The 133,558-nt window shown below is 32.4% G+C and overlaps 8 protein-coding genes across 19 annotated transcripts in view; 4 read left to right on the top strand and 4 right to left on the bottom strand.

The window, feature by feature from the left end:
- The first annotated feature begins 14,265 nt into the window (after positions 1-14,265).
- Positions 14,266-21,383, top strand: LOC125068826 (ecdysteroid-regulated 16 kDa protein-like). The gene is made up of 4 exons (XM_047678146.1): positions 14,266-14,423; positions 20,147-20,260; positions 20,460-20,578; positions 21,049-21,383. The coding sequence occupies exons 1-4, from the start codon at positions 14,357-14,359 to the stop codon at positions 21,187-21,189; spliced, it is 441 nt and encodes a 146-aa protein (XP_047534102.1). The 5' UTR covers positions 14,266-14,356; the 3' UTR covers positions 21,190-21,383.
- A 1,795-nt stretch (positions 21,384-23,178) lies between these two features.
- LOC125068900 lies at positions 23,179-26,741 on the bottom strand. 2 transcript variants are annotated; one of them, XM_047678271.1, is made up of 3 exons: positions 26,615-26,741; positions 25,903-26,384; positions 23,179-25,683 (listed from the first exon to the last, which is right to left on the bottom strand). In XM_047678271.1, the coding sequence occupies exons 2-3, from the start codon at positions 26,373-26,375 to the stop codon at positions 24,849-24,851; spliced, it is 1,308 nt and encodes a 435-aa protein (XP_047534227.1). In that variant the 5' UTR covers positions 26,376-26,384; positions 26,615-26,741; the 3' UTR covers positions 23,179-24,848. The 2 variants fall into 2 exon arrangements, with proteins under 2 accessions (XP_047534227.1, XP_047534226.1); XM_047678270.1 differs by lacking the exon at positions 26,615-26,741 and having other exon boundaries at positions 25,903-26,484.
- A 382-nt stretch (positions 26,742-27,123) lies between these two features.
- LOC125068814 (mitochondrial 2-oxodicarboxylate carrier) lies at positions 27,124-35,306 on the bottom strand. Its single transcript, XM_047678134.1, has 4 exons — positions 34,809-35,306; positions 33,917-34,189; positions 32,465-32,646; positions 27,124-27,748 (listed from the first exon to the last, which is right to left on the bottom strand). The coding sequence occupies exons 1-4, from the start codon at positions 35,148-35,150 to the stop codon at positions 27,613-27,615; spliced, it is 933 nt and encodes a 310-aa protein (XP_047534090.1). The 5' UTR covers positions 35,151-35,306; the 3' UTR covers positions 27,124-27,612.
- Positions 35,307-35,456: 150 nt separating this feature from the next.
- LOC125068579 (pecanex-like protein 1) lies at positions 35,457-54,753 on the top strand. Its single transcript, XM_047677759.1, has 25 exons — positions 35,457-35,935; positions 37,607-37,773; positions 37,936-38,063; positions 38,150-42,648; positions 43,089-43,253; positions 43,406-43,550; positions 43,993-44,159; positions 44,462-44,618; positions 44,759-44,884; positions 45,543-45,659; positions 45,818-45,970; positions 46,770-46,966; positions 47,393-47,562; positions 47,846-48,019; positions 48,123-48,270; positions 48,718-49,053; positions 49,221-49,390; positions 49,743-49,879; positions 50,561-50,671; positions 51,127-51,206; positions 51,491-51,613; positions 52,247-52,309; positions 52,603-52,724; positions 53,403-53,826; positions 53,996-54,753. Exons 1-25 carry the CDS (start codon positions 35,783-35,785, stop codon positions 54,134-54,136), a joined length of 8,373 nt encoding a protein of 2,790 aa, XP_047533715.1. The 5' UTR covers positions 35,457-35,782; the 3' UTR covers positions 54,137-54,753.
- An 8,207-nt stretch (positions 54,754-62,960) lies between these two features.
- Positions 62,961-66,744, bottom strand: LOC125068716 (thioredoxin, mitochondrial). 3 transcript variants are annotated; one of them, XM_047678008.1, is made up of 4 exons: positions 66,642-66,744; positions 65,057-65,199; positions 64,343-64,507; positions 62,961-64,079 (listed from the first exon to the last, which is right to left on the bottom strand). In XM_047678008.1, exons 2-4 carry the CDS (start codon positions 65,192-65,194, stop codon positions 63,951-63,953), a joined length of 432 nt encoding a protein of 143 aa, XP_047533964.1. In that variant the 5' UTR covers positions 65,195-65,199; positions 66,642-66,744; the 3' UTR covers positions 62,961-63,950. The 3 variants fall into 3 exon arrangements, with proteins under 3 accessions (XP_047533964.1, XP_047533963.1, XP_047533962.1); XM_047678007.1 differs by having other exon boundaries at positions 65,967-66,729; XM_047678006.1 differs by having other exon boundaries at positions 66,572-66,729.
- A 1,717-nt stretch (positions 66,745-68,461) lies between these two features.
- On the top strand, positions 68,462-118,028 carry LOC125069020 (kinesin light chain). 7 transcript variants are annotated; one of them, XM_047678428.1, is made up of 14 exons: positions 78,991-79,182; positions 82,824-82,975; positions 95,205-95,418; positions 104,848-105,050; positions 105,587-105,714; positions 105,906-106,134; positions 106,623-106,756; positions 107,057-107,181; positions 107,265-107,390; positions 107,829-107,907; positions 111,985-112,094; positions 112,555-112,671; positions 114,146-114,220; positions 117,733-118,028. In XM_047678428.1, the coding sequence occupies exons 2-14, from the start codon at positions 82,947-82,949 to the stop codon at positions 117,766-117,768; spliced, it is 1,605 nt and encodes a 534-aa protein (XP_047534384.1). In that variant the 5' UTR covers positions 78,991-79,182; positions 82,824-82,946; the 3' UTR covers positions 117,769-118,028. The 7 variants fall into 7 exon arrangements, with proteins under 7 accessions (XP_047534382.1, XP_047534384.1, XP_047534381.1 ...); XM_047678425.1 differs by lacking the exon at positions 117,733-118,028 and adding an exon at positions 115,211-116,675 and having other exon boundaries at positions 78,991-79,125; XM_047678423.1 differs by lacking the exon at positions 117,733-118,028 and adding an exon at positions 115,211-116,675.
- Positions 118,029-127,547: 9,519 nt separating this feature from the next.
- On the top strand, positions 127,548-130,042 carry LOC125068822 (homeobox protein Hox-C3a-like). The gene is made up of 3 exons (XM_047678143.1): positions 127,548-127,919; positions 129,231-129,382; positions 129,929-130,042. The coding sequence occupies exons 1-3, from the start codon at positions 127,658-127,660 to the stop codon at positions 130,007-130,009; spliced, it is 495 nt and encodes a 164-aa protein (XP_047534099.1). The 5' UTR covers positions 127,548-127,657; the 3' UTR covers positions 130,010-130,042.
- A 1,644-nt stretch (positions 130,043-131,686) lies between these two features.
- LOC125068925 overlaps positions 131,687-133,558 on the bottom strand; it is a 13,112-nt gene continuing 11,240 nt past the window's right edge. For all 3 annotated transcript variants that reach the window (XM_047678305.1, XM_047678307.1, XM_047678306.1), the window contains exon 10: positions 131,687-133,558. This exon is cut by the window's right edge and continues 711 nt beyond it. The gene's annotated coding sequence lies outside the window, so the exon portion shown is untranslated.

Genomic DNA, 133,558 nt, shown 5'->3' with positions numbered 1-133,558 from the left:
TTATTATTGTTTTTTATATAAAAATAAAAATTGCTAGCAACCAAATACGGCGCCATCAAATGATAGATTTGAATTGTAATAATTCTATTGAAATGAACTATATTTTTATGTAATCGTGGATTGTATTACTTTAATTTATATACGAATCGTATGATATATTTAATATTTTGATCTCAATTTCTAGTCAATTTAGATATGTAAGTGATTTTTTCTGTAATAAATGTAATTGTTATGTACCTATGTTTCAAATATAAATATACCAAAAACCATATTTTTTATTGCTTTAAATAATATTTACCAACGAATAGTATTACATTTAACTCTGGGGAAATTAGACACCACGGGTGTTTCGGGCTTAAGTAAATGAAATATGCATTAATAAAGGATTGAATAATTTAAAATACGAAAGCAGCTTACCTTTTAATTGCTATAAACCGTTGCTCTAACTTCACCTACGTAAATTAAAACCTCTCAAAATGACTATGAAAATTGAAGTAAATTTAAAACAATCGAAATTATTAAAATTATTTTATCGTTAATATTATACATAATAATACTTATATAGGTACAATCAAATAGGTATACCAAACTATACTGGATCATTATTATACAAAATTAGAACAGTCATAATAAAATAACTCTTTTTATACAGATATAATATAATGATCAGTTAAATTATTGAAATTCCTTTTTTAAAAATATTTATTTTCCTTTTAATTGTAATTTTAATATATTAAAAACTACTTTTCTTAAATCTCTTTGTTTTAAAACAAAACATGAATAAAACCTTTTGTATCATTTTTTTTTAAATGATATGGACTACACAAATTTATTATTCATTCTATTTAAGATGTGTATAATTGAGTTTCTTTTAAATGTGTATATTTCAAATGATGTCATCTTTACGTGTTGTTAACATAATATTAATTATGTCACGTATTTAAATATGAGTAATTATAAAAATACAATTACAAAGTGGCTGATGACTTTTATTTAAACTAAGTATTTATGATTTTTTTATTGTTATTTAACTCAACCTCATACGGGTAAAATTCATACAATCCTTTTCAACTTTCAACAAAGGGGGAAGTCCCCATTGGAAGTTGGAATTTCCAAAAATCCTTAGTAAGCGTCTTCGTCGAGAAAGAAGTAATTAGGCAAAATTTGGGTCTAATCGGACTATCGTATCGGAGATTTCGTGATGAGTAGTATTGAGTAGTATTTTGCATTTAGCTTTGTTATATAGATTATTTACGTAATATTATATTTATACTAAATGAAATATAAAGAAAACTAAACAATCGCGGTTTATCATTTATTAATAATTTATTGTGTATGAGTTCCCATTGATTTTACCGTACCCCTGCGTGAAATGACCATTTCGAACACACTGAACGCACCTGTAAACGTCAATCTTGCCCGTCCGATGAACTTCATGTCATTGAATTTTATGGATTTAATATCTATACAGCCGTTGGTCCTGTAGCCAGAATCTTGTGGATTTCCATCCGATCGAATTATGAGCGTGCACCAGTTGAGCACCCACTTGATCCCTATTATATTCTGCGTAGTCGTCGGCCCATATTTTTACTTATAACCTGTATATTTAAAATCAGAATATAAAATCGGAACTTATTTTAGTATTATGACGACTTCAATTTATCGTTAAAATATATATTTTAAATGATTCAGATTGTTTGAATTACTCTGAACTTGGTTTCAATGGCCTAAGAAAACTAAACCAGTTTCGTAAAATATTTTTTAATTAATGCAAATATTTTATATTTATTTAAATATTTTTTGTGTTATATATAGGGGGCAAACGAGCAGTAGGCTCACATTTTGGAAAGTTTTAGATTACCACCACCCATGGACATCTGCAACACTGGTGCGTTGCCGACCTTTAAGGAGTGAGTACGTTCTTTTCTTGAAGGTTCCCAAATCATATCGGTTCGGAAAAACCGCCGGCGAAAGCTGGTTCCACTGAGCGGTTGTGCGAGGCTGTGTTTATATTGTTACAAATTTTAATTCATATTTGTATATAGTTAAGGCCTAATATGGTAAGTAGAAAAAAAAATAAAATAAAAGAAAAACGCAACTACAGAATAAAACTAACGTTTCGATAAGTTATGTAAAGCTTTGAATCCAAACACTCATGTTTTATCAAACATCAGTCGTGATATGTTGTTGGACTAGTTGGGAACCACATTGGTGACGTAACAGTATTTTCTCTTATATTTACAGTATTTTTATTCAATATTTGGATTCGATCTGAATTATTTCTTTTCATTTGAAAATGTGAAATTATTGACAGATATTTGGATTACAGGGTTTTAAGTTATAATCAATACATTTTTCTCAAGGAGTTCTTTTTATGTCAAAATAACCGTTTTATGGAGTGGGGAGTAATGTAATAAACAAATTATCTTACTTTCAATTTGTTTGAAATCATTTAAAACATGTTACACTTAGTTAATAACCTTTATACATTTTATTTGGGTACTCAATGTTAATATGTTTTATGTAAATATATTATGGATGGTAATTAAGGGTTAGTTTTTTTTTATTCAGGCCTTAAAATAACATAATCGTTTCTAGACATGGTAGTCTAAATTTCCTGTTAAATGTAAAGCTTGGGTTAGGAAGGTCAATAGTGCGAGCGTGGGATCCGTAAATTTCACGTCGCTAGACGGCCTTATATCTTTGTGCTTATGCTGGGATAATGGGAAATTATGTCCCCGAATTCAGAATACATTATCCATATCATTTACCTACAATTTACACTGATTTAGGAAATATATCAAAATAGCATCCTCAAAAATATACTATATCAACGATAAACAGACTTTATTATTTTAAAGTCATATGGGTGATTATGGTGATGTTTGTATGAGTGTGTGCGTGTGCATCCCTCCTCTGTCCATGTATAACGTCAAAATATTCGAAAATTGTTGTCCTGTTTTATCATTTATTTCTGGGAACTTAAAAACACCATAACTGATTAAATTCGTCGAAAATGACAGCAACCCCGATATTATTAGTGGTAATCCAATAAAGCGGTCCATCGGAACATATCCAAGGAAAGTACACAAGCGTATCTTTGGTATAGCTTTGAATAAATGTAAATGAAATAGTATATGCTTGGAGTAAGATAAATATTTATAGCTTAGGCGACTTATTATATCGTCTTTCTATTTAACCTTTGTTATGCAAATGACTTTTCTTGATTATGGAAACTCATTAGTTTCATATCATATCAGCACAACTAATATTCTATACGCAAATCAGGAATTTAAACCACAGTGCTATCGTAGGTGAGATTTAATAAATAAATAAAATAAAAAAGCCTGTGTTTCTCACAGAACATTCGTGCATTAGTTGTTAGTAGTTTGACAGCTAGTAGTTATTATTTAAAGAACTTAACTCTATATAGTGTTAGTATTTTTTATTCGTTTTTTTCTAATAGAATTAGTCTGTAAGAAACTTTCTCGACTTTGCAGTTTGCTTCCATCTTTTCTCTCATATTTTACGAGGTATCCCTTTTTTTCTTTTGCCTGCCGGTCCTCTCTACGCTTTAACTCTTATAGTTCATCCCTGGTCAAGGTGCGCCACGTGTCCCGCCAGTTACATTTCAGAAGTAGTAGACAGACCATCTCTTGCTTTGGTAGGTGAGACATGACATATTGACATGACATATTCTATCACCAAACAGCGATACTGTTTGTGTATTCCGACACAAGGGATGTAATATTGTAGTTCCCAAGGTGAGTAGCGGATTGGCGATGGAAATAATGTTTGATATTTCTTAAAGCGTCAACGTATATGGGCAGTTGTGAGTTCTGACCACTTGCTATCAGGTGTCCCATTTAGTAATCCATTTAGCGAAGCAAACTAGAAAATAATATAAAAATAACATTGATTACAAAACGAACTCACGACGACGATTGAGTATTTACCAAATAAAGTGAGATTAAGTAAACTATATTTTTTTTATATTAAATCTCTTCTTGATTCTACAAACTATGTTCTGCAGGTCTATTACGCTTAGAGCATTGTAACTGCTGCTATCAATATTTGTTGCGGATTGATAATTGTTGCAGTCGATAAGAATACTGATTTATATTTTTTTGATGTGATTCGATATCAATCTGCAACAAATATTTGCCAGCAACAGTTGCTATGCTCAAACCTTATTGGAACACTTATTACTTAAACCGTAAACCCTAATTGAACACTTATAAATTTTACACAACTCGTGTGTTACAAAAACTGATGTGATAAATATATCTGTTATTATTTAACTTAGTTTATCTACTTTGTAACGAAATAATTGTAGAATTCGCATAATGGAAAAAGTTTAAAATAATGTTTCGAACAAAGTTTGATTGAATAGCACGCGTGCGTCCATTTTCAATTTTTAAAATATACTAAACAAGTCTCGACGTGAACGTCATTATGCATTGTAAAAAAGTTATTACATTGTATTTTTAAATATATAATAAATAATTCTGAAATTGATATTCATTAAATTTTATTTAATTATTGTCCGACTACATTTTTGACATTACTGTACTTGTACGTGTACAAAGTAGATGAAGAAATAAAATTAATAAAAACATAAACTATCACAATTTTTTTTTTGTATCACAATTAAAATAGTTATCATATCGGACCAAAATATAGTACTTTAAAATAACCTCTTGCGAGCACTGTTGAATCGTCATTTTATTATGATACAAGAAACTCAGGAGTTACTCTTTTCCGACAATCATTTTCGTAGATAATTAAATATTAAATATAATAATTTAATTATTACCAATCTCTCATCAAAATCGACGAATACTATCTCCACAATTGTATCATAAGCGATATCTCTTGTATCGGTTTAATTTATAAAAAGGTTAATATTATAATTAAACAATAGAACTCTTAGAAATTTGTATTACGGTTTTCTTGGCAGTTACGCCTTCGACTTTTCACAATCGATACTACTGTTGACACTGTTAATAAGCTCCACCACACATGAGAATATGCATCTACAAATGCAAATACATCAAAAGTCAGCACAAATGTATGTGCAAGAATGTAGTAGCGAGAAAACTTACTACAACATGTAGTAAGTTTGCTGTGCGTGTGTGTGTGTTCAATCGTAATTGTATTGATTGTAACTTATTTAAGAGGACTGAATAGACAAGGGTAATTTAAACGGTTATTTTATTGTTTATTATAATAAAATAATTGATTTGTCTTTAAACAGCAAGTTACCACGAAACTTTAGTATTAAATATTGCTAAGTACATGACAATTTTTTTCAATTCTTTATTCAACTAGACTCAAGGCGTCACGGTAGCATGCGAAAGCGGTCCTGTGGCGGGGACTGCTAATACGGAGTGGGTACCACATAACCTACACTTCACGTGGGGGAAAACGCGTATCGCGTTTTTCAAGCGAGAAAAAGAGGGCAATATTACATAAAAAAAAAAAAAAAAGATTATATTTTTAAATAAATAAATATTTTAGAAAGTTAAAAAAGATATTGATAAATTAAAATAAACTGTTGTATTTGTACATATATTTTCTGAAAAAATAACGTTTTAAATATCGGCGAAGTCATCGGAAGTGGTTTATTAGAATATTATTGTACTATTAATAATGATATATTAATCAAGAACTGTGTGTAGAGTTAAATATAGCAGAGCTAAAATGCTATGCAAATGCATATCGCATCGGATATGTAAATCTAAGATTTGTTTATCCTTACTCCTCCTTCCAGTGGAACATAGTATAAACGTAATATACATACTTATACATATTATTAGAGTTAGTTTTTTACACATTGTATAACTATAATATATTAGAATAATTTGTCTATTGACTATTTTTTGGATATGTTGTAATGTAATATTTTAATTTTTCACGATTAATACTGTCCGAATGTCTGATACTGGCCGCTAAGAAAAAGAATGTCAAGAAATCGAACGCGGCGGCAGTGTTTTGTTATAATGCTACTAATTTTTAAATAATTAGAATTATAGGCGAGATTTAGATAATACGGGATGTATTGAGAAACACGGATTAGTGGGTAAAATAAATGTGAAAATAGTTTGAATAAATGAATCTGGAAGGATATCGTTGTTTAAACTTGCGACCATCCTAAGAATATGGTATAGACGCTTTTCATTTTCCGTTGATATTAAGATCATACCGTTAACGTCGTCAGCGGCCAATTCTACTAATTTTTAACGGTTGTCATACGTTATAGATTCTATATCGATTCAACTTCGACCGAACACAGCGGGATCGTTGTAGTAGAATAATATTTAAAACGGCTAAACGACAACATTCACAATACACTGACAATTTGGTAATTAGAATTGTACATCGTGTGATTGCTGTAACGAACGTCGCGCGGTAAAGTTGAGCGTGTATAATACGCGATCCAGGATACGCCCGCGTGATTAGTCTCTAATTATTTATATATTTTTGTAACTGGAATCGGAAAAGCTTAGGACAATTGGGCCAACTACCCCGAGGCCTCCACAGGGCCTAACTAATATTATATATACCAAAAGGGGTTAATTGTTACGCCAGGGCCTTCAGACCTCTCTACCCAGTTTATACGTATTGTATTATAATAAAATACGTGCCGCTTTTTGTTTTAACACCCACTAAGACAAAAATCTTAAGTATAATAAGTATACACAGATACCGTCATTGCGTTACACATATTTTATACTTTATCAGCAAAATTACTATCAACGATAAGCAAATTATATAACCAATCCACATCCCGCTGTATTGTAGACGTCCTCCGTACCGTGACTGTGGTAAATTATAAAGGCGCCCAATAATATTAAATGAAAAATATCGCATGATATGAATTATAATAAAATCTATTGTAAAGAGAGTGTCGAATATATATATATATATATATATAGTTAAATATTTATGCGTGGGAAAGCTATATCAGGGGCTCCAATACTAAAGGGATTAACCAGCTACCAAATACTCTAATTATAATTGGTATAATCATGGAAAAAAATGTAATAAAAGCATACAATACAAAAATTAAAACGTATATTTATATTTATTAAAAACTTAATAATTAGTTTTGTTTGAACGTGCTTCCGTAAAACCTTTTTCATTACATAAATCATTTATAAAGATTGACCCACGTGAGCGGAAAAGTACCACAATTTCGTTGTGCTATCATTCACTATCCCATATTTAGGAGCAAGGTGTCCGTTCTATAATAAAATGCCGCAGATGTTTTTAATTTTGCCGAAAAAATATATTAGTAAAGAAGGCATATTATTCAATATCATAGATGATAAAAAAGTGTGGAGCTAATACTTGTTGACTTCCAGGCAGGATATATTTATATACATATATAATTCCATTTAAGTAACATAACTTTGTATTATAATGTTGACTACTGAGTTTTTTGGTAAAATCTACATTCCGAACCGGTGGTAGCTTCACTTAATATAGTTTGTTAAATGACGATTAAAAGGTGCTTGTAAAATCCTACTTGAATAAAGTATATTTTGACTTTGATTTAGACTTAGATCTCGACCCATGCCACTTGGTAAGTTTAGAATGAGGAAAAGTGACACGGCAAATTGTGAAGTATGTGATTTATTAGAAGATGTTTCAAACTTGTTATCGAAATTTGTTCATAACCACAGTTTGTGCGATACACTAAAATACGAATTAAATTAAAATAATTATAAATATTATTGCCTTTAATTCTGTTCTTAGTAAACCTTCGAGTATTTTTGGAGCGCTTTGTTATGGTCCAAGACTTGAACATCGTCAACAAGGCGCCCAAACGCGTGGCGGTGTTTTGCACCCTGTATTAAGACGGTTCTGTTAAAAATAAAATAAGTACGGAAACCTTAAAAAAACGTCTATTCTTAAAACAAATAATGATGTAATCAAGCGTCATTTCCATTTAACTAGACCATAGGATGCACAAATTGGTTCCCAAAATAGTCCTATAAAAGCGATTGGTTTAAAAGGAATGTAATGAGGATGTGACAACGCCATGGTTATTGGGAGTAAATTGACGCAATTGCTCGTCGAAGACATGACGCCTACTTGCTAAGACTTATCCAATAAAAGTCTTTGGTGTCCAATACAAACATCCCAAATTTGAAAATTAAATAATATAACACCAACACATAATGTCGATATGAGGCGTTGTTGCTAAAAAACACTGAAAATAAGTTTTAATTTAAATAAGCATCAATGGAACAAAATGCGTGCATTTTTATATATTTAAACGAATTTTATACTGATTCACTTGCATGGAATCTCAAAACTAAACTTATTTTAAAATACATTTTTTTTAACCCTATACACGAATAAAATGGTGAAATATAATGAAAATATTTTAGGAAAACTAGGAAGGGTCGATGTTACGATATAAACTAACCCTGTTTATTAGTATACTGACCATTAAACGCATTAATAATATGAGAATATCTCAAGACTAAACCTAAGACAACAATCCCCGTTTACAGCTGAGTAGACAGTACGTTCGCTTAAGAAATACGGTGACAATAGTTTATTGGTAAAAGGAATACAAAAGATATATTGATCAATTGATCAATTGTTTATTAACAAAAATATCGCCTCCGTCATTTTAACTATAACTAAGCTAACTAACTACATCACCAAATCACAAATTAATTATAAAATCACTTAAAAACAGGACGTAATGTACATTTCAAAGTCACAGGAGTTTGTAGACTGTAAAAAAACTTACTCCGTTAAAAGAAATATATTTTTTTCAAATTATTTTGAAAATTCTAATAATAGAACAACGTGCACAATTAATTGTTTTTTGGGGTTCGTATACTATGCACTAGAATATTGAATCGATCTCAGATTATTAAACAAAAGGCAGATGGAGCGCGTGTAGTGAAGCAACAAAAGCGAATATAAAATCAAAAGCAAGTGCAAATTCCCGGTAGTGCTTTTAGTAGGTATTATCGACATGTATAAAGTATAGAAGAATAAGAAGAATAAGTGCTCGTGTCTATTATATGTCTTTGTTTGAGTGAGACGACTAAGCGTAAAGACAACAAAAATATACAAATTAAATAATACTTTCTAAGATTATTTATTTAAAAATTAAATCATTTAATATGACGGGATCTGTTGCTTTATATCTTATTTTTTATTCATTTTGTTTTAGAATCTATTACCTAGTAAAATTAAAATGGTGCCTTGTTTGTTGTCACTCTACTGCTAAATTCACTGCATGTTTTTATACACAGCGTATTTATTACGAGCATAAAGTTTATTATGTAGTCTTAGTCTGTATAGTTAATAAAAGATTATGAGAGAATTGTCTCGTTGGGCTAGTCGCAAATTATAAAGCAATAGATCCTGAAGTCCTGAGTTTAAATCCCAGATCAGGTCGATAGAATAAATATTATTTTCTACTAACAGCTCTGAGCTTAGAAGTTGGCAGATTACACTCTCGTAGAAGTACGTAAAGCCGTTGGCTGGTTGGTCTTATATATGTATACATAAGACTATATCGGTGTATTCGCACTCAGTTGTTGTCTATACTATCTCATGTGCAGGTGGCTTGTCTTTTAAATTAGTCAAATTTGGTCAAGACTCTGGAAGAGAAAACTTGACAAAGCGACACCGCTAGTTAGACACGCTTTTGAACTAAAATACGAATTCTTTATTAAAGTGAAGTGATTACAAACGTTTTATTGCCAAGATGAAAATATAGATAATATAATTTAGTATAAATGTTACATTTTGTTATAAAGGCGTATATAAGGTCCGGCGTGTCAATTCGTCAACACCTCTACAATTGCCGGACGACAGTTAAATGATACCTTCCTACGTCCTTGTGTGGTACAATTCAAGAGAGTTTAAATACGAAACATCTTGAGACGGAATAAAAAACGGTTCATTAACCATACCCCATGCTTATCTTGCAGAGTAAAGGGTTTATTTTATTTTCTATTATTATTTAATTACTAAAATTTAATTTTGCACCTGTGTACAAACACATACACACACATGTGGACCTAAATACCTCCTTTGTAGATTCGCTGTACTTTAAAAATGGCCTCTTGGGCGAAATTAGCTCTACACACATTTGTTTATTTATTTATTTATTGAAAATTTACACCATCGACTTATCACTAAGCACTTAAAATTTATAACTGATGTGGGTAGCATTCAAAGTGATGATACGTCTTTAAAGGTGTAAACAACATTTACCTTCAAAAATATTTTTGATATATTTTATATAAACCAAACTAACCTATATAAAATGTAAAATCAAATTTAAGTAACTAAATAATAATTGAAATTAAGAAAACAAAGATAAAATACTATATTGAGGAATATAAAACCTAATTATTTTAGAGCAAATTAGAAAATTTTTGACATTATTATGTACCTAGTACTTGTGCTTCAATTATGACAAAATTTTTAGTACTTGTGCTTTAATTTTCGACTAGCATAAATTGAATTATTAGTATTGTTCATTTTATAAATACGTAGCTAACATAACCTCAACATCCTCTACGTCGCCTTGCAAACAACAAAATGCCGTTACTGTTCATGTATTATTTCTATTACACTCTTGTTACTTGTGACACGCGGTCAAATGACATCTCGAGGCAACCCACGTTATTTCATTCTACGAAATACTGGCGCGATTTTTATCTCAATCTTTCTCGCTTGCGTTAAATTCGGTAAAAAGGTATCATTGTCTTGGTTGACATTGTCCCGTTAAACAAGTTAACTCTAATTTCAATTATACAATTCTAAATGGACTAACATTATTTAATTGAAATTATTAAACTGTCATTGCAAGAGTATCCTGAGAAATTGTTTTAGCTTTTTTTTTTTGAATACGTTGGTACGTATTTAAAAAATAAGTTCATCGATCAAAAGACTTTTTTTGCTTCGTCACTAAGTGGAGAAATTATATTCGTCTATCATTATAAATAATACAGTGTTTTCCGCGGGTTAATTTTTTTTTATACTTATTGACGAAACATTTCTTGATTTCAATGATCCAAACAGTTTCCAGTTCATACTTGTAAAATACACAATTGTTTTTCTAAATTTATTTAATTATTCTTAGAAACGTATACAGAAATTACTATATAAATAATATACATAATAATTAGCATATGATAATAAAACCTAAACCTGCGACAACTAGGCCAGGGCTATATTGTAGAGAAGGTAGGTGATATCACTTCACATTGTTAATGAGTTAATCGATGGCATGAGTGACGACATGAGAAAACCCTGTCGCAACAAGAAGAATAGAAAAAGATAGACAGAAGAATTGTATTTCTTCTTACAGGTAAATCAGAACATTAATAAAATATTCCTTAAAACTAAATATAAAATTGCAAAATAAAGTTTTAATTAAAATTGCACTGTCCGTACAAAAAAATACCTGAGTATTTATGATAATGAATCTCCAAAGATTCAAATTCCATCATTAAAGGTTTAGTATATTTACACAACATTTAAATCACGATGCGAAAACTAGATCGTAAAAGTAATAGAGAAGAATATACATAAAAACCTTTCGATGGTATGGAGGAAACTTTGTAAACGTGTATGATGATGGGTTTTTATCCCTTATCTAACCTTTGGGCTGTTTCAGTCCCGAAAAATTGAGCTTGAGTAACAATTAACTACAAATTACTTACATTCCAGATATCCATTCCATTGTTTATATGCCAGAAAAGTTTTGAGATTTAAATTTTGTTTTAATGATTAATATGTCTAAGGATACTATACGTAGGAAGAGTAAGTTAACTAGAATAATAACGGCGGTGTAAGGGATGTATCAGGTGTGACCCCACTGACAATGAATATACTAAATATCTATTAAAATGTTAATGACCATCGACAAAGAAAAAAAAAGTGATACGATCGTTGCCAATCTTATTTTTCAAATTGTACTTCAAACTTAATACTTTTATTTCTGCTTACTTACATAAGATGCTCTTTAAAATTACCTATGTATAATTTATTAAACTGATAAAAATTAACTTAATGGTCAAATAAATACATTACTTTGGATTATTTAACCTATAAACTAAAGAATAATTGAAGTATAAATTTAAAGAAATCAAGATATTAACTGTTGCTTCTCAATATATATTCTGTAATGTTATGTATGTACGGAAAAATATTAATGATTTTATGAGAAAATGTAATACTCATAACATTGGTACAAGGAACAAACGCAAACTTGTTACTCCTGTAACTCCTGCTGTTAAGTAACTCTTTTGTGGAGCAATGTGTACGGTTGTACAAAAGAATACCAAGCGCGCAAAATGTCTCTGTAGCCAAATAACGCTTGTGTGTGAAGGGTTATTATACAATTAGTGAGTTCATGATAGATAACATACCTTGGGAATGAAACGATCGCTCCTGGCTATTTCTTTTGATATTGAATTTTTATAAATAATATAACTCAGAAAAAAGACCCGCTGAGTTTCTTTCGCCGGTTCTTCTCATGTCAGGGTATTTTCTTTTTCGAACCGGTGGAAGTGTTTAATTTGACAAAAGACTACTTTTTTTAATAAAGGAATTTTATTTGATGGGCAGATTATTTAGCTCTCAACTAGAAACCATGAATAAAAAATTATTTTCATAGATGTTATCATTACAATATATTACAATAACTTTTTACAAACTAAATGACCTGTTTGTAAGTAGAATGTGAGTTGTTGTCTATGACACGCTTTGATCAGGCACCATCAAAGGTAACACAGATTCATATGCACACATAATTAACCATCGTTCGCGTTATTATTTTAATAGCTAATGAAAATCGCAAGAAAATTTCATACAAATTTTTTCATACTCTTTACCATAATCTTGTCTAATGGACAAATTATTAGCAAATTTCAAATCAAAGTAAGTCTTTTTTTTTAAAGCGTAGTTTCAAAACATATTATACCTATTAGAATTTATTGTTTCAATAGCTTAGAAGAAATTCATAACGTTATCTCTGGATTAATTTTTGAAATAGCTAAACCGGTCACAGCCTTTTTTTATAACATACATATCGCTTACAACCAATTTTTAGGTCGCCTTGACTTAGGAAATGTTCGACATTGCAGCGTCTATTTTTGATGTGTCTAGACGATTTAAGCAGGAAGTTAATATAATTAAATATATATGAAATTTTTCGTAAATTGAATACGTTTAGAAGGTTAGGCGACTTTGACGCGCACGATTTTGGAGGGATCGTGACCGCTAGGATCATCCAACTCGGAGCTCGCCTTCGTATTTAAATTTACTACTTTTATTTAGAATAGACTACTTGGTGGTAGGGCTTTGTGCAAGCCCACCTGGGTAGGTACCACCCACTCATCAGATAAGTAAACTGTATTGTTGTGTTCCGGTTAGAAGGGTGAGTGAGCCAGTGTAATCACAGGCACAAGGGACATAACATCTTAGTTCTCAAGGTTGGTGGCGCATAGGTGATGTGAGGAATGGTTAATATTTCTTACAGCGCCTTTGCCTGTGGGCGGTGGTGACCACTTACCATCAGGTGGCCCATATGCTCGTCCGCCAACCAATGCCATAAAAAAAAAGAATATCGTTGTATTCTGATTCGATTTGGCTCATTTCAAATGACATTATATAAAAGGAATTATAAAAACATTATCGCACAATTTAAAAATAAAAAATAACGACATGGATTTTTTTAACATTACTAACAAGACTTATATCTAGGAAAAAAATCAAAATCACGTACATATATCACAATGAATCATTATTTTATCATTAGTAACCAAAATATTTGTTTACAAATCGTCCATCGGTAATAGTTATTCGCATCGTGTCATTGCGATTTTCCTGAAACGTTGGCGTGGTTACAATATACTTCCGGTGGCGTCAAAGAGGATATGAAGTAACAGAAACGACTTCGACGTAGGTGCTGCCTTATGCAATAGACATTTTATTTTTTTAATCATGAATTAATATATTAAACATTACATTTTTGACAAACTCTTTGGAAAAAATTGTAGAATGAAGATGTTAAAAACATGTTAACTATACAATATAATTCCATTTTTAGTTAATTAACCCTTTCTTACCCCTGTATATCACATGTGATTTATTATTTTTAACTATTGTGTCTGCTGTTTAGACAAAATGAGAATGAAAAATTATTGTGATTGTTACAAATATTATCTATTCTTTGAACTGCGCGGGCGCGTTATAAAGAACCATATTATAAGGACGCAACACACAGTCCATCCGCTAGGTCAGTCTGCCGCCAACGCGCGAGTCGAACTTACGTTAGCGCGCGAATTTACTCACGTCAAACAAAATGTTGTTTTTAATTACTGTTGCTGTGATACTGGCCAGTGCGCAAGCTAAATTTTATACGGACTGTGGTATGGGTTTGATTTTTTATTTAAAAACATTGATTATTTATAACAGCAGCGATAATTTATAATTTGTTTACAATTGAAGTAAAATAAAATAAACATTCAATATACTTATTTGATAATTAATCGGCTGTATACGTTACGATATATGTATTTGTTTGCCTCGCTAAAATTAAATAAAAGAAAACAAGCAAACGATTCATTCAATTAAACACGTAAAAGACGCCTTCTTCTCGACATGCTTAATAATCAAATTAATTAAAAAAAAGAATAATGTTTATGATTAATTAACCAAGGCATTGTCATATTGAAATCAAATGAAATAAAAGAATATATTATTTCTGACGCGGTGCCATTGATAAAAAAGACAAAGGATTTCTCTTGTAACTTTTTTTCGCTCTCAATCTCCGGCTGTTTGTTTGTACTTCGTATTTTTTTAGGATTTATATATACATACTCTATCGAAAATAATTAATAGTGTTATTTTTCAATATATGAAATATATGAGGCTACTCAACGCACACTGTGGCATAAAATTGTTTTTTTTTTATAAAGGTGTTGCGCAGATACATGTATGCATATACAGGAATAAATTTGTAGCTTAGTCTAGAAATACGAATATTCATATTGTGCGGATACGATTGTTTACCTAAATAAATCCAATCCGGATCGCCCAACTACAGAGTTACATACCCCCGACTTAGATTAGGTACGCCCATTAAAATATAATTCAATGCTGTGATAAGAACATTATATTAAAATAAAAGTACAGCTCGTATTTGTTTTAGTCGTGGACTTTAATTAAATAGGTCTATATTCCTTTAATTATTTGCTCTCTAATTTATTTATATTTTAGGTTATAAATTGTAAACCCGGTTTCGGATGCAAATATTATAGAAAATTATACCAATGATATAAGCATAATTTATAATCTATTGATGAAAAAACAGCACTATCGAATTTCTTGATATTTCTTCTCCGCCCGGAGGTAGCTTTAAATTAAACTTAACCTTGTAATTTCTTATTTTAGTTTGCTCTTAAAATCGTATGAAATTTTAAAAGTTCAATCCTTTTAAAGGCATTAGTATTGTATTAATCATCTGCTTTAATTAATAATTGCATATTACAATACTAATACAATACGTGATATAAATAGTATCTTTAAGAATATAAACAAATAATATGTAGGTATATATTACAAAAAAGGGTCATGTCTGTAAGATATCGTACTTATTCCGATAACGATAAATATTTAAAAACAATAATTATCTTAACCTAAAACTATATTATAAAGCTAACTGGTTCATATAGATTAGGATATATTGTTATCCTCGATGAACTGCATTTAAACCATAACTAACGTTATTATGATAACATTAAGCTAATCTCCGATTATTATTGTTATTCGTGCGTAGCCGTAGAATATTATAATCACTTGACATTTAGAAGCAATATTCAATTTACAAAAAACGATATAAATATAATTAGAGTAGTTTTTTAAATAATTGCGTGAAAAAGGAATTATTATACAGCCTCTTATAAATTTAACAATGAAACCTATTTTGTTTATAAAATGTATTGCTATATTTTTTAAGCCTATGCCATTATTAAGGAATTCCGTATCCCATATAATTAAATAATATTTTAGTGAAGATATCTTGGGAGAAGAAAAAAACGGTATTAGTTTTTATTAAAATTGTATAGATATAGTAAATTCATAATTGGTTGGAAAAGAAAACCCTTGAACACAATGTTTGATTATTATTAGCTATATAAGTCACGTGTCACAAATATAATTAGTTATAATATCTGTAATTGCCTTATTATATACTATTATGCATCTCAACTGTGACGCATAATACTAAAAATACCCTATTAGGAATATGCGTAAGTAGTTAAAAAGTATTAACTGTCTATGAGATCATCTTATTGTCTTTGATAAGATTTATTGTCACTATAGCTATGTATACGTAAGATATATGTTAAAATAAGACTATTAACTGCGTATGGATTATTATACACATCCTTCTATTAATAATAATAATAAAAAAATGTTAATATCATATTTAATGCAACTTTTAAATGTCCTAATGCAAATGCATTTTCTTCTCTTGAAAAGAAAACAGACCATAGATTTTACGTATTTCATGGGATTTTTTGATAACTCAGATATATAAATATGAGTTTATACTTAATATATTTTTCAATACATTTTTAAATACGATACTATTACACTAAACTACTTATATCCACTTTAATTTTACTTCCAAATTTCCGATAAAATATTCGTCGACGTTCAAAACGCATTAATTACGAATACAAAAAATTTCAAAACTGACATAACAAGCCAATAAAAACGAAGTCGACAATTAAAATTTAAGCTTAACAGCTGAAAAAAATCGGATCCTTATTCCTTAAAAAATAAGTTAAGATATAATAGAATATATAAGAAGATATAAGATGATAGAAGATGGAGCAGTAAGATATATCATCCATTCCAAGAGCAACGGAAATTATCATAGATCGAGGAGCCTGGTCGAGACGAAGAGTTCACATAGCTATCAAAGTTCATTAATGCTCAATTTAAGAAAAACGATTTTTAAGATATATACATTATTTTCCCAAACCGAAAACCGAAATTCTAACCTGAAATACCAATTTAAGGGTTAAAGGTCACTAAGCATATTAAATGGTAATTATTTAATTCTGACCCAAAAGAATATTTCCGGGGTTGCGCAATAAGGATTTGCTGTTGACACTTTATTTGAAAAGGATTGTAATTTTTTTTTTGTTTACAAAGAAAAAAGTAATTACCATTTGCATTTTGTACCAAAATAAATAATCTATGGTTCATAGATTAATTTGTATACTTTTTTATTCATGTTATTTGACTTGAAATAAATATTAAACGACTGTAAAAAATAGATAAAAAAAATATTATTTATTGTTGTGTTCCGGTTTTAAGGGTGAGTGAGCGAGTGTCATTACAGGCTCAAGGAACATATTATCATAGTTCCTAAGACAGTTGGCGCATTGATGGTATATGGGATTTTTAATATTTCTTTCAGTGCCAAATTGTAAACAGAAATTGGTTTAAAAAATATATAAGGTTAAATAATTTATCGAAAACAATATTTTTTTATATTTTATTTTTATAATTAACTAAAGAGTTGAGATAACGAAGTACGTAAACATGTAAACAGAAGTTATTATTATCATTTACAACATTGTTTTTGTACCTATACAAACAATATTTACGTGTGATAATAAAATTATATCGACAAATAATGGAGAATATAAATATCATCAGAACTGCTAAAATTAAAAAGAAAACGAATTAAACGGTCTAAAATATTGTAGCATAGATACATAAATAATAATAAAAAAACAAGAAAGTTGAAATACAGGCTTAGTAATTTACATCTGTTAGAAATACTTATTTATGTAGTTACATTTATATTATAATTATATATTTAATGAACTCATATTTTCTTATTGTATCCGATTTCATAAAAGTGTAATCGATTTCGGAACGTCATTCGTATGGCTTTAAAATATAATACAAGTTGTTTTCCCGCGCAAAAGGATTATTAAAAAAATAACAGAGAGTCGCGCATGGAATGAAAATAGTAGTTTTTTGTGAATTGGATATTTAACTTCAGAACTATAATATTTATAAAATAAAACAAATAATAAATAAATATTCTGTGTACTGGTGTATTTATTACATCATCGCAAATATGTAAAAAATAAACTATTTGTCAACATATATAATCTGTTCCCTGGTGCTAAACAGGTCAACTTACATATTTGAGTTTTATGTAAATAAAATTTTAACAATTGCCCAAATCATTAAAAAACATATTAATACCAGAGATATTACACACAAAGCCATTATTTCATATAAAAACATATGTTCATAATTTCGACTTGAATTACCAAAAATAAGGATTATTGACATTGTCCCTTTTAGCACCAAGCCACTTCAGTTTGTTTAATTCGTTGTTTAAGCACTCTAAAATTTATCATTCATTGTCATTAGAATATTTAACTTATTAATTAATGGCACAGATTAACTCCAGCCATTATAATGAACCCTTCATATACTTTTCATAAATAAACTTTGTTCATAAAACTTTAAATACTTTTATATATGATGGGTACGAAAACTTAATGAAATTGGAAACAATTAAAAAAAAGCTTATAACTGAATTGTACGCAATTCTTATACTTTACGTGCATACAATATACATTATACTTACTTTACCGCTAAGTTAAAGTAAACAATATTTAAATAAAGGACTTGATATATATTATTACTTGGTGGTAGGGCTTTGTGCAAGCCCGTCTGGGTAGGTACCACCCACTCATCAGACATTCTACTGCCAAATAACAGTACACTGTATTGTTGTGTTCCGGATAGAAGGGTGAGTGAGCCAGTGTAATCACAGGCACAAGGGACATAACATCTTAGTTCCCACGGTTAGTGGCGCATAGGTGGTGTAAGGAATGGTTAATATTTCTTACAGCGCCTTTGTCTATGGGCGGTGGTGACCACTTACCATCAGGTGGCCCATATGCTCGTCCGCCAACCAATACCATAAAAAAAAGAGATTATAATTCAAATTTTAATTTATATTAGTGTTTATTTGCATGTGTACTGTTACCGTAGTTAAAATAGTCCTCTCCGAGGCATGCAACGTAACGCTGCTAATGCTTCAGTTAACAAATAGTCTTTACCAATATTATAAATGCGAAAATAAGTCTATCTTTCTGTCTGTTGCTCCTTCAAAGCCAAACTTCTAAACCGAATTTGACCTAACTACCAAACCCTAAAACGCGTATTTATAAAAACTCAGTCCCTATTCATGTTAGTTTTAGGCCGTGCACGTATACATATTAAATGTACTTTGAACATCTTAACACTTTCTATCCCTGAAAGTATTAAACTAAAGGTATAAAGACGGTATTAAATCTATATTATTACTCACGAATATTTTAAATCAAATCAATTATTACGTTACAAGTTTTTTTTTTAAAGAAATCTTACAATGCCCCAAATTAATAAGGGAATTACTAATATACCTATTTACCCCTCTTTTTAAGCTTATCGCTCGAGTTAGGAGTGGGGACGACATTAGCCCAAGGGGTCAGGATCGATCCTGCGACTTTTTACATCGCTAGGCGGCCCGTAAACTATTGCGCTATTGACGCTACTTAGTTATAACTAAGTTATAGTATAAGTTATAGTATACTATATTCTAATTATTATTATTAATGCAGTTTTACTATTCCGGGCTTATTCTTCGTACAATTACTTAGAACATATATATGTACTTATATTATATACACGTGCGACGTTCTGCGAAAACAAGCTACAAATTAAATGACCCTTGAATATTATTATATAAAAATAAACTTTATCGTCTACAACATAAAATTGAAATTAGTCTGCTAGCCGTAACAATGACTAATAGTAATTTCATTGTGTAATACTGTATGTCTACAAAGACCGCGTTAATCGCGTAATCTTTTTAGATTTGTGACGGAACAAACAATTTTATACATGCATTGTATGGGGGAATAAGTAATTGTACTTAATTAAAACTACAATGTAATTTTTACCGAACCCTAAATACGACCTCTAGGGACGTGCAGCCTTATCATCTAGCCATTAGATCAACGAGCTAACGAAATGTAATCTTAAGTGCAAATCATCTTAATTTCAGGTTCAAAATTAGCGACGATTCAAAAAGTGGAGATCAGTGGATGCGCTGAAGAAGCTAAGGAGTGCATTCTGAGGAGGAACACCAATGTATCTATTGCCATCGATTTCACGCCCAGTAAGTATTTATTCTTAATACATGTAATATTCTAATCACAGAACTTTAACGTCGACTGAAACCAGAAAATGAATTCTAAATAAGACATGTTTTTGTGTTTTCTATTTCTGAATTGATCAGTAAAAAAAAAGAACCTTCATATTTCATTAAATTAATATTATATAAACGTATAATCATTTATTTTTATTTACCTTTAAAGCTGTGGACGCGAAGAATCTGGAGACTGTAGTCCACGGTATAATAATGAACCTGCCTGTTCCCTTTCCACTCCCACAACCAGACGCTTGCAAGGATAGCGGACTAGTTTGTCCAATCAAGGTAATTTAATCTATGCAAATATCTCAATATTATTTTTCATTAATCTTAAAACGAATTGTTCCTTTTGTATAAACTAAAAATTATAGATTTTTTTAAGAACCGATATGGCTTAGTATTCCCTGACCATTACAACTGAGTTTTCATGTACTTAACATGTGTTTATAATAACGTGGGCAAACTTGCGTGTCCGATGTAATTCAAATTTGTTTCATGTGAATCTAGCAAACATTGAAGCAGCGTAGTGTATTGAGCTCCAAATGTTCTCGTTAAGAGATGTTCTCTATGTCCGGTCGTGGATTTACAACCTGTCGCTCACCTATCAACGTTTTTAAGTACTCGTCCATTTAAGTGTACCATAAAGAAAATGTTGTTACCTTTACAATTCTATTATACTTTTTGGGATCAAAGTAAAATCGACACTAAAACTTGTGTATCTAGCCGATATGTTTCAATAAACAAATATTTTACAGTCTGGCGAGAAAGTATCCTACAGATCATCGATGCCCATACTCAAATCTTACCCCAAAGTGAAGGTGGGTGTCAAGTGGGAAATGAAGAATGATGATGAAGAAGACTTGATCTGCGTAATCATTGAGGCCAAAATTAACTAAATAATAAGTCTTAGCTAGTATTTACTCTATTATAACACTGTTTAGTAGCAAAAATAAAATAAATACAGCTAATATTTTTACAATATCCTTATTGAGATTACAATTTAAAAAAAAACAACCTCCAAAAACTTTTTCTTTTATCTTCTATATGAACAAAAAAAAATGAATTATTGGCCGACTGTGATGATACTTTGGTAAATCGTTAAGCGTAAAGCAGAGACGGAATATCCTAAAAAAAGTATTTATCCGCGCGAACCTGAAAATTATTGCTTGTATTCCTATAAAAACACTTAGGTATTGGAATTAATTCTGATAAAGCACTAAATGCTGAAAAATAATAGTACTTAGTCTTTTAGTAGGACAAAATATCAACAAGACAATAAGTCTAAACAATTGTTTAAATATCCGGAAAATATGATAAAATGTCAGATGTCAACCTACCTATATTTTAGAATACCTGTGCCGTTTTAGTTTACTTAGGTTAAGTAAGTATTACTATTAAATACCTGATAAACTGTTTAGCTTGAAAATGTAATTGTTTATTATTATCTCGACCCAACTAAGCACTCTTGTCTTCTCCGTCCTATGTAATGTTATGTCGTTTAAATTAAGTCATTTGCGCTCTCTTGGCATAAATAAAAACTATTTTAATGTCTACCTTCACATACCTAATGATTCGAAATCATTTTTAATTTATTGGAGAATAACATTAGAATTATATTAAATAAATATCTATAAATGAATTTAACCTAAAAATAATTAATAATCTAAATGAAATGTCGCCTTTGCATATGTTTAGTTTAAACAGTTTGTTATTGTAATAATAAGATAAATGAATGAAAATAAAACTTTAACTGAGAAAAACCAGTGTACTTATTATTATTTTTCCAATCAGTTAATAATTATTATTGTTGTGTTCCGATTTAAATGTTGAGCAATTCATTGTAACTACAGGGACAAGGAACGTGACATCTTAGTACGTAAGTGACTCATGGCAATGTAAGGAATCGTTCTTGCAAGTTGCATTACCAACCTCTTTGCACGATGCTGCTGCCTACTTTTTTTTTTAAATAAAAAAATATTACTACAACTATTTGAAAAGGGATATTTACCATGTTTTTTTTTATTTTTATTTACGTAGATGATGTCGAAATATCGAGCTCCACCAAATAATAATAAAAAACATGGCAAAAATACCGTTTTAACTACTTAAAAATAACCATGTTAATTTAAAATCTTATAAAAAATATTATTTAAAAATTTATCACTTGCAATTGTTAGCATAATAAAATTAATTCAAATGCAATGGGATGTTATTAATTGATGAAGTAGCGCTTAACGTAACGTAACGTTAAATTGATTAATATATTTTAATAAATTAAATTTAAGAAATATCGAATTTGAATTTTTGCTGTCTTAGTTGTCTCGTGCACACTAAGACATCTTGTAAGCATGAGCGGCACTTACTCATACTAAAGTACGATGATAATAATTTAACGATTAGCCTATTCCAATGGAAGTAGGAAAAGAGATAAACAAACCTTATATTTACGTATTTAATTTCTATGCTAATAACTCAGCTATATTGTGAACTACTAATAGTTAATGATAAACATATCTTTATTTATAATACAACACTATTACATTTAATTACTTATTACCATTTAAACTTTACGTTCAAAGTTCATAAGGTCGACGTTGAAAACGCCATATTTTCGCAAATCCATAGTGAATATCTAGATTAATCAAGCTCTCGACCAATGATATCGCGTTAATTTGCTGTTAAATGTTGTTTATTTGGCTTTTCTCCTCTTATAGTTGGAATAGAGTTCAGAATGGTACGCTTTCGTGAGTGAGTACATCGATACTATATTAGTTTAAAGTTCTTGAACACAGAATCTTAAAAACTTAATTTTACGTATATTTTGATGTTATTGAATGAAACAAAGGTAATAGTTTATAAAATTTATTTCTCACTTATTTCAAATTTATAAAAATAAACTTTAGTGTCAGCCTTATGCTATTTACTGCTATTTGAAATGCCAACGGTTATGTTGAGTCATAAATATATTTTGACTAGTGTTCTTTTAATCCATATATAAAATAATTTTTCAAACAAAAAGGTTTCACAAACATTAAATGTTAGTTATAGTTAATATTGCCAGATACAAAAACATATCAAATAGTATAATTAAAATATGTATAAAATGTTGCCATTTAATTTTTTATCAAATCTGTATATTAATGCATATATGAAATTTGTTTTTATTAAGTTCTTATGTTTATATCCGCAAACCAGCATTGATAGAAATTTAATGTTGGTAAACATGTACAAATTAATTAAAGTACAAAACAACAATATTGGAATGGCATTAATTCGTAAATTAATACTTGTTTTAATATTAATAACATTGTTTTAAGTATTCAATATAATACAGATGAACGTGCATTATATTAAAATAATAATTAAAAGTGTAAACTGAATACTTCATCTATCATCTTATGGTAAACTAGTTGTCACCCGCGGCTTCGCTCGCGTTTTAGGGGTTAGTTGTCATGTGTTAGGCGAAAAGAGTAACCTATGTCCTTCCTTAGAGTTCAAATTTGCTTCATACAAAATTTCATCAAATTCGATTCATTGGTCTGGTAGTAAAAACGACAGACAGATAGACAGGCAGAATTACTTTCACATTTGTAATATTAGCACAGATTTCCTCTGAAATAGCAGACAATTTCTGCATCTTCGTAATACAAACATAATTGATATGAGTTTCACTTCATACAAGGCTTGTCACAAAATCATATTCATAACACAGCTGTCAATTTTTCGATATGAGGACGCAGCAGTGATTATTTCCCCCTGATCGATTTCCCCCACGGCGGATATTCTCAAGGGAGATTAGCCGGTTGGCCGCTCAGTTGATCAATGTATCAGCTAACAAAAGTACAATCTATATTCCCTACTCATAATCAATGAGTCGACAAACGCTACACGAACGGAAAAAGTTCAGACGCAGAATTGACGAGCTCAACTTCTTTCAGAGACATTTTAATGTCCAGACTTCGGGTTGCTATTCAGAATTTCTCGAACCAAGAATCGCAACGAGCATCTCATCTGTAGCCTTATGCGCTAGTACTTTATACATAAATATACAATGGGATTGTCAAACAGCTTTAAAAGCCATTTATGTAAGCATATATGTATATATGTTACAACGAAGCTGCATCTTCATGTATGTATATGATCTTCATGTATTATATTATGCCAGGTATGGATGTAGATTCAGATCTACACGTATGGTCTATATTTCTCTTGAATTAAATTTAAAGATGTAAATTTTTATAGAAAAAATAACTATTAAAGGCATTAAGTACGTAAATGCTAAACCATGCAAAAAATTAGAGAAAAATTATTGAAATATGTCTACTGAGGCTCTACTTAACTTCAATACTATAGCTTTAAAGCAATTTGCAAATATCAAGCAGGTAGATAAGATTATGAAACATAATATTTCTAGATTGACAAAACTAAGATGTCATATAATTATGATAGCCAATGATAATTACATCACTGCTAAAATAAGTTGTGCTTCAGGATGGCTAGTACCTTAGAAATCTTTTGATAAATTGTGCGCTTTCAATTTAGGCCACAAAATATATCATTTTTTCTTTATAGATCCTTTGCATCTACAACAAAGCTGCTGGCCAGTCTTATCTTTCTTAAAGTGTATATTAAATTCTTGTTTAAATATCTTTCTATACATGGACTCTTTGACAGGAACTATACTTTCTTTATCACATTCCGTGGCATACATATTATACATTTGTTTTATACTTAAGTTACATTCTAAATATTGCTTCTTTCTAGAAAACTGTTTAATTGGTTTCGAGTCAACTGTACTAAATGACGTAATGTGTTTCCTGACTCTGTCCTTTATTTCTGAGGGCAGCGAATGTGTGCTCGCTTCAGACAAACCTCTACCATCAGGTTTTGGTAGATTCATATCGGATTTACTTAAATGTACATTGTAAACTGGTTTCTGAGATATTGCTAAAGTACCCAAGTAGAAATTTTTACAAACAGTATACCTAACGGCTCTGACTAAGAAGAAGTATTTGAAAGAATATTTTCGTTTGTGATCACTATCTAAAATTTTATTATGTTTTACATAATTTCTTTCCGTTGTATTAAGCAGAAAATGTTTTTTCTCATTTGCATTTAAAGAATAGAATGCGTTAAATATGTGTTGCCGATCAATGTCGTTAATTCTTTCATTACATTTATATCTACATGACTTTAAGCAGTCTTTAGTATTGCGTACTTGTCTCTCGGGTACATATTTTCCTCTTCTACTTATGTAAGCTTCACCCCGTTGATGCTTCAGTTTACGTACATTGCAAGCCCATTTGCTAGGATTAGGAATTTGACTGCGAGCACGCTTTTTCATAGACACTATCTCCACTTCTATCTGGTTGCTATTTTCATTCTTACAACTGTAATTTAAAAAACATCAATACATAAGTAGTACAAAAAATAAGTAGAAGAGTATTCATGCACATTTATTCTGCAAATTCAAAATTTACTAATTTTAAAAATATATTTTTTACATATTTCAAGTCAAATGAACATCTAAAGTTGATATGACAAAATAGAATTGTTTAACACTTTATTCAATAGTGTGGGCTTATTTTAAGTTAACAATTTCAACTTACTCAATTTGCTTCTCATTTACAACTTGAACCTCGGGCTCAACTTTAGCAATTACACATTGCGCATCCTTCAAAAACGTTTCATACTGGCTGTAGTATTGTTGCTGTAGATTATTTGTGATTATATGTTGCTTAAACATTGGCACTTGCGGCAAAATCACATGAGAAGTTATTTGCAGCTGCTGTGACATATCAGCTCCTTGTAAAACCTGCGATTGCATTTGATTTTGCAAAGGTTGTACATTCTGCAAATGTATCTGCTGACACGACATCACAGTTTGGTTTTGTGATATGAGATGTTGATTGTGTATATCATGAATGTGTGAAGACACTGGTATATGTAAAGATTCTGAAGTAATTGTTTGTTGGTAAGAAAGTTTTCCTTGTGAATGTAGCGAAGGGTGAATAGATACTGACGGTGGGTACACTTGTACAATGTGAGGCAAGCTCGCCGGTATTGTTTGAATTTGGTCCATTGTTGATATCTGAAAATTTTAGATATCACAGCAATTGATTAACTTGTATTTATTACAGGTGCGAATATTTGCTTTAAAACATTTGGGCTAAGAATATAATATAGAGTTGAAAATTATAATAAAATGATATCATAACGAATGTATAAATGATATGTGATTAAATAACTATATTTTAATAGTCATTAATAAAACATGATTCAAAGTTGACGAACTTTATGAGAAATATACTTTTGAAGTACCTTTTAATGCTTTTAAAGTATCAGTAAAAACACAGTAAATATACTTATCGTGTAAAAAACACTTATTGTTTTATTTACAAAACATATCTCTACTTTGCTAAAGTTCCATCTCAAAGCAAAACAAAACAATATGGCGGATACTTATGTAAAACCGTAAATGTCATTTAATAAAACAAATGTTGCCATGAGAATTTCATTTAAAAAACCGATAAAACTATTCACGTAAGCTAAATTAATTGCAAACAAATATAAATTTAAATATACAACGATCGAAATACGTACAGATTAGTATATTTTTTATAAAAAGAGGAACTTACTCATTATTCCATTTAAAAAAATACCTGGACCTCTCAATGTAATAACTTCAATTTAAAAATACCTGCCCATTGAGTAAAAAACACTCATCAATAAAAATCATATTAAAATAATATATTTATTTATAAAATTATACAAGTATCATCTGCTTATTACATTTTGATTATAATCGAAAAAAAAATAGCTTAAATAAATAATTGTGATTTAAAATAGTAAAAACCATTATAAATGCTACCTTAGGCATTTTACCGCCACTCATTGGAACATTGTTAATTGAAAAAAACTTAAAGTACTAAGTGATACATACAATTAAATGATTTTTTTTTCTTGGTTATGATTAAAAGTATATATATATTTTGTCGTAATTTTCATAAACAATCATTTTTTTATTTTTGTTACATTTTTTGTTTTCGTTGTCTATTATAGAGACGCTTTGTACGGCAGTATCACTTACAAAATATAATTGAAATGCTGAAAAAAGATAAAAATAACACATTTTTATGAAGGATATTTTTCTTCATATAAAGTATATTATGGTATATTGTACTATGTTTCTATAACTACTACTTCTAAATTATAAAAATATATACATTCATAATTAATGGGCTATTTAAGTCTAATTTAACTACATACATCTGAATGTAATTTTAATGCACTATTATATGAATTTGAGTTATTGTAGGTTATAAGTTACGGTGCTTGTTTTGAAATTTATCTTCCAAAAAGTGATACACGTAATCATACACAACAAGCATAATAGCCCCTCCTGGACCTAATCGAAGAACCTTTGGCAGTAATCCTTTGTATAGAGCACGGAACCTAAAAAAAAAAACAAAACATTTCACTGATTTACAATTGATTTTTCCTCACATAAAATATAAATAGCTCGTTTACAATTCTACTAATTAGCTAGTCAACAACAAAAATAGAAGTAAAGATCATTGACTCATAATGTCACCATAATAAATTCTCCGCGTAATTACATTACACAAGAAAAACATTCAATTGGAACGCATTCAAATAGCTAAAAACATATTTATCAGAGCGATTAGCAATCATTGTTATTGAATATTTGGTTTAATAATAACGACGTGGAAGTCTGAACAATGCATCTCAATTCGAAAATAAAATGTACCTAAAATCTTTGTTTTGGATGAAATGAGCCGTATGACGTAGCTTTGGACATATTCCAACAGTGTTTGTAATGCTTTTGAGAAAATGAAACGTAATGACCTGATCTATGTACATATTTTCTTCTTAAAATAAATAATACTAATACTTAATCGTTATTTTAAATGAAATGCCCGATACCACTTTTTTTAATTGATAAATATATTTTTTAAACTCAACGTAATTGTAACAATCGTATCAAAGTGTTAATAATTTTTATTTGCCTCTAAATCTAAATAGAAATATGAAGCTTATCTTTGAGTCTACTCTAGAGTATACAAAACCATCAGAAAATCACTGTCAAATCTTAATAAAAGATCAAGTAGATTCATAAAAATCACAAGTACTTTTATGAGTCTACTTGATCTTTTAGAAGATATATACTATAACCGGTTTGGATTCTACCGAGAAGAACCGACAAGAAACTTTTTATTTTCATCAATTACAGATAACAATTATTCAATCAATGTTACACCATCTTATAATTCTATATTCAACTTATAAATATCCGATTTTCATAATATAATGTTGTTGAGAATGATAACCCATATATTTTTTAACAAGAGCTTCAAATTTTTTAATTAGTAGAACTGAAATTATCTGCTGTTCTTTAGTGGCAATGTTTTGACTTGGTGTTATAAGTTTATAACTTCTCATGTACTTAATATCATTTTTTTCTCGCTTATACTAAGTTATGAGATCAAAGGCTTTCCACATTAATACTGTAATTTTAAGCTTATATAAAAATGTGTGACGCTATCGAATGCGTTAGATATCGTATTTATTTTTTTGTACCCAAGGGTTCATCATGCTGGGCCCGTCGAGGAGCGACACTTAGTGAAAGCTGGGCTAGAAGTTGAATTTAATTTTATTTCTAGACTGCGCTAAATCGCTCCCGTTTACGGCTTTTAAATAAAAAGTAAGTCTTAACTACATTTCAAACTAGACTAATTATTTACGTTTAGTTTCTACACGCAAAATGTACCAACAATTTCTAAGTATGTAATTGGCACATGGCCACGCTAAAAGTGATAGTTTTCCATAATATATATATCTAGTAAGATGTGTATATATATTCATCTTACTATTGCTACAGTGTTTACATATCGAAAATCAAAGCGACGACCAACAGTCAGAGTCAAGAGATCGATTTATTAACCGACTTAAAAATGAAGGCTTATCTGATTCTTCTGTATGTTTGTATATGCGCAATTTCCAAAAGGTAAGGTAAGGCAGGTTAAACAGTTTGGAATTTTATGCAATTGTTAATAGCAAAGCAAACAATACTCTGATATTTATTCCTGTTCCCGTTACGGTTAAGAGGGGAAGTGAGCCAGTGTAATTGCAGGCACAAGGGATATAACATTTTAGTGTAAGGAATGGTTTATACTTCATCTAGTAAAAGTTTTATGTAATCTTGATAGGATGACGTGACACGACCGGAGATAATTCAGGCTCAGGGTTAAAGGCTTTGCGTGCTTTTCAAGGTGCAATTTTTTTTAACATCGCCAAGTTCCAAAATTCAGACAACCTCTGACAATTTCTTAACAGAATAATCCAATATTTATTTATTAGACCAACTCGGAGCTTGAATCACACCTGATCGGCAGTGGAAAGTTCAACCAGTCAGTCAATTAAATTTTCATGCATACAGAATTAAAGGTACTCTATTTACAAAACGAATAAATTGATACAATAGCGTTTTCTGTGTTTTTTGCACAAGTTCAGCTTGAAGGTTGTGATAAATATAAAATATGATCAATTTACTAATAAAAAGAATTTGACATCAATTTGAACATTGACCTTGTAATAGATATTTAATAGCACTATATTATATCAACAAAGTGAAAAACTATATATGAACTATTTTAATACATTAAATAAGTAAGAGTAAGAGTGGGAGTGTAGTTGAAATTCTACTAACTTGTAAAGCTATATTCCGATCCAAGTTCGAGTATATTTCACAAAGATCATCTGTGCTTAATCTTAATTTTTATTATGTATAGGTAGGCGGTCGAGCAAATGGGCTTCTTTATCGTAAGTTATCCACTATCCATTGACAATGGCGCTTTTAGAAATATTAACCATTCCTTACATTACTCATGCGCCACCAACCTTGGGAAATAAGGTGTTATGTCCCTTGTGCCCGTAGTTACACTGGCTCACTCACCCTTCAAACCGGAACACAACAGTACTGAGCTACCTACCCAGACGGACTTGCACAGAGCCCTACCACCAAGCAAAATAATATTGAATACTAGTTCTACTTATTTATGTTACGATATGATCCCGATTACATTTTAATGAAACTTTAACCTGCTGAACAGCAACAATTATGTTTCGATTTGATTACAGAGTCACTTTGTTAGTAAATTTGGAGTCCAATGTTTATCCTAAAACAGAACGACTTTTGGCGGATCAACCAGCCAACCGATCGTCCGATCGTAAAATTTTGGATATGGCGTGCACAGAACCATAAAAATTCCGACAGAGATGACTAAAAAACTGTATACCAGACACGATCTTGGAAGTCGAGACTCCGTTCGGTATGGTTTTATCAAAGTAGGAATCTTAAATACAGTTGTGTAACAATATGTCAACAATAGTATTATGTAAATTTACAATAATATAGATATAAAAATTACGTTCGGTAAACTGAGCAGCAACTGTATAAACAAGAAGTAAACGCAAGCTAACACCAAATTAACGACTCCACAAAATCAATACATCCTTTTGGTTGTTCTCATAAGATTTCTTAGATATGTTTTTACATTACCTAAATGATGGAGAATAAATAATAGCTTAGTGTCTTGAATAAACACACCTATTATATGTAATTCAATTGATTGAAAATAAACTAATGAGTTATTTGTCTGTTTTTATAAGAAAAAACAACACCCTAAACCGTTGGTGCCGTTAATATTCACATACGACATGACGATGCCAAAGTGGTTATAAGACTTCAATCAGTCGTCAATATCGTAAGGTAAAACGTTTCTGATACACAAATCTATGTCATGACCGACAGTTTCAAACTAGTTTGATATTATTTAGATCCCTTTGACTCTATAAATAAGGCTCTAAATAGAGATGTATCAAAGATAATCCTTAATTTCAAGACAGTGTTATATTTTTAGTCTGAATTTTAAATTGAAATAAAACTAGTTTTTAACGGATTTAATCGCGTATATTAATTATTTTAACATCCCAAAAATGTGGAACGCTTCACGATTTTGCGTGTCATCACGGGCATGCTAAATGCATGGCCCCTGCGCATGGATACGCGATTAAATCCGTTAAAAACTAGTTTTATTTCAATGTGTAATAATCGCGAAAATCTAAGACAACATTATCAGAATTTTAAACTTTTTGATATCATGGAACTAGTTCTGTAATGCGTATTATAATTCTTATATAATGCGTCAATGTAAGTTTCAACATACGTATGTTATTTTATACTGTGCGGTTTTTACATTCGTTTGTTTGACTCTAGTGACTTTATTGTAAGAATATGTTACCTATTCTGTAGCATATATAGTAGAAGAAACTACTAGAAGCTTTATACAAACTAATTGATCAAATTTGTACTTTATATTGTACCTACACATAAATGGTTTCATGTACGTACCATTGATATGTATTATGTATAATATAAAAGATATACGATATATATGTACGCCGGTTTTATCGATGACGTTGTTCATATAAACATATACGTAGATTTTAAACTTTGGAAACTCGAATGTATAATTTACTATGTTGCTATTATATGTTTTATTGAAGTGAAAAGATTGTATTAAAAGTGCATAATATAATAGAATTGATCTGAATGTAATCGTTGACCTTCAGTTAGTCTTTGAGCTATTGTTAGATTAAATACACACACATATATAGGTTTTAGTACTATATGTAACAGTTACAACAATTTTCCAGCCAAATTTAATTTTAACCGGTACCACGGTTGAAGAAAGAAAGAATGTTGATTTAAAATACTTTTCAGACAAAACATACAGACAATTTACACAAATTACTTCTAATGTAAATAAAAACATATATTTTCAGTTAGTAAGTTATAAGTTGGGTATTTTAAAAAACGTGAAATTTGAAAGAATAGAGCAATAGGATGCTAGCAGAAATAAACGTAGCATGACAAAATCACTTAACTATAATTTTAAACTAAAGTAGTTGCGGGGAAATAGTACTGACTGTAACATGTACAGGTAATATGGACGTAATCTTCCAATAATATGATAATTGAACATTAACTTCAACGATTTATACTAAGAGGAAAATGATTCTAAGTATATACTAGCTAGCATATTTTTAATGCGTATATTCTATCACACGTTAGGAACATCTACTTACCCTTCTTCCTTATACACCAACATAATAGCCCCAGTCGTTGAGCGATATTTAATTACACCTGGTATTGGCTGCGGACCCTGGATACGACTCTTTGCGACATCGAATGGAATATTTACGCAAGAACCGAGAACACCTGACGTAAATCCGATGGCAACTTTTCGACCAAATTCTAAAAGAGGATCCTGCAAATGAATATATTTAGTTACGAGTAGTTTACTTGGGGACGTTCCAATACAAATTGTAAGCATGATCAATCGGTTTCACTATAGTCTATATGTATACCAAAAGTAACAAAGCTATTAATATAATTTCTTATAATTATATTTATTTAGTGAATTAATTAATAAGGGATATTAATATCACAATATTCTCCAATAATTATCCCTTATTTGAATTGTTCACAAATTTTGGACACATCCCAATAATAACAAATAATATTATTTCCGTAATTAACTTACGATACTACAAAGAACAAGGAAAAAATGTGAAAATTAATTATATCTAGAATTAATACAAATGCCATTAACTGTATTTAAACGATATTATGTAATAATTTAAATGCCTATAGTCAAGAGGCTATCAACTAAGATCAAGATGTCAGTAGTAAAGTCGAAACGTTTATGCCGTTTTAGAAATAACAATGAGCAAATAGTGTCTGTGTTCAGAGATACATGATAAAAATTTAGACAAAATATGAGATAAACATGCGAGTTTACATTGACAGGAAATATTAATGTTCAGAGACTAATTCTGTGATGTCCCTCTTCGTCCGTATAGTGAAACAAAGTAGGTCAAGCTCAGTTCGACGATCCTCGTTTTGTAACGAAGTCTTTATAGAGATAGAATAAACAAAGGTTGAGTACGCTTCATTACACAAATCAACTCTTCATTATAATTTTAACGTGTAACAATACATAAAAAAAATCATAACTCTTAAAATACTTGATTGAAATGTCGTCGTAAATATAATTGTAATTAAGGCCTCAAATGTTACGAATGAAAAATAGGTAGCTAAAAAAATATTCTTGCTGATAAATGAGAACAAAACTTATCTATCTTGCAACTGATAATACTTATCAATAATAAACAAGTAAACATCGTCTTCCTCTCGAGTTTAACGCTGACACCTTACCACTCAAGTAGGTCTAGATCGTAATCGTGACTTGCCTGACGACACGAACCATTTTATTTTATTATTGACTTTTAATTTTGCACAAAGCAAATACGCTATTCATTCACACAGTTTGAACTACAAAGAATCACATGATATGAATTATGAAGTAATCAAAGGAGTAAACAAAATATTTCAATGTAAACTCGCAAAGATCTTCACAAAAGATTTTATAACGAGAATTGTTTGAAATTTTCGTGACAACGATTTTAATTATGATATAATGTATATACTTATTTATTGATAGTGTTTTTAGAATCAGTTAATTGTTGTTCACTCACCTCATATTCTGGTAAATATCCTTTGACACTGTGATAGAATCCGAAATAGACCATATTAAAAATTCCATTTCTCGCTATAGTTGCTGTTAGACCTTTATTAAGGCCTCTGAATCCAAGTCCATTTTCTCTTACAATCTGCCTCGTCACCGTCCATGTACTCGGAACTTCGGTTGCTAAAGCTCTATTCGACTGAAGAGTCACTTTGACAACCTCGAATGGATTTACCAGAATTGCTTCTGTTATTCCAGATCCAAGACCAGCTAAAGCGAAAGTCTATAACGATAAAAAAATAACATACCATTAGTATTTTACAACGTCGTGGAATTTGGAAAGTAACTATTTATTAGTTATTCTACAGCGAGTGTTTTTTTTCGTTTTGAATGATGAGTGAGCCAGTGTAATTACAGGAACAACACATTCATTCCCATCATTTGTGGCGCATAGACTGCTTAAGGATTGGTTAATTTTTTGCCGTGGTATTGGTTATTTTAAATGTCAGTCGCGTACTATTTACGCGACTTTGTATTTTAAATATAAACAAATGTAGTTTGTAGCATTCCTTGTTATTATACACTAAATAGCCATCAAAGATTCATTAGTGCAAATATCTATGTCGTGTTAATTTTCCTAATGATTGAAATAAATTTCCGTGACCTTGTCTAAATAAACTCTTATCAGCTGTATATTTACTTATTATAAATTTGAATTTATATAAACAAATTATTTTTTTATCTAAGTAGTGTAATGTTTATTAAAGTTAAGTTTTTACTGCTATTCTAAAAATATTATTATTATTGGTGAATTTACCTTCATTAAAATAAAAACACGGAAAATATGTTAGAATATAGTACATAAACTAAATAATGTAATAAATAATAAAAGTATTGCTCACTAAAGGAGTGGGTGAACTGGAACCGAATAAAAATAATTTCTTATATTGTTCAAAAGTTACGAATTTCACAGCTCGTTTCGGAGTTTCAGCTAAAATCGGTGGCAAAATTCCTTTCCAAAATGATGTTAAACCTTCATTTCTATACATTTTCTTCATACAATCGATTATTCCATTATAATAATGAGGATCCGAACTTTTTAAAGAAGTTTTATTAGCTTGTAATTGTAATCTTGTTTTTATAAGATCAAGAGGATGCATGATGCAAACTTCTATAAATCCTGCGCTTCCGCCAGCTCCGACTTGCATTGCTGCTTGTTTTAAAAGTTTTTCTATATCAGCCATTTTTATTTATTTTACTTTAAAAACAAATCACTAATAACACAATAATACTGTTACGGTAACCATTCCGCAATAAGCGTTCGCAATACACTACTCGCGTGCGAGGTTTATTTTAAAAATACCAAAAATTGCGCCTTCGGCCTCTGTCACATTCCAGCGTAAATAGTGATTCTGTATATGACACTATTAAGTATTAACCAATGTAGTAAAACAATTGACATTACCGGTTAATTATTAAACACTAGATTTTGACAGAGCAATAGCAAGTGGCAACTCTGACAAGTGTCAACGCTGTGGTCAAAATTTAAGTGTCAAGAATCGAAAGTTGTTTCAACAATTCCAATGTTATTAATATTTCTTATAAATTTCACTATTAATCTTAGCTATGTTCTACCTTACTCAGAAATTGATGTACTTATAAAAATCTAAATGTCGTTATATTAAGTGTGTATGTGTAAAACAATACATGTCTATAAAGTCTGTTTTCGTGTATACACTGTCATCCAAAATGGCAGGGAAGACGAAAAACTTGCAATTGGACATTAGCTGATGTGAAATGTGAATTTATAACAACTATTGACAGTGTAGTGTAGGTGGAGTGTAAGTTAGACCGAAATGTGGACATAGCGTGTAAAATGGGTTCGCAGATATTGGAAATCCTACGCCAGGGTATATGGGCATCACTGACTGGAGGATGGTTTTATGATCCCCATCAGAATTTGTTTTGCAACACGGTACATCTGTATATATGGCTGTTTCTCTTGTGTCTGCCGTTTTCTGTGTACTTGGTAAGATTTGTTTATTAGTTAATGATAGTTTATAGGTTAAGGTTTGTACTGTCAATGCAAATCAGGTCACAATGCTATTAAACTTTGTTATTGTCACTAAGTAAATAATGAATGAGCAATAACTGAGTCAATGTCCTGTTAGAACATGAGTTTTTTTTTAACATGTTTACCTTATTTACTTAAGAATACAATGTGGGTACAAAGTCTATATAACAATTAAAAAAAAAAACCACTTCATTTTGTTGCTATTACCACAGCTAACAAAATTTATTGTTATTTCCTTTCAATTAGTTCTTTCAGATAAAACCAATTATTAGTCATAGTGTTTTGTTGGAAAGGAATATTTTAGAGTTGAATATAACACATTTAATAATATTCAAAGTTGATTGTAAAATTAATGCTATATCATATGCTATGAAATAATTGTTTTTTACACCATAGTTATACATGCATACATAAACAACTTTGTTAAAAATTATTTTGTGAATATATAAATATTTATATGTGTATATATTTATTTATAAATATGTCACTTTGATATGTGATAAAAACCAAAATGAACAGATGATATATTTTTTCATTATATTCATATTTATTATAAGATAATCTTGAAAAAAGTGAAATCTAATATTTATAAAATATATATATTTATAAATTAGGAACTGTACAATTCAATTTCCGATATCCATGTGTGATATATTTTTATTTTAAGGATTCAACAGGTGGTCTTTGCTATATACAATTAATAAAAAAAAATTGGTTTAAATTTTATAGTAGTGTTTACAGTAAAAAAACTTAGTATATTAAACTTATAAATATACTAAAAAAAAATTTAATAATGAACCTTGTAAGTAATTAAATAATGATTAGTAATAAAAAAAGAGAAATACTGGAGTATTCAAGTATAAAAAAAATAGTAAAAAATAAGAGGTAAAACACATACAGCCATAAATACAATATTAATAATGTGGAACATGGCTATACATAATCTGTGCCAACAAGTATCAATAAGAAATAATAATAAAAATATATTTATATTGATTGTTATTGTTCAATATATATTTGATGTTTGATGACATATTTACAAGGGATTAGTACCAAAATCCCTATATATGTTATGTATATGTAACATGTGTATCAAGTATAAACTAGATACACATGTTACCTGACTATATAGGGTTATATGTTCTATTGTGGGACAATATAATAATATACACTTTTACATATTTTTATATATTGTGTTTATATGCTTAGATATTATAAAACAAATGATTTAGATAATAACACACCTCGAGAATTAATTAATAACCCCCTGGTCATTACGAATATAAATATGACTAACTGCTCTGTAAAGAATAAATATAGAAAGAAAAATGTCCCACTGAATTGCTTTCGCCTTGTCTTCTGAGGTGTTTCTCTGAACCAGTAGTAATATTTTTGACAATCATTAAGTAACTGTAATGCTTAATATTAATATAGATTTTATATGAGCTCTGAGATTTTAGTGTATAGAACATGTTGGTATTGAATATAAATTTAAAATTGGTGATTAACCGTTAAATGTACTTATTTTGTTTATATCATCTTGTGATCAGCTCACCAGATGTAATTGTCACATTACTGGCATTTACTGAATTGTTATGAATTTTAATAATATTTGCTTTGTTACAGTATTTTCCACCAGCAAGTCTCGGATGGTTAGTGTATTGTGCTCTAGTGGCCCTTCTATTCACTGCCCTTAAGTTGATCAATCACGGTCTACACCACATGTATGATACTAATGAACTCATTGTGGTACAGTCTACAGATGAAGCAGGAAATTCTAATGAAAATACTGCGTAAGTTTCCATAACTTTTTTTTAGTTCAATTGCTTCTTTTATAAAAATCTGATTCTTCTTTCTATTTTTCCTTCATATAGTAGAAACATTATTGTTTTATTTTTATTTTGCATTATTAATTTATTTATGTTTTGTAGACACTCTTATTTAAAATTGTTTAGTTTGTTGTCATCTCTCAGGCCAGAGGAAGGTATAGAAATGCAGAACCTGGGAGGTACAGCAGCTCCACAGAGTGATAATGACTCGGTGACCTCACTTGAGTATCACAAGCCAAACAACAGTACTATAGGTAAACAGATTATATTATACTATTTGAAACTAGGAAGCTTAAACATGAACAAGCTTAGTTAATTAATAAATTTTCTTCTTTTTTAGATTTGAAAGCTGATGTTCATCGAAAAAACAGTTCCGAATCGAGTATGGAAGATAGTGCTTTGTCTGCTAAGCAGACTGAACCTGTTGCCACGACAAAATCTGATCTTTGTGTAGCACAAAATGTAGAGGCTCCAGGGCCTCCAAAAACCCGTCCAACGAGAAGCCGGTCTAAATCCGGTCACAGAAGGGAACATAGGACAAAAACTAGACGAGGACATGGTCGAATCGACGAACTTATTGTCGAGGAGTCTAGGAATCCTAGGATAGATAGTAACATACCAGTTCATATGTTAACAGATGAGGGTCCATTCGCTAAAGTGAGTAGGAGGTATCATGAGTGTCCACACCGTCGTGGATCAAGTAATAGAGACTTCTTTAAGGAATGGCTTTATTTAGATGGTAGTGAGGCGACTGGGGAACCTTATCAATCAAAGTTTGCACGTCAACTTAGTTCCGATTCCAGAGATAATTCTGAACCTAGTGTAGGGCCACCATCCCCGAAGAAGAGAACAGCACAACGGCGAAGGTATACCAATTATCATGATGAAAGTTGTACAAAATCAGCAATGGCTCTTGCTACGCAGTCATCAAACATGAGAAGAAATTCTAACTCAACTATGTCTACCATACAATTGCCTTTATTAAATTCAACTGCTCAGCTTGTTTCTCATATGAGGAGGCACTCTAATAATGCTGATCATGGGTTCTTTGCAAGTGTCGAGTTAGGAGAATACATGATGGTTAAAGCCGAAGCTCCAGTAAATGATACAGATAAAAATAAAGGTAAAAGTCCCGGCGTTCGGCGAATTAAAAGTGCAGCATTGGAAATTGGATGTCCGCCTCCAAGTGTATCAAATCTATCACCCCATCCAAACAGTGCGGAGACAATCGGCGGGCAGGTGTTGAAAAATCCTAAAAGTGCAGTAATACCACCACCAAGTAAATGCTTGACTCGTGGTCCCCATTTCAATCTTTATCCTAAAAATGAATCTGGAGAAGGTTGTAGTCACCCCTATCTTACATATGGTTCAGAAATAGTTTACCCGATTGCTGAAATTTCTGACGAAATGCAAACATCTCAAAAGGAAACAGATTTGGATTCTAGTGGTGAAAGTTACAGTGAATATGAAGATGAAAAACAGTTTCGTGGATTCGATTGGGAAGCGGAACAATCGCCAGCTATACGTTCCAGTGATTCCGATTATGAAAATAATGGTTCCAGATCACCATTACTTGATAAAATTAATGATGTTAGAATAATTCGTTCAAAAAACCAAATAGATTGTAAAAAACACTGCTGTCAAAGACATCAAAAACATCTACCTGAATGTCCAAATAATAAATCAAAACATGTTAGGCTAAAAAAAATTAGTAAATCTGATATTAGAACTGATAAACTATCAGATTACTGTAATGATTGTAGATTTCATCTTCGCCACGATTACTTCGATAAAGCTAGTGCAAGTTCAAAAGATTTGCTAATAGAAAAATCAAGCTTAGAATCCAATGAAAACGTAGATCCATCAGATAAAACAGCACAAGACAAAAACCCCATTGAAAAAAAACTTTGGGACCATGATATATCCAATACTAGTAGCAGTAGCAGTGAGATTGAGAGGCCAGAAGACGAGGTAAAAGATGAAAAAAATAATGCCCCAGAGACTGAAGAATCACAATTAACTTGTGATAGTAAAAGCGCTGATGAAAAAAGCGTTTACAGTTTAGATTGGTTATTTGAAGAGACTTCCGAAGCAAAAGCGTGCTGTGTTGAAGATTTGGGTCCAGAAGAGGTTTTATGTAAAAAGTTAGCTAATGCTTTAGGTGAATCATCTTCTAATGTACCAAAAAACTTAGGAGCTATACCAAAACAAATAAAAAACTTAGCGCGTTCACGAACTTCCTCACAGAAAGAGAACAAAATGAGAGATTCTAAAAAAGAAAAAGATGAAAATCAATCTGAAGAGAGAATACTGATGGATGCTGTAGAAGCTCAAGCTGCCTTGGTACAGGGATTAGAATGTCTTTTTGCAGCTACCAATGCTAATACTGTAGTAATGCCGCCTCCTAATAGAGATGAAAGATCACGGAGTCACAGACAAAGCATACGAGGAGAAAGAGACAGTTTACACAAAACTAGAAAACGATCTATAGAGGAAGTTGCACAAACATCAACTAATACTTTACTCCCAACATCAATGCCTCTACTCGCCGCCTTTCTTAATTCGAGAGTAGACTTTATACCTTGCTGCGTAAATGACAATCCACCCGAAGGGCAAGGCCCGGAGGAAGGTCAGAGATTAAGGCCCCTTATGGATAGAAACCACCGAAACAGAGTCAGAAAAATAAAGCGATCAACTCGCCAGCGGAATAATCCTTCTATGCAAAATACTTCTACGGATAAAAAAGACAAGCCATCGAGTTCGGAAAATCCCAACTCTAATAGTGTGCACTTTGCTACATCGTTTGATGATACCACTGATGGCGCTATACATTGTTTCATGGACGAATATGGCAATTGGATGTCTTACACCTTTGACAAAAATAGTTCGGGAAGAGCTCAGGCACAACCAATTCCTTTACCCGATAAAGATGAAGGAGTGCGATGCAATCATCCTAAATCTGTAGAAAATCACGATAATTCACAAGAAACTGCAGGCGAAGGCAGTTGTGGTTCGTTGGAATCAGAAGCTGCAAATAGTGAAAGTATACCAAAGCCTAAAAGAGGTGATAGTATAGATCAAAGTTCTTCTAATCAAGGCAGTAATAATCCTTTATTATCCAGCAACAATAATGTATCAACCATTGTACCAATAAACACTAACAGCTCGAATAAACGTTTTTACGTGTTCGATGGAGGGACTGGCTCACACACCGACCAGCCAAGGTCGCCTGTTGCATATGTCACTGACAGCTTATTAGAACAAATAGAAGCAGAAAGACAATCCCGTATGGGCCTTCCAAGTATGCATATCAATTTCTTAATGAGTCAACAAAGAGCACAGCAACAAGCACAACAACAGGCAGAGAATACTTCAACTCATATACCGAGCTTGATGCCTTCCATAGGAGAAGAAAGCTTAGACATTAATATTAGAAGTAAATATCCCAAATTATCTGACGATTTGGAGAAATCAAACAAGCCTAAATCGAAAAGTTACTACAAGTTTAAACTTTCGAAATGTTTGGAAGTCAAAGTTACAATGGATAGGTTAAAACTGATGGCGCTTTTCGACAGAAACCTAACGTTCAGAGAAACTTTTATATCGATAATGTTGGCTGTAGCGGTTGCTGCATTAGGGTCCATGGTGCTAAATCTCGGCTTTTACAGGGACATTTATGCGTTTTGGTTCTGTTTTATTATGGCTGGTAGTCAATATTCCCTTCTCAAAAGTGTTCAACCGGATTCAGCATCACCGGTACATGGATTTAATAAAATGGTCGTTTTTTCACGTCCTGTATATTTTTGCCTTTGCACGGCCATTTTATGTGCGGTTAATAGTCAACTGCAGCAGATCTCGCCACCTGAAGAAACTCATTTACGCACTAGACGAAATGCTCACGACACAAAACCCTTAACTATATATGGATTTGAACTGAGCGAACGTGATTGTTTATATTTGATACAAGAAATTATTTCTAAGTTCCTCTTATTTTTTCCTTTAGCGTTTAGTTTGGGATTATTTCCCCAAGTCAATACGTTCCTTATGTACTTACTAGAACAGATAGATATGCATGTATTCGGTGGAAATGCAACGAGCAGTTTGAGCGCAGCCGTGTACTGTGTGGTTCGATCTATAGCAGCCATTGGAGTTTTATATGGCTTTGCATATAGTGGTCTTGTTGAAGGAAAGAAAACACAACATCAAAAACATAATATACTATTTTCAATATTCTGCGGTCTCTTGGTACCAATAGCGTATCATTTAAGCCGAAGTGCGAGTGATTATACCCTTATTTGGAACTTAATAAAGAAGCATCTGCTGCCACCCGAGCTATATATCGTCCATAGTCCTGAATTTTCCCCGGGTATGGAAAAAACCGATCCTAGTACATTAACCGAAGAGAAGAAAATTGATTCTGAGAGTAACATATCTAAGCAAAACTCTATAGGGAGTTCAGCTTCCAAAATCAACTTTAGCTCTGAAACTAATATTGCACGACAACAGAAAAGGTCACAGACGTCAAGCGTTAGTTCATTAAAAGTGGATCCGAGGGGTGACACAATGAAATCGACGACTTCCTTAAAAGCTGACCGCTCTGAAGCCCCTACTGAGACGGAAGAGAAAAGTAAAGACTCAAATACACTGAATTCAAATGCTAATAAACAGGACAATGACAAACCAGACGAAGACATGGAAGATCCGTTACCGAAAAAGTTACAAGCTACTATTAACGCAAGATTAAAAAACGATGTCATAGTTTGCACATTTCTCGGACTTTTTGTATTTGGACTACATTGTACAACAGTCTTTACAACGCTGAGACCACAGCTTAATACGGTAATATATTCTGAATCATTACTTTGATATTGTTAATTAAGTTTTTGTACAATTGCGAAAATAACAAAACCTCCTATAAACCCTCTCCTGTCAGTCTGTCCGAGGAGAAACCAGCTTATTCCACAAAGCTGTTCCAATGTGAGATACCCATATAGTAGATTTTCATTCAATACTTGCAGGTTTTCTCATCCGAAATAACATCTTATCCCAAATAAAAGGGACATCTTAGTTCCCAAGTTTGGTGGCGCATTTGTTTGAGGAACGGGTAATATTTATTACAGCGCGAACTTCTATGGGCGGTGGGTCCCACATATCATGATGGACCACTTGCTATTAGGCTCGTTCGCCTACCTACCTATATAAAAATGAGAAACCTTTTTGCCGAATTATGATATTGATTAAAAGACATTAAGAAATAATTAAATAATATTTTATAATAGGTTCTCTGGATAATAGCGGGTATCCTGGGCTGGTTTTTGCACTACGTCACGCCACAGCTGCGCAAGCAACAGCCCTGGCTCTGCCTGGCGGGGCCCGTGCTCAAGCAACACGAACACGCACAGTTCGAGGTCACGGAACCTGCTAGACTTATGTATTTTGAAAAGGTGACTATTCAATAGTTGTTTGTAACTAGGACACGTTCAAAGTAAATCGTTTATTCATTAAATATATTGTATGAAATTAAGAAATGCTTCTGAGATCTTCGATATATTAATGTTTAAATTGTAGTCTACTATTAATGATTGTTCTTTTTTAGATATTCGTTTATCTCTGCTTCCTGGAACGTAATGTACTGTACCCGGCAGTAGTAGTAGCGGCTACGACACAAGACGCGCCCGCAATAGCGGAGAAGTACGGCGACGCTATTGGCGCTCTTATCATATGCGTGTGCGCATTGAAATGTGAGTTTAAAGAATTTATCGATGTATTATATAAAGATGATATAAAACTACTTCGGGTTTTGTTTGTATGATGTAAAGGGTTAATTACATTTGTAGATTTATTGTGTTTTATCTTAATATTATAATTATTAAACATGTTGATATAATTATATACAGTTCAGCTCATCATTGGAATGGATTATCAAAATTAGACTTCAAATAGCCTTAAATCGTTTTTTTTGCAAAATTTTCATTCCGAAAATTACATGCAGAATATTCATTCCGAAAGTTACCACAACTTTACATTTAATTTAACTTTGTAATTCAAAATTTCGTCTTCTCTAAACTAATTTGACTGAACCCAATATCGTTATAGTTTTTGGGTAGGGTAAAAAATATATCGAGTCATGAAATCTTGTAAAATTGGATAACTTTATTTAAAATTATTTAATTTTATACGCAGGTCTCAGAAACGCATACTCAGAACCCGATAGCCAGTATCTTATACTAGTTTTCGCGGTTCTTTTGTTCCAACGTGACCTCAGCAGTCAGAAAGTGTCCGAGACGTTTCTAGTCGACTATTTCATAACTGCTATTATCTTTAGCAAAGTCTACGAATTTCTTTTGAAGGTAAGTGACTGTTCCGTACGTAAATAGAGCTACTTTGGTTGCGATAAGGGTAAAATTTCAAGGTCGAATTTGTGTCCAACGTTTCTATCTATACCAATATTATAAATTAGAAAGTAACTGTCTGTTAGCTCTTCACGCTGAAACCGCTGAACCAATTTTGATGAAATTTGGTATGGAGAAAGTTTGAGTCACCGGGTAGGAAATAGGCTCCTTAATTCACCCCTCGAGAGGGTAAAATGGAAGGAAGGTGACGGTTTGTGTAAAACGTTTCTGAGCTGCCAGTGTTGTGTTGCCGGCTGCAGATCCAGTTCGTGGTGACGTACATCGCGCCGTGGCAGATCACGTGGGGCAGCGCGTTCCACGCGTTCGCGCAGCCCTTCTCCGTGCCGCACTCCGCCATGCTGTTCCTGCAGGCCGCGCTGTCCGCCGCGCTGTCCTCGCCGCTCACGCCGGCGCTCGGTGAGCCCCTCGACCATCTCGAACTTTTCATATTACGCACCAGTGCTTGTCATTCGAAATAATTGTATTTAAATACCTCAAATTTATTAAAGGGATCATCCACAATGACTCATAATTTATTCAAAACTTTTTCGTTTCAGGTAGTGCCATATTTATGACGTCATACGTCCGCCCTGTAAAATTTTGGGAACGCGATTACAATACGAAGAGAGTTGATCAGAGTAATACAAGACTCTCGTCTCAGTTGGAGCGAAATTTAGGAGCAGGTAAGCTTTTTGATTATCTCGTTCATTCCCATTTACGCACGCACACTTGAACGCCTGCACAGTGCACACACTATACTACAAAATTGTATTTTGAGTTACCATATTCCGGTATTATGAATAAGTGGTGTAAGCATTATTATATTAAAATGCTTAGCAGATTGGATATCAAAATTATAATTTTATTTCATAAAATTATTAATATCACAACTACATACACACTACTACTTTTTGTTATTATTAAAAAAAAATTCAGCTGCTCCAATTGTGAATATTTAAGAATAATTATTTACTTTAAAGGTTATTACAACACTAATGACTTAAGTTGACTGCACACCTTGGGAATGAAATAATCGCCTCCAGGCTGTTTCAAATAACTAAAATATAATTATTATTATACATGCAAAATGGAAAAAAAAAAACAAAAAAAAATATCCCGCTGAGTTTCTTTCGCCGGTCTTCTCAGGTCCGAGGTGTTTAATTCCGAACCGGTGGTAGATTTTTGACACTCAATAAACAAGTGTAAACACTTCTATATTGAATAAACATTTTTGACATTTTTTGTTTTTTAATTAAAAAATATACTAAAAAAATCATCAAAAATTTCTTCTTCTCTAATTCTTTTCAAGTATAAAGGTTTTTAAAAAACTGATATTTCCAGATGACAACAATCTTAACTCCATATTCTACGAGCATCTAACTCGTTCGTTACAACATTACTTGTGTGGAGATCTGATGCTTGGGAGGTGGGGTCAAGTGCAGCAAGGGGATTGTTTTGGTAAGTTTGGTCAGAAAAATATTTCGTAGGGAAAAAGCCAAAAGCATCCGTTTGCTTGACATTATTTACCAATAAAAAAAACTATTAATTGGATTTCATTGAAATAAGCAGTAAAATAAAATGCGATCTAAAAGGGAACCAAAATATATCTTCCGCAGTGCTAGCGTCAGATTACTTAAACTGCCTGGTCCACATCGTGGAGATGGGAAATGGTCTGGTGTCGTTCCAACTGCGGGGTCTCGAGTTCAGAGGGACTTATTGTCAGCAGAGAGAAGTGGAGGCTATATCAGAGGGACCTGAAGAACTTAGCGGTAAGTGAGGATTATTATTAGGACTATGAAATGACTTCTGTTAAGAGCGCTGATCTGTATTAACTATTTTTACTAGAGAAGGGATTGTGAGCCAAATTTATCAGTTGCTTAAACAAAAAATACTATACAAAAAGATCATTTTAATAGAATCTATTTAAAAATTCATGAATAAACATTATTGATTTTTGATAAATTATTCGTTGAATGCCTGTTTTCAAATGTTTCTATATTTAAGTGTAAATTAAACGCTGTTTCACCCATAAAATTAGTTTTAAGTTATTTCTGTAAACACTTCATAAACGAGTAGATTGCTTTCTGATAAAAAATGTATTACTGTATAATTTTTGAGAAAAAAAGGAATTAAAACCAGGCTAAAACACAATATATGAAGCTTCAAACTTCATGTTATTTCTATCAAACTACATCGTTAACCGAATAAATAAAATGCAACGCGCAAATTGGCATACCGCGCCGAGCGCTCACAAAGGGAGGATTTATCGCTCGTCATAACATGCTACACTCGCACATACACGTAGCTATTTTGCCTCTCGCTACAGGTATAGTGCGTAGACGTTTTGATCTAAATTATTTATTTTAACATATATTAAAATTTTTCACATATAAAACATTATATTTTTGTGATGTAAATACATTTTAACCGACTTCAAAAAAGGGCGCGTAGTACACAATCGGTATCGCGTAGAGGGCGCGTAGTACACAATCGGTATCGCGTAGAGGGCGCGTAGTACACAATCGGTATTGTGTAGAGGGCGCGTAGTACAGTATCGGTATCGCGTAGAGGGCGCGTGCGGCGCGCGCTGGCTGTGCGGCGGGCGCGTGCTGTCGCCGGGCGCGTGCTGGGCGCTGCGCTGGCTGGCGTGGCAGCTGGCGGCCGCGCGCTACGTGCTGGAGGGATACTCCGTCACCGACAACAGCGCCGTCTCCATGCTGCAGGTCTTCGACTTTCGCAAAGTGCTGCTCACCTACTATGTCAAGGTACTGCCCTTCCACCCTTACTGACCATTCCATATCAAAACATAACAACATAACTTTTAAAGTTTGTTCACTAGCTTTATGGTATACATTTCTTGGGATTTTTATTATTATCTTATAGACACACAGATTTCTAATTAAATATACATTAATATGATAACATAATTAGTAACGAGCCACTCAAGCACGTGACAGTTTTTAAATAATGTGTCTCATTATTTAAAAACTGTCACATGGTGAACTGCAATTTTTTCTAGCAAAACCAGAACGGTTATCTAATTATATTATAAAAATTAATACTTTATTTTCTTCGTATTGGACGGAGGCTAGAGACTAATCATTTTTACATATCCGTTGATTCTTCTCCTTGTTTTATTTAATGCCCAGTGAACAGTGACTTGATAACCATGTTATTATTTTTAATTTAAGAGCATCATATACTACACGATACAATCGACTAAGTTGGAGGAGTGGTTGGCGTCAGCTGAACTCAGTGAGGCTCTGAAGCCGATGGGAGAACGATCGTTCGTGGATTTGGATCCAATCTTCAACGTCAACCTCGATGAAGACTACGACTTCAGAGCTTCCGGGATAACCAGGTAATGAACATTTTTAATTTTGACTTAATAAATGTGAGTATTTAGATATTCGAAGGTTACTCGAAAGGTTCACACTTGTCAATGAATTCGGATATACACCGCAGACTTTTTTGTGTTTATAATAAATCTCATGCTCGGTTACGAACGAAAACTGCGTCTGCAAAACGTATCCCATGCACGCACTCACAACTCACTCGCCTAAAGACGAGCGGACCCTATCAGTTAGAAGCAGACGCTACGATCGGTTCGTACGAGAGTGTCGATGTAAGGAGTGCGCTCGCAGGGGCCGCTTCTGCGCCGTGTACCAGGAGTGGGCCGTGCACTGCAGCGCGCGGCGCGGGCCGGGCTGGCGCCGCCGCGCCGCGGCGCGCGACTCGCCGCTCGTCACGCTGTGCTTCGCGCTCAGCCTGCTGGGCCGGCGCGCGCTGGCCGCCGCGCAGCACCTGTCCGCCTCCAGGTACGCCGCCGCGACTGTGACTTACACTATGCGTCTAATTCATACACATAGAAGTCGATTACCAAGACAATCTACAACGAATGCGTAACAATACCACCCCCAGCGTGGAGTTCTTCCTGTACGGGCTGCACGCGCTGTTCAAGGGCGACTTCCGCATCACGTGCGCGCGCGACGAGTGGGTGTTCTCGGACGTGGCGCTGCTGCACTCCGTGCTGGCGCCCGCCGTGCGGATGGCGCTCAAGCTTCACCAGGTAGCCTTTCCGCTTCTCGTTAATGCAGTAAACGCAGAGTGTAGTCCGATTGAACAGTCGTTCGACAGAAACTGACTAGGAGCCTACGGTCCTATATGTTTTCTGCGACACAATCGGGCTGCCGCTGAGAATATAGCGATAGAAAAAACCCTGTAACTAATAAAAGGAGCCGACCCAATATCTCAAACCTCGGGCTCAATCCTTTTTTTATAAAATAGACGAGCGGGCGAATAGGACAACTAATGGTTTCTGTCACCGTCGCCCATAGACATTGGCGCCGTCAGAAATTTTAGTCATTCCCTACATCTCCAATGCACTACCAACCTCGGGAACCAACTTATTATGTCCCGTGTGTTTTCGAAACTGCTATCGCACAAGCTGGCCAACCCAAAATAATTTAAAAAAATACAGTGAACAAGAACCCACTGACGGCGTCCGTCTCCCCAGGACCACTTCATGTTCCCCGAGGAGTACTGCAGCAGCGCGGCGCTGTACGCGGCCATCTCGTCGCACGCGCAGCGCCTCGTCATCTGCCACGAGGCGGCGCCGGCGTGGCGCTACAACGTGCTGCGCGGGGCGCCGCACCTGCTGGCGCTCCGCCACGTCATGGACGAGGGCAACGACGACTACAAGATTATCATGCTGAACAAGCGTCATCTCGGCTTCCGCGTGATCAAGCTGAACCGGGAGTGCGTGCGCGGCCTTTGGGCGGGGCAGCAGCAGGAGCTCGTGTACTTGAGGAACAGGAATCCGGAGAGGGGCTCGATACAGAACGCCAAGCAGGTACGGGTGATCGATCGAGGTCGATCTTTTTCTAGACGAAATATTTACAACTAACGTACTGATCTCATCGCAGAAGGTTTTGTGTACGTGCGTAAGACGGAGAAGAAAAAGAAGTACTGGAATAGACTTAACTAATTAATAAAACTATACAACGATTTATTGCTTAGGCTCTCCGCAACATAATCAACTCGTCGTGCGACCAGCCCATCGGCTACCCGATATACGTGTCGCCGCTCACAACCTCCTATGCCGACACGTCGCCGCAGCTGTGCGCGCTCACCGGCGGACCGCTCACCGTCACCGCCATCCGCGACCACCTGGCGGCGCTCTGGAGGCGGTGAGTGCGGCGATGCCGTGCAGCGGCACGAAGTCCGTTTAGATCAAAAAGCAGACGAGAAGATCGATCACCTTTGCTCATAGCACAAGTAGCACTCGAGTTTTACCCCTGTTGATAATATTTACATCATCCTTCGAGTCGGAACTGTAGTGTAATATGTAAATACTGACCATTTTCTAAAATAGATAGTTTACCACCGCCCATAGACATCAACGCCGGAAGACATATTAACAAGTTATGACATCACCAATGCGCCACCAACTTGGCAACTTGGCAACTTGGCAAACGATACCAAGTATTGGTGTCGGCCAACTCTCCGACGAGTGAGTGAGCGTGTGCGTGTGTGTTGCAGCGTGCGGCGGCGCTGCGGCGAGGGCTGCTCCAGCGGCGCGTGCGAGGCGAGCGCGGCGGAGGCGGGGCGCGCGCCCGCCCGCACGCCGCCCGCGCGCGCCGCCCGCGCCGCCACCGCCGCGCCCGCCGCGCCGCACGGTACGCGCGCCCGCCCCCCACTCCGCTCCCTGCGTTACATCTACGAGGGGGAGCGCATCTTAACCGATGGTTGTGTTCGGCGGTGAAGGAAAACGTCGCGAGGAAACCTGGATGTGTCTGATTTTGTAGTAGAAATTCTACTACTACAGCTTGGCCAAGCAGTGGGAAATTTACAGAATGTTACTTTTTTTATTTTCATTACTGTCTACTGCCTATTTAGTCTAGTGGCATAATAAAATGATTATCTCGAAGTTCTGGGTTCAAATCCCAGGTCGGGCCGATAAAAGGCCTCTCATCAACATCCCGGAGTCAAATAATTGACGGTGTATTCACTTTGTATGTGCTCCCGTGCCTTGGAGAGAACGTAAAGCCGTTGGTCTTGCGTCTAAATTTTTCCGATCGTGGATATGCCATCCCATCGGATGATAAGAATGTCGGAATAGAGTGCTGCAGCTGAAATACTTGAGCATTATAATATGTTCTGCGTAGTTAGTTAGTCTCCTATGAGATAAACTGCCGAGACTAAAATACTTATGGTAAAAAGTTACCTATGAGTAGTACCGTTGAGTATAAAAAATAAATAATGATTTATTTAATGATATGATATGTAGAACAATTTTTGACGAATTATAACATAGACATTAGAAATATTATGTTGACGTATTACCTCCGTAATTGCAGGGGGTACCCGCGGCAGCCTGTCCAGCGCAGGCAAGCCGACGTCTTCAACCCTGGCGTCGCTGGCGGGACTCCTACGGGAACATTCGCACGAGCGAGCGCCGGAGGAGCCGGGTAAACATTCAAGTCTGTTACAAACTAAAGATTTTCATACATAAACGAAGAGTTGGTTAGTGAAATTGTAAACATTATAATATTTAGACGCTGTAGAACTGGTGATTAATTAACTAAAGCCTATTTCAATAAAAGCAGAAAAAAAGATAAACAAACCCAACAAAGATTAACGTATTTCATGCGATTCGCTAGTAACTCAGCTTTATTGTGCACTACTTTAGGATCAATATATCTTTATTCGTACCACAAAACTATTACGCTTAACTACTCATTACCACTTTAATTTTACTTTACCAAAATATATAACAGTTTCGTCGACGTGAGTGAGTATCGTAGATTACTCACGCTCTCGACCGATGGTATCGCGCACGCTGTCAAATGTTGTTTGTTTGGCTTCTCTCCTCCTTTTAAATAAACTTTTACGATCACAACGAGTAAGGGCGTCGGTTCCGCAGGGGGCGCGGCGCTGGCGGCGGAGGCGCGGCGCGACGAGCGCGGCGCGCGGCGCGAGCGCGGCCTGCGCGCGCGCACGCAGGTGCTACACGACTCCACCCGCGCATTGAGCGCTCTCCCCTCGCCGGAAGCCTTACTTGAGATACAATTCTATAGATTGGCGATTCAAAAGTCCTTTTAAAAGTCTACTCGAATGAAGTATTCGTTGATTTTTATTCACATTTAACGGGAGTAAATTAACTATAAAGCTCCCATCGGCTCGATAAGTTATACCGATAATATCAGTAGATTTTTGACTCTGTTTCTTAAATAAAATTTTAAGTGTAATAAAAGTACATTTTTAATTGAAACCATTGAACATTACAGCCGGGTAATCGAAGCCGCGTCCGTCGCGATATAGCTCTGCCGGCTTCGTTCCGGCTGCTCGCCGCGTCCGACAACCTGAGACCTCTCGACCAAACTGACCCACGTCTGGGAGAAGATGGACAGGTAACGTTCTAAAATTAATCTTTGAGAAACTATGAACCAACCACTTAATTCTTTCCGCCTCAATATAATATATCATATAAAAATAATTTTGTACCTCGTTTTTCGTTTGTGAGAAAAAGTTAAAAGAAAAATGAACTAATATTCCATTTTTCACTAGAAATATAGTACTAGTGTAGATGGAAATTTTTTTCTCAAGGCCACGCTCTGTTTAACAAATTTGAATAACACGTCCAATACAAAGATCTTTCACGTTTTTATTGTATTTACAGTTCTAAGGCACCCAGTTAAAATACTCTAATAAAAAATCGATTATTTGGTGAATTTTTTCGACGACACTTGTTTATTTGATTTTCGTATTGGAAAAAAATCTACATAATTTATTATTTAATAGAATAGAAATTCAAAATCCTTACACAAATACCTTATATATAATATAAATTTATAACTTTCCCAATAAATAGTCATTATTAAATAAGAACTAATAATAAAACTTACTTAAACAATATCCAAATCAGCAGTATGGAAACTTGTTATCTATCTGCATTGGAGTAAAATAGAGCATAATATTACGAGGAGTGCTTATAAATAAAGGGTAATATACTGAAATACGTTTTTTCTTACTGAATCGTTCAGAGTTCAACCGGTGGCTGGGAGTTCGGCTGGCGAGAGCAACCGCGTCGCGCTGCCAGCGCCAAGGTACCCAATAATTATAACGCTCTATATAATGCTAGTTAAACAACTTATCAATGTTAAATGACCTAATTTTTAAAATAATCTGAATTTTGATTGGTCGTTAGCAGCCGATGCTGCGACAAGTGACCAACGAGCGTACAGTATAAAGCGAGATTAGACTGGAGACCATTTATTTCTCCATTTATTCAGTATAAGTTGTATTAAGAGTCGGTGCGTCCGATCGATCGACCAGTTCGATCTTGACCAAGAGGTTAAAATCGAACTGAGGACTCACCGTCCTGCGTGCGCTGGCGCAGGTGTCGGGCTCGCGCGGCTCGGGCTCGGGCTCGTCGCTGGAGGAGGCCAGCGGGCTGGACGTGTCGCTGCCCGACTGCAAGATCATCGCCAACAGGAACGCCAGGCAAGCCAGCTTCCACAGGTACTTACGCTCGCACCGCTCACCGACACCACACACAGGGACGCGATAGGGATGGGAAGATGACAAACGGCTTCCATGAACTGGGAAATTAAGTTACCCAAACATTTAACCGCATCGTATTCTGCCATACCCCAGTATATGTCCCATTAAACGTTACGGCACACATACATAAGCCGTTTTGTACGCACACAGTAACGTCACTACATACTATTATCAAAAATGTAGTAACATTCAATTCGATAGTAATTATTTATGTGTAACATTTTTCATTTCACTTCCCTGTAATATGTGTGAGTGTGTCAGAGGAAGCCACGGAAACTCGCACTTTTTGATTTGACCAATCAACTCGCGCGGTGATAGAGTTGGTTGACCAATACCAACACATTTTCCCAAAGGATATAATTTTAATTATGCTTATTATTATAGTGAAATGACAAATGGTACACGTCATATGCTAATGATAGGCTCGTTTTTATTTATTTATTTTTCAGTTATTATACATGCAAGCTATTTTTGTTGTATGATAAGTTATGATTGTTTTAATTGAATAAAATAATTTATATCTACCAAGCTTATCTTCTCATAGTCATTATTTTCATAACATTTATTTTCATTTATTCATAATATGTCAAATGTAATTCCATCATCAATAACCTTTTTTGCTATTATCAATTACAGGTATTTCATTAATGAGGGTACGTCCAAAGATCTTTCTAAATTGAGCAAAGACATCCGTCACGAGAGGGAAAGCTATCGTGAACTGACCGGACGTTACATAGAAAAACCCGAAGCTATACCGCTGAAGGAGACCCATTACTCGGACATATCCAATAAAGAATCGATATTGAAAAAGGAAGCTAAAAAAGACCCAAAGCCTAAAGAAATAAAGACTAAAATCAAACGTTCAGACTCTGGTAGGAGTGAACTGAAAGCGAATATAAGTGTAGGAAGTAAGGTACTAATAGTTGAACCGCTGGGCGTCTACGATTGCATTAATCTGGGGCGCAGGATCGACGTGCTCTGGCCTTCCGAGTACCAGCGCGAGAGGGGGGGCAGGAACTACTGGGGCAGCTGGGTGCCGATGGCTGGGATGGATGGATTGGTTAGTAATTGATTAAGAACAATTATTAGTAAATAAAGCAAATCACCATTTATCTCTACATAGTATAAAACAAATTCGCTTCCCGCCGTCTGTGCGCTTAGATCTATTTTGTTTTGATTCCAATACATCCTCAAGTGACAGCTCTGATAGAACCAATTTATGTCCCCAGGTGGTGCACAAGTGGAGCCCCAACCATCGCGACCCGAAGTTGCGCTCACACGTAGACAAAAGCATCCTGCTGCTGCAGCTCGACGACCGCTTCGTACCCATCGCAGAGACCTGCGTGCAGGACCTCGGTGATGAAGTCTAGTCTAACGACATCACGGAACTTTTACCTTCTTACGGGATGTGACTGAAGTCCTTGGGAATCTAAACCTTATTCCCGTGCTTTAGAGACAATTATGCTACTACCCGCTACGGTCAAAGATTACAATCTTCGTCCGTACCGGGAAACATATGCTTAAATTGATACACTTAAATTATTTGCAAACATCAAGGTTACTAAAGGTACGTCCTACTGTACCTACTACTACGGACAACGTACTTTGAACTTTATATCGTTGTAATAAAACTGAAAGTGATTAAAACTGAATAATATTTTACAGAAAGATAACTAAAGTTGAGAAATATATTCTTATATTGTAGGTGGAAATGCTTGTAACTTATACTTCAGAAAAACTGCCTCGATCAATTTTAACTAATATAATATACAAAACACAAGAATAATGTTCACCTTAAACAATTTATTTATTCTTGATACAACAAGCCGAAGTAAACTGTATCTCGTTAAAATAGAGTTGAAAATGGCAATGTGTTTACTAACAAATATGTTATTTATTCGACGTTATTAAAATTAAAACGAATTAAAATGCACGTTCGCTGATTAGGGGTCATTCGTTTATTACCTAAGACTATTTTCGCTAGTTTTTATCCCCCCCCCATTTATAAGAAAAAAAAAGAGAAGGCTGACCCCCTTCCCCCTGCTATGTTTAATTTTTATTACGTAAGAAAAAATGAATAGGTACATGTTTGGTTTATTTTCGTTATAAATGTTTATTCGTAATTTCAATGGTACTAATAATCTTTATTTTTGGTTTCATAAGCTTTGGTTTTAATCATTCATTTAGGTAGGTAACTACATCAGATTTTCAGTCTAGGGGTTTAAAACCCACTCGGAAATTAGATCTGCCACTGGAACATCTCTAGTAATAGGTGTCGCTTCTAGTTGGTTATTCAGGATAGTGACATCGTCAACGTCCACCTATTCCATATCAGCCCCGATGCAGCACCAAACTTCTCTGCATCGCCTTGAATATACGGCCCTAGCTTTTTTTTTCAATATTTGAAATACGGCCAAGAAGTTTTTTGTGAAGTTTCGCTGCCTTTTTCGAGGCAAAGTATTTAGAGCATACTAAACAAATTCTGTTTATGAGCGCATCAGTCTTGGTCAGCTCGTCAGAAATGGAGCCTCAACTTCCATGTTTAATGATTGTCGCACAAACATCCGATCACTTGCTTGAACTCAAACGATGCCTTAACATCTTCTGGGGAGGGAAATATAAGCGAAGGTTCATTTCTTAAGTGACATGGTGGAGGAAAAACCCCTTGCGGAAGGATTGTGCGAATATCACTCCTTAAATCACCACAGCATTCCTTATTAGTGCATTTTACTATTTGTAAAAAGTATTTGGACTCCTGCAGATGTATTTTATGACAATGTTGATCATTTAATACATCTGTCATTTCTCCAACATCTTCAGTGTCTGGAGGCAAATATTCTGCTACTACTGGTTCAATATCTATAATAATTAAACTCGAAATCTTTGACAAAATTTTACCTGTCTGAGCAGTTTTTCAACTCCATATCAGAATTGGTAGTTTTTCCGTTTGCATCGAGATGGTTGCCGAAGGTATCCTGCGGTAGCACCAGACCAGACAATGGAAGACTCATCGGTGCCATACGTCGTTCAACCCTGTTGCCCTGAATGCACTTCTACCAGGTGCATTTGTTGCTACAAAAACGGCGTCTAAGTCCAGCTCCTTAAGTTTTCTAACTTTTTGTTACCTGGGTCTCCATTGACTGAAAATATAACCACTGGTTTTGAGGAAAAATCTGCGAACTCTGGGAGTTGTAGAATGCGACTGAAGTCAGAAGAGTGGGTTTTTGCAGTAGACGATGAGTGTTTTCCAAATGTGATTGCAATATATGTACGGCCACTGTAAGTGACAGCATCAGGTCTACCCCTTTTTTATCCGCATTGCGCCAAAAGCAGACGGTATTAATTTATGTCGCTCTGCGATTACCCAATCATGACCTAGAAGACGGATACACAAGCGGGGAGAGGTTCAGTGTGGGTGGCGCGGGTTCATAGCCATGGAAATGGAAATATCGTTTAGTACCTATACGCATCCGAGCGGTCCTCGGCAATCGCGCGGTTTCCCGCGCTTTTTCAAATAATTTTAACTTTGCGCATTTTTTTGGTCTTACGTAAGAACTATCGAGACTCCTACCCTTGTAAGAAAACATAAGACATGGTCGACCCTCCCCTCCTAAAACGTCTTACGTAATAAATGAATGGCCCCTTATTTTTTGTGTAATTATGTTTTTGTTAAGTAAACAAAAAAAGGTACGCGTAGGCTGTCAGTTGCTGCGTACGTAAATAACATTCGAAAACAAGACTTATATATCTGTTTATCTTATTAATCGAATAATTTTAAATCACTATTTTTTTTATTCGTAATATGAATTAATCGTAAATTTTCTCAAGGCCTTCGTTGGAAATTTATCGAAGTATCGAGATAATCATTCGATTAATATCGATTGCTATATTCGTCTTACGTTAATAATAGGAAAGATTGTATAAAAAGTACTGAATATCATTGTAGATAATCATTGACTGGACTTTACTTATGTATTCACTGTATGAAATCATTTCATGTATATTCTAAATGTAAATCAATCTGTGGCTTGAAATCGATTTCGATTGAGTTTTAATTATTTCCAAACTCGATAAATCTAATATAATTTATTTAGATGCCAATGTCAGTCTTGTAAATTATAAACTTGTATTGATTTCGCATATAATTCCAATTTGTATATAAACAAACGCTTCGTTGTGTGTCTGTAGCATTTGTAAATAAATTGTAAATAATGTAAAAATGTATGTACCTCCTACTCTATTAGTGTATGAAAGGTTTTAAGTGAATTCTATTTTCTTTTTTATTTTTGTTACTTTTTCACGAAATTTATTATTAAGAATATATACTGTCCCAAAAACGTCTTAGTCCCTATAAGATTTAAAAGCTTTTGTATCAACGTTTTAATTATTATCGGTTCGAAATTTAAAAATAATAATGCGTACTAAATACAAATTAAAATTTTAAAATTTAAAAAGTTACCAATATAAATTAAAAAAAAATATATTGTTCTTTTTAACTAAAAATATTTAAAGGCATCATTTAAATGTCGTGAAGTGTTGGTTTATATGAAAAAAATGTCTATACGATACCTTGAACTATCGCTGTTTTGTATTGTTTCTTTTTTGGCATATAATATATTAAATAATTATATATACTAATTGGTATGAACAAATTGTGAATCCAAACGCGGTAGCACGTTGAGTTTAATTGGATTATAAAAAAGTTAATCGTTTAAATTATATTCAAATTAAAATTCTAAAATTAATAAAGAAAAAATTAATTACATTTTTATTAAATATATATACGAAAAGGAACATAAGTAATGATTACACTTTTTTGAAGTACAGATTCCAATTCGAAACCTATTTATTTATTTCAATATACATCTTGAATTTTTGCGATATGAACTTGCCATCGATTAAGTCACGTTTCCTAATTAATAAAATTAAAAATCCTTTTAAATATTTAATTTTTCAGTGTTTGATTAACAGAGACTGTTATATATTTTTCTATTATCTATTTTAAAATAAAATGGCTATGAACAGTGATTAGGAAACGTGTGATGTATATGCATCTCGCTCTAACGTCAGCTGTCTGTTCACGTTCAAGGTAATTTTACTATTATATCATCTATAATATACAAACATTTTTGTTATTTCTTAATACAATATTATAATCTGTGACCTTTTCCCGCCATTTCAAATGAACGTGCAGACTCGACCTGTAGACCATATTTGTTCGCAAGTTGCCTTATTAATATATTTTAGACTGATTTTTTATAATCGTGAGAGTGTATAGCCGATATGATAATATTATTTAGACTACTGTTAATATAGTTGTGCTCTTGAAATGTTAAATGTTAAGCGTTCGGTGTACTTATGAACCGCGAGTTTTCACTTACCACGAACTTTAATTTATTTTTTGTACATATTTCAAGTTACGGATGCGTCTAAAGAAATGGTATATAAATTGTGAAAAAAATAATAATAATTTTATCATTTAAAAATCACAATAACTTTCTAAATTTCCTATTGATTTTTTTTATATCCTCAACTATATGAAGTATAGAAAAAACACGAGTATTGTTTAATCAGATTCCTAGTGTTTTCGAAATATTAAATAAGTTGGAAGGCTGTACATAGGAAAGCACAATCCGTCCACAAAGATGTGTTTTCAGAACGCACTTGGACCGGCGTCGCTTGCGTTATAAACTTGTATATTGGTTTTTAAAATGATTGTCATTCTTATGTCGATGTATTAAAGTTAAAATTGCACAATAAAACTGTTATGTGTTCTTCATTAAGTATCGAAAGCGGTATTCCTTAATAAATAAAAATGTACAGATTTTTTAATGTTTTTTCTTAATTGTAAACCGCTTACGTACTTTAAAAACTTTTGCAGAATTACAATTCCTTAGATGTCGAGTGAAAACCGCTGGTAGACGTTGAATTATGTTATATTATGAATATCAAAGTATCCTGAAATAAAGTGGTACGTGGATTTTATGTTTTTTTTTCTTACAAACCTTTTAAATAATATATGGAGATTCAGAAAGAAGCCTTCAACGGTTGTCATTGTTATTTTTTTACACACCCGATCTATATAATATTACTATTCATTGTACGCTTGCTTATATTCACAAGTCTGATAAAATAATAATTAAATATTGAAACTAAAATCGATGTAATAAAGTGAACAGCCTATGCATGTCCCCCTGCTGAGATAATCCTTTGGAGAGAAGGTTTGGAGGTTATTCACATTTATACACACCTCGCCGTTGCGAGGCGACTATGTGGATACAAATGTGGCAGAATTACATTGTAAATAGACACAAGCATTAACCGCCGAGCACGAGATGAATTATAAACACAAATTAAGCACATGAAAATTTAGTGGTGCTTGCCTAGGTTTTAAGCCGGAATCGTCGGTTAAGATGTACTTTTTATAACCATTCAAACTCAAACTCAAACTCAAATTCCTTTATTCAATATAGAAGTATTACACTTTCTTATTGATTGTCAAGTTAAACACTACTACCGGTTCGGAAAAAGAAAACACCCTGACCTGAGAAGAACCGGCGAAAGAAACTCAGCGGGACATTTTTTTTTTTTTACGTCAAAAAATAATTATATACATAATTGTATATGAGTAGAAACAGCCAGGAGTCGATCGTTTCATTCCCAAGGTGTGCTATCAAACATAAACTCACTAATTGTATAGTAACCTTTCGCACACAAGCGTTCCTTAACAATTTTTTTAAATTTCGCAACAGAAGCATTTTGAACGCTTTCTGGGATCCTGTTGTAGAAGCGTATACATTGCCCCATAAAAGAGTTACTGACTCTATGCAGTCGAGTAACAGGAGTAACAAGATTGTGTTTGTTCCTTGTACCAACGTTATGAGAATCACATTTTCTCATAAAAACTGTATATTTTTCCGTACATACAAAACATTACAGAATATATATTGAGAAGCAACAGTCAATATCTTAATTTCTTTTAATTTATACCTCAAAGATTCCTTGGCTCCCAGGTTATAGATTGCGCGAATAGCCCTCTTCTGCAGCACAAATATAGTATGGATAGCGGCTGCGTTACCCCAAAGCATAATACCGTAGGACATTATACTGTGAAAGTAACTGAAATAAACTAGGCGAGCCGTATCAACATCAGTAAATAATCTAATTTTTTTGACCGCAAATGCCGCAGAACTCAGTCTACCCGCCAATCCGTTTATATGGGGGAGCCACTGTAATTTGGCATCAAGTGTAAGGCCAAGAAATTCAGTTGTTTCAACTGGATCCATCGATTCCCCATTGATAAGTACATCGGGTTTTACATTTTGCACGTTTGGTGTGCTAAATTTTACAATTTTAGTTTTTTTATTATTCAGCCTAAGATTATTTACGCTAAACCAGTGTACTATATCAGACATAGCATTGTTTACATCGTCATACTGTATAATCATCTCGGTTCGATCGGCTCAAAAATCAATTTTTAGTTTAATTAATATTCGAAGCCCTCCTTATGTTTGTTATATAATATACGAGTCCGTCCCGTCACCGTCAATCATCAATCACCATCAATCATCATGAAATGATTGACATGCGTCCATCAATCTGTAGCAGTACGTCGTTATGTCGTTAGCCACTTATTAGCCACTCCGTAACCACTCCAAGCGCATACCGCATCTATACGTCATTGTTTGAAACAACGAATAGTTCTAACAAAGAAATGTTAACTTAAAACATGATGATAGGCTCTGAAAGGAGTTGTTTGTTTTCGTCGAAGAAACTTTGTATATATACTCGTAACTTTTTTCTATTAAACATTCCACGATCCTACTCTACACAGCAGAACTGCAGAAGTTTTATTATACTGTAAGGCTCCTCTAAACATCCTTTGTAACAGTTTCTGATATTGTTTCTCTAAAATTGCAGTAGTGATAACTCGATATTTTCATCATTATAATAACAATTAAATTACATTAAGAGCCCCCGCAGACCACCGACTTCTTATCGGTCGATAGTTTGGTCAGGTGCTTAATCAGTACGCAGATGTAAGCAAGTGCGCACACTACGACGATTTGGTATCGGCCGATAAACAAGTTCGATGGGCTTTCCGATTCAATTCAAACTAAACTATCGGGAAACTATCGGCCGACTGTATAATCAGTATTGGCTCCTTACCACACGCGTACACACGACGATTTTTCAGTCGGCCGACTAAGCCGATAGTTCACTTCGCTCCGAGCTTTGACTACTTAAGCTTGTTGTGCTCATTCGATAAAAGGCGAAAAAATTTTTTCGGGTAATCGAGTAATTTGGAATGCATAGTGTAAAACTATCACTAAAGATAGGATGCACCCAATACTCTCGGGCTCTCTTTTTAATTTTCCTCCTCCGGTGTATGAGAGCAATTCTATGCAATATTTTATTAATTTTCATTGTGCGGTGCGATGCGACCACTCTTTTCAACAGTTGGTTAGAAACTAGCAAATAGTTAAAGAATAGTCGGCCGACTGTGGGATAGTTTGCGGACTCATCACCGATTGTACTGTTTAGTTGGCTCGGTGTGTGTACTAGCAGGCTAACCCGATCAAAGTACCGGCCAATATAAAGTCGCCGGTCCGCGGGGGCTCTATAAGTCTTCCTGAAATTATAACTGATTTTATAGTTGAATATTTAGCAACTTATCAAAAATATTTGTTTTTGGTTTTGAAATTATTTTAATGAAAAAACAGATTACATTTTTTATTATTTTTATTTAAGGAATAAAGATCTAACATTTTTATATGATTATATGTATGTTTAATTCTACATAAACATTGACTGTAAATATATCTAATACATAAATAGACATTTATATAATGATAAATAATCTGACAAAAGTATATAGAATCCTTTCTATTTATAAATATATATTTAGTTGTATAGAAATATGTGTCTATGTATAATAAATATTATAATATATGTGAAATATTTATAGATATAATATAGTACGACTCGTTACTTTAAAACATTCTCATTTGTTATACAAAGATGAATACTGTAAGATAAATAGATATACCATACATACATATACCATAGATTCTGTAAATATAGAAATCCTTACAAGTTACTCTATCAAAGGACCTTTGATATTACGGCCGGATATAAGACTCTGGGACAAAGAAGTAGGGTCCTCGAACAATTTTTTATTTAGAAAAAATGTAACAATGTTTGGAAAATAATTAGAGGTCCCTACTCCTTGGATCAGGGTTTGTAAATCTCTCGATCCGGCCCTGGCTAGATCTAAGCTGGAACCCATTTCCACGTGTCGGGTTCGAGCCCAATAAAATGTCGAGTGCCCTAGTGTTTGATCGCCTTGTAGGCATTGATCAGACCCACGAATTGCTAATACCGGCCGCTCGATGAAATATCGTAACGGCTAGCGCTCATGTATGAACTTGAATGGCGATATTCATACTCGTCGAGTGTCATCAGACCTTTCAGACATCCGATTAGAATACAGGCCCGACCCTTGACAAACTACGGATCGTAAGAGTTCCACATCCCAACAAACACGATAAGTGATAACATACAATTAGCTTTAATCTTAAAATACAATATTCGAAATATGTACTTATATTTAGTAAACTACTACAATAGAATCAAAACTACTAGAATGAAATACACATCAAGTCGGAAGGAATAATAAGCACCTATCTACTATAGCCTATCGCAAAGATTAATTTTCTAATTTGCAAAATAACAATATACGATTTTTGTTAAATATATCTATTCACGTAAAATAATACTTGTACATAATACATTTAGATACTATTAATAAAATTTTCAAAAAGGGGGTCCACTGTGGTTTTAGGCGCGGGTTCATCACAAGCATGGTTTCTTATAGGGATCTAATTTTATCTAATATCTAAATTCTAAAGTATATTTAACTACAAGCTCTACATTCATGTAACATGAATTAATATAAGTAATAGTAATATTAATAATACTTATATGAAATGTATAATTATTAAAGGGAGTGTTCAAGGTTTGCAGTAAAAAAAATATGCTTGTTTATAATTAGTTAGTATTTAAATTAAAAAAAAAAAATTAAGCTAGGGTCGAGGTTTACTCTGACATGAGCTTGAACACTCCCAAATACATATCAATAAAAGTCACAATACGAAGGTAATACTAAGATACAATAAATAAAAGGAAAAAAAAGAAAAATTAAAAAAAAATCTTTATTAATGATATAACAATAAAATAACTTGGACATAAATCTTTAACTCTTAAATTAATAAGCGCTAAAATTCAAGATATAAACCTGTTTAGTACATTACTTACATAATAATTCGAAGGAACAATAATATATAAAAAGAGAATACTTTGCTAAGCTCAGATCTATCTTTGGTAAAAGATTTATCTAAAGCCGTGAAATGTTCATAATTTGAATTCTGATTCGTAACTTAAATAAAAAAATAATCTAGTCATAAAACATATATCTTTTGTATTTTAATCTAAATTATAACTAATAGACGAAAATACAAAAAATAATAATGACATAAAATATGTTTTCTTAATACATATATGAGGGATTTTATAATTGTTAATTATCCCTACATTATGGGATAACAAATTAAGTAAAACAATATTTAGTTAATACATAATTATATAGATTTAATCATTGTCAGAATAAAATATGTAGACAAAAAAAAGCTATAATTTTTTAATTGGTAACACTTGTACCATTTCTGTTATTTAACAAATAAAATTAAAACAGTTGTTTTTTTTAATTACAGTCCTTGGCATTAGTTAGAATTTCAAGTGCCAAGTCGTAATTATGTCACGTTTTTATTTCATAGTAATTTAAATTATTTGGCCAAACAATGGACCGTGTTTTTATAAATTAAAGTGATACCCCTTTTTCCGTATATTCTAAATAAGCTTCCCTTATATTGTCACGCCGTTTTTTACATCCATTGTACCCTTCATTACGTATTTTATAATAAATTCAATATTACAAATAAAATTTTTTTAAAATCAATATACATAATAATTCATATACTTTTCAATTAATTCTAACAATGCTTTCATTTTGAGTCTTCAGTTAAATAAAAACAAATTAAATAAGTCTAAGAATAACTATGGTCAATTAAAACAATCGTCAGAGGCAAGATATAAACAAACTAACAGAACATTTTAATTTTTCATTTAAGTTGCCTTCTTTTTACCGCTCATCCGGTCTATTAGGTTGTTTATCATATCAGTATCAACCAAGCCAATGAACTTATCGACTATGAGGCCGTTTTTAATCGCGATGACAGCTGGCACCGCCTTTACCTGTGAAGAGAAATAAATCATTTAAATACCTTCAAAGACTCTTCATGTTTTTCTTTATTTTCCTCAATGGAAAAGTATCACCTTATGATCAGTTCCAAAAAAAATTAAGTAGAGATATCTTTGAGCCCAGTTTAATATACAGAACTTATTACAGTACAGAAGTGTATGCAATGTTATATAATCAAGGTGGAAATCAGGTGCTACCTACACCTAAGCACCCATTGACCTCTCAGCATAAAAACTACTTAACAAAAAAGTCTTACTTCAAATGCATGAACTAGTTCAGCATTATCTTCTACATCTACGACAGCCAGATCTAAATTGGTGAGGGGCTCGATGAGTTCCTTCAGTTTCGGTGTGAGTATTTTACAAGGCTCACACCATTCTGCATGGAAATTCACTATAACCGGCTTCTCATTATTCATTACCTGACAAATATATACAGAGTTATGATAATTTTATTACTAACATATATATGTATATACATTTATGTTTCTAAGCTCCAATTAAACACCTCATAATAATATAAATATTTAACAACTAATGTAATAAAAATTCATTCACTTTCAAAACCATATATTGTGATATAATTCATAAAATGATTTCAAGGTTAAGTGAAACAGCATAATTACAGGCACAAGGGACATTCACATATCATCTAAGGTCTCATGATTGATGATGCTTCTATGATGGTCAAGGTATATAGTCATAGTCCTACACGACAATTAGTGTAATAAAAATTGTAGCACCAGGTCAGATTGGACTTTAGACTTAATATATTTTAAATTGTGTAAGAAAAATCGCAGAGATTTGCTTCATACTAAGCAAGGTCCAATTGTAAATCTGCCACTGTAACATGTGTAAAACTTTTGACTAATCATAACTAAACATGACATTATGTAGTGAAGATGTATAATAATGCTTGATATAAATAATATCTTCTATAAATTGATTGGAATGTTTAAATCAAAACTAACCTTATTAACAAACTCATCATTATTCTTGACTAGTATGGTTTCATTGTGTACTATTGAGGTTGATATGGCTTTTGTTTTACTCAATACTGCTAACCTTCGCACAGGAGAGCGAAGGCCCTGACATATAACATTACTCATTGTTTCTGCAAGTAAATAAAAATTTCTATAATTTTTGACAAGACAAAATCAAATTAAAAAAAAAACAATTAAAAAACTATAAAAAGGATTTAATCACAACATTGTCAAATTAAATTGATAAATGCATTATGTCAAATACTTACATGAAAATAATTATAAGACAAGAGCCTATGATTATGACCTTATCAAAATCAACTGATAAAGTAATCTCTTAAACATCTTCTAACTAACACACATTGTTAAGCAGGTGATGAGTTAAATGCTGATGTCTCTTTTTGTCATCATTGATTTGGTATTTGAAAGAAGAGATACAAGAATGTTTAACTAATTACCCCCTTAACAATATTTATAGACAGTTCCTGTTTAAAATCTTATTAAAGAGTACTTACATAAGCGAAACTTATATAAATCACTTAAGAAAAAAAGTAACCAACAAATATATAGTTTTTATATTAAAATAAAAGAAAAAACATGCAATGTTTTTTTTGCCGTTACATGCTCTTATTGTCTTAAGTTACAATAGCTTCAGGTGACCTTTTATAAGTTAAATAAAAAAAAAAAATCCACAGACTCCAAAAATTACACACCAAATAAAAAAAGAAACATTCACATTATGATAGTTTATGTTTCAGGACAGACATAAGCTGTGATATTAAAACATTCATTAAATACATGTAGTGTTACTGATAGAACTAAACCAAGTTAACAACCATTAAATACACAACAAACTAAAACAGACAATAAGCGAACACAACTCATTTTATATACTCACCGATGCTTAGTTAGTTTTGTTACAAGTACTTTGCATTTGTTGCATTCCGATCGGAAATAAAAGAAAACGAAAAACAAAATGGAAACTCATCAAAGGTTTAATTAAAGGGAATGATAGAATTAAAAAGATCGGAAAAAGAAGGAAGGGTTAAGTCCAGTTTAAGTATGGTTAAATATATCAATAATATAGTTACTACGATAAATCCAAGAGAAAGAAATATGTTTTCCAGTTTGCTATTCGAGGGTATGGTCGGGTCGTTTTTTAATTTAGATATTAAAAAACCAGATGTTAGAATGATTATAGCGAAAAGAAAATTCTGATCAGTTTCCAAGCACGAAGTACAAAGTATATTATATATGTAGTTGCTGTTCAGAAAGGGTATCAATATAAATGTTGCGATGATTGCTCCGAAAAGAAAAATGTTTTCCGGATGCCAATACGAAAACGATTCCCAGGATTCACGGACGTAATTAGAAAAAAAATACCATACCCGGGCTGCAGAGTTAGACATTGTTTTGCATATCACACCCCTTGGTTATTAGACAAAAACTAGTACCGATTCACACTATATAGGATATAACATGCAGGAAATCTGAATTATTTACAGCTTATCTGATTAAATTTCACATAGATGCACTATATTGTCTTGCACGATTTAGAAAAAGCGGTTACTACCAGATTTTACACATTATCTAAATCCTGCCAAAAGATGAACCACAAGAGTACGACTTAGTCTACCGAAATATCGTAATGGTGAATATTGAATATCGATCGGTGGTATAATGTTGCCAATAGTGAAACTAGCTCTCCATAAGATTCCAGTTTAAATTTCTAAAACCACGAAAAAACGACATCTCACAATTGCTAAACATAAAACAAGATAAAAGTTTAATAAGTAATTAGTTTTCTTTTTTATCACGTAATAAAATATTAACATCAGAAACATTTATTTTAAACAGCAATTGGTATTCTGAATTGATTCATCTTCTTCGAATGAATAATTTTTGTCAACAGCAACATCGTCGGTTTTGTATCGATTCGATTCTTTGATACAGATTTTTTTATAATTTTTGTTGAAATTTGTTGCAGCATTTTCCTTTCAACTTTAATCCACAGCGTATTTTTAATAAACATATGTAGCAGTTAATATACTTGGCGTTGATGTTTTGAACCTCGTTCAGATTTGCGGTCAATTCTAAGTTAAGGCGAAATCGGTATAAAAAAAGCTTGGTGTGCTCAACAACTCAGCAAGGCATGACGGAACCTCACGTCGGGCCATAGCCTAAAACTGTACAAGGCGCAAATTCGGTCATTCATATAACATAGTGCTCTCACCTTTGATCAGGTGTTCCCCAGTACCAGCTTCTTCCAATTTTTTTTCTTTTTTTCATGGCTTTGGTTGGCGGACGAGCATATAGGCCACCTGATGGCAAGTGGTCACCACCGTCCATAGACAAAGGCGTTGTAAGAAATATTAACCATTCCTTACATCACCTATGCGCCACCAACCTTGGGAACTAAGATGTTATGTCCTTATGATTGCACTGGCTCACTCACCCTTCTAGCCGGAACACAACAATATAGAGTACTGTTATTAGAATATGTGATGATTTGGTTGTACCTACCCAGACGGATTTGCACAAAGCCTTACCACCATTTAACCGTATTCAATGCAGAGCGGCTCGAATAGGCTGTTTGACTGGTTTTTAAAATGCATTTTATACTATTTAGTAGAGGTTAACCCAGTAAAAGTTGATTTTTTTAATTCTAGTACATATTTGCTGAAAAATATCAAAATAAAAATTCCATATTTAAATAGCGCACAAAAACGCTACTTTGACAATATGGCGATGCAATTGGGTCGGTGACGTCACTTGCCTGTATTATAATCTGTGGCACATATAATCCACATACAGTAGGCAAACGAGGTAAATAAGCAAGTGACGTCAAAATAAGCCCAACCAATCGGGAGCGTTTTGCGTCACGCGACAAACGTTCAAAAAAAAGGCATTTTTATTTATGGATTTTTGAATAAATTATTTATTGTTTTCAACTTTCGTTGATAAATAACCATTTTTAAGCTCATAATTTATACTGATTACAAAAATTGACACTTTATTTTTCGCATTGTCAAATAGCCTTGTTGAATAGAGTTGTTGGATTACTGTGCCATAGTCTACCGCAATTTCAATTATTATTACAATTATAATTACAATTATTTTCAATTAGATGTCCAACATCAAGTGAGCCTCTTGCTCGTTTGCCCCCTATATCATAAAAAAAGATTAACTTTACTTTATATCTCTACAAATTTTTTACGACATATATACTGCTAAATAATCCCTCAACATCGTCATGTACAGTATTATTTGACTTATTGCGAAAGATAATAATTTCCTAAATATGGAATTTTTATCAAAGGAATTACAAACTTTTAAATTCAATATTCATACTTCATTTCAAACCTTTTGTATATTTTTATTATCTGTATCTGTATTTGAAATAACATTTTTCCTTTTAAAGGGTAACATTCAAAGTAACAGTGAATTTCTAGTGCTGTGAGTTGCTGTCAGTTTAATAGAAAGGTAAGTATTTTTTTTAGTTTTTTATTGTATTAAATGGTTTATTTAACTAGATACGTATTCTAAGATTCAAGTTTATTAATATTTCAAACATTCCACGTCGCCATATGCCGCCACAACATGGTTAAAATCGTAAAAATCTTAACGCCATTTTCTACTTTGTGCTGATCGTTTGAAACACTAAATGTATAATAATTCACTTACAAATTAATATTTAGTCTCATTATAATAAATAATTTAAAGAATAATTCGAGTTATAATTACAGTACTGCTAATCAAAAGTTGAAATGTCACATTTTACGTTAAAGTTCCGCCGATTTGTTTTTGATGACTAATCGGGTAACAAGGTCTAATAATTCCGATTCAAATGGAAGGGCAAAACATTAAGTCACTGACCTCTATTTCTTTATATGTTGACTACCCTTATTTTCTTCAATATAACTCGACTTATTATTCCACACTATAGATATTTTTTTTTTTTGTTGTGACAATTGGTAGCTAATGACGGCTTTTGAGATTACTCATGATTTGTGATGCCTTAAGATAATAAATATACTGAGTTGTCTTACCAAAACTATTTCATAAATGTCTGAAAACAAGCCATGTGATTGCTTCAGAAATTAAACTAAGTGTGTTATTTTTAGTGTTCAAAATTATCATTTAGAGGTCCAATAATTTTGTGATTGTTTAAAAAACAGAAAAAATTTAATAAGTATAAATTCCAGATTTAAAACTAGTCTTTTAATATTGAATTCTAAGTAGTTGAAATATTAAAAACTTATTACAATTTATTAATATTTTTAAGTTCAAATTTACTGTAACCTATTAAGAGATCTGATTAAAAGGCTATTATTATTATTATATAATTTATATATCATCCTCCTGCCCTTATCCCAATTTTACTTGGGGTCGGCGCAGCATGTCTTCCTCATACTTCTCTGACAGACGTCATCTCATAAGTAACATTTTTTCTAACCATAGTTTCTTACAAACACTCCATCTATTGTTTCTTCATCCATCCTCAAATCCACATCCATGCTCAAGATCTTATTATAATTGTAATTTATTAAATACCTGATCGAATGTGTAAGAGAAAAAAAAATTCAATTAAATATTACATATATCCTTTTTCAAAAATTCATAGCAAATGTGATAAGACTATTCAAGATCTCAACCAATGACATTGCATTCATTCAATGTTGATGTTGTTTAATAATTTTTTTAATCCTTTTGTGGCTGGAATATGCTATAGATACAACTTATAAAAAAATTACAGTATTATATAATATATATAATAAATAATGGATAATTTATTTAATTCAATATTTAATGCAATTATGAAAAATGTAAAATAAATAAACATAATTAATATATACAAATATGAACAGTATAATTTTATACCAGTAGCCTTAGAAAATAGCTGACACATTTTTAAATCATCAACCATTATAATCTTCATTACATATATGATGTCATTCGAAGCGGATGCTTTATATCATCATAAATGTAGTATAAAATCTAATTTGTTAGTATTATGATTTGTATTTTGAAACATAAATAAATAAAAAAGATTTGATATCAATTTGTGACAACCAATACTACTGATCAAATAAATTAAATAATAATATAAATATGAAAGTGAGTTTGTTACGATTTCACATCCAATCATTATGATGTTTTGCTTTGCAACACCTGCCTATTCCTGACAGGTGGCAAAGCTATTCTGTATTTTGTATCATATAATTTTGCTAAATAGATATATACATTTACATTATACTATATTATGATACAATTTGTTCATAAATTTTATTTATAAATCCTATGTTTGTACATGTATTGCTCCTATGGTACAAAGATTGGTGAGTCTTTATAGTCTTCTATTGTTATACTTTACTAGCCAGTGCCATCAGTTAGTAGTGCCATTATGTAGTTCATCTGGTATTTCACCTATTTCAATGAATACCTGTGGTATCACAGGTTAAAATACTTACAACAAGTACCGCCAATAAATAATCAACAAATTTCAAGTAGTATTGACTTGATGTAGAACTATTTTGCTTCATTTACTATCTTCCAAATACAGAAGGATTGTGATCTTCTCGATTCTTCTCCTACTTATTGCTATTTTTACTTTTTGGTAGTGCTTTGTGCAGGTTATATCTGGGTATGTACACAAATCTTTGTGGGCCATCAGATTACATCTTGGTATGTACACAAGTCATATATTATACTGCCAAACAGTAATATTAAGTATTGTTGTGTTCCTGTCTGAAGGGTGAGTAACCCAGCGTAACTACAGGCACAAGGAACTAAATATCTTAGTTCCCATGATTGCAGGTGCGTCGGTTAAATGAGAAATTATTTATAGATCACTTACCATTAGGTGACTTTTGCGAGTCTGCCTATCAGAAGAACAAATATAAAAATATATGCCTTATGTTGCAATAAAGGTCTTGAGTTCTACTGAAATATATATATGCTAGGATTTCTGTTTTACTTTAGTCTCTATTCATTATTTTAAGGTGTATGTTACCGAGAAGGTAATAGTTTATTTGATACGCCTTCTATCATTGCTGTAATGCGTCCGATTTTTTAATTTTCTGTTGTAGCACGTACCTTAAAAGGAAAGATAGAATTAACATACCTATGACCTTGAAAAGTATGCAAGGAAATGTAGAGAAAGTTCCAGCCAAAAATATATTTATGTAAGGCGTCAAGGCTGCGAGGAAGGCACAATTCTCATCCGGCCGTTTGGATATTGGCCAATGTTTTTGTATTGTGGTAAAGTGTCAGCTGTAACTACCTGTGAATCATTCCTGTCTTTTTGTTGTGGCTTACAAATAATCACACTTTTTAAATAGTTTCTCATTTACGTAACATCCTTGTTACGGTACTTTTGACATGTGCCAAATGACAGAACGGATCTAGCATTTTAAATAGATTTTCGAAATGACTTTTTTTTGGACTTTCATAACTGTGGGTTATTTATGTAAATCATAACATTAGCCTTTGAATAGATTAGTCTTTAGTCGTCTTTAAAATATATATTTAAAGTTACATACATTTTCAGAATATGAAAATTTTTGAATATATTAATTGTTTCGGAAATCATTTTCATAATTATATAAATTTATATTATATAATTATTTAAATGTTATCACACTAAACTTTGTGCCATGATTAAACATTATTTTAAATTGGAAAAGAAAATATTTTTCAGAATAAACAGATATTTCATAAACAAGTGCAACGGCTCAGTTACGTTCAATCGCTAGTAGTTTGTATTTGCGTCTATTAATAATTCCGAGCATTATCATTCAACGTATAATTTTACGAGATCTTAATGGCTCTTGTCTTTAAATAATTAAATCCTGTGAACTATGTGAACGAGATACCAAAATATACCTGAAACAATGAAACTGAGAACATTTGTAATAAGATTTTTTTATAGCGTAAGCAAATAGTAGAAGTGCATATAAACTACATCATTAGTATTACACACCCGAGGCATGCATAATATTTCAAAGCAGCTTCATATTCGGACAGCACCTTTTAGTTTCGAAAACGTGCGTTAAAAATGCAAAATTCCAAAAGGTACTAAACGAGATAAAAAAAGGAAATTATTCTTAAAATAACTCATTGACAGGTGCATGCTGTCCGTAGTTATTTAAATAAATTATTATCAACAACGTTCAGGGTTCCGTTGACGCGCCATGAATCATGACATTGAGTTGCAATGTCAATGGCGACAAAAAATCTTTTACTTCTTTTAACCTTTTTAACTTTCGGTAACTAGTTTCTTGATATCAAAATACTTTATTACGTTTTTGTGTCGTCTTAACTCAATTGCAGTAAAAATGAACTGGAATTATTAGTTATCGTTATCATTTTGTTTATTATTATTTCGTTTTGTTCCACTTTTGGGCAAGTGAAGATCCTGTAAAAAACGATTCGTAATACGCTAAACTAATTTGCCGTCTTTTGACCCAAACATTAAAGATGTCTTATTATTTCCTCTGAAACATATATGACCTTACCTATTAATCTCTGACTTAATTGACATAACCTTTTATTTAAATGTATGCGTATACTGAAACCAAACTACATTCCTCTCAACATAGCGTATGAACAGAGTACCAATAAGTTATGCAAATTGATCGACCGATCTTGCAAGTTGTACTTAACAAGAGCAGCAAGAGTAACAGCAAACTGGTTGCGTTCCCGCCTCCGCTAAGGTCACGGTCGAGCGCGTGCAACGTCCAATGATTCAATGATACACTCGCACTGCAATTTACACTTATCCGTATCATGGGGCTGTAATGGTCTTGACAATCTTCTCGAATATGCGGATGTCTGAAATAAGCAACGGTCACGAATTGTGTTGGATCTATTTTCATCGATCATTTGTTATTTTTAGTAAATTAAAATTAAAAAACTAAATAAATATATTTTTACGTTTATATTAATATAGGATTATTCACCTGTTATTCTAAAATGGCTTAAGTTAATTTATAACATCCATTAAACCTATCGGAACTAGGCGAGACAAAGTGACAGTCTATAAATATGGTATGTACAGATAAATTACGTTGGTATGCGACCAGACAGCATCCTGGGCTATTTAAGCCCCAATACGCTTTTTACTCTTTGTCATGTGGCTTCGTTGGTCCATGTTGTTTTTTGTTAACTTGTCTCCGGTCTAGTGATCTTAAGCCTACTTAAACGAAATGTGGTTTGGAATTTTACAGTACTTTATTTTTGACTAAATGCGTAACGAAGGAAGAATAGATTCTTAAAATATATTCTGAAATATTTCATCACTATGTTAAAATATTTGCGGCTTATATAATACTATTTTCGTGTAGATTATTCTTTTTTTTTTATAGATATTCTTATAATTTGAAATAAATACAATATGGACAGCTTCGTTTCATGACTGTTGACCATTTATTCTTGCAGCATTCCAGTGCGTCTAGGCTCGGTTTTTGTCGCATGCGACAATCGGCATTATTATCGACGTCCCACCTTTTGGAATTCCAAGAGTTTGTCTCTTTTTCGAATAATTACCCTTGACACCATTTATCTCATTTCGTCTATTTATATACGTTACATTTATATTAGGCTTGGAATTAGTTCTTGTATTAAACCTATTAGGTTTAATTGAACATGGATTGTATTGGTATTCAATTATTAAGCTCAAAGAACATATAAAGGTACGCTTATAACGAAATGAAATGAATTAGTCATATAGCTCTAAACATTGACGTAAGTTGCTATTAAAATTCAAAGTAACATCGAAATAGAAAGGTACTGAAAGCAGCCCCAGTTTCGCCACAGCGTCTAATTTAATTATGTTTTTTTATCAACGGCTCAAATATGACTATGCACTAGTTTGTATGGATTACGAAATATTTGGCAAAAGTAAAACAATTGGAATTGAATTATCGGTACTAATGCAATTGTATCCAAGTAATTTATATTACTTCAATAATATGCCACTTAAAACTTTTTTTTTTTTCCTCTTGTTGAGCATCAAATTGGTACTATATATCTATACTGATTGTGTTGAAGTATCTAGTTCTAACTCCATGAAATAATACATAAATGTCAATTTTCATGTTACAAAGTGTCCAAATCTTATCTAACATGTATAACAAAGTCCATCTTAATAAATGATTATTAAGAGGCACCATAAGCCATGACGCTTATAAAAGTGGAGCAATAGTGAAACATCTAAAATGCAATATTAATTAGAGGAAAGTAATATGACCGGAAAAAATGGAAAGGCCACTTCAAGTCCCTCCTGTTCCTACTAAATCATTCTATAATCTTAAGCCACGACTTTCTATTCGATAGATTACCATTGTAGTAAAGCATTATCTATCGTGATTAATATAACTGTATAATGAATTAATTTTGGTAAGTTTTCCATTTTAATCAACATTCGCTGTCTCCTTTTTTGTTTTATATGGAAGCGAAAATATGATTTGATATTAATTACTAGATACGTAATCGATTTGCTAAAAAAAAAAACATCAATATTTTAATTTACGAATTATTTAATTAATAGCATATTCGAGCTTTCCGTTCAATGAGTGTTTTTTATCAATTTAAATGTCAAAAACGAAAGTTTTATAAGTGTGGGTAATTATTGCATTATCTTAGTATACATAATAATTAAAATTAGTTTTCTTTGTCTCCGCTCGCCTTTTAGAGGATTGGTCGTCAAGTTTTAGGCATAAAAAAGTAGTGTGTCCTTTTAATAAGTAAGTTTCTTCTTTCCCTTCTGCAACAGACAGACAGACCGACAAACAGTTACTCTCGCATTTATAACATTACATTTGATATCCAATTTATTAAATGAAAATAGCATGATTATATGATGAAAACTGAAGTAGCAGTCTGAGAATGTCAGCCTTACCCACAAACGTTTAAGATTCGTGGGTTCACTTGCCAATCTCGGTTTTTATCATATTAAGTACTAATCACATAAATATTTGTGTTACTTTGTTACATAATCATATCGTAGAAATGGCTCCAAAAATATTTGAACTAGTTTTATTCTTAAATACTCTAAACTTATCGTCTTAAAATCTTCCAGTAGACGTGAAAGGGCTGTCATTATAAATCTAACTAGAACATTTCGTTTCGTGTACTTTAACCCGATACGAACGTTAGTAACACCGCAATTTCTGTCGTAATACCACAGTTTAACCACAGACGGTAATGCATTTGAAAGCAGTTTATTTTCTCCAAGTAAATTACACCTTGTCTCTTCTGTTATTGATCTGGCAGACATAAATGGATATGTTCTGATGGTAGATATTGAAGAGCGGTACAAGACAAGTGGACAAGTGAAATTACTAATACATGCGCTTTCAAAACAGACAAGCAGTTTATCAGATTCCCTGCTCGCGTATATTTTCTTATATATAAATCTTTTTCGTATGGTACTCGTTCGTCACAATGCACGTGTTTCCAAAATTATAGGGATGTCTTCGTTTAGGTTTGTATTTTCGTTGATAAAATTCTCAGTGTCAATTAATTGGGTTAGATTTATTTCAGATTACTTAAACATATAATAACTTTTACTTTTCTAATAATTAATCTTTACTTTTAAAATGATTTTATCTTAAACATGACATAGATTACTTATCGATACAATCTCTCATTAAATTCGTCGTTCATTGCCTTTCTCTGGTTTGAAGATTCGTCATTTCTAGACGGAATTAATAACAAATCCGTTGATTAAAATTACGCAATTTTCTAATTGCGTGCATTCAGCTCAGCACGAGGTCTTTGTGTTCGAAATCTTTTACCGGAGAAAGCTGCAGCTCGAAGAAAGAATTAGTCCATTATTTTAGTTATCTCAACTAAACAGGTTTTTGCACTTAATATTAGGCCCCTAATGCTTCCTTATTCTAAATCTTTGGTGTTATATTATTTACAGCGTCATTGTTTCTTTACATATTTCATGTTATGGTATATGCAGTATCTTGATAAATAATTTTGTTATCACATTACGAACTCACTCCGTACTTTACTTGTGTAATTTTGAATCCGTTACGTTAAATTAATAGATTAATTAGAGCCGATGTCGCACATCACTTTTTTATTCATTTTACAATCGTTTTCTGCTGTAAATTTTGAGTTGGTTCTTATAGAATAGCTCTAAAGAATTTCGTGTATCTAATACCGTAAACGTTCTGATATTAAAGATATGGCGTTTTACGTTTCATGTAGATTGTGATAAATATAATTAGATTTATATTTAATCGATTTCTGTTTCGTTCATAGCATCGCGAAATATATTAAAGATGGGTAGCTTTTTAAATTAATTTTGTGCTTTTATTTGCCATTTTGCCATCCATGTTTAATATTGCAAAAAAAAATTAATATGATTAAAATTGAATTACTCTATGTAACTTTTAGTATCAGTTATTACAATCGGTAATTAAATATTTTCAATTATATTTGGATCAGATGTTATGAAAGGAATACTGGACTAAAAATTATTGTCAGGTCATAGTACAATTTCGTTGATATATGTCTAAGATCGATACAAATTTTGATACTAGAAATATTATTGATTAAATGGACAAAAACCTTCCTTAGAGTTTATTAAGCTTGCGCTGTCTAATTAGATAATGTCACATGTAATTTATTTATAAAGCAATTGTTTCCCTCACAGAGTTCTAAAGAAAAGCCGGCAACACTGGCGGAAGGATTAAAGGGATAAACAAATCGTTACACGCTAAAAAGCGATACAAGAAGTTCTTAACAATAATCAACTTGAGTACTTATGTTGACATTAATTTTACTTCTAGTCTCCACAAAAATTGCCAACAATTAAAACGCGATTTTTCACGAATCATGTATTTTAGATTTCAACTAATAAATGCCATGTCAATCAGGTGTATTGCCCTATGTCCTCCTGCCATTGTAATAGACTATGCTTAGTGTTACTCGCGCGAAACACGGAGCGAGTCGCTAGTCAAGAATAAACTCGTTTTTTATTTATAAATTGATCTAAAACTCTATAGTTAGGTTTATCTAGCATTAACATCTTATACATCATATAGACGTTTATTGTATTTATAATAACTTATCGATTGTTTGTAATCAATTGTGAAAGTGCTCAGTGTTTGTGTTGTGGGTAATTGAGCGTACCTAAGAAATAGTTCGCATTTCACTTTGATTGTGTTATTTGTTACCATAATCTGATGTTGTTTTAAATGGATAACTTGCCTTAAGATCGGTGTCACGTTTATCTGAATGCTCTACCAATATCTTAATTGCAAGACTGCGCCGTTGGTCAAGTTTCATGTACAGGGTACTAGCTCCAGGGGGGGCTAATACAATGTATAGTTTGAGTGTCGAGACGTCTGGGATCTGGAAATTGGCTGTTCAAACTTAATGCCCCGGCAGCACGTAAAGCCGTTAAGCCTAAGCATAAACTCTTTACGGTTGTGTCAGATATGCTGGATTAAGAGAGCAAGGAATGAAGTGAGTGCACTTCCCTTTGTACGCACACCTGGGCACTGTAAATGTCATGACAATGACATCCTTCACAGTTGGCTAGTATATCTTAAGAATGTCCGTAGTGAACGAAATCAGTCGGAAAGACAAAACTATAATTATATTGCAATTTACTGAAGCAAGTAAACAAGATTTTTAGCTTTGAATCCATCATAATTTCTTTCATAATTTAAAACTTCAATTTGAGTGTGATAAAGATTTACGGTAAGGTTACGCATCTAGACTCGTCGGCGGCTCTCGTATTGATTCTTCTGACCTTGCAGCATTTATATAACTTTATTTGAGCTTTCTTTCTCATCTTCTAATTCTCGAATCGCGAACTTCTCACAATTTACGAATTAAATTTGTCTGATGGAAATTACCAGACCCGTATATGGAAATATTTGTTAAATATTAATTCAAGTATTTGATTGAGTATAATATAATTAATAGATAAAATTATATTAATATAAACTCATTTCAAAAACCTCCTTTTGTGATCCTATCCATTTATTCCATTAGGATGTGTATTCTCTAGTTTGTAATGCGGATATCGTTCGTTATTAAATTACTAGAGGAAATACACTTATCTTGCAGTTAATAGGATTTTAGTAATATTATTTTGATAATATTGGTAAGTATAACGAGTTTTTGTTACTATCTGTTTTGCGTTGATATAACAATGTATTAATATAAATAGTATTTTTAGTTCAGATTATAATAATATTGATGTTATTATGTTGCGGATGAAATTGCGACGTCTAAAATTTGCGGCGCATATTTCATCTGGTTTGCGCTAAATTGGAATTAATGACATCTTTCGTTTGTAATATAATTACCATATATAAAAATTCCATGTATTATACACAAGTACACATTTTACATCGAAACGGTTAACAACACTCGCTTGTTAACTTATTTCATATCTAGTAATCTGTCGTATAAAACTTAATAGCTGGTCGGTTTTTGTTTGCTCTTCCAATTCACCCATCATGATACACCAACCCCTTTTCTGTGTGCGTACGTTGCACAACGCGCATGTAGTTCGGGGCGTGGAAAATGCAGGGGTGGCAACCCCATCGTCAATCTAGGGCAGTGCAATGAGTCACGCGATAGTATGTTGCGCTGTTTTTTTTATATGTTACGCTTCTTAAACCGATTTTAAGTAGTTTTCGGAATAGTTCATAGTCAATGTGTCTTGAAAAAATGTATAGTCTTACTCGACTGTTTTTTTTTAACTTTTATAACGTAAATGCGGGAATTATTAATTGTGCTGTGTTCATTATTTTATTAGATTTTATTACACTTTAAAGTGTTCTTCTTAGTATTATATTTTTATCTTTAGCTATCGACTCGATATCTCTGGCGCCACTGCGTGCGCCACACTAGCTCGAGGAGTCGATTCACTGTAGTACGCACTCGGTAATGTTCGGGAGTGGACGTGTTGAAATCGCTTCCCCGAACCGGCATTAAAATAGCGTTTATGAAATAAATTACGCGTCCATTTTACCGTCCTTAAGTTTTCTACCATTGGAATATATAGTTGAAGTGTTTAAAAGGTTGATACCGTTGATAAATTGTGTACAAGCTGCTCCACTTTACACCGGGATTTTAACGTATTGACCACTTCAATATTTAGTATTAGACGTAATTATAAAATTCAATATAGTATTCGTGGTACGCTTATCGGTCACTTGTTTTAAAATACAATTAAGCTCGACTGCCATTTCTCATTTAATTTTATATCGTGTTATCATAAACGTGTACTGTTATTGATTACAATTACCCGGTATTGTTATTATTCGCTTCTTTGTGTATGAAGGTCTAAACATTTATCGTTTGCGTGTTTTTGTTTAGTTCGCCTTTATATCCTTTGTGAAATCGTCTTTTTTTATTATTAAATAGACTTACTGAATAGTTTTATCGATCTGTGATAGTGTTAGTGAGTCAACACATTCTTGTTGCTAGTCGTCTTCAATTTAATTACTATGTCAATTAGCATTCTTATTAACGCTCTGATTGTCTTCAAATAAATGCCTTTTTACTACAGATACAAAAAGTGTACAGTCCGACGTTGCACAATTAATATAATATACTTTATTAATTTTCGATTTTATATATTTTACATATAAAACTAAACAGAGTTCGTAGCAGTTTCAGCTATGTAAATATATTTTACATTAAAGTTTTGCCGTTTTCAATTCCGTTATTAAAATTCTATACACGCTGCTCGCTAGACTGGTCAAGGTATATCGATATTTTATCATGTAAAAGACAATTTGAACCTAACGCGGTTAAGCTATTAATAGATAGGTCCTTTTTATCCGCCATAAATATTAAATCGACTGAAAAGTATTTAGTTATAAACGCTTGAACGAGAAATCAAAGAAAATTTTAAATATGAGTCAGCACTTTTTAACACCTACTATACTGCGTATTTATTCAAGATAAAATTTTGACTAAAATGAAATATTTGCAATGATTGTGCTTAAAAAAGTATTGCATCTACTTCACACTAAACTTTTTCTGTATCGAAATAATGCACAGCAGTTACGATCGTATATCACGATATCCTCAGAATGCAATAATGGCTAATAAATTACTGGGGTGTAAATGTGTATTCCCATTTATTATTTTTCAGATTTCTTCTCGGTCTATGTGGCGAAAATCGATCTAATGGAGCGAGACATTTTAGATCGGGATGGCAATCATCTCGTCCTATTTCATTGGTCGTTTTAAAATTGCTTTCTTATTATATTTTTTCACTTAAAATTAGAACTATTATATGATGAATCTTTAATATATTTTTCGTCGGGTAAGAGTAAACTAACCTCACTGATAGAACCTGTACTACCTACTATGAAAAAGTGTCTCATAGAATTTACAATTTGAACAAAAATTAGGTTATCGCTGCTAAAAGTAATACCGATTATGATAGAATTAAAGAGCGGAACGATTGTGCAGTTACATCATATTTGTAATCACTATCAACTCTGATAACATTTCCTTCGGTACTTCAGCTTTTTGCTGAAGTAAATAAGACGTAAACACCATATGAATCTTATAATAAATCGGATTTTCTGTAAATATCCAACATCAGACCCGTTTTCTTCAGTAGAATACTTAAAATAAATTGTAATAGCAATGATTGCGCCGTTTGAAGCTGTACTTAATGCTCTACTAATTTCTGTTTACAGTTCTTAATGTCAGATAATGGACTACATAATAAGACATCGATGCTGAAATAAATTTTTGTTACTTATAAGCCTGAAATATTCTAACAACTCAATTCACGTTCAAGTATTTATTTAAAAAGAAATGTATCGAAATTGAAGTGTATTTTTATTCACGCAGTGAATGTTTGTCAAGATCCTCTGAAGTTTTTTCTATATTCTTGAGATTTCCCAAAAGATCCGTTTGAAATTGCGTCGATATTTCTTTTCTATTTTATCGCAATGACGATTTCATTTCAGTACTTTTACTATTTGTAGTGTTTTATAATATTTTAAATGAAATTATTCGAAGGCCATATTTGGTCATGACTTCTTACATTTCAAATTAAATTAAATGAAGTCACACTCATTAAAGAAATAACAAAGGGTTACAAACTTTGTAACGTTTATTTTGACTGATCTTGAACGTAACATTTAAATGTTGCGTGTTAAAGGCCTATTCGTGCCTTTATAGTAGCAGATATGGCAATGTTTATTACTTATTCACTAACAAAATAGAATTAATGGTCATGCTAGCTTGGAATTAAAATTAAATTTGACTCTAGTTATAAGTGTTCTCATAATTCTGTTGTGCTCCGATTTTTTAAATAAAGAATATAAATAACGCGACAGGCTGAATATTGATTGCCCATTTAGTTTAAAAATAGGATCCTCATTCGGTGCACGACACACTGAATCAGAAGCATTAAATTAAAGCTTTTCTGTGCTCGCATAAATTATGTGTTACCCGGTTATTGAAATGAGCAAAAAGTAGAAGTAATTTTTTAAATGTTTTTTTTTTATACACTAGATCTCTTAAGCCTTAAAATTCGTAACGTAAACCTTGAATGGTTATTAAGAAAAGTACTTCCATCTTAGACGTACGTAACTCAATTAGTTCAATCTGGAGTACTGTTGAAACCTTTTTATATGAGTCTGTAAATATAAATACATTTTGCACGTGCTGACCATATGTATGTTCACAGACTCAGCATATTTCATATGTTATTTTATTTTTATTATTAATATGTTTTTTTCTGAAGTATAAATGCTTGCGTGAATTTTAAATTTATATTTGAGATTTTGAATTGTTTATTTTAAAATTTGGCTTGTAAGTTAAATTAAGACAGGCATACTAATTTTTTTTTTAATAAAAGTAATTTGAAGATAATAAAAACTAATTATAAAGGCAAAGTATTGAAGACAATTATAATTGTTATTGTTTATAAAGTAACTCTTGCTACAGTTATTATTGAAAGTGTAAAACAAAAACAAACAAATGGTATCATAACATCAGACAATGATCTAAAGGGATCAACGACACACCAACCGCTGAGTTGCGTAGGAGTGGGTCTATTTTAATTTCGATTATACTTCTGTCCCATTCACGCTCCAGGAATATCCATCGTTTCATCTCTGTCTAGGTGAAATTGTGCAATAATTGGCAAGAAATCTATTTTCTCTCGACAGTGTGCCAAAAAATACACGTGCATGAACTGTAGATTGAAATATCTGGCTTTAGGGCATGATGTTTTTAATTTATTTTGTATAAGAAATCGTAATTTTACGGTAGTTTGGTTCCAAAATGTAAGCCAAACAAATTGTAAATACTAATTATACAGAAAGGAGCCTAGCTTTTATATTTTAAATTTTAGGCTTACGTTTAATTAAATGCGAAATGCATTAGCGTCTGATGGTTTTAATATCTTTATTAATCCAATTATCGTAGTATAAAACCTAATGGCAGTAATTAAAGCCGATGCGTTAAGTACTAAAATCGAATCATAAACTGCTTTAACAAATACTTAAATGTAATAATGTTACCAATGAGATATAATTGATAGGAGGGGGTGCCGATTCATAAATAATTCAGGATTAAAAAAATTAACACAAAACGTGAAAATAAATAAGAAATATCTAACTCTTGAGGGGAATTAACGGCTTAATGACATATCTTTTGAGTAAAATAATTAGATCAAACTAATTAATTATTAAATCGGTTTAGTTGCTCGTAGAGTCAGTTGATTCTTATTCCAGTTTTGCAGGTGCAGTGTTTTAATTAGGAACTATTTCTATGTAATTTTTTACTTGAAGTGATACAGTGTACTATAGTGCAAACCGTGTTAGTGTTGTGATGGAAAATAATTGTTAGCTCAACATCACGTATAATGTCGAAAACTCTAAACGCCTACAGAATGTAAGTATGAAATTGATTTGAACGCATTTATCTTGTAAACAAAAGCTTAGTTTATTAAACGTATCGAACATTGTTTATACTGAACAAACTTCAGAGTGGATCTGTATATCCTTATAGGATACAAAATTCCTTTGTCCTCGTTCCGTCCTTGAACTTTAAGCCTTGGGAGGTTGTCTGAGCATTGCCTTTGTCCTTTGAAGGAACAACCTTGATTTCAAGGACACTGTAGACGAGATTTGAGTATTTAATTCTATCAAAATATTAATTATTAAAATCGACTCCTCTGAGCACTTGATTGTCATATAAAAATAATTGAATATAAAGCGAGTGAGGAATGTAGATTCCACTGTCCTGAAACCCTCAAATGAAATATCAACATGGTCAACTAACTTTTATAAAACTTAGCCACATAAAACTAATTAAACCCACTACGCAAACATTAACTCGTCTTTTAATGTAAGTGCTTTCTACAAAAGGGAAGTATTTTTTTTGTTCCAACGTTTTAAATCTGTTTGCTAATATATCCGGGCCTCTCGTTAGTGCGCTTTTTGATAAAACGTTGAATGGAAATTATGGGATGGACAGTCTAGACTTAAAAATAACAGATAAAGCGGCCTTTTAATGGAACGACTTTTTCTATTTAAACTAAGTAAATATTTAAGTTAATATTAAAATAGCACAGATAAAATAAAAAAAAGTAAATGTCTTTTAAATTAATTCATCCATAAATAATAATAATATATATAAAATGCAAAATTTCAGTGTTTCGAAATTTGTCTTCCTGTTTGAGAAATATAACAAAGGGTTTCTACGTCATAAATATTTAAACTTTGTCTGGGATCCCTAAAATAACAACGGCAACCTAAAAATGGATGACAACTCTGTAGATTAACCATTCAGTTGCATTGCACCCCCAGTTATGTCTAGACGCATCGATTACCCAAGCTTTGTCCAGTATAGAGTAACGTTATTTTAATTGGATTAGTATTTGCTCTTGTTTCGTATTCATTGTGCATTTTTTGTTTCATGTTAATGGATTTTCCAATCAAACTATTTCTGATTTTACTCTATTGAATTTTGTATTAATTGGATACATACAAGATACTTGAACCTCTTTTGCTCTTTTCTGCTATACCTACTACTGGCTGTATATATTGATGTTTTTCTTTTTATATATCATATTTTATTATTATGTATCTAGTCATAGCGGGCTGGTTGCCAGCTGCTTCGACGTTCAGATGATATTATCGAAATCGTGTCCTTTGTGTTTCGTTCCGTTTCGATAAGACACAAAATTTATTACGTCTGCAACACTGTTATTACACTTTTCGAGTACATTTTTGATTTATTGTTTCACGAATATTAAAATTTGCAATACTCCTAAAAGTTTATATTATTGTAGATTATTCGAATTCAGTTTTATGATGGCCGTTGAAATTTGTAGGTCGTGAATACGATCGATGCTTATCATTAAACAATACAAATTATCATCGGTAAGAGGAGAAATAATTGGTAGTTCTCTTTATTTTATTCCGATATATTCAACATAAAATTATCCCTGCTTAACTACCTACCTATTTAAAAATTATTATAAAATTGTTTTTTTTTTTTCGAGACCTACTTCTATCTTTTAACTTAATGGTTTTTGATCTAATATTCAACGATTAAACATCTCAGATCAGTCTTGTAATATTAATTACAAAAAATCAGAGGAATTTCTGTAATTATCATTTTTAATAACAATTTATTCTCGAAATTCCGTCCGTTTTTACTTTTTGTAATACATTCACCTGAAACTTGCTTAGTGGTTGTGAGGAGGGTTGTCGCCCTTGGTTGCCATGGAGACGGGATATTTTATGCGCCTCGCGTCGCCCATTACCTACTCTTTGGGGGTGGGGGCTTTAGGCAAGATTATAGCCCGTTTGCGTCTGAGAAACAAAGAAATACCTTAGATTAAATACTGTGCGTTTCATTGTGATTATTTTTTTTTTACGTTAGGGTATTTTTCGTCCTATTAATTTTTATATCGTGTTTCCCGTTTATATATTTATTATCCCACCTGAAATATATTAATTAAATATTATCCATAAGACTTTAATAACATGAGCTGATTACATTGAACTTAGGTACATTAGTAATCTATATATAGTTATAAGTAGTCAGAAGTAAAGGAAAATATTGAGTCATACGGGGATTTCCCTGCTGTATGTCTAAAATATGTTTATTGGCTTTTTAAAAAAAACATTGGCCCAGGTGACGTTCTTCTAAATATATATAGGTATTTATTGAATGGCCTGTTACTGGCGGGAACCCTTTAAAGACCAAATTAGTTTCGATCCATTGAATCGGAATTTGCATGATGCTACTTTATATTATGCTGAGATATATTTACAGGTATTTTTGATTAGCCTTCCTATACTGTCTCTTGATTAAGGAATGTTTATTTTTCTTTATTGTATTAATTTATTTTCAGGCATCAAGACCGTATAGGCCGATGTATACATAATAGACTAACATAATGTATGTTAGGTTATTATGTAGCTACATAACAACATATAATAAAAATAAAAATATTGATGACTTATGACAAAAAAAATCATTAATTTTGTAATTTCGATCAAACCGAACTAATCTTCTTCGCGTGGTTTCCATCCCACGGGATATTGGCGAAATAATCAGCGACCTGTCGCCAAACTAAAAGTCAATAAGAAAATAATTGAATTACAAATTGAATCAACAATATTGACAAACTTAATACAACGATCGTGATATTTGAACAATCAAAAAGATTACCGTCAAAGGTATAATGTAACGTAACCCAACTGTTCATATTCTATTATTCGTATTATATTTGGAAACGAAGTATTTTCAAGGTTGTCGATTTTGTCGTCTTCAGCAATTCGCATTTGTGGTGTAGGTATGTGCTAGTACAAACGACGGCAGCAGATGTTTTTGCCTTATTCAGTAACATGTTTACGATAAAAATGTTTTCTTAAATAATTTACGATAGGTAGTTGATACGTATGTGATAATTGCTAAACGAAGGACATTTGAATGAATCGTGTGGAGAACGAAAGTAATATTCGGACATAGTATTTGATGTACATTTATATCGTAAGGTGTAATTGGGTCGAGTCAAACATGTAATGCTTTGAATGAAATTCCATTGTGCGACCTTATGATCAAGGTGAATATATTGTATACTTTTTATCGGAAAATTGGGAGAGGTTTGGTGTTTTGATTAGAACTTCTCATTGCGAATGACCTACCGATGGTAGACTGTTCACGCAAAATGAAGGTAAAAAGGTGAATTAATTCCATTTTGAAGTCGTCTTAAATGCAACTCACTTTAAATGCAGTCACTTGGGTAACTTTAATTTACGATCCTTGGTTTTCTTCCACCATTGCTGTACTGAAACTAGAAAAAAATCCTTTAGATTTGGAATATGTAGAACATTTTTTTTAATGAGCCTTAGTGATTGTCAGCTTCATACGTTTATCCTACGAGCGGTAGCAAGCTACTGGTAGCTTCTGAATTAGGCTATGTAGATATTTTACTATCCGCAACCAAAACGAATCGTTTTTTTAATATAGTAACCGTGTAATTCCTCTCGTCGTACTAATTGACAGTACATCGCATAGTTTGTATTTTAATATTGAATTTTCTGGCATAGCTAAATTGAGAGATGTATTTAAGCCTTAGGTATTATCCTTATCTAAATTAAATTTATTTATATGTATATTCAGATTCTTTATTGTAAAAGTATTTTACAGACTTTTTTTTTTAAATAACTGAATCAAATTACGATATAGCAGCTAATTTTTCACAAGTGTTATCACTACTACTAATCTATTGCGTGAAATATTTTTTTTCACGCATTATACCGACATATTCTTAACTGCTTATTGTTTCTGAACATTATCTCGTAACTATTTATGTAACGTTATTCATATATTCAACGATTTTTATCATATTTTTGTGGTAACGGAACGATTACGTTTTATTTAGTTTGGAAATATGTGTTCAGTATGTGAAGTCGTTGGTCTGCGTCTGATCTCTTCAGCCGTGTCGGATTGCTGTTCTATCGGACTTTGATTACGAGGAAATTGATTGTATCTCTGTTTGCGTACATACTTCTGCGCAGTATTATATACATATATAAGTATTTAACTAACATTACTTTGTATTTTTAAATGTTGAAAAGGAGTAACTACTGAGTTTCTTGCCGGTTCTTCTCGGTAGAATCTGCATTCCGGACTGGTGGTAGCTTCACTTATACTCATATAATTTGTTAAATGACGAGTCAAAAGTGCTTGTAAAATCCTACTTGAATAAAGTATATTTTGATTTTAATTTTTGATTTTGTTGGCTTGAGATTGGTTGCCGAGTCTGAAACTTTTAGGAAGACGTTATTGTTATGATTGTTGTATTTATATTAACGGATGTCAAACAAAGTTACCCCACAAATTTCCAAAATACTAAAAATCCTATCTAAGGTACATTAAAAACTTGTTCCATATTTCGGCTCCCTAGACTTAGTAGTTTTCACTGTGAACATTTTTTTCTTATAAGTATAAGTAGCAGAAACGTTCCAAATTTGAAATTCAATCTTATTCCAATACTCGCATTACTTAGAGTTGGAAAAATGTTACAGCATTTCTCGTGTGGTGCAATGCGAAAGTAATAAAGTATCCGAAACACCCTCGGGGATTTCAAACGCTTTACGCCGTAGTCCTTTCTGGAATATTCGGAAAATTTTCCATTTCAAATTATTGTTACCGTCTTTATAAGTATTTCAACGATGCTCGTGCTATTCTGTAAATGGCCTGTAATTGTCTTATTCACATATTATATCACCGTAAACAATTATCCGTATCCAATTTTTCTTATTTTAACTTTGATTTATAAATGCTTATTTTATCCGACCAAGTATTACCACATATCATTACAACAGTATTAACTGATCTTGAATGTACTGGTGTTATTTATTACTTTAAAAAAAATCTTTAATCATCTGGTTCTTTTTAACGAGATTTGTAAATGCACCTACTGTAAACAAAACTTTCATACGGAGACTGTAACATTTGTTCAAACCATAAAGTTGAAACCCCACGTAGCAGGACTTGGTTTTATTATCCAACAGAGCAAGCTGCGAGAAATTTCAAGTCCTCTACACTGTAGAGCACTTTAAACGCCAGATGATTTATATAAGGTTTCCTTGGCAAAGATTACGTTAAATATAATATGTACATATATCTTAATATACTTAAAATTTCGCATTAAGTGCATATACAATTGAGCGTTACATAATTTAGCTGATGTTCTTGTCAAAACATGCCATTGGACAGGAAGTAAGAGGTGAAACTCTGTACTAGAAATTTTCTGTAAGAACATGTCATAAACAGCAGGAATCAAAAGTTAAATATCTGAAAGTAATATAGTAATTACTAGCTGTGCCCGCGACTTCGGTCGCGTTTGATTTTGACAAAAAAGTTATTGTTGTAACCTAAGTTATTTCTTATTACATCAGCTATCTGCCAGTGAAAGTTTCGTCAAAATCGGTTCAGTCGTTCCAGAGATTAGCCGAAACAAACAGACAGATAGACAGACAGACAAAATTAAAAAAAAATATGTTATTTTGATGTATGTACCGTGTATTTTAATATTTTATTTAGCGGTTATTTTAATATTACAAACAGACATTCCAATTTTATTATATATATATATATATATATAACTAGTTCTTCATCCCGACTTCGTACGGATAAATTATTTATTATTCCTAGTGTTCGTCAACGTCGCAAAAGGGAATCCGTGGTGTTTCGCTTATATATTTATAAATGATCTCGTATCAAAATATCGTATCACCGTAACTCGATTTTCAATAACACACGAGTGATAAACAAAATGAGTTCTTGCAGAATTGCAATGTCGTTCGATAAAATTAATGTATCGTATAACAACATAATTGAAACACTTACATAAGCGTTAGTAGGCATCTCTCATACTTAATTAATTCACTGTCACCTACCCGTTATTCTCGTCAGCGGAAATTACACAAGTGTACTTTCGCAACTCTCGTCTTTTCAATGGTATACTTGTTGAAGAAACAACAAGAAATGTCAACATTTGTAAAACTTCCACTGAATTCGTTAACGAGCAGATCTTTGAACATATGTGACAAGATTCGACCTCAGCGTGTCTGAAGGTCAGAGGCAACTGTCTGTAAAATCGCATAATCACATAAGCCGTTTGAATCGGAACCTATCATTTATATCGTATTAGTAGATGAAGAGTTTAGGCCGGGGGTATATTTTTAGTAATGTTTAATGCATAGAGGATTGTAATATTTGGTATAGTTAAACCTTTTTTCTCAAATATGTTTTGTGTTAAATAAATCGAAATATTGTATTGACTTTCTTGCGTATTTTTCAAATATATCTAATACATGACATAAATAAAAAAATTATAGTGATATTAACTGAAATTTCTATGTAAAAATGGAACCTGGAAATTCTTCATTTTTATTAATAAAATGTTGTATATGGTATTTTCTACGGTCGAATTTCGAATATTGGGCGATCATTGCTTAAAATTACATTTGAATTTGACAACCGTTTATTTGATTACGATGATGCACTGCGACCGCATTACGAGTTTAAAAACACAGTCCAGGCCCCTTGCAAAAAAAATTGAATATCGGTTCGTACGATGATAGAATTATTAAGCGAAGGATGTTGAAGCTATTGACCCATATCTAAATTGTTCCGATTTGCATATCATGCGATTTCCTGTCGCATATTCTCACGTTTGTGGGACCGGTTCGAATGCTATATAAACAAATCTATGTGATGATCGGATTTATTGTACTCAGCTGATTGGTATCTAGCGGTAAAGTGTGACGAATATGATTCATGGCCAAGTAAATATTTTTATATGGCAACATCAAGTAGGTCTAGGTTTGTCGCCATTGATATCTCAAAATTATCCGATACTCATATCTTTGATTCATACGTTCCTTAATTGTAAAAATATATTTTGCAAACAAAAAAAAAACACAAAACGAATTCAATACCAATTGGAGCTTTAGTGGACCGAACGCATAAATAATCATTAAAATCGGTTTATAAAATAACAAACCAGTTACAGAAGAACAAAACAACATAAGTATGGTAAAAAATAAAAATATATACAGAAAAATCGAAATATAGCAAGTTCTCTGTCCTGTTGAAGTTGGTTAAAAATTGTAAAAATTCGTAATAGTGGGATTTTATTTTTGACATTATCACGAAGAAGGTAATCTTAACATCGCTGATAGAGTAGGTAAATATTGACCTTGGTTCCGTCTGTTAGTCTAACATAAATATATTGAAATATTTCGTAATTTTAACCGGCTTAGGAATGTTTGTCCTCGATCTTAGCCAATATCGCTGAGGGTGTCGGTCAATGACCTACTTGCGGTAAAATAATCTTGAAATGCGATTTATTTTAACTTAGCCAAACCTAATTATAATCTTAATGATACTGAAGCCGTATTCCAAAAACCTTTCACCCAGAATTGTTCGGTAAATCTACTTATGCGGAAAGAGAATGTTTAGGATTTCCTAGTTTTCGAAAGTGCAGCGTAGATTGTTCTTGTAAATGGAAACCATAGTTGTTGGACAAATGTATAAGTATTTACATATTTAGTCTGTATCTAAGTTTGGAACTGAGATAGTCCATTGACTAGGCCGCGCGAATCTTAACGGAAGATATTTGGTTCGAATCTGTTTAAGCTTAACTTATCTCAACTATTCGGGGAAATATTAAAAACGTAAAAATATTTTTATACCATGTGCAAGTACTGTAAAATGACATAGACACATATAATTAACATAGAACAGCAACTGACAATATCACCAAATAGAGCCATTTTAATGGAGGTGATGATGACGTGTCGAAATCACAAACTCGTGTAAGTGATGATAATAGTTAATATAGTCATTCCGAAACATATGAAGTATTTCTTGATAAACAACAAAAGCGAATGAATATCCTCTTGCCAAATTGTTTAGTCCACATTACATTAATATATAATGCCAGGAATCTAAAAAAAGTTCTTGGTTCTAGGGCTTAGTTGAAAGTCCGTCTGGGTATGTACCACCCATTCATTAGATATTCTACCGCCAAACAGCAGTACTAAGTATTGTGTTCCGGTTTGAAGGGTGAGTGAACCAATGTAACTACAGGCATAAAACATCTTAGTTCCCATGTTCGGGGCCACATTGGCGATGTAAGAAATGGTTAATATTTCTGACAGCGCTACAGCCTACGACCGGTAGTGACCAAGAGGTCACTGGTAAGTCCAGGTATGTCCGCCTACCCGTATCATAAAAAAAGATTAACGTTCGAACATAGTCCAATGTTAACTATACATAAAATGACCAAGACAGGATTATCGGTATTGAGTAATTATAACTTAGAATATGATAAGCATTGATGAATTACGATCCTTTTATAAAATATACGTCTTCTATATGTCCTACTGCTTGTCAAAAGCCTTTTCTCTTGAGGATAGGAGGTTTTTATTTATCCTTATAATGATACGCTATGTATTGTAATTTGGATAGATTTGATTTTTCGATAATTTAAAAAAAAATGATAGTTTTTTCATATCATCACACATTCTCATAAATACTATTGAACATAACATGGTAGAAAACTAATACATAACTTTATTTAATAAAAAACTGTTATATACCCAATGTATGCATAAATTAACGAAGCAAGATTCGAATGCATTCATAAAATAATAATATCTATTATTAGTGTAGATAAAATATATTTTTTTAAATAGTGAAAATAATGATATATTATATATATGTATGTATAAGTCATCGTGCAAAAGCAAAACGCAACTTTGAAATCGTATGGTGTAAACTTTTACTTATATATCAAACTACTAAATAATATTTATTTAAAAAAAGCATTAAAAAATACGGATCGTTTTGTAATACCTTAAAATGGAACGCATTTCGTCACCTGAACATTGTTTAGGTTATCACACGAGATACCCAACTTATCTATTTTATTATTATGTTGTATTCTTACTATTAATTAATTGAAGATTTATTAATAATGCTCTACATTTAAAAGTATATCCCAAATTATATACATTTCAAAATTCTCCTTTACATAAATAAATAAAAAAAAACGACAGTACGAATAGTACGTACGGAGCAAGCCGTAGTTGCTGTCATTTGTCATCAACAGTCACCAAGTCTAGTTCCGGTTTGGATGTTTCACGAACTGCCCTGTAGACCTATTCTGTATCAAACTCAAAACTCACTTAACACGAACATCTAAAGTCAGAAAGTGTAATGCGATATTGTCTATAAAAAACTATAACATTTGAACGAGACATCGAAATTCAGCGTCGGTTTTCAAAGTGTCATACAAGCCACACCTTTCGTGATGAGTAGTCACTTCCTGTTAGATTTATGCAAACTCGTTAAATGACGACTACCTTCATAAAAGCTATTGGAAACGAAATGTCATTCATAACGCAATTTACTAAGCAAGATAATGTGAAGTGAAGTTTTTAATGCAATTGCATTATTAATATCATTATAATATTCATGTCTACTTTCTTTTCTTATAAGTGGGTTAAGACGAACACGTATTAACATCAAATGCATTTCGAATGTTTCTATAAAATGTCCATCTCAAGCTCGACCGCTTTCAATCCAATGTCAATTTCAGAATTTCAAATTGAGAATAAAGTAAATATCTTATATGATATTTATGAAACAAATGAATATGTAACTAAATTAAAAGGTATCTTTTTCTTAAAGAAATATAGGAAAGGATGCTTCAATTTTATAAGAAAATTAATCTAGATTGAAAGATCCAGGACGAATTAATGAAGTGATCTCATTATTGCTAGTCTCAATTGGCAATAATATCACGATTATTATGTTCGTAATGTCTTTATTGTCTAAGTTCACATATTCAACAACAAAAGTAGCACACAACAGTAAAGAAGTGTATAAAAACAGAGAAGATTAAAAAAATAATCCTAAAATTTCAATTGTGATGTTGCTTTAAAACAAGCAGGCCCATTAAGTTACTAAACTCAGTCAAATATATACACTAAAGGCGCGGACAACTATTTTGGAGATTTCATCGTGGAAATCAAATTAAATAATCGTATAATTATACAATGTTCTTGCATGTAGTATACTTAAATAAACAAAGAGATTTAAGTGTTTGAAAATAAACCCTGTGAGGGATTTATTTATCTTAAAGATTTTTGAGATAATTTTACCATATATTTCGATGCGTAAAGTTAATGGCAATTCACAATGGTTTGCTGACGTCACGATCGTATATACGATCGGCGAATCCTAATAAGGATCTGGTTTATGGCTTCTATTATATAGAGCTATAGGAGGAAGCAATACTTGATTTTCTTTTTAACCGGTTAAGAGACTAGTTACCTAGTTATGATGATAATTTTCATGTGAAGCAGTCTTGAACGTAAATGTGTGATATTTGTTATCTCTCAACGTTTCTTTCGGTAGAATAAATATTCCAAAATGGTTTAAATTCAATTTCAATATGTAACATGTCGATATAAAAGTGCTTATAATATCTCACTCGAATAAAGAATATTTTGATAAATGGAGAGTCTACAGTTTTAGAGGTCGTCTGCTACGTGATCTCATATTAAATCTACCGCTCTGAGGCATATATGTGTATATAGTATACTGTATAATAAACATAAATCTATTTCTCAATCACGCCGCAGATTTGAAATTGGCACTATTTATAAATACTCCCGTGCCTTGGAAAATATGAAATGTCATTGTTGTCTTGAACTCTATCCAGTGAAGCCGTGATTGTCGCCGTTTGGGATTATGAGCGTGAAATAATAAATAGTGTACCTATTTTTTCTGCGTATCTTTCTCTACTCTCTCAATAAAACCCAAGGTTACCGAAAGGGTATAATGTATAATATAAATTATTTTCAAAATAAAAAAGCATATTAAGTCAGAGTATGCCTAACATTTTATGTCTTATTGTATTATATATAAAGGTTATAATAATATTCGTTTGTATCATTTTATAACACTGTAAAAATAGTTTTTATAACGAACATATTGAAATCGGTATACAGTATATATACATTACACATAAAATAAAATATAATTTTTCATGTTTAAATTATTCACGTTGTGTTTGTTAGTTTCCATGTATATGTATGAGAAATGTGTAATTACTATAAATTTTACCGTATAATATACAAGACAGACTTTTCTAAATATTTGTATTATATCATAAAAGATTTCACGTGTTTTAAAAGCCGAATGTATAGTTGAAGTTCGTTAAATATATCCCGCAAGCAAATTCTCTCTAGCACGTGCATTAAATATCTAAATTTAAATTTATACTGGTCGTACTTGTATAAAAAAAATATTTCTATGTTTAAAGTTGCATTGTACTGACAATCGTTGTTTCCAAGCAGATACCGAGTGTATTTGTAAGGTACGTTTAGTAGACTAAATAAAACGTTACTATATACAGGAAAGTTGGTCTCGTATTTGACCTTGAAATTATTGTTCTAATCGCATTCAACAGAGGTGTATTTGAAAAGGTAATAAAGGATCAATGTTGACTCATTGGACATAGAGCAATTGCATTGCAAAAAAGTGACCAAAATATCCATGAAAGTACGTTTTAGAATTTCTAATGTCCAATACCAGTGCGATCCGATGCGACTACCTTAGTGCATACTATATACTAAACCGAATTCAAAAAGTATCATACACACACACAAAACACACATAAAAAAATAGAGACGCTCCTTTTTTAAATCAGTTAAATATAGACTTGAAATATATGTATAATTCAATGTGTCGCATTGATTTGTCATTATACAGTTAACTCTATAGTTATCCTGTCATTGTATCGTGAGACGTGTTAACCTGATAAGTATCATTTTCTCATCCAAGGTTTATTTCACGGTCAGATATTGATACGTTTTCATTATTTGTGTTTATTGATGTGTATATTTGCTTACATAATTTTATCATAATAGATTTGAACTTAGAACGTTAAATAAGACGCAGGTATATTGACGTCTTCATAAATATAAATAGTGTTAATTATTAAAAAAAAAAAAACATTTTTTTAAATGTTGTATGTGTTAATATTCTTAATTTAAAGGAAAATTGTTATTGTCAACAGAAAGAAGATCGAATCGCTAGGCAGGATGACGGCGATGACGCAGGAGGAGATGGTGGCCGGCGCGCGCACGGTCGCCGCTGGGCTCGAAGCGTTGCGGGCGGAGCACACGCAGTTGCTGGCCGGGCTGGCGGCCAACACTGAGCACGAGCACGAGAAGGTGTCTCTGGTGCGGAAGAGCATCGATGCGATTGAGCTCGGATTGGGAGAGACACAGGTGAGCAAATTATGCTAATGGCTTCATCACGGAGCAAGAAATCTTATGGTTGTTATTTGGAGAAGCTTGCTCGTTAGAGAAAGCAAAACAGACAAAGAGCATCTGTCGATCTTGGTTATAACCAATCGTGATATAATATAATTAAGCTGTTTTAAATTCGTGAAATTTGTACTGTTTTTAACAGATAACGATAGTTTTATTAAAATTAATCAATTACACAACGAATTCAAATGTAAGTAACAGTTTCAACCGTGTGCATTATATTTATTAAAGCGATCAACTAAATGCATGTTCATCTCACTGATTAAACCACAAATAGTTGAAGTATATTAATATCGAACTACATACGATCAATGCGGGTGAAGTTAATTGAAATCTATGCAAATATGCACATCTCGTTCGCCTCAGTTGATCGCTATATAAAGATGGCTTTTTAGGGCTGCTTCATTGATAATTTATATAATATTTACTTTGCCTTATGATGATCGATGTTAAGCATAGATAGTAGGTTCAAATTCGGACTCTAAGTTTTCATGTGATCTATACTAATATAGTAAATGTGAAAGTAACTTTGTCTGTCTGTCTGTCTGTCTGTCTGTCGCTCTTTCACTGCCAAACCAATGAACCGAATTTTATGAAATTTCGTATGAAGCAAACATGAACTCCAAGGAAGGATAGAGCTACTTTTTTTGCCCAACACATGAAAACCAACCCCCTTTAACGCGAGCGAAGCTGCGGGTGACAACTAGTTACTATATATGTCAATTCTTCATCCCGAGCCAATTTGTTGTATCGAATATAACTGTGGAAATGAGTATCCCACTATTCGAATTGGAATAAAATTCAAACCCTCTTAACACGAAATGAGATTTTTGCCAAGCCTTAGCACACTAGGGCTATATATAGTTAGGCAGATTGACTATCTATATTGTTGCTGCAAGAAATGTTAACCATTACTTACATTACCAATGCACCACAAAACTTGAAAACTAGGATACTATGTTCATAAGGCCTGTAGTTACACTGGCTCACCCGCCCTTTTAACCGGAACACAATAATACTAAGTATTGCTGTTTGGAGGAAGAATATGAGTTGGTGGTACCTACCTACCTACCCAGGCAGGCTGGCACAAAGCACTATCACGAAGTAATTATTGCTTGTGTTTTATAGCGTAGTTTATTACCGTCGTGACAACCCTATCGTCACGACGCAGACACTTAAAATTCCACTTCTATATATAACCCCATACACAAAACTATTTACGCAGTTAATCTATACACATAATGATTGATTAATTACCACTATGGTGTATTTTTATAATATTCCAAGTTACGTTTACGTAAACTAAAAATTAATATAATAAAAAGAAATTATATATTTTAAATATAAACTTGTCAACCGTAGGAAAATTAGAGTCGAGAGGCCTTTGACACCAAGTTGATTATAATAATATTTTAATATGTACGATTTAGTAGCTCTGTGGCATAGAAACAGTCGTGTTTATTTTGTTACAATTTTCATTGTAAACAGATTAAAAATATTTCGTCCTATTGACCGATATAGGTCACCGCGGACATTCGCAACGGGGAGTAGCCAACGACGCATCAGATATTACTACTGATATTAGCGAAAAGCGATGTACTTTCTTTTCTTTAAGTCTGACAATCGGATTGTACGGCGTCTGACACGCTTAGTGAGAGTTCAGGCGAGGAGATAATGGGTTTACTCTTGTATTCAAACCAGAACACATACTAAGTAGGTCTGTTTGATTTAGAAAATAAAAATTAGGGTGCACGATGCAATTATTTATACCTACCTATATAGAGGTACCAATTATCATATGACACAAGGTATGTATATATCGGAATACGGTACACATACAGAAAAACTATATATGTAATAAAAAAAATACTTTTTTTTTTAACTTTCATAGTTCTACGACAAAGTCCATCGCTCGAACGATTAAACAAATCAACGTAGATAGACAAATAATATAAAAATATTTTGAAATCTTAATTATAAATTCGTAATGGCGCTTGGCTAATGTATTCAGATGATCTACATAACGTGTTCTTAAAATAAAACATTATCGGACATAAAATAAAACTTTATAACATCGAATATATGATTACACGGAGCATTGCTGTATTGCGGTTTGAATGGTCAGTGAGATTGTAATTACAGGCGCAAGGGACATAACGTCTTAGATCCGTGTGGTTGGCAACGCATTGACGATTTAAGAATTAGTTTCTATTTCTTAACTGTAGCAGTGCCCGTGCTTAAAGGTGACCACTGAACCTTTTTAAATTAAAAAAAAAAATAGTTTTTCGTTAATAGTCTCACGTTTTGGGGGCTCGTTGTCGGGTTAGGTATTAAAAGTAATTCTTCCTCGGAATTCAATCTCGCTTCATACAAAATTTCATCAAATTCGAGGTTTGACTGCGAAAGAGCAGCAGACAGACAGAGTTAATTTCGCATTTATAATATTAGTATATATTAGATTCACTTACATCTATCTCTTCGAATAGACTGTACATTCAACTAGTTGTAACTTCACGTAGAAAATTTATTTCAAATTCGTAATATTACTAAAAACACGCTTCCCTGATTTTTTGTTTATATATTCGTAAATATATGTTCTATTCCGATCGAAGAGGGAATAAATATAAACAAACCTTAGATTTACATTCGCCACGCGATTTTCTAATAGCTCGGCTACATTGTGCACTACTAACAGTTCTGGACTAATAAATCTTTTTTTGTAATACACTATTCAACTAAACTACTATAATCCACTTTAATTTTACTTTAAAAATTTTGCCGGTATTTAAAACGCCATTTTTACACAAATTTTTACACAAAGCTTACAAAGCTTAAGCCAATGTTATTGCTTCGCAGTAAAATGTAGTTGGATGTGGTTGGAATAGACCATAGATTCATGTGCAATATTACGTAAAAATGCTACATAAAAGATGGACCTATAATCTCTAGCAGGCGTCTAGATATAAACGTAGCTGAAGTGGCCTATTTCCTGAAGCTTTTCAATTCCCACTATTATGAAGACTCGACGTGTCCTACATCTCTCAATGGTTTTAAGGACCACCCATAAAGAAATGTTCAAGGGTTGTGCTATTCTAAACTAGACATACTAAAATGGATGATCTCGTGTATACTTTATTACAATGACAGGAACAGTAAAGAAAAATGAACGGTTTCGTTATTCCAAGCAATTTACTAATAGCTGTAATACTGCTTGTATTATACTCAGTGCCGGATCTACCATATGGCTTTTTGGGCTACAGCCCAAGGCTCCGTGGATTCAAGGGGGCCCCAGCTAAGTCAAGTCAAAGTCAAAAATAAACGATAATGCGAAATAATCCATAAATTTATTAAATTAAACAGATAGTATGGTTTGCAGCCCTGCGAGTTCTGCAATTAATCAAACCAATTCAATTAATTTAATTCAAGTCTACGTTCAGATACGTCTTAGGTAGGCCCCTAAGTAGTGTTAGCCCAGGGCCCCTAAACTTACGGTCCGGCCCTGATTATACTACTACTACTATACACTACATACATTTCTTGATTAATATATCATTGTTTATAATACAACACTATACCACTTAAATACTTTAATTTCACTTTCAAAATCAATAAAGACATCACTTTACGAATCCACAATGAATATCATAGATAATTTTGATCTAGACTAAGGTCTACTTTACTACTGTAAGGTCAAAATTATTCACTTATCCTAACTCCTACTGCATTTGCAATCGGTTATATTATTAGGAATGTGATACGACAGACGTATCATATTCGATTAAGAATTACGAACTAATGATAATACTATAATATATTTATATGATGATACATAATTACTAGATTACTTATCGGCTAATTTGTAACGTCAAAATCCTAATCTGCTAAGTGGTGGATTTCAAACTTATCAGTTCAATCTCTCGGCTCATCCGCTAGTTGAATATACATCCCTTAGATATTAATTTAATCCGACTTATGTAGGTTTCCTCACGTTTTCCTCCTCCGCAGACCACGAGACGAACTTATGAATACAGATTAAAAATCGCTTAAAAACTTGTGGCTCTTTTAATAATACAAGTTTTAATTCCACATGCCGTTTTAGTTCTTAATAATTAATTCGATTTTTTTTTTCGTAAACTAATAATATATTAATGAATTCGATAATAGACAAAAACCTGTTGGTTTATTCGATAAGTGGTTTAAATACAAAATTAAATCATAAGTATTTTAAATCTATACAAGTAAATTGAAAGTAATGTCCTGACGGATTATCAGTTAGAAAAGTCAGGTGTAGACTTGAAATTTCTAAGGAAGTATTTTGTTCTTTAAATATTTTCTCCGTATAGTAGTAATAGTAGTAGAGTCGTCATGTTCGGAATGTTGATTCAACCAAGAAAAACCGACAAGAAACTTTTTTGATACTCTTTTCCACCATTTTATTTACAGAGTTTATGTCAATCAAATACAATTAGAATTATATGTTAAACGATAATAGGCTAGTTGACAAAATTTGGAAATTAGTTTAAAACTATAGCTTAGCATCTATTTCACCCCAAAAATATACTATTTTAAGAAAAATAGGTTTTTTATGTTAGTATTTTGAGTTTTTAGAAATGAACTTGAAATTGACCGCGAAAAAGGCCAAGACTGTCATGGCGTCTTGAATGACGTCACACCTCGCGAAACAGCCGTGTTTGTGTATGACAGTCAATTGTGTTTTTTAATAAATAATGAATTCCTCGTATTATAAATACTGTATGGTGCCCCAATGTGAAAGTACAATGATAAAAACGCCAGACAAATTATTCATATACGTACCAAACAATAAATAAATACGAATAAAGTGCTTAAAAATGGCATGGAGGCAAGATGCTCTTATTTTGTCAACTAATTCCACAATTTATTTCTGTGAAGATCATTTCGATGTAAGTATTAAATACAACTTTATATATCTAGTTATAAATGTATCGTAAAAGAAATGAATTTAGCAAATATAATATATTACACATAACCTATAAAATGTTAGGACTAGAATAGGACTTTATGATTTGTTTGAGTTAAAATATTATTTTCGTTTTATAAAATGTAATAATTCAAACTCTTCTTATGTTTTTAGTTGCCAAATGATATGACTAATTATACAGAGTATCATATTATGGGTAAAGACACAAGTGCGCATGAAACCAGGTTGTATACCAACGAAGTTCGAATGCCAAGAAGATATATGTTGAAAAAACAAAGTTTGTCAATAATCGCAGAATGTTTGAAAGATCCAGAACCAAGTAGTACCCCCAGTTTATCTGCCATAATGATAATTGATAGCAACAACGTAGCGTTCCGCGCTTGTTTCGCGAGGTGTGACGTCACGCAACTCTGATTGGTGTTTAATGTCACGTGATTAAATGCCTCATTTTGTCGATTATATTTTCCAAAAATATAATTAATCTTTTATTATTTTTGTAGAAAAGTTGTTTTTTTATTTACTAATTATCATGGTTAATCATTAGAAACTCAAAGCCATCCGATTTATTATTAGTGGAAACAAGCCTATTGTAAGGATCATTAGTTTATAATAAATCTATCCAAATTGTAAACTGTCGAAAAGTTATGAACAGTGTAGTTTTGAACATATGGTTAACATGGATATTAATGGCTTCTGTTCAGTAGTTCTGTTTTCCTGCCAGTTATGGTACTGCGTTTTGATATAAATTCACGACAGATTTATAATTTGTATAGATGATTCCGTAAAGTTTATATTACTTTGTTTGCGAATGCTGAACGTGTTTAATATAAATAAACTTTTATTTCGAGTAATCAGGCAAAGCTTATTAAAGCAAGCGTAACCGACTTCAAAGAAAGGAGGTCATTAATTCCTTTGTTTATTGTTTGTTAATTTCGGTTTGTATATTATGGAGAGATTTGGAAATATATTTACAATTTGAGTCATCTATGCGCCATTTCGTAAGATATAGCGCAGCAATGATTTACGTATCTGCAGACCAAACTGCAGCCAATTAAATCCAGGATGTTCTATTGGTACTGGTCCGCAGTCCACGCACGAGGGATAGGGAGACAAATGCGAACTGCCCTGATACGTTACATAAATAATTATAATTCTGTGGTCTGGTGCTAAAAAGGCCCATATCAATAACCCTTGCTTCTGGTAATCAGAACAGAAACAATGAACAGATGTTGATTTCTGTATATAATATATTCCTTTTTGGGTGATATTTTTAGTATTAGTAACGTAAAACTTAATAATTTACGGAATAGTTTGACTAATTCGGTAGTTGAGTTCTAAATTTTATTTTAAATTTGTATTTTAGTTTTATTTACATTGGGTATTGTTTGTTTTTAATTAATTTTGTGTGAATTTTAAAGAGCGAACTTTAGTCCGAATTCGTTCTTGTTCGAATACGATTTTCCTTTGTGGTCATTTTATTTCGGTTGTTTTGAAATAATATCCTAGTTGTTATACATTTTTGAGGAGCTGATAAAACGGTTATGTTTTTAAAATAATCTGCAGGACAAGTGTCATAACGTTTTTTTTTGTTTTTAAGGCATTTTTGTGGGAAAAAAATTCAAAAAAAAAATTAAATAATATCTTTTTCCGTATCGCATTTTTAAATTTGGACCGATAATTATTGTTTTAATATTGACAAATAACCAGTGTTTATTCGTTTTTATAAATCAGAAGAAAAAAATCGATTTTAATTGATACTTTTTATAAATATATTTTTCAAGTTGCATTTTTGGTTTATTTTGAAAAAATCTAAAAAACGTAATAACTCAAAAATGGTTCACTTTTGCATGATACATATGGGGGTTAAAATTATCGCAAATAATCATCCCTATTACCTCCTAACGGGAATACGTCGCATTACCAATAACCTTGTATATAGATACATACATAAATGATTAATGTCTTTGGAAAGTACGTGTTACTTATATTGCAATGATTCTCAAATGATAACTTATATATTGATAGTTAAAGCTTCCTAAGTAGTTGTGGTTTCTCCTTGTGGTAGTATTTTTTTAAATTTAAATTTAGAATTACGATTATCAAGATGCTCGATTAATGTATCGAGTTATCCTTAATTTTTTATTACCAATTACATTTTATTACAAGAAGATAAAATTTACGCTTCTCACTTCAATCGCCTAATATAAAGCGGAGTTTTAGTTTATAATAATATTATATAATCAAACTCGGATATAAGTTACATGTTCTGGTATAAGCTTTATGTATATTGGCTTAATCAAAATATACTTTATTCAAGTAGGCTGTTACAAGCACTTTTGAATCGTCATTTAACAAACTATATTAAGTAAAGCCACCAGCGGTTCGGAATGTAGATTCTACCGAGAAGAACCGGCAAAAAACTCAGTAATTACTCTTTTACAACATCTAAAAATACAGTCATGTTAGTTAATTATAATTATATATGTATGTAGTATAGTTTTTTCATAACCAAAACATAACCAAGAACACGTCTTTTTATAGATATTTGCTAACTATTTAAATACAGTTTTCATCCTTCGTATTGCATTGGTTTCGTTAAAAACGCTTAACGTCCGTTAATGGATACGTGTTTCGAACAAACAAACGACTCAAATGATTCTTATCATACGTACTCCACGCCCCACGTCGAGATGAGATTGCGGCCCTTAATCAGCCCAGCACAAAGGTTTACGTGCCAGGGGTTGTTGAACTAGCATCAGTGTACACAGCCTGGGGGAGGCTCGCACGAATAGCTAAAGTGGGTGGAAATTCCACTCCATTCGAATTTAGGTTCACGTTTTCGATTTGTAATAAAATACATACCTTTTAATAATACTTTATATTATAGTATAGTGAATTTTATATAAAGATCTTTTACATTAAAATGACTTATCAATTTTAAGATTAAGAATCTACTAGTTCGGAGAGAAACACTCCAGTCGTTCCTTTGGCTTTTTACGCGAATTACGAAACGTTGTTTGCTTTTGAATTAAGCCTTAAAATCGTATCTTGAATATAATAATCGGACATTGATCGATTGTAAATACAAATAATACTAAAGTGTACAAACAGATCTCATTTCACAACTTAATCGAAATACATATATATATATATTATATATATATGTACAACAGGATCCCAGAAAGCGTTCTAAATTCCTCTGTTGCCAAATTAAAAAAAAATGTTAAGGAACGCGAAATTGTGTGCGAAAGATTATTATACAATTAGTGAGTTTATGATTGATATTTATTTACTATTTATTTTCATATTGAATATAGGTAAATAATTAAATTAACAAAAACAATAAAAATAAGACCCGCTGAGTTTCTTTCGCCGGATCCTCTCACGTCAGGGTATTTTCTTTTCCGAACCGGTAGTGTTTCATTTGACAATCAATAAGTAAGTGTAATGCTTCTTAATAATTAAAAAATATTTAATAAAGGAATTTGAGTTTGACTATACATATAAGTCTCCTTGAACTTTCTTCTACGAAAATAAGACAACGGGTTTCATTCGCGACGTTGATCGATGACTGGGTGTATTGGCAATAATTTGAAAATTTATCAATGTAGGTTTTTATAGGAGATCGACGCTTAATGTTTAAATAAATTATACATTTATATTCAATATACGCCTGGTGATATCTCGACTCTTTTATTTTTTTAAATTTATATATTAAGTAATTGAAATCTGCTGAGGCATATCTCTATTGAGCTTAATTCATTTCATTTTCAAAAAAAAAAAATTAATAAAAAGAAGGATATTATTTAGTAGAAGATTATACTTTCAGGCTGGATATTTTGTATATATATATAATTGTAATTAACTACTTTGTATTTTAAATGTTTGAAAAGAGTAACTACTGAGTTTCTTGTCGGTTCTTCTCGGTAGAATCTACGTTCCTTTAGTTGATAGCTTCACTTAATATAGTTTTGTAAAATGACGATCAAAAGTGCTTTTGAAAAGCCTACTTTAATAAGATATATTTTGATTTTGCTTATATTACAATTTTATTTCTGTGAATCTGTGAAATATACAAATTTTCTTAAACAATTTAATGAACATATTTTTCGAAGCGTGTATTTAGTTAAGATTTTGTTGTATATTTGCACAGGTGCAATTTATTATTAAAGAAAATAATATGACATAAATATAATTTATACCAAATGGCATTCAGAAACAATGTAGTTTCTACCAGTGACAGAAATTGTTGAATTGGATCCTTAGTTCCGGATATTACGCCTTGCATAGAAACAAACAAATTTTACCTCTTTATAATATTAATATAGATAATGCATTTGCGTATTTTTTTGTTTGCTCAAACGTTTTACGCGTAAAAATGTATTACTTCGTCAATTTGACTTAAATTAGTTACTATTTGTTTACAGGTTATGATCGCCTTGGCCTCGCACTTGCAGTCCGTTGAGGCCGAGAAACAGAAGCTTCGTACCCAAGTCCGTCGGCTCTGTCAGGAGAACGCTTGGCTCCGTGATGAGCTCGCGGCTGCCCAGCAGCGCCTCCAGGCCTCAGAACAACGGGTTTCACAGCTGGAAGAGGAGAACAAGCACTTGGACTTTATGGCCTCTATACGGTGAGCTTATTAAAATATTCTAACGAAGAATTTATCAAAGGCAATATGATAAATGCGCTTTGTGCTAGCCCGTCTGGGTAGGTTCCACCCACTCATCAGATATTCTACCGCTAATGAACTATTAACAACAACAAAAACCAACTAAAACGAATTTTCTATAATATTTCTGTGTAATTATATACCTGAAGCTCTGACTTCTGTGACAGGAGATCGCAAGCCTTTTTTTTTAAATGTATTACATTACGAGGTATTGATCTATTAATAGCGGTCAGATATGTATATAGCAATTGTCACAGCGCTCCGTTGAAATAACGGAGCATAAGAAATAAGTGATGTGCCGCAGCGCCATCTATGACGTAATTCGCTACAGTTACAACAATATATTTTTTTAGATAAAAACTTGCATGAATAAAATACATGTATTTGTTAACTTTAACGGTGATCCGTGAAACGGTGCTGAAAATCATCTTTATATTTAAGATCTATATAATAAGGTTTTGGATAAATATTAATCGAAATTTAATGAATTCCCTCAGCAAATACGACAGCGATATCAATGAAGAGTCGGAAACCAGTCGCAGCGGTCAGGGCGACAACAAGCGTGACGATCCCATGGTCGACCTCTTCCCTGACGACGACCACGAGGATAACAGGAACAATAAGTGTATGTTGCTTATGTATTTACATATACATAATAGATCTCACTCTATTTACATATGGCACAAAATTCTAAATTTTACTTCAAACAAAATGCAGCAATAAACTTTTTATTACAATTGAATCGGCGTGATCAACTCGATGTTAACCTTTATATGAGTGGAAAGTTTGACGAGTTGATCCATGTTATGCCGGCAGCCATGTCGCCCACGCCGCCGTCGCAGTTCGCGCAGCAGGTGAACGCGGGCTACGAGATCCCGGCGCGCCTGCGCACGCTGCACAACCTCGTCATCCAGTACGCGTCGCAGGGCCGCTACGAGGTGGCCGTGCCGCTCTGCAAGCAGGCGCTCGAGGACCTGGAGAAGACCTCCGGCCACGACCACCCCGACGTCGCCACCATGCTCAACATCCTGGCGCTCGTCTACAGGTACGCGCACGCACACGCACACGCACACGCACACACACACACACCCGCGCGCGCGCACCGGGCGAGCGTGTGCACCGCTTACTCAACGAATATTAATATTTATGAATTAGGAAACAGACGAATTGATCTTTGGGGTCTCTAATTACGTAAACAATAACATCACACATGTTAATAAAAACGACAATAGTTGATCGAGTAATCGAACTGGTCGAATCAATTACGTGTCGCTAAAAACTAAAATTATTTTTAAACTGAAATTCATTTTTGAGAAAGAAACATCGTTTCGGTTCGCTCGATGGTCGAAATTCAAGCATAATCAATGTTAAAAATTTGAAGAATAAATAAATCTTTTTTATTCTAATTTTATTTATCTATAAAAAAGAAAGGTCGAGGATAATAGAAAAAGTTTTGACGTAAAATAAATTTCGATTTATAGGTTTTAGTTTAAATGACCTTGAAATTTTTTCTAACATACAATTTAAATACAGGGATCAAAACAAATACAAGGAAGCCGCTAATCTACTGAACGACGCTCTCTCCATCCGAGAGAAGACCCTCGGAGAGAATCACCCCGCTGTTGCCGCTACGCTTAACAATCTCGCCGTGCTTTATGGAAAACGAGGTGAGATTATTCATTCAATAATATACCATGATATGATTTTTTTTTTTTGATTATATTATCTCATTGGTTTTTTTTTGTTTTTAATTTACGCTTTTTGATCTTCCTTTTCTTTTTTTGTCTTTGTTTGTTTTTAAAGATTTATTTACATTAACGTAGGAGTGAATTGTTTAGTTTTTTTTTTGTTATAAACGTATAATGTAAACGTCTGTAGTGGTGTATCACTCTGTACTAGACGGTGCTTCCTACTTTTAACAAAGTACAAAGTGATAGCAAACCGTAATACCCGTGCGTGTGGCGCAGGCAAGTACCGCGAGGCGGAGCCGCTGTGCAAGCGCGCGCTGTGCATCCGCGAGGCCGTGCTGGGCCGCGACCACCCCGACGTCGCCAAGCAGCTCAACAACCTCGCGCTGCTCTGCCAGAACCAGGTCACGCCGCGTCCCCAGACGCGTCCCCGCGAGCCCCGCCCGCCCCGCCCGCCCCGCCCCCACTAACCTATGCACGTTTACAGAACAAGTACGAGGAGGTGGAGCAATATTATCAAAGGGCGCTGGAAATATACGAGAGTAAGCTCGGCCCCGACGACCCCAACGTGGCCAAGACCAAGAACAATCTCGCCTCGTGTTACCTAAAACAGGTGCGTTAAACCTTTCGTTTAAACTATTATTAAAATACTCGGAAAAAATCTACCATAGGAGACGAGACTACACGATTATTTATAAAGATCTTTATATTAAGACCTATAAGAATATAAAATAAGGTTTGTTATCTTTACTCATTCGGACATTAGAATCTATATACTTATATGTAATTTTTTTTTTCTTTGTGTTTTCATATAAAAAATACAGAACGTAGCGGTATGCCACTGACCAATCAAAGACAAATATATTTTTTAATTCCGTTGATCCATCCTTCTTTTTAATGTCCAGCGAAGGGGACGACTTACAGCTAATATAACATATGTATATACATTTGTTTATCTTGGAGGGGGGGGGGGGTGTTGAGATTCTAGAATAGGGTGATAGATTGAGTTAAAAATATTTCTCTTTATCTATAATGAACGTTGTGATTCCAGGGTAAATATAAGGAAGCCGAAACTCTATACAAACAAGTACTGACAAGGGCTCACGAGCGAGAATTCGGCACCATCGATGGTAAGTGAACGTAGTATTAAAAGATAGTCAATAGTACCTGCTATCATTATATAAATTAGATTTCCGTATATAAGGAATGCCTTGGACGGTACTAGTGTAAAATACTTGCCATATAAATAAATATTTGGACGTTCAATGTGATCAATTTTAAAAGGTCGTATCTCCTAATGTTTAATATTCTGTAACAGATCAAATATTTTAATAGTATATTTTTAATTTTGATTCTTGATTAAGAAACGAGATGCAGGAGCCGATTTTAAACAAATTTGAGATGATCAATTTTGCTCATAAATGTGATAATAATCTTGCAACTAAAATCTGTTATTTAAAATAATATTACTAAGAATCGAACCCAACTCAATATTTTCATATTAACAACTGGTCACCCGGGGCATGTCACCCTAAGCCCCAGCTGCTTGCAAACATAATATCAGTCCCCTGCTTGCCTACTCCGTACAAACAGGATACGACTTTTTGATTTCATCGAAAAAATATGTAAAAAAAAAAAAAATGTTTTTAATTACCTTCTATTGGTACATAATTTAATCAAAGGTTGTGAATTTCCATATATATATAATTTAACGGTAGTTTAATATTTTACCCGCTTGAAATTTATTTTTCTGTTTGCCGTTTCAGAGTATATTCAATCATTAAAAAAACCAAAAAAATAACCAGTATTATACAGAGCTGACTAACTTAGAAGATGTGTAATTATTCACAATTGTGACTACATTCCGTGTTTACGTAGACGTAACAAATATATAATACGATTCGCCAATTGCTCATCGAAGATGATCGATTCGTTCTATTTTGATTTTCATTCGTTCAATTACGAATGGTTAGTATTGGTTTGTTTCATTTAAGGGCAATTTATAAATTGTAGAGGTTAAAAGAAGTATCTCATGTGGGTCGTCACCAGAAAAAGTATATATATTATAAATAAATTGTATTAATATATATTGTATTATAAATAAATTGCACCCGGCTTCTCACGGGTGCAATTTATTTATAAAGAGAATTTTATAAATAATATTTACCCTGTAACATTCAGGAATAATGTCTCTTTCTACCAGTATTTTTTTAAGATGAAGACTACCCTTCTGTTAAATATACAAATTTTACCACCTAAATGGCGCTTTTGTATCCAAATCAAAAAATTTTAAATTAATTAAAAATTTTTGATTTGGATTCATACATTTAATTCGCCTTTTGAAGGCGGATGTCTAACATTTTCGCTGTAAGACCTTTTTATTCAATAGCGTTCTTGCAGAATGCAGATTTCACCCTCTAGCACGGTCATCTATAGACTATTCCAATAGAAGTAGGAAAAAATATAAACAAACCTTTGACTAACGTATTTCACGCGATTCGCTAATGACTCGGCTATATTGTGCACTACTTTTAATTAATTCCAATTTAATTGTACTTCCAAAATTCCGATAACAGTTTCGTCCACGTTCAAAACGCGATTTTTTCGCAAATCCATAGTGAATATCACAGATTGATCAAGCTCTCGACCAATGACCGCGTCAATTTTACTGTCAAATGTTTATTTGGCTTTTTTCTCTTATGGTTGGAATGGAGTATAAGTTTCAAACATTTTGAGATACTTCTCTTTACCTCTATATTTGATAGTGAATTCATAAACATTGTCAATAAGCGCACTTTGTCGGAGCGGTCTTCGATTTTCAATTGGGCGAATGGTTATTGCGTCGCAGATCCTAGTAATTCTTGTTATTAACAGCGCATATAAATGACATCGCAGCGTTCTATGAGATAGTTTAAGGAGTTGCGACATGCGATTTTCGTATTAATTTCATTCACGTAATATATTGTAATCTTACATATTTAAATTGTATATCTGCTTGAACAGTATGTTGGAACAGTTAGTGATATTTGTCTTCCATGGTTTATAATTTAATTACTATAAATGTCATTCATTTGCGCTGAAGGTGATGGTTATAGATTAAACAAAAGACCAAAGCACAAAATCCCACTATATATTGCGAAAATAGTTTCGAATTTTGAAATTAATGTTTTTTTTTTTGTTTTGTATTCCAAGATATATTTGATATTTAGCTTTAGAAACCAGAATGAATATTAAAGGAAATAGTTACCCATGTTTGTAAAAAAAAGTATGAGTTAGTAGAAAAAAAAAATGCATGTCATTTGTTAATGCTTGTTTAGTTTCGCTTCTAGTTTTTATTGTATTCGATATATTCGACTATTCCTATCGTTTTATTAGATCTCTCTATGCATTTTGTTAATACTCGAATTTTTTTTCGTAGAGTAGCAAGTTTTTCCTTAAGAGGTAGCTAATAAAAAATACATATATATATAAACAAAATTAATAAGTATATAATGAATTGTTAATTGTATATAAGTGCCAAAATAAAATGGGGCCAACTCTTGCGTGAACATAATAAGTATATATATACAAAATGCAAACTTAAAAATATATGTGTATATGTATATCAAAATATTTACATAATTGGATATAATTGTATTTGTGTGTAAATCAAAGAATCGTGCAATAAATCATTTTTTTTTTAAAGCAATTAGTAATAGTTTTCTATTGAATTACAAAATTAATGTTAATTAAATATCATCATTTTCACATATGGATTATGTCTAAGAGGCCTTTCACAATTGTACTTGATGTTTCATTCTTATGTGATAAGGAAATATATTAATATAATTTTGATATAATCAAAATATACTTGGCTATGAAAGGACCGTTTCATAGAATCAAGAATTTCTTTGTTATCTGTTCCGAATGCTCTTAAGACCTTTTGAAATGCTGCGTAGCAGTTATAAGGCGTTGTATATGAAAAAAAAAACATCGTTATATTATTTATTAAAACAAAAAAAAAAAAAACATTTATTGTAGAATTTAAAAAATATTTTAGTAATGGATATTTATATTCATTTTTATAATAAATAGCAGAAGTACAATAATTTATAAGATTTCATTAGAGAACATGAAACTACCGAATAATTAAAATAAGTGAATCATTTAATTGTTCTATCTAATTCTAGACAACAAGCGAGACGTCTCGTCTGTTATGATTCAAGTCAAAGACAATTTTTTTTATTAAATAACTTTTTGAATGCAAAATAAATAACTAGTACTAATATGAGTTATTACGTCATACAGCAATGTTTCAAAAGGTCCTAACAGCATTTGTAACTGTTATGCAATCACTCTCACCTTCACAGTTAAGGTAAAGAGTAAGATTGGAATTAGAAATAGCTCTCTTGCCAAACAGCTGTGCATAAGCAATATCTGCCAAATATAAGTTTATGTGTTAAACAAAGTGCCTTTTTATTATAGCTTAATATTATTTTTTTGCGAATTTAACAAGCTATACGCATTTAAAGTCCATTCCGTGAAACGAATTCGCAAAAGAAATTGCTCTCGTTGATTCTCGTCGGTCAATACACGTGACCTTCTTTGGTCAATTTTTTTCTTAAGATTGTTTTACATGCTGTTTTTGTCTCGTTTATCTGTGGTCGCGCGCATCGACTAATGAGGTACGAGTATTTTGTTCACTAGGAGTTCGACTCATGAAATGGACTACTATAGTTTTGTTAATTGTGATTAGAACTTGGCGATCACACTGCTGTGCAATTAAAAATTGTTATATTATTTTATATGAATACTGTTTGAAAATTTAAAATGATTCTATTATTTTTTTTTTAAATTGTATTATTTATTTTATCATTTTTATAAAATTAAATAAGAAAAAGTATCAGTATTTTAGTATCCTTATTATTCGATGACAATCGGGGTGTTTTGCCACTGCTGATAGGTGAGTGACACAAGTTTGGATTTATTTACGTGTGGCACAGGTAGGAAAGGGGGCAAGTTTCATTCGTCGAATCGTTTCATAAATTTAAATTTTGATCGAAAACTACCTTTGTGTCACACCTTCCCGACTTGTGTCACATATAAGAGGGTCATTGACGGTCCATAATTATAATACAATATATATTATCGAATCGTCAATGGTCATGTAATATCATATAGTCATCGAAATTGGTGATTCATGAAGTAATACGAGTGTGTATGAACAGGCGACAACAAGCCGATCTGGCAGGTGGCCGAGGAGCGCGAGGAGAACAAGCACCTGCAGAGGGAGAACGCGCCCTACGGGGAGTACGGCGGCTGGCACAAGGCCGCGAAGGTACGCCCTGCAACATACACTGAAACTTAAATAATACATTTCGTTCGTGTATTGTGCATGCTTTAGTGTTCTTGGTAGTGTTTTTTCTTATATATCTTTTAACGCATGTTCCGTATATTTAGGAAGTGTATAAGTTAATCACATGAAAATGAGAGGTACACAATTATATGTCTTCCTCTGCTTCACATATTAAAAAAAGACACGTGACATGAATTCATATAAAATACTTTTGCTCGAGACATTTCTCTGCATTTAGATAATGTAACAAATAACTATTTAATATACTTTTCGAAGAGATCTCGTGTCATCGTTCATTTGAAAATATTAATTACTCACGTTTCATATATCAGGCGATTTTCATTGCGTGAAATGCGTGTTACTCATTCGTCAAGCTCATACCGAATATCGCCTGGCACAGAGGTGTTTTAGGTGTCGTCAGTGAAGCCCTCGTGTGTTCCAGGTGGACTCGCCGACGGTGACGACGACGCTGAAGAACCTGGGCGCGCTGTACCGCCGCCAGGGCAAGTACGAGGCCGCCGAGACGCTGGAGGACTGCGCGCTGCGCAGCCGGAAGGAGGTCAGTGCCGGGCGGCGACTCCCCCCCCCCACTGCACCCTCCGTTTGGATGGGTGGCACTGGGAATTTTATTTACATCTTTTTGAGTATTATTCATTTATTGACAGCCACTATACAGTCCGATCGAATGAGCATTTAAATCGAAGTTTTGGAAAATAATCTCTGTGATATCTAATATTCTCGTCAGTTTATTATGTTACGGTGAGAGTATTGAAAATAATAATATAGTACGATGTTTATTGCTCGGCTCAATATGAACAATCTGTCGTCTGTCATTGATAAGATGACGCTGTAAATATATATATATACTCCAGTACTGCTTAGAATACATATTCATAATTATTATAAATTGCTAACAGTATTTAAAACGGGACATTTACCATGTTTTTTATTTTTATTTGGTGGAGCTCGATTTGATTCGACATTATCTACGAATGTCTTGTTCACGTGTAATACTGATTGTGAATGTAAATAATGTTAGTAATAAAAATAACCATGTTGTTTTAAAATCTTATATTATAAATTGATTTTAAAAAAATACTTAATTTTTTAAAAATACCGACACAGTTATTCTCTCTATACCGGATCTAATAGAGCGAGGGCAAGAGAGATAGAGATAATTAGACAGAGATAGATAAAATGATCGTGCTTTACGTAACATATTTTGATTATATTATTATTATTCATTTCCATTTCAGCGGTAGAACATATTTTTTGTTGACAAAGCTATTGGATTATTTTTGTTCACTTGGTCAAATTTTCATTTAAATGCTCGTTTGACTGGACTTTTATAATCTGTCGAATTTAATATAATTTATTGCATTAATTTTTATTTACACTTGACTTACTACTCTCGTATTATTCAATATATATTTTATTCAACAGCGTAACTGCTTCATCTAGTTAATTATATTAAAAATAACTTCATTTGAAAACTATACTTCATTCATAGTTTTCTTTTTTATTATATATTTTATAATCTTGTTTAATTACGTTTTTAGCTATTACGAAAGTAGCAAAAATAAATTAATAAAAATTAATTCGCACGCTGCCTAGCACGTCCCACCTCATGTAAGTCAATCGAGAAGAATAACACACGTAGATAATGATAATTGATTCGTTTATATCTATATATTTGAAGTATTTTAACAATAACATTAAAAAAAAATACCACCATTTACCGTTCTACCGCTAGCGGTTAGATTGAAATATGATAAGTTACTAGATGAGATAGTCCATCCGTGGGAGGATGTCGCCAATGATCCAGCGACTGAGCACGTTAATGTCAAAAAGCACCCAACGGCAAAACGATCCCCCGAGGGACCGCCGCCAGGTAGTCGGCCACGGAGCCCTAGACAATCGACGGCTCGTAAAAGCTTGCCAAATCAATATTCACCAATCGAACGACTGGGATAAGGCCCGCGCCCGACGCAGTGCGTGAGGCGGGCAGCAGGTACAGAAGTGTGCGATTCTAGGCTCTGGACATCGTCAAACAGGCGCGCGCGCGCAGCGGCCGCGCCGCGCGCCCCGACGCCGACGCGCTCGACGAGGTCAGCCCACGCACGCGCCCTCCCCCACCCTTCCCTTGTTACAAAACTTGTTATAGCACTTCATATTTAGCGTCATGCTGAATATGTCTCTGTTGGCATGGAAATTGAATAATAGTAAACCTTTAATTCTCAGAGTTACTCGAGATCAAACTTTGAAGACTTTATCGGATTTATCCAATTTCATTTCCTTTTTTTTATTCATATCCGAATTAAATTCAATATACCTGTTCCCTGTACACGATCCTTTCCGAGCCATTCCAGACCTGTCCTTATTGCCGGCGTTTCTTTTTTGCGCTTTATCACTCGCTCATTGCTTTGTGTGTTCTAGGGTTTAGCACGTCCTGGTTTTTGTGAGCGGGATTATTTATTAATGCGTTACCGTTGATGGTTGTTTTATTTAAGTCATTATTATTAATTTCATATACGCGAAAACTTAACAAATATTTTGATTGATATTTGATTTAAATGTTTTGTTCATCTTACAAATGAAACACGAATGAAAAAAAAAAAAAACTACGTGTCGTTTTTACGTAAACATCAATTTCAGTAATCACACATAATATTTAAGTCATTTAACATTGAAATAGTTGAAAGTTTTTGTTTATGTGCTTTAATAAAACATGTTTTTGTATATAAAACAACAGCTGTATGTATAGTGTTGTGTGCGTGTGTGTGTATGTGTGTGGCAGCGTTGCAATCACAAAATTACTTTAAAACTGTATCAGACCGCTTCGGCATATCGAATATGATTCAGTTTATCCATCAAAGATCATTATTTTTTCATGGCACTGAAGTTCACTCGTTGGGAAAGTTTTACTCATATATTTTTTTTGTATCATATTTAAGATACATTACTATGTGTTCATATGTATGTATAGTATGCGTTTAGTCTCGCTTTTTAATTATTATATTGTATACAATTTTCTTTCACGCTTTATTATTTGATTTGCACATTTTTATTTGTTTTATTTGTTTTTTGTTTTATTATAGGGCACGAACCAGGCGAGTGAGCCCCGCATGAACCTAAAATCGAAACTGTTCAATGCGCTAGGTATCAACACGGGGAGCAATGCGCCGCACCAGTAGTCTAGACTAAGCCTTAGATGTCTAGGATTTAATTATAAGCACTCACTCGCTTCTATGTGAATGCTCCTCGGTCTATTCTCTCCAAGTGTCGAGATGAATATCGTATTTTTCTATCTCATGAACACTTGCGACGGGGCATATTGGCTCATTATTTTATGAGAGGATCATTCATGTCTCACACTCAAATTTTGCCCGCCTATTTGTATTTCGTAGTTAGAGTTACACATAATTGTTTTTTTTTTTTTTTCGATTGAACAAGTGTTGTAGTATGACCGATACGATAAAGGTTTGGTCATAAGGCGCTTTTCAGATTAGATATTGGCCGATGAAAATCAAAATGGCGGGCTGCCTAGCTTAGAATAATTTATTAGCATGCGATAGGGATTATAAGTTTTAAGAAAAATTACAAAAAAATAAAAATTAATAAAAATAAAATACGAACGAAATGTGTGATAGGAAGTTATTATTAAAGCATGTATATTGTATACCGTCCCGAAGAGATATATGTATTAATATTATATTATATACAAACATATATAACATATATGGTGCAAGAAATAAGATATAAAGGAATATTTTGAAATGTTTTAATATCATGACATCCTAACAGATACAGGGATGTATTTTATATAATCGAGTGTATAATATGCTTTAGAACTTTAAATGTAAAACACACATATTATTAATGTGTATAATAAATCTTTATACATATTTGATACGGTGATACCTGACGCATTTAGTTTTATGAAAATATAAACTCTCGTAAAACTCACACTCGGGTCAGAGAATCTAAAATATATTGCATTTATTTAATTGTGTCGTGTCTGAAATATTTATTATTCTTTGTTGCATGTGGATACAACGATTTTTATTTTATTCGCTTACAATATAATTTTCTTTTTTTTTATATTCTGATAATTGTTATGAATGTATAATAGTATCCAGTATCGGATAATGCATGGATGTAATTTTTATTTTAAAATTTATCATGCGTATTTTATTGTTCTACCAATAGTATTTTTTTTAATAAAGTTATGCTTAACTCATTCCAGTGTAGCGTATGTTTCGGTCTTAAGCTTTATGTGAGAGATAGGTATATAAATATTTTAGTATTTTTTTAATAATTTTAATTTTTATCTGTACGAGGGTGCTGCTTGGGAATGCCAATTATGATTGTACACGTTTTTATTATACAAAACACACAAATTACGTCATTATTATTGTTTTTTTTTTAATATCAGTTTTATTAAGAATGAATCTCCATCGCAAAAAATCCGTTTCGAGAAATATATTTGAAAATTTGGTACTTTGTTTAACATCGCGTTGTCGAATGGTAATTTTAATTGTTAATAAATATTTATGTATCATTTGTTTTTGTTTTATTTTGTTTTACGTTTTGAGAATAAAATTAAATATAGTAAAAGGTGAGTCTACAGTGTTATGCAATTTACAGTCCACGATAGAATAATAGTCGTGATCAACTTAACCTGCACCGAGATGACGCATGAAACATATTTCATTAACTTAAATATACGGAGGAGGTACTTTCAATTATTTTAACGGCTTCCGCTGTTAGACTCGTAGATGCATGTAGCATCTCATCCATTATATTTTTGTACATTTAAACATAATTAGTATCTACCATATCATCGACATTACTGTTATTTACATTTTAAATACATAGACCATACATATTTACAAATAATAAACCGCCAAAAAAACGTAACTCTTTGACATTTAATGTCAAGTTTGTAGTTTGACAAATGATGTCATTCCATAAAGCCTTTATAACATAAAACTTGCCATTCAAAACAATTCGATCGAAAATGTATTTTTCAAAGTGTTCCAAATTCGAGATTTAAGCTTTTTTGTCGAAATGGAGTGTAAATTGCATAACACGGGGCAGGGCTCGGCCGAGGTGTCGCGGAGTGCCAGTTTCTCGAAACTTCGCGAATCTTTGAGGCGATCGTCGGTGAGACTTTTCCACCGGATCGCTGGTCGCCACTCGGCACATCTGCCGCCTGATGTAGACTTCACCGACCCTGAGAGGTTTGTTTAAAGTACTCATACAAGATACGAATTATTACTGGTTGTAAGTTAAATTATTTATTTATTTTTCGACTGGAAAAGAGAGAGAACAAAATTAAGTTAATGATTTTATTTTATTTCGAACGTCATGCAATAATTACTCTTACCTCTTTGTTAGCTGTATGACGGTTTGTGTAATCTTAAATGTTGATCAATGTTTTGTAAACACAAGCTTAGTTCTAACCCTTCGTAGTTTCCTTTGCTCGCCTATTCGTTTTTATTTTATTTTTATTGCACATGGGGACCAAAATTGTATATTTAAATTACTATTTATAAATTTCGCTTAGTGTATTTAATGAACAAATTATTCCATTATAACTAAAATATTTATACACCAGCATGAAACGCGCAAGCTCCCTGTCCGAGCTCAGTAAGCGAGCCGAGAGCCCGGACCCTCCTGGGGACCAGCAACGGTAGCCACGACCCTCGATGAGCAGAAGGAAAATGATCATCAGATATGTGACGTCAACACTTATTAGGATACTCTCTCTGCAGTCGTGATATTGATCATTCTTAACAATAGTTTTATATAGTTTCCAAATTAGTGATAGTGTTTAAAACTTGCGTTCCATTTTCTTATGCAAGACAACATCTCTTGACATAAGTATTAGTTTGTTTGACTTTCATTTAAATAGAGGAAATGCTATTTAAATTGTATTTAAAATTTACCATAAATTAAAGAAATCAAAGCTATTAAAAATAGAAGTATAAAAGCTGTAACTTTTGAAAGTCAGAAATTATTTATATAAATAAATATTTATTAATAACATTTTTTGTTAAAAAAACAACACTTACTAGAAGATATATGTCGTTGCTATTTTGTAATAAAAAGTAAAAATATTACAAAAACGTTATATTTTACTCAAATTAATCACAAATTATTTTATAATGGCAAGATTATTTTTAAGTAGTAGCTTGGTTATCGTAATTGTCTAATTAATTTATTTATTATAATATTAAATATAAACCATTTTCACGACATTGTGCAATTCAATATGTAACATAAACATAGGTCAAGTGGCATAAAATAGAATATAATCATTTGTGCATTTATTAAACACGAAGGTGCTTTATTATTGACATGACAATTATTGACAACGAAAAAAATTACATTGGCGAAATAATCTGTACCCTCTCGGCACAAATAAAAGCCAAAATTACATAAAAAATGACACAAGTAAGCGAGGTGTGATGAACATAAAATTTAAATCATGGTCATGTCAAATAAACAATGCTCTCTTAAAAAAAAAATAGAATTTAAATTAAAAAGTTCTTTGATGCGCCTTGTCAGTATTTTAGCCAAAGTGTACTTAAAAAGCTTTCCGTGGCTTAATCACTGTGCAAAGCCTATTAAATCTTAGGTTATTTAGAATAAGTTTCGAGAAGCGCGCATTAAATCGATATATTATAAAACTATTAGGAAAAAAAAACAACACGTTATTAAGTAAATTTGAAGTCGATAAAGTGATAACGACTTGATGCGCGATTTGAGAATAATGCAGCTTTTTGAATTGTATTGATCTCAGTTAAAATGATCTGAAATAAAAAAGTAATCATTCATAGATAACTGTTTTATTTATATATCCTTAATGTGTTGTGTTTGTGTGAGTTTTATCTGTGAAATTATAAGAATTTAATATCTTTTACCTCAACCACTTGTCACTTTTATACACTTGGCTGTAGGAGTGTATCCTAAAAGGTCCGAAATTAAAATAACGCTATTGAAGCTAGAGGGTAAAATTTGAAAAAACAGAGAATTCATAGACAAAGATATTAACCTACAAAAGGCGTATTTCTAAATTATATAGATAATCAAATTTATTTATCTCCATTAATAAACGCATAAACGTTAATTTCATGTACCTAATACCCTCTAACTATAGTAGCACCATTTTTCAGTTTATTCCTGACCCTTATAAAATTACACAATAAACACACGTTACTTTTTTTATTATTACTATTAAGTTACTTGTCTTATTTAATTATTAGTTGTTTCACAACGTTATACGTATATATCCCTAAAATGACTTGTTCCTTGATTAAAACAAAATCGTTTGCCACACCTGATATTGTGCAACTTATTAAATTTTATGAGAGAACACAAAGAAAAAAGAATTTACACAATCAAATGTTGTTATGTCAAATTCAAGACAATGCCGAAAACGACGGTCAGCGTTTATTATTTTATCTTCTTGAGGCGCAATTCTGAGCTCATGAGTCATGATAAGCATATGCGTTGCGTTAAAAGTAATAATTAATTTTGTCACCACATCGAATGGGTTTTAATTAAACTTTTACTTGGTGGTAGGGCTTTGTGAAAGCCCTTTTGGGTAGGTATATACGACCTAGGTTGGCTCGTATATTCTACCGCCAAGCAATAATCATTACATAGTAAAAACCAAAGTCTTAGATCTTTAAAATTACGCAACGGATTTTGATGCGGTTTTAATAGATAGATTGATTCAAGAGGAAGGTTTATATGTATAATACTTGCACAATATAGTAGACACTGATAATAATTTTAGAGGTTTTTAAAGTGATGTCGTAAATAAACACATTTTTTGCGCTTACATTGCAAATGCTGGCTCAGCCCTACGAGATAGATCAAAATAATGTACCACAGTATTGTAAACCTTAAAAAGGTCTTCAATAAGTTCGCGATGTCAATTTCTTAGGGATAAACCATAATAACTATTTTTTATGCTTTACTTTTTACAAGAAATAATGGCTTATTTTCGAAGCGATTTTAAGCAATACAGCATTAATCCTTATCCAATCAAGTACCTTAAATACATTGTGCATTTAATATAGATCAATATGGCCCTTTACTGTAATTTAAAATAATATTTTCGAAGATATCACAGAAAAACTGTGAACGTTGTAAGACATTCTGTAGTATATTTAGTGCACCCGTGCGAAGCAGGGGCGGGTCGCTAGTATAATATATAAAAGGCGCTTAGTATTGTAGTATTTCAGTTTGATGGGTGAGTAAGCCTGTGCAACTACATGTACAAGGGACGTAATATCTTAGCTCCCAAGGTTTTGGGTGCTTCGGTGATATAAGGATTGATTAAAATTTCTTATAGTCTTACTGCCAAGTCTGTGGTCAGTGGCGACCACTTGCCATCAAATCGTCTAATGGCACATCCGCCTAACAATGCCAAAAAACTTTAATTAATAATAACTTTAATTTAATAAACAAATCCCACAAAAGTTCAAGCTATATTTTTTATGACAGATTATTATTATATGCAGGAATAAGGGCTGGACTTTCAAAATTTAGTTTAATAAAATAATCTTTATAATAAAAAAAGGAGCCCACTATTGGACTAAGGAATTTATGCTGGGCTAAGGAATCTACTTTTGAGAGGGATAGGAGATTATTCCACCACGCTGTTCTAATGTGGTTTATATGTACATTCAGGTCTCCTGACGATGTTTTCTTTAACCGCTGAGCACGAGATGAATTTATAACAAATATTAAACACAAAATAATCCCGCAATCTTCGGTTAAGGTCTTCCATTCTCTCACTCTACGCCTAACTAACTAACTAAGTCTAATGTCTTAAGTAGTTCTATTTATATTGTAATAAAGTGTCACTGTCGCGGTAGCTCAATTATCTATCCCAAAATATTTGCTTATCCTTTTTCGTTTCCAAGTTTCGTTGATCTCCTTTTAAATCACTATGGCCTTACAGCAAGTAATTTAAATGAATATCTTTGAAGATATTACAGATTTAAAATGCAGGACATAGGGGTTTGTATTGTCTAATGACAAAAAGCTATGAACGTTCTGTATAAAGACATTCTGTAGTATATTTAGTATCATCATTGCACCCGTGCAAAGCCGGGACCCTAATTTGTAACAAAACCTTTAACGTTTTCAAAGTGATTACGGCTCTTTAAAGTTTTACTTCCTCATATAATACATAGATTAAAAGTTCTCATAGCGATATTCGTCAACCCTACTAGTTTCGGCCCTGATGAGAAAAACAGACTCAATTTAAAGACTCTCTGCGGCATATTTACGGCCGGACACTTCATTATATATGAGACGAAAAATATTTCGGATGTTGTAATTTTTTATTTGAGACGGTATTTAATCAGGCATCGTGCCGAAACTCATTAATAAACTGAAAAATAATAATAACTACCAAATAACTGAATTCCCATTCGAAATAGTTTTTATTTTTAATTTTGTAGTATTTGTACTCTAATTAGGTGCGAAACGAATGTTCTATAAACTATTAGTGTAGGGAATTTATAAAATAGTTAGTTTATTAGTAATATAAGTAAATAGTTTATATATTTTTTTACCTATTTAATTATATAATTGATTTCGTCTTGAGCTATTTCGGTCAATCTCAAGGGAGACTAGTCAACTAAGTAGAACAAATTATTGTTCACAGGAGTGTTTGCAAATAGGGTACAGTTGGACTCTCCAGTCCACTCGGTTACTCATAATTTTTCGACAGAAAGATCCTATAAGTCTTTATCACTCGTAAATAAGATTTGAACTCATGATCTTGGGATCTGCAGTCATATAGCCTTGCCACTAGACCAATCTGGCAGTCTTATATACTTGGTATATATTATGTCAATCTTCATATCTTCAAAATCAAATCTGCTTTTTCAATTCCATATTCCCTAAATATTTTACCAAGAAATTTTTACCACCATATTCAGCGTATTTCAAAGAAGGTTTCTGGCTAAAAATGGTCATTTATTATACTTATACATAAAAATAAATAATTCCACGTTTAACTTTTTTTTATGTCATTGGTTGGTGGACGAGCATATGGGCCACCTGACCTCACCCTTCTAACCGGAACTCAAGAATACAGTGTACTGTTATTTGGCGGTAGAATATCTGATGAGTGGCACCTACCCAGACGGGCTTGCACAAAGCCCTACCACCAAGTATATAATTAATGGTATATCTCATCATCTCATCAATAGAATCTTTTCAAAATATATTAAACGCATTGTCGTTGGTTCTCATTGAAATATTTCGACTGACAGTGTATGACTAACATTCAACTTTGTCTCAAATCTTAATCACGTTGAGTCAGCGGTATATCCCTCAAAGTTGATTTAAAACAATAAACACGCTTAAAAAATTGGACATATACTGATCATCGTGCGCACGATGCAGCTGCCAAAACAAGAGGGGCGCACGCGCATGAAAGAGAAAAGAGAAATTTTATATAATTACGTGTCAGGAATTTATGATATAGACGCTATGTACAAAAATGTTTCTCTACAATGATTTCAAATACTTATATGTATCTTAATTCGCAGTATAGTAAAAATAAGTTAATAGTTCAGGCCTAGTAATTACAACACGAGGACATAAGACATAAGTATTGATCGAATTTCATGAACATGTTTGGTAATGAACAATATTCACATCAGACTTTTCAGAACCCACAAGTCCATATTTAGAACATTAAAAATTGGCAAAGTTCTTTGCAAAGTTTATCCCAATTTCATCTATCTTGGTTGATGACTTTTTAAAAAAAAATGTAACATTTAGTCACAAACCCGAAGCCAAAATATTTAATTCAATAAGTATTATAAACTTTTGAAAATAAATAACTTCTATAAAAGTTTTCATCCTGTCTTCTTAGTTGATGAATTTTGACCACTGTTTTAATACATTAAATATAAGTCTAAAACGATTTCCATATTTATAACATCAATAATGACGATTTGTCATGCAAACTAACATCCTATATCCGTCCATAATTTAGGAACTGAATTTTGAAAAATCTTTCCTTCTTAGGTACTCATCTTTATGCATATAGGAACTTTTAAATGAGGATTTTTTTATATTTCTATGTACACCGTATGTAGGTTAGTGGTAGCCTGATTAATGGCGCATGTTTTTCTAAGCAGATGCGGTGTAAAGCGTGGGCGACATAGGCCATCACCCACGGCTTCGCATCAAGAGCCCTCGCGCTTTCATAGTTATGTAAACTGCCTGCATTGGCTATGTTAACCTCCGATGCGGACAGTATGCATACAAGGTAGGTGGACCATGGAAGGCCACCTTAACGAACAAACACTTTTTATTCGTTAATTAACTGGATAAATGGAGGAATCAAATTTTTAAGTAATATTGTGTACCATATAAATCACTTTTTTTAAGCTAGCTTTAATCACTTTTTATTAAAATTAAGTTTTATTAAGCTCTTCCAAATGGCCTTGCAAGGAACACGGCTCCAAACAAGGCCAATATTATACATCAGTCGTTTAACTTAAAAATAGAATTGTAACAATTGATATATCTGTTTTTACTAAAATTACATAATAAGCTCTTTCATTTAAGCGAAACATTAAATGCTCAATATTTTTTTTCTCAAAAAACTCAACGCACATTACTCGAACACCATCCTATAACTAAGAATATATTAATGGGAATTATTTAAAAATAGTAGTAATGAGTATTATATTGACATCAAATAACTTGCTAACGCATTTTATAATAATATTTAAAACTTTTTTTTTATACCTTACCCTGACCTAATTTAAAACTATTGATATAGGCTTACTAGGAACCAACGACTTTCCTAAGAAAACTACCAATATTTTAACTTATATCGAGGCAAAACTATTGTATTTTCTGAAATACCATAAACATATCCTTTTATGATAATATACAGTTACAAATATTAGATAATAATATGTTATTAAACTAAAAACCTTTGTTTTTCTGTGCGCGCTCTTAACAATTGTAACGTCGACGAAAAAGTCCACGAAACATGAGATCGCACAGCCACATTAGCAGCGCATGCGCCTTGCCGCTGCATCTGTGGCCTTGATTTTGATGCATCTTATTGTATAGCCGAAGGCTTATGTCTTTACATGTCAATAACTACGAATTTTCAATAGCTGGCCTTCAATGGTCCACCCACCTTATGTATATATTTACAAGAATTCATTATACCTACATATTTATATAAAAAATTTGTAAAGTACGTAGTAAATAATAGTATCATTAATCTTTTTTTCGTTTTTTAGTGCACTTATTATTTTAATATACTTATGTTTGCATCGTTGCAAATAAAGATGTTCAATTGGAAAAAAAAGGTAAGCTATTTAGGGTTCCGATTATTTTTTCGTATTCTAAATAGTATATTAAAGATAATTAATGTACAGACAAATACAAAGTTTAAGTTTCAAAAGAGCACAGTTTAAATCATTCAAATCTCTTAAGCTATTCGAGAAAAGATCATAAATATCACACGAGTTAAACACGGAAATCTCTGTTTTTGAAATTAGTTAAAATAGTTCGTACTTGTATGTTTCTAAGGATAAACGATATTGATTACAGTTTATAAATATTATAAGATAAATACTTGTACTCGTCGACCCCTGTAGTCAAATGACGTGAATAGATCGAGATTTTGGAAATTCAGCGATTCATTAATGAAATAAAATTTTGTATAAAATTCAGGTCGTACTCAGCGGTGAATGAAAACATCGATAAAGTTCCAAGACATCTTCTCTAAAAGAAGGGTGACTTCTCTAAGCCCAGTTTTTGGAATTTTACAGTGCCGTTACTTTTTGTTAACTGTGCTTTTTGTTAAGTTTGTTTCACACATTAATTTAAGAAAGCGAAATTAGTGAAACCTACTTAATACTAAAAAAATCTACTTTATTAAATGCAGCTTAAATCTAATAAACAGAACTAAATCTATCTACGGAAGTATAGACAATAGAGATAATAGAGACTAGTATCAACGATGTCAGGATGCGTTCTTCCTATAACCTATAAATTGTAATCTTAAGAGACTGGTTATAAGTCTCATTGCTTTTTCCTGTTGATTTATTCTCAGTTTATTTCAAACCAAGCGATACAAATCAGAATATTGTACTAGTAAATTCTAATGTTTATGATTGAAGCATAAATATCATAATTATGTCAATATTATTTGATAGTCTTATTTGACAAAAAAAATATTTATTAGTGTATTAGGTGCCCTTGTGCAAGATACCGCTTTGTCTAACTGGAATCGAAGCTCATCCTATCAAGACATATTTTAATAAATGGCGATGTGAATAATGCTCCCTCTGAAATAGCTCATTGGTCTTGTGTAAATAATTTTCAGTTAAGATAAAATGTATTCAATTCACTATTCCTAACGTTAGATGTGTCATTACGAATATATGTACTTTTAAATGAGGAAACATTAGATATAGATGTAAACAACAGAATTCCTTGGTATCACTGGGCTCCAATGGGGCTTCCATATAAATAGACACAGCTCTGCAAGCTCGTGGTAAAAAAAATAGATATTTCCACAGTATAATGTCTTATGGAATTTTACTTTGGGGTAATGCAGCCGATATTAATACCATTTTTGTATTGCAGAGGAAGGTCTTCGTGCAATCTATAATCTGTGCCCAAAAGATTCGTTAAGGTATAAATGTATAAAAAGAGGTAACCTACAATTTAGGGCCTCGGTTATTTTAAACGATTTTTCGTGTTCTAAAAGGTATTTAATGTATTTATATAAAAGCTTAAGTTTCACGAAAGAGCAGTTTAAATCATCCAAATCGATTAAGGGATTCGAGACAAAATCATAAATATCGGAGATATGCTGCTCACATTCTTGCCACCATTCATTCCACGCGGTCAAGACTTATACAGTATATTAAAGATTGTATTTCAGATTTAACTATGTATTTTTAATTCATATTTGTATATAATTAAGCAATTGTAAAATTATTAAAAGACTAATAAATAATAATGTAAAAGAAAGTTATTTGTTAATTAATTGTTAGTTATTTGTGCGGTGTATTTACGAGTTGTATGTATCACTACACACACACAATTAATTAATAACGTTTTTTTTTATTGGTTAGGTTTAAGCACATAATGTAAAACAATACAGTAATGTAAGATACTGTTAAAGCAATGTTCCCGGTTGCAGCGTATCCAGAAGAGAGCTTAACTTTCCCGCCAATGTTTTCTTTTTTTTATGTTGGCCGATTTAAAAATTGTAACGACAGCAATAATTATTATTATTGTTGTAAAATATTGATAGAAACATTTCAAATTTAAGATTTTTTTTGTATGATCCTATTAAACCGGAAGAAAATCATTATTCTAACAATATTTCACTTAACAGCTAATATAAAATGGCCAGGGCGTGGGAACTACAGGGCGGTGAGGTCCCGAGGGATTCGCTAACGCCACCCTTGCCGATAAACACATGTAATGTGTCGCTCACACCTAAATCTTAATTGTAATTATATTAATTAAAATCAAAAGTGACGGAATAGCTGCCGTGGAAGATGATTTCATTTCAAGATCACAATATGTATAATGTATATACATAAGTGACAATAATTACATATTTTTATTTTTTTTTGTAATATTATAAAATTATTATATAATGATAAAAAAATATCAAGCTACATAACACCATAAGTAAATGTGTTGTACGCACTAAAGTGCGAGTATGATGTGTTTATAGTCAATTAAAGTAAATTATTTTTTCTAGCAATGAATTATTTATTAGCGTTTAATTTCACAGTGTGACATTACCGTGCCACGAAAAATACACGAAGCAGTTAGCCCTGTACCTAATCTCTCTCCGGCTGTGGCTCTTATTGCCCAGCCTCGGACTACGAAGTAAGGGAATAGAGATTGCGGCTGTTTCCATATATATAGTATATGCTAGACTTCAGTCTCTCCAGAATGGCGGCCGTGGCTGCTTTGGTTCAAGAAAACATCATCATTCACTACAGAGCACAAACTCTCGTTCAAATTGTCAAATTAAACAATCTACATACATTGCGATACTACAGAAATTTTTGTGCGTAGTACTTTTTTTATATAATATAAATAAATTATAATTTATTTTTCAATTAGTAATAAATTTATATTAAAAAATAATAATAAGCTTTTATTTAATTTTTTAACAAATAAGAAAACGAATAAGATTTTGTATAGTTACTGTAATAAAACTTTATGTGGAAAATAGAGCGGGACACTGAAATGTTATTACTAGGGATCGACGGAATAAACAAAACCGTGACCAACGATGTTTTTATCACACATTCGTTGGGCGGGTCTGAAGCTCCACCCTTGCGCTTGCACAGCGAGCGCGCTTAACTTGATTCGAAATCTGAAACTGATTTCAGGAGGACGTGCTTTTAGTGAACAGACAGAAAAACAGTGGAATTATTCAGGAATAATCATAATTATTCAATTTAATTAGTTTTTATATATAAAACTGATACCTTGTAGTTATGGAATATATCAGAACTAATTTTCTTTTACAAAACGAAATGTCAGATAAACAAGACATCCAAAACTTTGAACCAATTACGTATCAAGAGGTCTTAAACCATAATCCTGAATTTTCTAATTATTTTCAAATGATCTACGAGTATCCTGAACGAGAAAATTATCAGAGTCAAGAGGCCTACCCCGAGTGGGAGTGGCACGGTGATACCCATGTGAAAGAAGAGGACTTGGAGACGAGAGGATCCGTTAGCTTTAGCGAGGAAGGTATAGTAAATTTTTGTTTATGCTTGTTTTTGTTAATTAATTTTTGTTAAGCTCGATTTTGGATTTCAAGCGAAGTTCGCTGGTTAAAAACGGGGCACAAAAATTTAAATTTACATTTATATTTTTTAAAGAATGCTCTAATTGGTATATGTTGGTACTAATTGTGTGCTATGTAAATATCTGTGTCTGTATCAATATTTTTTGTGCAAATATTTATTTACTTTAAAAATATATTTTATGTAAAATTATTTGACTAATTTAATTTTATTAAATAAATTAAGCAAGCTTAATACGTCTGAATAAAAAAACTATATCGGTTTTGGCGCAAAGTCCAAAAAATCCTCGAGCTATTTTTTTGTGTTGGCCCGTATGTAAATATTTTTTAAAAGATATGATCAAAAGCAGCTGAAACGACTAAATACGTTATTCATTAGACAGGAGAATATAATTATTTAAAAAAAAAACAAAAGAATTAAAATATTTATACTTTCGAATGTATTCTATATTATAATAAGAATAGATATATTTTTAAAAAAATATTTTTATCACTTTCGTGTAACTCTGTAGCCCACAGTAGCTTTTATTACAAAGGAACATCTTTGTAAACTTTGTTGTTTTATTTATTATTATTATAAGTAAATTAATTTATTTACGCAAATACGTGATATATTTTTTATTAAGGCCAATTTTATAATATAATTAATTGGGTGATATTATATTCTTCTACAAAATAAACGAAGTGCTTATAAATATATTTTTTATAATTTTAATTATAGAAGCTGAGAGCATAAACAATACAGAAACTAAACGTTAACCTTACATAAGTATTGTAAAACAGAATTAAAAAGCTATTAATTGCGCGAAAATCGTAGCAAACAAATAATAATTATCAATAAATCGTTTATATTTCAGATTTATTAACTGGTTTGTTGACATTATGCCGTCGTTTAATACATTAACGTAAACATCCCATTCATAAAACCCACCTGTGTAAGAGTAATCTTCCGTTAAACAACATGGCGCCGGCGCCAAACATGTGATATAGATTAAAAATTTATTATTATGTAGTGCTAATTAAATGTCGGACATGAAATACTTTTTTGACTATTCTCTAGAAATCTTTAGATCCACGGGATAAGAATATGTTGAAACTAGATACAAGCATTCCCAGAAATCCGTTCCTCGAGATGAACGAATTTGAATATTTATAATGAACTAATTTTTCGATTTTATATTTAAGTATTTATACATCAAACACGACAATATTGTAAACTTAATATAAAACTAAGTAAACTTAATAATTTTCCTCAGAAGTACGATCTCCGTCAGCCAGTCGAAAAGAACGCACAGCGTTTACGAAGGCGCAAATTCGGAGTCTCGAGACGGAATTCGCGCGCGCGAACTACCTCACCCGCTTGCGAAGATATGAAATAGCTGTTGCTTTACACCTGACTGAGAGACAGGTGAGGTTGCAGCTGAGCTGTAGTTCTGTATAAAACAAAGTCGCTTACCGCTGTCTGTCCCTGTGTACGCTTAGATCTTTAAAATTACACAACGCTTTTTGAAGAGGTTTTTTTAATAGATAGATTGATTCAAGAGGAAGGTTTATATGTATAATACATGCACAATATAGGAGACACTGATAATTTTAGAGGTTTCTAAAGTGATGTCGTAAATAAACACATTTTTTTGCGCTTACATTGCTAACGCTGGCGGAACCTTACGAGATATATCAAAATAATGTACTACAGTATTGTACACCTTATAAAGGTCTTCAAAAAGTCCACGATGGTATATTATGTCTATCTCTTAGGAATAATCCACAATAAACATTTTTGATCCTTTGCTTTTTACGAGAAAGAATGGCTTATTTTCGAAGTGATTTTAAGCAATACAGCATAAATCCCTATCACAAGTACGTACATATATTTTTTAAAGCAAATCTTTATAAAGGTGTACTGCAGATCTTTTGCGATATTTGAGAACAAATAATTTTTATATAATTTCAGGTAAAAGTTTGGTTTCAAAATAGAAGAATGAAATGGAAGCGAACTAAAGGGGCGAAGCATGCAAAGAAAAAGGAACAATAGTTACTTGATCGTAAAAATGTGAAAGAAAACGTATTATATCAATTTCTTACATTCTTTTAAAAAAATAATATTATAAAAATAATAGTTGTACTTATCCACGAATAAATTTAAGCTATATTATAATTTAAAATAAGCTAGTTTAATTTATAACTTATTATTACATATTTTTATCTGTATAGGTAGTGGGTATATCATTAATTTTAATTGGTTATGCGTATGTCTTTTTAAATTAAATGAGCTCCTTTTTTATTTCTAAGTTATTTTTTAATGGCAACTTTGTGATTTTTGTCATTTTAGAAGTTACATAAATCATAATAATCTATAAGTAGGTTTAAGAACTAAACCAAATATATATTTGCTTTCAAAATAATAGGATAACAATTAGGTACTTTGTTTCATTCAATCATTTCTTAAGTTCATATTTATAGATTCTTTAAGTAAGTGCTGTTTAGCAATGAAATTAAATAGAATTAGAAATTAAATATTATATAATATTTTGGTAGATATTAAACAGTCGCATAAATACAAATTGAAATGTTTTTTTTATTTATTATCTGTAAAAAATAAGAATGTTTGAACTAAATTGTTTTACTACAAGTGTAGTATATCGTATAATAAAGTAAAAGAAAAAAAACAAATTTCAGGACATAAGGATATGTTTATTAGACAAATTCATACCTCGGGCACGCAGCGACATCTCGTGCCGGACGTAAAAACTAAAAAATAATATTGTAAACTAACACGCTATCTTTGGAAGAAATTAAGCATCCGGGCTATGAAGGCCTATAATCATTTGTTCATAAATTGTGAGCATCGAAACACAATAAAAAAAAAAAAAACAAATTTTGAAACTTCCAAATACTAAATTATTATTATATAACAATTGTTGTATATTAAGGCGAAAACTTCCACGAAACATATAAAAACGGTTTTCTTATTCCGTTATGGGACTATTGAAGGCGTCGCGAGTAAGCTATTGTCAATTATCTAAATTCATACAAACATCTTAATTTAAATAACAGATAGAGATGAAACATCTTATGTTATCTCTTCAGTTCATTATCATGGAGGGTGTTTCAAAATATTTCTCGTCATATAACTAATCGTCTCCAAAGTCAATGTAGTTACGAAACAAGGTAAAACCACAAAATGTAATAAAACAAAGAGTAACTACAGTTAATTACAATTTAATTTGTACAAAATATAAACAGATAAAATATAAACTTTAATAAAATTGAATACATACATCGTAATAAAAAAAAAAGAATTGAAAATAAGAACGAAAGTGTAAATTTTTAAATGCAAACATTTTGATTTTTTTTTTTATTATTAACATTTTGTACAAATTACATTGGAATGGACTGTATTTAATACACCAGTATCCACATAATGGTATACATATTTTTTAATTACAAGTATATACAAAATGATTTTTAGTTTTTTTTTTTTTTACTTTTCAAAACTAACAGTTCTTATTCTACGAGGACGATGTAAATTTTACAATGGTCGAGTAATATTATCTTTAGTATATATGTAATAACCACTTTAACACGATAAGACCTAGCAGTATTAACGGAAGTTTTTAATATTTAGCTCAATTATTCGTTTCTTCGAAGCGTATTTCGGAAAATTTTATTTCACGTCATTAAAATCGACATAATATATATATTTACATTGTTTTTTTTTTTAATATAAAAATAGTTACCTTTACTCTGATTAACACTTATTTGTTTGAATATATACAGATCCCTGTTCCATATTTTTTGAACAATTTAAAATAATCTTTATCGAATGTTAAGGAAACAATGTCTTTTGATTTCGTTCCGAACTTACTTCTATATATCAGAAACTGAAAACACAAAAATTACATCGTATGCGAATATATCATGTAATACTATTTCTTAAAAAAATATTCTATCATTTATGGAATATCTTTAATTGTTTCCTTAACATAATGATACAGATCATAAAATCAAAGTCTTTGAATATAGTTAAATGAGACCATTATGCCGGCGCTACACATGCTGCGGCTCAAACCTTCGTGACTTGGTATGAATTATACAAAAACAATACGAAGTGCGCGAATATTGACCACCGCGACGTGTATGGATGTGACTGTGCTGTGTCGAATGTGTGGCGCCGGTGTATACGAGAAGCATCGCCTTAACACACGTCCTGTACATCTAATCGTTAACATTGGTTCGTAATCCTAAGATATTTGACCAAAAATAAAATACTAGTAATTCTCAACAATAGATATATGTTTAACTTACTTTTCTCAACCATGAGCTTTACCAAATATAAAACAGTATTTTTCCACGTGTTTTATTTACAGAGTGCAACTTCTGTGACATAATTTTGTTTCAAAGTTCCGTCAGGCACTGGATCACTCACGGTTCGGTTACTTTACACTATGGAAAATACACTTATGGAATAAATTTGCACAGTAAATTGGTCATATTATGTGTTTTGTTCCGATACAAATGGATAATTAATTTTGCTGATAACGTGAACATTCACAGAGTATCACGCACTTAGATACATGATCTAGTTACAATATACTCTCTTGGATCACATATTGTCCACATTTTGGGTTTGGTTTAGTGCACTACACTATCAATATGTGAATTAGTTTCTACGAAACATTATTATTACAAAATATGCTTCAATGATATCCAAACTATAATTACACACTATACATATTCAATAGTTTCAAGTGATCACATGCTATTTGGTAAATATCTAAATGAGGAATTTGGTTATATTTAAAAATGGGAATAAAAAACAATTTAGTATGTACAGCCAAATATAATGTGATCACTTATAACATCATCCTGTATACATAAAAGTAATTGTCTATTTTCATGCAAATGATACGAAGTTTTGTAATGATTCCATTGTGATAAATAAATTATAAATGCATTTTCTAAACTGACTAGAGAATTTTGAATCTGTGTCGGTGATTTTATTTTAGGGATGCTATTTAATTGATTGTCTAGATGGCTTTATCACGTACATTATCTTTAATTTATTTTATAAATGGTGTGGTTTTATGATAAGTGAAAAACCAAAGAAATAAATAAAGTGTGCGTAATTTAATTTAATGAAATTAAATAAATAATAATCAATAAATAGAGCGATGAGATAAACAGACTTCCCCATATCATTTGCACAAACAATTATAATAACTAATAAATCAGAGTACTACAATACAATATATTCAACACAATCCTCGTCACCAATATTCACAGCTCATGAAGTCGACGTTCCTACACTAATATATACACAGTTAAGGCTTTCTGGTGCTCTCACTTACATATTGCTGCGCCCCCGTCACGAACACATCCGAGGCATATCACTAATTACGAAAATAGGATTTGTTAATAATTTAGGAGTCACACGCGACAAGCACAGACCGAATCACTCAATATTTGGGAACTAAATCACACTATCACCGTATTCCTCAAGGGATCTCATCTAATCTAACGTATCTCTCTTGCGAGTAGTATTACACTACCATCAGTCTGCTGGCTTCGAAGTCGCGATCGG

This window comes from Vanessa atalanta, chromosome 14 (assembly GCF_905147765.1).
Source record: "Vanessa atalanta chromosome 14, ilVanAtal1.2, whole genome shotgun sequence".
NCBI lineage: Eukaryota > Metazoa > Arthropoda > Insecta > Lepidoptera > Nymphalidae > Vanessa > Vanessa atalanta.
The sequence above is the reverse complement of the archived record's forward strand: the minus strand, read 5'-3'. Positions and strand labels throughout refer to the sequence as shown.

What these genes read in the sequence shown, in the direction of transcription:
- LOC125068716 (XM_047678008.1), bottom strand. Translation starts at nt 65,194, where the DNA reads ATGAGTAATGTTATATGTCAGGGCCTTCGCTCTCCTGTGCGAAGGTTA. An exon ending in ATGATGAGTTTGTTAATAAG is followed by an intron (nt 64,508 to 65,056) that starts GTTAGTTTTGAT and finishes TATATTTGTCAG; the next exon opens with GTAATGAATAATGAGAAGCC. An exon ending in AACTAGTTCATGCATTTGAA is followed by an intron (nt 64,080 to 64,342) that starts GTAAGACTTTTT and finishes TTCTCTTCACAG; the next exon opens with GTAAAGGCGGTGCCAGCTGT.
- LOC125068814 (XM_047678134.1), bottom strand. Translation starts at nt 35,150, where the DNA reads ATGGCTGATATAGAAAAACTTTTAAAACAAGCAGCAATGCAAGTCGGA. An exon ending in GATATTTACCAGAATATGAG is followed by an intron (nt 32,647 to 33,916) that starts GTGAGTGAACAA and finishes ATTCATTTGCAG; the next exon opens with GATCCTCTTTTAGAATTTGG. An exon ending in TTGGTGTATAAGGAAGAAGG is followed by an intron (nt 27,749 to 32,464) that starts GTAAGTAGATGT and finishes TTTTTTTTTTAG; the next exon opens with GTTCCGTGCTCTATACAAAG.
- LOC125068822 (XM_047678143.1), top strand. Translation starts at nt 127,658, where the DNA reads ATGGAATATATCAGAACTAATTTTCTTTTACAAAACGAAATGTCAGAT. An exon ending in CGTTAGCTTTAGCGAGGAAG is followed by an intron (nt 127,920 to 129,230) that starts GTATAGTAAATT and finishes AATTTTCCTCAG; the next exon opens with AAGTACGATCTCCGTCAGCC. An exon ending in TACACCTGACTGAGAGACAG is followed by an intron (nt 129,383 to 129,928) that starts GTGAGGTTGCAG and finishes ATATAATTTCAG; the next exon opens with GTAAAAGTTTGGTTTCAAAA.
- LOC125068900 (XM_047678271.1), bottom strand. Translation starts at nt 26,375, where the DNA reads ATGGACCAAATTCAAACAATACCGGCGAGCTTGCCTCACATTGTACAA. An exon ending in GTAAATGAGAAGCAAATTGA is followed by an intron (nt 25,684 to 25,902) that starts GTAAGTTGAAAT and finishes TTTAAATTACAG; the next exon opens with TTGTAAGAATGAAAATAGCA.
- LOC125069020 (XM_047678425.1), top strand. Translation starts at nt 82,947, where the DNA reads ATGTCGAAAACTCTAAACGCCTACAGAAT. An exon ending in GACTTTATGGCCTCTATACG is followed by an intron (nt 105,051 to 105,586) that starts GTGAGCTTATTA and finishes GAATTCCCTCAG; the next exon opens with CAAATACGACAGCGATATCA. An exon ending in GGATAACAGGAACAATAAGT is followed by an intron (nt 105,715 to 105,905) that starts GTATGTTGCTTA and finishes TTATGCCGGCAG; the next exon opens with CCATGTCGCCCACGCCGCCG.
- LOC125068826 (XM_047678146.1), top strand. Translation starts at nt 14,357, where the DNA reads ATGTTGTTTTTAATTACTGTTGCTGTGATACTGGCCAGTGCGCAAGCT. An exon ending in TAAATTTTATACGGACTGTG is followed by an intron (nt 14,424 to 20,146) that starts GTATGGGTTTGA and finishes TCTTAATTTCAG; the next exon opens with GTTCAAAATTAGCGACGATT. An exon ending in TGCCATCGATTTCACGCCCA is followed by an intron (nt 20,261 to 20,459) that starts GTAAGTATTTAT and finishes TTACCTTTAAAG; the next exon opens with CTGTGGACGCGAAGAATCTG.
- LOC125068579 (XM_047677759.1), top strand. Translation starts at nt 35,783, where the DNA reads ATGGGTTCGCAGATATTGGAAATCCTACGCCAGGGTATATGGGCATCA. An exon ending in TGCCGTTTTCTGTGTACTTG is followed by an intron (nt 35,936 to 37,606) that starts GTAAGATTTGTT and finishes GCTTTGTTACAG; the next exon opens with TATTTTCCACCAGCAAGTCT. An exon ending in GGGACCTGAAGAACTTAGCG is followed by an intron (nt 45,971 to 46,769) that starts GTAAGTGAGGAT and finishes GGTATCGCGTAG; the next exon opens with AGGGCGCGTGCGGCGCGCGC.